This window comes from Eschrichtius robustus, chromosome 16 (assembly GCF_028021215.1).
Source record: "Eschrichtius robustus isolate mEscRob2 chromosome 16, mEscRob2.pri, whole genome shotgun sequence".
NCBI classification, from domain to species: Eukaryota; Metazoa; Chordata; class Mammalia; order Artiodactyla; family Eschrichtiidae; genus Eschrichtius; species Eschrichtius robustus.
Genome location: NC_090839.1, coordinates 77,785,560 through 77,922,034, shown reverse-complemented (window position 1 = coordinate 77,922,034; position 136,475 = coordinate 77,785,560). Strand labels below are relative to the sequence as shown.

The following is a 136,475-nucleotide window of genomic DNA, read 5'->3' as shown; positions in this document are numbered from 1 at the left end:
GCTGGGCCCCATCCTCGCCCTGGAGCCGTCCCAGTCTGGTGGGGCTGGATGTGAAATGACTGGAGTGTCAAGTGTTGAAATGGAGAGAAGGGAGGGAACACGGACGGGAGAGCATGTAACCGGTGGTGCCTGGGAAGTGGAGGATAGACCCTGGGGAGCTGGCACAACAGCGCAGTCCCAAGGGAAAGAGTTGACTCGTGGAAGGAGGGAGGACAACTCTGCCTGGCCAAGGAAACAGCTTAAAGAAGGGCGTGGGTCAGGATGGCACTGTTGGGGGGAAATGTATCCTGTGGCAAGATAAAAGAGCCACAAATGTACTCATGAAACCGCAACCAAGACAAGGCCCGCAGAAAGTGAGCTGGACAGTTAGAAAAGGGAGAGAAACAGGGAGGAGCTCCCCAGCCACCAAAGGGAGCGTTTCAAAGCCAGTGCGGGTCCTCAGTGTGATGCTCCAAGGACAAAGTACGACCCTGCCTGAAAAAGTGTCAGCGTTACACCCCTTAGCACCCCTTACCGGACTCTTACTCGCCCTCCCCACCATGTTGCGATGGTTACGAAATTCCTGAGCCCACCTGGGCGACGCCCACCTGGGCAACAGGACCTGTCCCAAATAAGGAAAGGCATCTGGCCTGTCCCACTCCCACCCTAGAGAAGGAAGGTATATGTGCCCCGACCAATCGATAAACGAAATTTTCACCTCGGACCATTCCTTTGTTTTCTGGCTATAAAAACTGATCAATAGGGCTTCCCTGGTGGCGCAGTGGTTGAGAATCTGCCTGCCAATGCAGGGGACACGGGTTCGAGCCCTGGTCTGGGAGGATCCCACATGCCGCGGAGCGGCTGGGCCCGTGAGCCACAATTACTGAGCCTGCGCGTCTGGAGCCTGTGCTCCGCAGCAAGAGAGGCCGCGATAGTGAGAGGCCCGCGCACCGCGATGAAGAGTGGCCCCCGCTTGCCACAACTAGAGAAAGCCCTCGCACAGAAACGAAGACCCAACACAGCCATACATAAATAAATAAATAAAAAATTTAAAAAAAAAGTCAGCTGCACTCAGGATGACCAAAAAATAAAACAAAACAAAAAACAAAAAAAAAACCCCTGATCAATAGCACATGTTCCGGCTCGGCTCTCCCAGACTACTAGGAAGTCGGCCCGCTGTTCTGGCAGCGACCCTTCCCTCTAATAAATTCTATCTTCTTTACATTCTGCCTTGTGTCTGGAAATTCTTCTCCAACCCGCGTTCGGACCACGCCACTCAGGACGGGGGAGGGGGGAGGTCTCTGCTAGGAGGGCTGGGGGCAGGAACTGGGCTTTCGGACTGAGGGGTTCTCTGAAGCTGGTAATCTTTGGAGGCGAAGGAAGGGGGAGGGGGCTCCAGGGGTGCAGGAGTTTCTCTGACTGGGGCAATGTTTGAACATGTTAATATGGCAAGGAGCCACCAGGGAGAACAGAAGTGGATCCTGTGGATGGAGGGAGGGAAACAAGAATCTGCCCCAGACCAGGGAGAGGCACCTGGTGGAAAGGAGGCCAGGCACACAGGGACAGGAGGCCAGAGGCTGTTGATCAGGCCAGCTCCTGATCTCAACTGGTTTACGCTTCCTGAGGCCATGGAGGCTGCAGAGACGCAGAAGGGAGGCTGGAGTTCTCTCCAAGGCGGAAAGGACATGTCCCCATCCTGCACTGTGGGAGGCAGGGCCTCTTCAAGCCAGTGGTGTCGGTGCGACTTTCTTACATGTTCCCCAATTTCTCAGCTCTATTTCAGGAAACAGATGCTTTCAAGTCTATTTTCCTGAAATGTTAACTTGGAAGGCATTTCTTTGCTGACCTGGCTTTTGTGTTTAGTGTTAGGCCACTCATTCTGCACTTTTTTCTCCACTATCATTTTGCTCTGAAGTTCCATTAACCCAGTGCTTTTTACTGGGGGGAAGGAGATAACTCGTATTTCACAGGGGTGTGGCTTAGTTACAGTGTCATAGGATAAACATGGGGCAACCTCCTGGAGGATAATTTTTACACCAAGATTTTCAGGGAAAGTACCTATGTTAAGATAAAAATGATACATTAGAGTATAGGTAAGCCTTTAAAATATTTGAGCTTTTAGAGATGGCTTGGACAGGTGTCCTGTCCCCTCCAGGATAACCGGTACCGCATAGCCACCCCCTTGGCAGACAGTCTAAGATGCCTCCCTTTGGCTCATCCTCCCTGAGAGTTCTACTTCGGAACATCATCTATCTAACTTCTTTTCATCTTCCCTGCCCAACTCAGTTTATGTCTTAGGACCAACCTTTGAACAGGTCACTGTCTCCCTACCTCCAATCCTTCCCATTCCAGTCTATTCCTCACACAGATGCTATTACTTTACAGAAATGTGAATCTAATTATATCACTCTTTAAAACATGAAACAACCCACCACCACTTACAATTCCTGCCTATTTCTCTACTTGAGTTCCACTCTCGCTCAATGTCCCAGCAGTGCTCACCGCTTCCAAAACCCCTTGGTTAGTCCTTTCTCTCATCCTTCGAGGACTTTACACCCCCTTCCTCTGCCTGGAATGCCCTTTCCAAATCCCTCACGCACTAACCTGGAGACTCTTTAAGATTCAGTTCTAGCATTCTCTCATTTTTTTCTGGAAAGTTACCCCAGTTTCTCCCCCACCCATGTGTTTCTGTGTTTGTCATGAAGATACTTGTGCATACCTGCCCAGGAGATTATAAGCCCTGAGAAGGGGCAGTGCCTGTGGTTATTACTCAAATACTGACATATTTGTTGAGGTTGAAATATACTCCAAGTCCCTTCTGGGAGCCAGAAAACTGAAATATATAGCTCAGTGTTTCATCAGGTCAAAATCTAAGTTATCACAGTTTATCAATGAACAGCAATAAAACTCTGAAACTCTCCAACTCAAATGCATGTGTGTGAGAAATTCTACAACTTCATCAATGTATCAGATTTTAAGAACTCATTCCTATTTAGCCTAGGATACAGGAGAAAAGTGACAGAATTTTAGTTTTATTTTCTACGTGTCAACATTCTTATTAATACAGACTTTAATCTGATAAAGTCTGACCCCCAGCATGTTAACTGTTTCCATTTGGAATTGGTTAAATCAGAGAAAAACTTAATTTCGAATATATAGTATCAAAAATAAATATTCACTTAATGTGGTCTTATCTGTTTACGATATCAAAAGGTTTTCTTCTCCCAAAATAAAAGTTCTAAGATAAATTCCAGATTCCTCTGAATGAAAACAAAAACAAAAAACCACCTTCTAAAACAGTGAGCTTACAAAATAATGCAGCGCACTGCTAGGCACACTTAGTGTAACAGGAAAGTATGTTCGCTGAGAAGGAAATTTGAAACATGACTGTAAACCTTTATGAAAAATTGTAACAAGGCCTTTACTTCATTTACTTTTAGCTAGTTCATAAATACCAGAAAAGAAACTGGACGGTTTGTGAGGAAACGTATAAAAATTTTTCCATAAAGCAAACTTAGAAATCCTTCCCTTTTGGCTCCGTTTTCCAATCCTCCTTCACTGTGTTGAAGAGAGATCGAGTTCTTCCAGGTTTTTGCTTAGGTGGGTGGTTTCCAGACTGACTGGACTCTCCAGGTAGGTGGTTCCTGCACAGCGCTTTCCGGTCACTGGATCTATGACTTGTCCAACTTTGAAAATTATCTCAGCCAGTTCATGCTTCACGTGCTTTGTTTTCGCGACAGGTAGAGCTTTGAGAAGCACAATATCTCCAACGGTGCACTGCTGGAGAGCATCGTGGGCAAAGTAGGTTTTTCGCTTATTAAAATACTGTTGAGAGAAGGAGGAAACAAATCAGTAGTTCCCATCCATGACCTGGCAATGCAGTACAAAATCTGAAAAAGGAATGCGCAGAAAACAAGCTGGAACTTGGGGAAAAAAATAGATAACATACTTACGGAGACTTCCAATACAAAAATTAGCTGCTTAAATTCTGGAAAACGGCAATGACTTTTCCAGAACTGATCTTGTCCCAAGCTCTCCTGCTTATTTCCTGCACTACCCTTGCTCTATCAATTATCATCCTCTTCTACAATATTTAAACTCTTCCTTCCCAGTAGAGCCTTCTCTCCAGCCTAAAAACACACTATCTCACCACTAGCTGTGTGATTTGGGACAAGTCACTTAACTACTCCAAGCTCAGTTTTTTTTTTCCCACCATAAAATGAGGCTCCAATACCTGCACCTCTAAAGTTATCAAGAGAATGAAACATTATAATGTTCATAAAGCACTTAGCTTCATGCCTCACTCAAAGTATTGCAAACAAGCCACAGATGAGACCTAGAACCACCTATTCCTCAAGACAACCCTGCCACAGCAGGTAGTCCCATTTAACAGATGAGAAAAACAAGCTCAAGGAGGTTAAGTAATGTGCACGGCTAGTAACCAACAGCCAGTACTCAAACTAAGGCCCTCTGATTCTAAGGCCAATGATCATGCCATCACTCTTCAGCTTGCTCCTGTGGTTTTGCTTTTGTTTTTGCTTTGGGATCACGCCATTTCATTGAGAGGCTTCGAGGGAGAGTCGAAGGGCTAGGAGGACAATGAGATCCAACGTCCTTCTCCCGGCTGGGATCTCCCCAGCATCACAAGACCCTGAAAAGGCTCCTGTGTTTTTGATCCTAGATAACAAACAGCATTTGTGCCCACCAGTGTGCCCAACCTTGAATGCAGAAACATCCTTGGCACTTCCCCCTCCCTCCCTTGCGCATCTACCAAATCAAGGACGCTGTCCCTTCTTTCCTGAAATCTTTTTCCACTCCATCCTCACTGCTCCCAGGACTGTTCAGTTCTTTATCATTTCCATCCTAGACATCTGCAATAACCTCCTTACCCATTTCCTTACCCCCAGTCCTCATCCCTATCTCTGTCTCCTTTGCTTATAGGATGAAATCCAAAACACAACATAAAAGACCCTTGACACTCCAGCTCCAATCCTTCTCGTGTTCATTCAACAACAGCCTCTACTTAGTGCCAAGCTCTGGGCTCAACATTGCCGAACCACTTGCTGCTCCAGTTAGAATGTCATGCCCTTTCATGCGTAAGGAATTAATAAACAGAAACCTCAATTAAACAGAGTCAGGAGACCAGAAGAGGAAGCTCTCACACCCTGTGATGATAGCAGAGCTCAACAGGAAGAAAGACATTCTCTTCTTTCCCGGCAACAACGCAGCCAGTGAAGAGCCATGGACTCTTTGTTTACCATCCCCTCCCAACTTCTTTTCCCCTCTGTAAAAGCACTCTCCTCCCCGGTCACCTCACCACTTTTGTGGGAGACTTGCACGTGGCTCACCATGTTACAGACCCTGAATTGCAATTCTCTGCTGATCCCGAATAAACACATTTTTGCTGCCGAAATAACTAGGAGTCTATTTGTTTTAGGTAAATACATGGCTAAAAGAACTTCCACAAACTATTCATCATGGCTGGAATGACTCCCCCAACTCCTCCTGCCCCCCAGCTGGTCCTCCGGATAAAATCCTTTTGGAGCTTCAGCTCAAATGTCTTATATAATCAAGAATGCTCTCCTCAGCAACCTGGGAAGAAAGAACGAGGAGTCTTCTGCTCCCAAAGTATTTTGCACATAGAATGACTATAGCAGTTGTCAGACTGAATTGAAATTAACTCTATGTGTCTCTAAAATGTGAGTGTGAACCATGATTAATTCACTTTGTTACACCCACAGACCAGCACAATGTCTGGTGTGCAGCAGATGCTCAATGCATCTTTACTGACAGGGGAGTGTTTTTCTGCTCAGAACCCAGAACATGTTGGTGATTTATCAATGCCATCTGAAAATAGAGATGTTCCTTACCTTTAATAAATAGGGATCCAGAACAAGTCTGGTCACTCTCACTTTAGCAGTTTTTTGCATTGCTGTTCCAATCACCTTCCCCACGACCCATTTGGCATGGACAGATGAACGAACTACTGACATTATGTGGCTTTGGTCACCTGAAAACAAATTCCAAAGTTCAATATTCTGATGGTTGTGACTCACCAAATGAATTTTGTCACTAGAACTGCCCCAGTTCAGAAACAGCTTTTGTTGGCCCTCTGGAATCACCGCTTTAGAGTTGCTTACACGTTTCATTATTTCCTTAATTACTCAACCTCCCATCTTTATACTGTTTACAAAGCTGTAATTTTAACCTCTCTAAGCCTCAGTTTCCCCCTCTGCAAAATGGGAATAACAACAGGGCTTACTCACAGGAGTGCTTTGAAGATTTAACCTATAAGGTGCCCAACAGCGCGAATAAACGCTGTCCTCTACTGGCGTCCCTATTGCTTTCCATCCCGCTGGGCTGCCTCTCCCCAGACGCTCACAGCCTGGCTACTTGGGGCACGCAAGGCCGACGCGGCGCGGCCGTGGTGTCCTCTCCACCGGAGACCTTGACTTGTCATTGCTTTCGAGATCAATTAATAGTGAGTCCATGCCGCCCAGCCTGAGGAAGGTTGGGGGTGATTGATCCCTTCGCCCCTAAAACCCCGAGGCCAGGTGACTCGACTCGACTCGCCTGGAGGGCTCCCACGACGCTGCGCTTCGGTCTCCGGAATCCACCCCACTTCTGCGGCGGAGCGCGGCAGGCGGTTACCTACAGAGTCCACTGTTCCGGCGCACGCCCTGCGGAGCGCCGACCGGAGCGTGATGGCGTCACGTCGCACGCAGGTCGCGCCACCCCGGACCGCCCTCTCATTGGCCGCGAGTCCCCTCAGTCCTGGGCGGGGTTAAAGTCAGGGCTCCGCCCACTGCCCCTTAAAAGGAGCCGCGGGTTGTGGCTTAACTGGAGATTCTGATCTCTGCTTTCCTCACCTGCACGGCGGCTGGAGCGTTGGGATTCGGCCTTTCCTTTATCCGTGCCACTTAGTTTCCCTCTTTTTCTGTTGAGCTCCCAGGCATTGGACAAGGCCTTCCAAATCAAAGGAACTTAATTCATTCATCAAACATTGGATCATTGGACGTTGCCAAATGCTGAGACTGAAATGTTTAAGCGTTTCCACCCCCAGGAGTTGTATTTAAGATAAACTTCGGGAGATTTTTATGTCTAGTATGACTTTAGGTGTTAATTTTCAATATCTGTGAGATGGAGAGAAGTCCGGTGTGGGTACATATATATGTGGGCTGCTGCTGACGCCTTCTCAGTTAGAAGGAAGGCTGGGAATGTATTAGGCTCTTGTTAGGGAATTGCTAGACTAGGAGGGAGTTAATGGAGGGTTAAAAAAAAAAAAAAAAGTGGTGGTGTCATTAGATTGAAGTGTGAATCCAGATAAAGAATTAAGGCCAAGGGCACACTTAGCAAGTGAATTTAAAAGGAGAGATGGTGGGGGGGAGAGTGTGAGATGTTTGAAATTTCAGAAATGGGAGCTAATTTTCAATGAAAGTGGTAATAACTTTATATACATTATTTCATATGAACAAAAAGTTTTCTGGGATATCATATTTCCCTCTAGCTATGAACTTAAATTCCTTTCTTTTACAAGAAAGCTTACAACTTCTCTTGTTAATAAAACCAATGACATACCCAGAGTGATTTTTTTTTAAGATTTATTATTTATTTATTTAATTTATTTTTGGCCGTGTCAGGGCTTAGTTGCAGCACGCTGGATCTTCACTGAGGTATGCGGGATCTTTCATTGCAGCGCGGGCTTCTCTCTAGTTGTGGCGTGCGGGTTTTCTCCTCTCTAGTTGTGGCACGCAGGCTCCAGTACACACAGGCTCTGTAGTTTCAGGCATGTGGGCTCTAGTTGAGGTGCGCGAGCTCAGTAGTTGTGGTGTGCGGGCTTAGTTGCCCCGTGGCATGTGGGATCTTAGTTCCCTGACCAGGGATTGAACTTGCGTCCCCTGCATTGTAAGGTGGATTCTTTACCACTGGACCACCAGGGAAGTCCCCCCAGAATGATTTTTTAATGCAAATCAATCATTTCACACCATCGAAGGCAGAAAAAACTGCTGATTTTTTTCAACCCTCATTGGGAGGAAAACTTTCCCTCTACTAACTTAGGTTTGAGTGTTGATGGTGGAGCTGTGAATGAACTGATAATAGATTACCAGGGGAAAAGACAAGGTTTATTTACACATGCATGCAGGAGCAGATGAAGAGACTCCTGGACAACTAGAAATAGGAGATTATATACCAACTTAATAGGGGAAAGGAAGGAGGGAGAAAGGGCCTCTGGGAAAACAAGTGGACTTTTAGGAAAGGCAAATGGGCTTTTATGAGAACAATGGAAAGTATAACAGTTTGTGATAATGTTTGTTTGTGCAATTTCTCATCCTGGTGCCAGTGGTTTGTTGGTCTGCGTCCTAGCTGGAATCTCCTCTGAGAGGGGATTTATGGCAGCTTCACTGTTAGAAAGCTCTGCTTTTAGGGACTTCTCTGGTGGTCCGGTGGGTAAGACTCCTTGCTCCCAGTGCAGAGGGCCCAGGTTCGATCCCTGGTCAGGGAACTAAATCCCACTTTCTTCAACTAAGGAGTCCACATGCCTCAACTAAGACCCGGTGCAGCCAAAATAAATAAATATTTTAAAAATAGCTATTGACTTTAAAAAAAAAAAAAAGAAAACTCTGCCTTTAGTCAGATAAGGGACACTCTGAAAAGGCTTTTTTTCTGCATCTGCTGTATCTTCAATGTCCTCAGTTTAAGGGAATCTTTATACCATTTTGGGGGATCCGATTGAGTCCTATCACCCGTTAGTGTCCTGTCTGCTGTGGTAAAAACACCTTGATTTGCCTTTCTGAATTCCTGTGTCTGTAGCCTCAATGGGTCTGCCAATCAAAGTCCTCCATCTTCGTTTAGCACGAGGCCCAAGCTGGACCAATCAAATTACCTTCCAGGAATATGAATCTTGAGTGCTCTGATCGGAAGATGGGAGGTGACTGGAGCTACTGCATCCTGAGGTAGGTGTCCTGAAGAGACTATACAACCAGAGTCAATGTCTGCTGCTTGCACCCACAAAAATTTAACCTATAAAGAAGTTGGCACTTGGAAAATGGAAAACAACATGCAATCATTCATGGTGTAAGACATGAATCAGATGCTTTTGGAAAGGAGTAAAACCTCCCCACATTTGATAAGCTTCTTGGTCAGCCATCCAGTCCCCTAACGCATAACCCATATACACATTATTCATTCTCATATATTCAATCTCCCTCTCTCTCCCCCTCCGCCCCCTGCCCCCCAACCCATCCTTCTCATCCATTTCTCCTCACGGTCACTGCTATGGTGTGAATGTTTGTGTCCTTCCAAATTTCTTATCTTGAATCCTAACCTCCACTGTGAAGGTATTAGGAGATGGGGCTTTGAGGAAGTGATTAGGCTTTGCCCTCATTAATGGGATTCAATCTCTTTTACAAAAGGACTCCAAGAAAACTCCCTTGCTCCCTTCTGCCATGTGAGGGCACAGCAAAAAGGCACTGTCTATGAACCAGGAAGTGGGCCCTTACTAAACACAGATCTTTGGGCGCCTTGATCTTGGATATCCCAGCCTCCAGAACTGTAAGCAATTAATTTCTGTTTTTATAAGTCACTCAGTCTATGGTATTTTGTATATACATATATAGAGATGGAATTTTGTATTTATATAATATATACACATACATATAATGTAAAAATATATATAGTATTTTGTATATATATATATGACATTTCCTTATTCATTCATCAGACACTATTAAGGTTATTTCCATATCTTGGCTTTTGTGAATAATGCTACAATAAACATAGGAATGCAGATATCTTTAGGATATCCTTTTATACCCAATTTGTTGATTTTTTAAAAAAATCATGACAGGATTGTCAAATGTTTTTTTCTGCATCCATTGAGAGGATCATATGATTTTTATCTTTCATTCTGTTAATGTTGTATATAACATTTATTGATTTGTGTATGTTGAGCCATTCTTGCATCCCAGGGATAAATTTCACTTGATCATGTTTTTTGATCCTTTTAGTGTGTTGTCGAATTTTTTAAATTGAAGTATAGTTGATTTACAATGTTGTGTTAGTTTCTGGTGTACAGCAAAGTGATTCAGATTCTTTTTCACATTCTTTTAAATTATAGGTTATTACAAGATATTGAGTAGAGTTTCCTGTGCTATACAGTAGGTCCTTGTTGATTACCTATTTTATATATAGTAGTGTGTATATGTTAATCCCAAAGTGCTAATTTATCCCTCCCCTCCCTCTTTCCCCTTTAGCAACTGTAGGTTTGTTTTCTATGTCTGTGAGTCTGTTTCTGTTTTGTAAATAAGTTCATTTGTATCTTTTTTTAGGTTCCACATATAAGTGATATCATATGGTATGTCCTTCTCTGTCTGACTTACTTCACTTAGTATGTTAATCTCTGGGTCCATCCACATTGCTGCAATGGCAATATTTCATTCTTTTTATGGCTGAGTAGTATTCTATTGTGTATATATATATATATATATATATATATATATATATATATATATATATATATATATATATATATATATATATATATATACCACATCTTCTTTACCCATTCATCTGTCCATGGACACTTGCCTTTTCATTTTGTTGATGGTTTCCTATGCTGTGGAAAAGCTTTTAAGTTTGATTCTGTCCCATTAGTTTATTTTTGCTTTCATTTCGCTTGCCTGAAGAGACAGATCCAAAAAAATATCTCTAAGACCTATGTCAAAGAGTGTTCTGCCTATGTTTCCTTCTAGGTGTTTTATGGTTTCAGGTCTTATATTTAGGTCTTTAATAATTTCCAGTTTCTTTTTATGGTGTGAGAAAATGATCTACTTTTATTCTTTTACATGTGGCTGTCCAGTTTTCCCAGCACCACTTCTTGAATAGACCATCTTTTCTCCATTGTATATTCTTGCCACATTTGTCATAGATTAATTGACCATAACCGTGTGGGTTTATTTCTGGGCTCTCTATTCTGTTCCATTTGTCAGTATGTCTGTTTTTGTGCCAGGACCATACTGTTTCATACTGTAGCTTTGTAGCCTAGAGTGAGGGAGACTGGTATCTCTGGGTTTGTTCTTTTTTCGCAAGATTGCTTTGGTTATTCAGGGTCTTTTGGGTTCCCTACAAATTTTAGAATTATTTGTTCTAGTTCTGTGAAAAATGTCATGGGTATTTTGACAAGAATTGCATTAAATCTGTAGATTGCTTTGGGTAGTATGGACATTTAATTTATTTATTTATTAACATCTTTATTGGAGTATAATTGCTTTACAATGGTGTATTAGTTTCTGCTTTATAACAAAGTGAATCAGCTACACATATACATATATGCCCATATCTCTTCCCTCTTGCGACTCCCTCCCCGCCACCCTCCCTATCCCACCCCTCTAGGTGGACACAAAGCACCGAGCTGATCTCCCTGTGCTATGCGCTGCTTCCCACTAGCTATCGGTTTTACATTTGGTAGTGTATATATGTACATGCCACTCTCTCACTTTCTCCCAGCTTACCCTTCCCCCTGCCGGTGTCCCAAGTCCATTCTCTAGTAGGTCTGCGTCTTTATTCCTGTCCTGCCCCTAGGTTCTTCATGATTTTTTTTTTTTTTTTTTTTTTTTTTAGATTCCATATATATGTGTTAGCATACGGTATTTGTTTTTCTCTTTCTGACTTACTTCACTCTGTATGACAGACTCTAGGTCCATCCACCTCACTACAAATAACTCAATTTTGTTTCCTTTTATGGCTGAGTAATATTCCATTGTATATATGTGCCACATCTTCTTTATCCATTCATCTGTCGATGGACACTTAAGTTGCTTCCATGTCCCGGTTATTGTAAATAGAGCTGCAATGAACATTGTGGTACATATGGTTTTCTCAGGGTATATGCCCAGTAGTGGGATTGCTGGATCGTATGGTAGTTCTATTTTTAGTTTTTTAAGGAACCTCCATACTGTTCTCCATAGTAGCTGTATCAATTTACATTCCCACCAACAGCGCAAGAGGGTTCCCTTTTCTCCACACCCTCTCCAGCATTTATTGTTTGTAGATTTTTTGATGATGGCCATTCTGACTGGTGTGAGATGATATCTCATTGTAGTTTTGATTTGCATTTCTCTAATGATTAATGATGTTGAGCATCCTTTCATGTGTTTGTTGGCAATCTGTATATCTTCTTTGGAGAAATGTCTATTTAGGTCTTCTGCCCATTTTTGGATTGGGTTGTTTTTTTGATATTGAGTTGCATGAGCTGCTTGTAAATTTTGGAGATTAATCCTTTGTCAGTTGCTTCGTTTGCAAATATTTTCTCCCATTCTGAGGGTTGTCTTTTCGTCTTATGGTTTCCTTTGCTGTGCAAAAGCTTTTAAGTTTCATTAGGTCCCATTTGTTTATTTTTGTTTTTATTTCCATTTCTCTAAGAGGTGGGTCAAAAAGGATCTTGCTGTGATTTACGTCATAGAGTGTTCTGCCTATGTTTTCCTCTAAGAGTTTGATTGTGTCTGGCCTTACATTTAGGTCTTTAATCCATTTTGAGTTTATTTTTGTGTATGGTTTAGGCAGTGTGCTAATTTCATTCTTTTAAATGTAGCTGTCCAGTTTTCCCAGCACCACTTATTGAAGAGGCTGTCTTTTCTCCACTGTATATTCTTGCCTCCTTTATCAAAAATAAGATGACCATATGTGCATGGGTTTATCTCTGGGCTTTCTATCCTGTTCCATTGATCTATATTTCTGTTTTTGTGCCAGTACCATACTGTCTTGATTACTGTAGCTTTGTACCATTGTCTGAAGTCAGGGAGCCTGATTACTCCAGCTCCGTTTTTCTTTCTCAAGATTGCTTTGGCTATTCGGGGTCTTTTGTGTTTCCATACAAATTGTGAAATTTTTTGTTCTAGTTCTGTGAAAAATGCCAGTGGTAGTTTGATAGGGATTGCATTGAATCTGTAGATTGCTTTCGGTAGTATAGTCATTTTCACAATGTTGATTCTTCCAATCCAAGAACATGGTATATCTCTCCATCTATTTGTATCAACTTTAATTTCTTTCATCAGTGTCTTCTTATAGTTTTCTGCAGGTAGTATGGACGTTTTAACAATATGAATTCTTTCAATCCATGAACACGGGGTGTCTTTCCATTTATCTGTAACATCTTCAGTTTCCTTCATGAGTATCTTATAGTTTTCAGCATATAGGTATTTCACTTCCTTGGTTAAATTTATTCCCTATGTATTTTATTCTTTTTGATGTGATTGTAAATGGGATTATTTTCTTGATTTCTCTTTCTGATAGATCATTATTAGTGTATAGAAATGCAACAGATTTCTGTATATTAATCTTGTATCCTGCAACTTTACTGAATTCATTTATTAGTTCTAATAGCTTTTGGTGGAGTTTTGAAGGTTTTCTATAAAGTCTAAAAAGTGTCCTGATAGCAGTGGCTGTAGTAGCAGCAGGACTTTTGCTCACTCTCAATGGTCACAGACATCCCTAGGGCCCAAATTTTGGTCTTTTCTACTACTCTGTACTAAAAGAATATAGAACTCTTTGGGCAGGAATCTATTCTCACATCTTGGGAGTTTCCCAGCAGTCTAGTGGTTAAGACTCCATGCTTCCACTGCATGGGGTGCAGGTTCAATCCTTGGTTGGGGAACTGGTATCCCACATGCTGAGTGCGGCCAAAAAAAAAGACAGTATTCTCACGTCTTGGAACAGTGAAAATTTTGGAATGGGTTTGGACCATCTTACTTCCAAAAACGAGAAAGTGTTTACAGATAACAGAAAAAGTGCTAAGAGTTAAAAGAAGCTAGCTTAATGCAGCTTCCACTGGCTAAGTTCTCACAATTTGAGCATTTAAAAAAATGGTTAATTGGAACTGCTTGTTATATAAGAGGCCAAGTGTTCATAATGATGCTCAAGTCAAGTGTGTTAAAACAGTCATAAAAGGATGATTGTAACATGATATGTATAATTCAATACTGATCTTAAAAAGTAATATATATATTTCTTGCTAAGTATGTGCATATGTACATATATATGTATATATACATGCATGTATGTGTATATATGTATTTGTTCCTGTTTAATCAGTTAAGAAGAAACAAAGGGGTGTTGGGCAAGCCAGATAATCCTGGAAAATGTTGAACCATATCAAGAAACAGGAAGAACCGGACAGTCACTCAGACCAAGTAGAAAGATGGTTCAACAGTTAATCACCTCTAATGGTCACATACAATAAACAAGCAGAAAGTTGGTTGCAATATGTTGCAAAATGATGAAGTAGCCAAATGTTCTATAGAGGAAAACTGACAACAAAACTTGCATTCTTCCGGAAGGAGCTGGATAGCCTCATTAATTATCCTAATGATGCACATAAAAGCTTTAAATAACGCTAGCCAGCGAGATCACCATACCATAATGACAGGCCAATGGGCCAGATGGTTTTGGGAAAGTTCAAGTGTCAAAAATTTACAATCTATATAAAAGTAAGGTCTTAAAATGTCCCATGACATAACAAGTGATATTTTGTTATAAAAGGAGACCAAAGAATATCTGGTCTGTGCAACTAGGTTTTATGGATGACCTAACTAAAGATCAGCCAGTTGCTAACCCATAAATTTCAACTTAATTTGTCTGTCACAGTATTATTCTTATTTTGGGTTGAATAAGATTACTAAAACCTGAGGAAGGTATACAAATAGTACCTGGTAGAAAAATGTAAACCTAGGAACATACGAAAATTGGAACCCTGGGAAAATATTCAAATAAGGATAAAAACATCAAGTCCATGGAATTAACTTTTTTTAATATAAATTTATCTTATTTATTATTTTTGGCTGTGTTGGGTCTTCACTGCTGCACGCGGGCTTTCTCTAGTTGCGGCGAGCGGGGGCTACTCTTCGTTGCGGTGCACGTGCTTCTCATTGCGGTGGCATCTCGTTGCGGAGCATGGGCTCTAGGCACGTGAGCTTCAGTAGTTGTGGCATGCGGGCTTCAGTAGTTGTGGCTCACGGGCTCTAGAGCTCAGGCTCAGTAGTTGTGGAGCACAGGCTTAGTTGCTCCGCGGCATGTGGGATCTTCCCGGACCAGGACTCGAACCTGTGTCCCTTGCACTGGCAGGCGGATTCCTAACCACTGCGCCACCAGGGAAGCCTGGAGTTAACATATTTATAACTAGTTTCGGTATAATTATTTTTATAATCTGGGTACCTCTTACCTGTTTCTTAATGTGTTTAAGGCACTTAATAAAATTTGAAATTTTAGGTTTGTGATTTTTAAAAAAAATTTATTTATTTCATTTATTTATTTTTGGCTGTGTTGGGTCTTCGTTGCTGCACGTGGACTTTCTCTAGTTGTGGCGAGCAGGGGCTACTCTTTGTTGCGGTGCACAGGATTCTCATTGCAGTGGCTTCTCTTGTCGTGGAGCATGGGCTCTAGGCACGTGGGCCTCAGTAGTTGTAGCACGCGGGTTCAGTAGTTGTGGCTCACGGGCTCTAGAGTGCAGGCTCAGTAGTTGTGGCGCACAGGCTTAGTTGCTCTGCAGCATGTGGGATCTTCCCGGACCAGGGCTCGAACCCGTGTCCCCTGCATTGGCAGGCAGATCCTTAACCACTGTGTCACCAGGGAAGCCCTAGGTTTGTGATTTTAATGAAATGTTTACATGTATTTAAATCTGATCAGTGTTTAAAAGAGTAGGGATATCTAATTTTAGAAATTCTTAAGTTTTTATTTATTATTTGCACATCTATGAATAATTAGAGGAATGTTGGCTGCTTAAAGAATGTCAGTTGTTTCCTTAAATTAATAAATTGAACATTAATCAAAATCCAGATGAGTATTTTTCTCCAACCCATAAGCCGTTTGGACATAAGAGAATCTATCAACATGGTAATCCTTTTATACTCTGAGGTTCAGAAAAAGAGTCATATGAATTTTGGTGTTGAGCAGCAATCTCTCATTTTATTAATTTTAATATAGTTATCAAATGTTTTCAGAGTGCTATAAAACACTGTTCCTGGCACTGTTTGTATCCACTGGATTAGGAGTAACATGATCCATGTTCTAGTGACATTTCAGTCCAAGAAGCCCTGAATAATAAATCACTTATTATTATGTCTAAGTTGAAGTATCTCTTTTCATAAAAGAAAGGCAACAACACCTGGTTGGATGGACCAAATGAATTAATATATGTAAAAGGGTAATATCTTGCCCTCCTACACAGAAATAAATCATAACAACAGGTTTCTGAATGAGTACTACTCCTATGGCTTCCTTGAATTTTGATGTAATAAATATATTTAGGATTCACTTAACTTGGAACATGTTGAAGACAACAAAGGACATGAGAATGAATTCACACCAGAATGACATAGTTTACTGTACAGTTAACATAAGCATAAACATTTATGACCCTAAGGATATATAATAGGCTTCTAATTTTATAATTCCTATTTATGAAAAATTGCTGAAAATCCATGGCCAACTGGTCTTCTTCAGTCCCGACTCCTCTTTTCTGAAATTGTCCAAATTCTGCTGATCCTCTCCTGAAAAATCCCATAGTGCTCTCCTTCTTCCCCTGTGCTGAGATACAATGCCTTGTATTGAAGCCCTTAGCACTCTTTGTGGATTATTCAGGTTTCCGCCCCCCCCCCCGTCCCCCGGTTGCAAAATTAAACTTTGATCAAAGGCTTCACCAATTGTAATTAACCATTACTTCTTTTCATACATACCTCTGCTATCTGAGACTTCGCCTTGGCTCACTCTCTCTTCGTGAAACCTGAGTGCTCTATACTCTGCCTCCTTAGGGTAAATAAATGTTCAATGTAGATCCTTTTGGTGAAGAGACACTTCCAGAACTTATATGTCTTGACAATGGATCTCCATTTCACAGATATCTGAACACAAAATACTATTAGAAATCCTCCATGACTACAGTAACTTGGGGTTTTATTAACTATTTCATCCACTGATGCATGGGACATAAATGTACTTTGAAAAGTTTAACTTCCATGATGAAATGAATTCATTTCTTTTCTTTCTTGGTTTTTAGTGTTTTAATTTTTTAAAAAATTTAAATCATTCCAGCTTTCACTTAAGGCCTATGATATCTAGTCCTTCACAGGGAAAAAAAAAAGGGGAAGTCTTGAGCTGGGAGATATGTTAGAAGGAAGGTGAGAAAGCAAGGGGACTGCATTCTTACTTAGCCTCATGGCTTCTTCAGCCGTACCTGAGAAGACCGAGAGAAAAACAGAAAGCCAAGAAACAGAAGCAGCCTCCTAGTTGCAGCTGTTCATGGCTTATGACAGTTTATATTTACGATGCTTTGTATTGTCAAAAAGTGATTTCTGTCAAACAAGGCAGTAATCATAAAAATCAAAACACCTTAAATTCTTTTTGGAAAAAGGTGGTACATAAATATATTTCAATAAATAAAATGAATTAATAAGCCAATTAGTAACACTTCTTTAGTTGTTTATATAAGCCAGTAAGGCTCTTCCCTGGTTCTTAGCCTCAGTGTGGCACCACCACTCATCCTCTGGTACGGTGCCCTACTTCCATCTTCCACAGTGGTGCAGGGAGGTGTAGGGATTCTTATAAAGCCCGTCATTATAAAATAAAACCTTGTCTCTATTCAAATCTGCAATAATAACAGAAATGACAATTTTAGTTCAAAAATCTATGTTTGCTACAGGGAAATTTAAAACTAGAATAACAGGATAGAAAAGTAGACTTCTCTGAATCACTTTTCAAAGTTCATCAATATGACCCTCAGTCTCCTCCAAGACTCTTCTTAAAGATCCTAGGACCTGTTTGATGAAAATAATGCAAGGATTCCTAAAAAATAACATAATATTGCCATATCCTCTCACATGGCTTTTCAAAAAATGGTCAGAAGACTTAGGTGGTGCATCAATGGATATTTTCAATTTCAAAGTTATATATTTATTTTGATGGAAATTAGAATATAATTAGCATATAGAACTCACAATTTCCATAAATAATATTTCCTAGGACAAGGCTAAAAATTCTGAGTCCCTTTAAAGGAAAATATTAAGTAAACACTGAATATGGTAAAATCTGTAAAGGATGCATACAAATGACTGAAGTTTAAGAAATATTGCTCTTTTCTGTTCATTTCAAGTTTATGTGACTGGTTATACCATATCATTGCCTTGATTAATCAATGTTTATATAATTTAAAAACTTTATGCTATAAAAATCACAGGGGAATAATCATAGGTTATTGCCTACAGGATTTCTGGTCATTAAGAAAAATTTTGGAACATGACTCCTCATGTAATCTTGTTTATAAAATAAATTACTTTCACTATTTATAACCTCTTCTGGGAATACAATATGCTACTAGTTTAAGATATAAATTTATTTGGCTTCTACGCATTAAAAGTTTATTTATAACCTTTCTCCCCACTATGAATAATATGATATTGCGTGGGATGAAAAGGTCTGACCAAAATTTTCCTACATTTATATATTCATATGAGTCCCTTACCCCACCCCCACCCCCGCCAGGACAAAGCTAAAAATTCTGAGTTATGTGCTGAGGAGTAAGTGAAGGACTGTGGCTTAAGGTTTTCTCACATTTATTATATTCACATAATTTCTTCCGAGTATGGATTTTCCTATGTTGATTAAGGTGTGCACTCTGGCTGAAGGCTTTTTCACATTCATTACATTTATAGGGTTTCTCTCCTGTATGAGTTCTCTCATGCTGATTAAGATGTGTCCTTTGGCTGAAGGCTTTCCCACAAAAACTACATTCATAAGGTTTCTCTCCAGTATGAAGTCTATGATGTTCCGTAAGGGATGTGATACGGCTAAAGGCTTTACCACACTGATTACATTTATAGGGCTTCTCTCCAGTATGAATTCTCAGATGTTGAGTAAAGGATGAATGTTGACGGAAGGCTTTCCCACATTCATTGCATATAAAAGGTTTTTCTCCTGTGTGAATTCTCTGATGTTGAATAAGATGTATCCTCTGGCTGAATCTTTTCCCACATTCATCACACTTATAGGGCTTCTCTCCTGTGAGGACTATCTGAGGTTGAGTAAGAGATGAGTTTTGGCTGAAGGCCTTCCCACATTCACTGGGTTTCCCCTCAGTATGAATATGAGTAGTAAGAAGAATATGTTGATTGAAGATTTTTCCACACGCATTATATTCATAAGGATTCTCTCTTACATAGTTTCCCTGATAGTAAGTCAAGTCTGAATTATGCTTGATGCTATTTCCTTGTGTGTCAGAATTAAGGGGTATTTTAATTGAAGGAATTCTCTGATGCATAACAAGGTTTGAGTTCAGATTATAGTTTTCCCCAAATCTATTACATTCAAGGCTTCTCTCCTGTGTGATCTTTTTGTGGGTGAAAGATACTTGTCCTAAATGTCTCTGCTGGTTTTCTTGGTTAGATTCTAACTGGTAATCAAAATCCCAGAGTCCACCTAAGATGGAGTACCAGAAACTGTCTCCTGTTAATCTCTCCATTAGCATGTCACAGGTTTTATTTTCATCAGAAATATTCTGGTTTGATTTTTTTATTTCTGGACTATTCTCCCCATCTAAAAGAAATTCAGAACATATAAACACTTTTCAGTATTCTCTGTTTTGTAAAAGAAATTGTTGCATAGTGAATTACCAAATGAAACTGACAGTAATGCAGACAAGGCAAATGTGGCATTAAAAGTTTTGAAATATGGCCATGTAACAGGGGAAAGACTATAGAAGGATGATGAGAAGCAGTGAGCAGGTGGAAATTTTAAAATATGTGTGGTAATCATAAAAAGAAGAGATCAATCAGGAGCATACATAGTCGAAAGGAAATGGAAAAGAGAATAAGAAATATCAGGGTAAGGTCTGTGTTCAGAGGTGGGAGACAGAGAAAAGACTACTTAGAGAAGACAGGTCCAAGTCCAAGACCTTCTAAATCTCACCTGTGGATTATTCTATTATAATGCCAACTACTTGTTTATTTTAAAAGTATTTCTTCTGATTTTTAATCTTTTGTTTAAAATGATAAAACTAATACTTGCTTATAGTAACATATCCAATGTATAAATTAAGAATTCCACCCCCTAAATGTAATCATTGTTAAGTCTGGAGCCTCTCTTGCCAGATTTCTCCTATATTCACATAAATATAAATGTAACCATGTTTTGAACAAGCATGACACATAGATTGTGGTAAAAACAAAATTTCATTTCAGTCTCCCACTGCTTCTTTAAACTTTATTTAGTGGGGGTATTTTTCCTCTGCTTCTGTATGAAGATTTGGGCAGGACCCATGCTCTTCCTTTAATTATTAGGTAACAGATACTCCTACTGTTACATTAAGTTGCAAACACAGTCTCTATTCAGTAATTAAAGTGTTCAGTCATGTATAGTATTCAAAACTTCAAAATTAATCCCTCTCCCCTTCTCTCGGCTGTTACAGAGTCAATATTCCTCCTTCTCTCTCCCTGCCTCTCCCCCCCTCTACTCTTTCCCTTCTAGTCTTTTCCCTGCTTCTACTCTGCTTCTTTCTCCCCTTAACTATTTCCCTACACACTTCTTCCTTCACTCACTAACTCTTGTTTAATTCCCTTCTAACAAGAGTTGGAGGGTAGCAGCTGTGTGGAGGGAAGAGAGATCAAGAGATAGGCCAGTTTTTGTACGGTAGCTTCACATTCTCAGCTTGGTGGATGTTAAAACAGACTCACTTTTGGGAACTTTTATGACTCTTGGAAGGTTCTAGCTAGACCCCTCGCTCTCCGGTCATTTCCATGATCTAGGATAGATATATTTCTATTTTGGGTAATCCCTTGGGACCAGCCTTAGGGCATGAACCCTACTGGACAAGATCCAAGATCATGTTGGCTGACTCATGAAAAACACTCATAATACCTTGTCCCAACAAAACTTGGGTAGCGCAGACTGATCCTAACTCAGCCGCTTCTCCTGGCTCACCCATCAAAGCCATTTCCTTAGTCAGAGTTAGCTGTTCTCAGGCCTTGTACTGCTTTAACTTTCTCAGACGTGAATCATGCACTAGTCCTGGTCTTCTACCCACAGGGGAGGTATATACAAAGCTGTACGAGTGGTCCCCTTGAAGCTGGCACATATGCTTATGGTCAAGGACACCTGACAGCAAAAGAGGCAACATTAATAAATAATTATGCCAGCAACTGTCCTGGGAAAATAAAATAGAATTATACCATAATACTGTTTTGTATTTTGCTTTCTTACATTATTGCACATCATGAACACTTTCCATGTCATCAAATACATTTCCACATAATTTTTAAAGGACTGTAAAATATCCAATTTTATGGATGTGCCAAAGTCAATTCACATTTAGGTTACTTCGGGCTTATTCTTCAGCACAACATGAAGAGTTAGTTGGCTGAACATGCAATTTTAAAAAGAAAAAAAGTCCAAGTCAGAAAATAAACTTACTCTTGTCAAGAATTAAATTATATGTGGAAAAAATGTGATTTAAAAGATTCATTTTAAACCAGTTTATCATTTCAACCAAATTATCAACTGGACCACTTTATTTTCAGATAAAATGCTTTTGTCTGCTCAGGGACTTTGGCTCTAAAACAGTTGGAATAATTGGCTGGAGCTCAGAACACTGTCTTTTCTATTCTCTTAGCATCAAAATCCATAGGCTGCTGACCTGGCTCCTGGAACCACAGGTAAGTGTGGTGCTCTAGGCTCCTACAGCCTAGGAGCAGATTTCAGGGCATTCACTGCCTAAGGCCTATCTTCCAGAACTTTCATTTATCCCTGGAAACAGGGCAGCCTGATCAACATACCAGGAGGAGTGATAGTGCATGAAATGTACAAGTACTGCTCCCCCATGGTAGACACCCTCAAGGCACATCAGATCTTCAACCAAAGGGTTGCCACCCGGCAAGACGCCAGGGGACAGGGTCTAGACTCCAGATGGAGACAATGATTATCTTGGACTTTAAAGCAGTTTTGAAAAACAAACTCTAGTCTCTGCTCCAGCTCCTCACCTAACCCAAGCCCCTATGTTTGTAGACATGACTGCAACTGCCCTTAAGAGGAGGGTGGTCACTACTAAGGATGAACACCCTCATCAAGCATTATACGGGGGCTTCCCTGGTGGCGCAGTGGTTAAGAATCCGCCTGCCAATGCAGGGGACACAGGTTCGAGCCCTGGTCCGGGAAGATCCCACATGCCACAGAGCAACTAAGCCCATGCACCACAACTACTGAAGCCTGTGCTCTAGAGCCTGCGAGCCACAACTACTGAGCCCGTGAGCCTCAACTACTGAAGCCCACGCGCCTAGAGCCCGTGCTCCACAACAAGAGAAGCCACCGCAATGAGAAGCCCATGCACCGCAACGAAGAGCAGCCCCCGCTCACTGCAACTAGAGAAAGCCCGTGCGCAGCAACGAAGACCCAATGAAGCCAAAAAAAAAGATGATAGCATGACATTCATAAACACAAATATAATCTAAAATTTGGGAAGAGAATGTGGGTGAAATACTGAGGCTAGAAATGGGAAAATGAACATAGAAAGGCCACTTAAAAGCACGATACTACAGAGTGAACACCAAGTCCATAAGAATATATGCCTTTAGAAGAATAAGGAGGGAGGGAGGGTATTTAAAGGAGCAGGTAGAGAGACAGGGGAGAGGCCAGAAGAGGCAAGAATGGTGTGTATCACAAGCCAGAGTGGACTTTCAAGAAAGTCAAGTCAGCACAGTTAAATGCAACACAATCATAGGAGACAATAACTGTGGTTTTTTAGTCACTGGATTTGACTGGAAGGAAGTCAGTGGTAATCTCCAAGAAAACAATTTTAGTAACACCAGTAGAACACCTTTGTCACATCACAAAGGTGAGCTAGAGAATTAAAACTGAGGCTATGGGTTTTAGACAAGTTTAATGTGTTTGATAATAAAAAGAAAAAAAAGAGAATGAAAAATGGGTAAAAATGGCAGAGGATTTTTGATATGGAGAAGGAAAAGATTTAAAGAATACCAAGAGGATGTATGAACAAAGAAGAGAAAGAAAATGCTTCGTGGAGATTTGCAACATCAAGGTATTTATGGACATTCAAACTAACACCTTCAAAATAAATTTGTGTTGTGTAAGTTTTTTAAATAATAAGTATATATTATCTGTTTAATCAGAAGAAAAGTAAGAGAGTCATTTCCACTTTGGAAAAGTGTCAAATATGAACTGAATTTTTAAGAAGCATGCCTCTTTAAATCCCAGAGGCAGATGTTTGTAACACACTCAGTTAAGTATTTCAAAAGCGACTATTTTCCTTCACTGAGTTGCAAATACCCGAATGCTCGCTTCTCACCTGGATGAGTGTCTGGTGGGCTGTCTGTTTCCATCATCCACTGCTCCTCCTGCTCCAACTGAGTGATCACCTCTGGCTTATAAAGTTGATGCCCTATTCATGGGAAAAAATGTGTATCTTAGAATTTTATACTGGGAACAAAAATCTCTCTCAGAACTCATTTCCAACCTGTTTAATCTTTAGGGCCTCTGGATTTGGAAAGGGGAGGCTTCAGAGGCAGCAAACTAAAGCTACCCATCTCAAAATCAGGACCTTTCACCTGAGAAGAAAGCAAAAAACAAAGGTCTCTGTCTCCAAACCTGATTAGCATTCTTTCATCCTGGCCTGAACTATATACACAAAAGCTTTGAAGGTTTTCACTACTAAAGGAAAGAAACCCATGTAGAATGAGTTCCAGTCTTACAGGGATGCCATCATTACCCAGTGCAACCAGGTTCCTATAGTTCTCCAGCATCACGTCTCGGTAGAGGTTCTTCTGAGCAGGGTATAGCTGGTCCCACTCCTCTCTGGTGAAGTCCACAGCCACGTCCTGGAATGTCAGTGATTCCTGAAACACCAAGTACATCCTTGCTCAGCCAGAAAACTTTTTTTTACAGGGGCCCTTAGGGGAAGAGGCAAAGGTGCTGCAGTAGACAAAGGTTAGGATGCCTAAACAGTTGTGCTGAAAGTCTTCAGGGCTCTGAGTAATCCAGGTCAAAATTTTGGAAGCAACAATTCTATCTTCTATCACCTTTCAGGACAGGTATAAAAACATGCATGAAATAATGCTTGCTTTTAGGCTTTTTACAACCTGCTGCAGAGGAAACTCTCTCGTATCATCTAAACGATTAAAAAGCTACATGGAAAATTCATGCTGTTAAGATTTCAGAATTGAAAGAATTCAGGATATGTTGAAATAGTGAAAGTAGGTATCAAGTTGGTGGATCATGTGTACATCCTTAACAGATTTTTAAGCTTTAGACAAAAGAGGAGAGAGAATATTCCAGTGTGTTTAAAAAGAAAAAAAAAAAGGCAACAAGGGCAAATAGGTTGAGAGTAGAAGGCACGTGATGCATGTTGGGATCAGTAAAAGAAAAAGCCCATCCTCTCCCTTTTTCTTTCTATAATTTTCCTGGACTGTTTAAGAGTAAGTTGCAGAGGGACTTCCCTGGTGGCGCAGTGGTTAAGAATCCGCCTGCCAATGCAGGGGACACGGGTTTGAGCCCTGGTCTGGGAAGATCCCACATGCTGTGGAGCAACTAAGCCCGTGCGCCACAACTAACTGAGCCTGCGCTCTAGAGCCCATGAGCCACAACTACTGAGCCTGTGTGCCACAACTACTAAAGCCCGTGCTCCGCAACAAGAGAAGCCACCCAATGAGAAGCTGGAGCACCGCAACGAAGAGTAGCCCCCACTCGCTGCAACTAGAGAAAGCCTGCGAGCAGAAACGAAGACCCAACGCGGCCAAAAATAAATAAATAAAAATAAATAAATCTATTAAAAAAAAGAGTAAGTTGCAGAGGTGATGCCCCTTTACCCCTAAAAAATTTGTTTATTTCCTAAATACAAGGAATTCTCTTACGTAACAACAGTAGGATGATCAAAATCAGGAAATTAACATCGATACAGTGCTGTTGTCTAAGCTATATACTTATTCAGATTTCACTAAATGTCCTAATAATGTCCTTTATAACCAAAATCAAGATTTTTGTTTGTCTTGTATCTTTTGTCTCCTTTAATCTGCAACAGTTCCCCAGCCCTTCTTTGTATTTCCTAACACTGACATTTTGAAAGCACAGGCTAGTTATTTTGTAGAATAAACCTCAATTTGGGCTTGTCTAATGTCTCATCATGAGTAGATTCACACTATGCATTTATGGCAGGAACAGTCCAGGAGCGATGCTGGGTTCTTCTCAGTGAATTGTACTCATTGTTGACTAGTTTCATTACTGGCAGTGTTAACTTTGATAATTTGGTTAAGGTGGTTACCTACCAGTAATATCCCCTGGAAGATTACTATTGAATCCTGTAATTACTAAGTTTCTTGTGGGGGAGATACTTTGTTCCGCCTCAAACTTTCACCCACTCGTTTTGGCTTTCACTGATAATTCTTGCCTGAACCAACTGTAATTTTCATGGTGCTTTTCTAATGCCGACACTCTTTGTACATTATTAGTTGGCTTTCTACTGTGCTGAAGCAGTTTCCCTTCCTATTTATTCATTAATTTATATGAGGTGGATTTACTTACTTATTTTATTCTATAAGTTATAATCATTTACTATCATTATTTTAAAAATGTTCAGATGGTCCTAGATTTAGCCAGAAGAAGCCCCTTCAAACTGGCTTCTTTGTTCTTTCGAAATGTACCTATCATTCTTTGAGTACTTTACTTTTTGGGATAGAAAGATGTTCTTTCAAGGTTCATGTTGTGCTTTTCCTGCTCCAAACCTGGACTCAGCCATTTCTCAAAGGATCCCTGATTCCTTCTAATGGTCAAATACTGAGCAGCTCTGCTTCCCACTAGAAGATCTACAGGGTCACAGTCTGTCATGTTCTGCTCTGTTGGTCAAATACTGAGTGGCTATGTCTGGTTACTTTTAATGGAGAATGGCACTTGGACACCAATATCTGGGCACTAGATGTGTCCAATGCTACTGGAGTATTACTGCTTCTAGGCCCTCTCAGGGGTTGCACCTGGGAAAGAGAGGAATATACATAATAATGTATGTATACACACACAACTCCATACCCAATTCTGTATTTAGTTATATGTATTAAAACCCATGAGTCCACACTGACATCTCTAATTCTAATCCAACATGGCAAGGTTCATTCCATTCTTCTCTCTTTTCATATCTGTAATTCCCTTCTCTGACCATGAGAAACCTGGCTCCTATTATGCACAATGAATTTACTTATTTGCTCAATCCTAGAAGGTAAAGAAAGTGGTTTCAGTATTGCTAACACATGTCTCAGTGCAAAACAAGCCTACAAATGAGAGTTCACTATTTAGAACTGTTTTGCTTTTAGCCTGAGGACATATAGTATAAATAACTATTTAGGTTCAAAAGTTAACTCCTTTTCAGTGTGGTTATATCAGTAATTTGAAGTACAGTTTGGTTCACTTGTTTCTGTTTGTATTCAATTTTAAGCCCTCCTCCCATACCGCCCCACTCCACTCCCTCTTTTTCACCCCAGTCCCATATAAGCCCTACAAGTAACCAAACTCATTAGACTCAAGTTTACCCTTCCAATGTCTCTTTTTGCTCAAACAAGCAAATAGATTTATATGCATATTTTAAAAATATTTGTTTGCGCCAGGTCTTAGTTGCAGCAGGTGGGCTCCTTAGTTGTGGCACACAAACTCTTAGTTGCAGCATGCATGTGGGATCGAGTTGCCTGACCAGGGATCAAACCTGGGCCCCCTGCATTGGGAGTGTGGAGTTTATCCACTGCGCAACCAGGGAAGTCCCTATGTGCATATTTTTATTTCCTCTTCTTTCTTACACAAAAGTAGTATTTTACAGATACTCTTTTGCACTTTGATATTTTTCCACTGAACAGCTTATCCTGGAAATCCCTCCACATCAATTCATAGATATCTTCCTCATTCTTTTTTATAACTGGATGGGACAGTGTGAATGTTCCACAATTTATTTAACTAGTCTATTAACAGACATTTTAGCTGCTTTCTACTCTCTTGCTACTACAAATCATGCTGTAATGAATTATCTTTTATGTATATTATTCTGCAATTGCATGTAAGTCTATCTCTAGAATCCAAAAGAGTGTATGAATCTGCAATTTTGATATATATTGTCAAACTGACCTCCACAGGGGTTGTATCAGTTCTGTAATTATCTATTGCTGTATAACAAACCACCCCCAAATTTAGTGGCTCAAAACAACAACAATCATTTATTTTGCTCACAGAATCTGTAACATGCGCAGGACTCAGTGAGACTAGCTCATCTTTGTTCCACTTTGTTTCAGCTGGGGCGGCTCAACTTTGGGCTGTAGGATTCACTTTTAAGAGGCTCATTCATGTGGCTGGCAAGTTGGTGCTGGCTGTCAGCTGTGAGCTCAACCAGGGGCCTCAGGTTCTCTCCATACGGGCCTCTCCACAGGCTGCTTGGGCTTCCTCACGGCATGGTAGCTGGACCCCAAATGCAAAACTCCCAAGAGAACCAGCTTTCATCATCCAGCCTCAAGAGTCACATAGCTTCACTAAAAAAAGAGGTGATATATGTATATGTATAACTGATTCACTTTGCTGTACAGCAGAAACTAACACAACATTGTAAATCAACTAGACTCCAATAAAAATTAAAAAAAAAAGAGTCACATAGCTTCAGTTCCACCACAGTCACAGGCCTGCCCAGATCCAAGGGGAAGGAACACACTCCCACATCTCTTGATAGAAAGAGTATTTAAATCATAGTACATGAGGAGCCTATTGAATGGGAGAAATTGTGCCATTTTCAGAAAATACAATCTGCTACTGTCTACCCTCTGAATGTAAACATTCACATCCCTCCCACATGCAAAATACACTCATCTTCCTCAAGACCCCCATGTTTCATCCCGTTAGAGCGTCAGTGTGAAGTCCAGGACCTTGTCACCTATATCAGGTCCACATGCAGATGAGGATCTTTGAGCGCAGTTCCTCAGGTACAGTTCCTTGAAAGCTTTCTCCCTATTTTTCCTTCTGTGAGCTAAAGAAATAGTAATCTGGCCCCACCCTCTACCCTTCACAAACTCGAAGTCGTGGGAAAGGCATAGAAATAACCACTAGAGACACTCCCATTCAAGTACACAGCAATTCATAGCAATTCTAAAATGTAGCTGAGCTGGGCACATGTTGAGAGGTGTGAATGACAAATAGTTTTCTTTTCAAGCTCAGTAATTCCTGGCTCCTTTATATTTATTTTTTAGACTTTAAAAATTGAAATATTGTTTATGTACAATATTATATGTTACAGGTATAGAGTATAGTGATTCACAAATTTAAAGGTTATACTCCATTTATAGTTATTATAAAATACTGGCTATATTCCCTGTGTTGTATATCCTTGTAGCTTATTTTATACATAATAGCTTGTACCTCTTAATCCCCTACCAATTGTATTGCCCCTCTCTGCTTCCCTCTCCCCACTAGTTTGTTCTCTATATCTGCAAGTCAGCTTTTTTTGTTTTATTCACTAGTTTGTTGTGTTTTTTAGATTTCACGCGTAAGTGATATCATACAGTATTTGTCTTTCTCTGACTTATGTCATTTAGCATAATGCCCTCCAAGTTCATCCATGTTGCTGCAAATGGTAAACTTTCATTCCTTTTTATGACTGAGTAGTATTTTGTTGTGTATATATATATACATATATATATATATATATATATATATACGTGTATAAATATATATATATACCACATGTTTATCCATTCATCTGTTGATGGACACTGAGGTTGCTTCCACATCTTGGCAATTGTAAATGCCACTCTGATCATTGGGGTGCATGTATCTTTTCAAATTAGTGTTTTAGATTTTTTTGGATATATACCCAGGAGTGGAATTGCCGGGTCATGTGGTAGTTCTATTTTTAGTTTTTTGAGAGACCTCCATACTGTTTTCCACAGTGGCTGCACCAACTTACATTCCCACCAACATTGTATGAGGGTTCCCTTTTCTCCACATCCTCGCAAAAATTTGTTATTTGTGTTCTTTTTGATGACAGCCATTCTGACAAGTGTGAGGTGATATCTCATTGTGGTTTTGATTTGCATTTCACTGATGATTAGCAATGTTGAGCATATTTTCATGTCTGGTTCCTGTATATTTCTTTTTTTATCTTATTTTTCCTCTAGCATTTTACTTTAGGCAGCCAGAAGCTAACAGTTGGCACTTTCAATCTTCTACCTGTAAATCTCCTTAAATAGATCATTGAGTCCATTAAGTATATTTCCTATTTTCCTTGTTACTGGAGGTGACAGTGTTGACCAAAATTCCTTCTTCAAGCTTCCCCTTTCCTCCAGCTCATAGTAAGATTTTCCTTATTATCCTTTAAGCCCTGTGAAAGGTCCCATAGGCCTCCACTAACTCTCCTTGAGGCCATTATGATTCTACTAATAACCTTTTCCTTTCCATCTTCTGCCCTTTGTTCAACTGGCTCTGCTGCAAAGCCGATGCCACATGTTCTATGTTTGTTTTGGTAGCACACCACTTCCAGGTAACAAAATCTGTACCAGTTATTTATCTATCTCCGCATAATAAACCACCTCAAAACTTGGGGGATTAAAACAGCAACTATCATTGATTTTGCTCACAAATCTGTAATCTGGGCATAACTTAGTGGGGACAGCTTGCCTCTGATCTACATGGCATCAGCTGGGAGGGCTTGACTGTGGTTTGGAGAGTCTACTTTCAAGATGGCTCACTCACATGGCTGGCAAGTTGGTACTGGCTCTCACTGAGAGCTCAGCCAGGTCTGTGGGCCTTGGTTCCTCTTCATGTAGGTTTCTCCATGAGCTGTTTGGATTTGTGTGTGTGTGTGTGGCAAGGTGGCTGGATTTAGACCAAGCATCATGAGAGAATGAAGCGGAAGTCTTACTGCCTCTTATGACCTGCCTTGAAAGTCACATAGTTTCACTTCTACCGGTCACAAGCTCGCACAGATTCAATGGAGGGAACACTGACCTCGATGTCTCTTGATGGGATGAATGTCAAAGTCATTGTATAGAAAGCATTTTGGATGGCAGATATTTGGTCATTTTTCTGGAAATGCAATCTGCCACACACTCACATTAGCAATGTAAGAGAGTGTCTGTTTTCCCAAAGTTTTGCCAAGAGAGTACGTTATCAAGCTTGTGGAAAATATCAACCCCGTAGGAAATACAAAGCTTGGTGATAAAATGTCAAGCTTTCTCTAGTTTTAATTTAAATTTCCTCTTGTTATGAGTACAGATGAACATTTTTCCTGTGTTTAAGATGCATTTGAATTTTCTTTCCTGTGAATTGTCTTTTTATGTTGTTTGTACATTTTTTCAATTGGACTCCTAATCTCTTACCTGATTTAGAGGAGTGTTTTATTATTATTAGAAAGACTACTATTATTATTAGAAAGATTACCCCACTACAATTTGAGTAGCAAAAATATTTTTCCGAATTTGACATGTCTTTTTACTTTGCTTACAGTTTTCTTTTCTCATACAGATTTTTGGGTATTTTTAAAGAGCTGAACCCATCCATTTTTTCTTTTATGGCTTCTGGATTCTCAGTTGTAATTAGAAAGTCTTTACTCAGTGAACGCTATAAAGGAATTCTCCCATTTTATTCTTGTGTAACTTCTATGGCTTAATTTTTCACATTTAAATATTTGATCAGTTTGAAGACTATTCTGATGTAAAGTATGGGGTATGGATTCAACTTTACCTTTTTCCAGGTGGCTCCACAGAAATACCATCAATTATTGAATAACCCATCTTTTCACCACTGGTTTGAGATGTGACCTATATTATATGCTAAATTCCTATTTGTTCAACAGATATTTATTCAGTGCTTCCTACGTGCCAACTATAGTGCTTGAGATATACTAGTGAACAAGAGACTAAAATTCTCTTCCTTTATGAAACTCTAGCAGAGGAAGTAGACGATAAACATGATAACTAGGTAAATTACATAGTGTGTTAGAAGATAAAAGAAGAGTAGAGGAAGAGGGTTTGAGAATGTGGAGGTGAGGCAGTTGCAATTTTATATAAGGTGGTCAGGAAAGATATCATTGAAGAGGTGACAATGGAGAAAAGACTTGAAAAGTTAACAGTACAAAGGTAAGAGTGTGTGTGGCATGATCAAGGACGATGAATGAGGCCAGGGTAGCTAGAGTGGAATGAGCAAGGGGGAGAAGTAAACGATAAAGTCAGAGAGGTAACAGGTCCGGATTGTGCAGGACTGTTTAGGACATCATAAGGACTTTGGCTTTTACTCTGAGTGAAATGGGAGCCATGCGTTTTGAGAACAGGAGTGACATGGTCTGATCTACCATTACCCTGCTATTTCCTGGGCTACATCTTTTTTTTTTTTAACATCTTTATTGGAGTATAATTGCTTTACAATGGTGTGTTAGTTTCTGCTTTATAACAAAGTGAATCAGCTATACACATACATATATCCCCATATCTCCTCCCTCTTGCGTCTCCCTCCCACCCTCCCTATCCCACCCCTCTAGGTGTTCACAAAGCACTGAGCTGATCTCCCTGTGCTATGCGGCTGCTTCCCACTAGCTATCTATTTTACATTTGGTAGTGTGTATATGTCCATGCCACTCTCTCACTTCGTCCCAGCTTACCCTTCCCCCTCCCCGTGTCCTCAAGTCCATTCTCTACGTGGGCTACATTTTTTGAAGTCATCTTTTTTCTTCCTTTGTCTTTATCCCTCTCACTAATCTCTGCTGTTTCCCAGAGCAAAGCACTCAAGTCCACCTATTTTTCTCCATCTTCTAATTTTAAGGTATTACTTTCTATCATCTAGAATACTGCAATAGCTTCCTAAGGGATCTCTCCCCTTTCCTTTCTTGCCTTTCACAAATGAACTTACTATCTAGCATGCACCAGGGTGATGTTTAAAGTAGAATTCAGTTACTTATTATGTTACTACCTTGCTTAAATTCTCTCAAAGGCTTTCCACTGCACTTAGAATAAAAACTGAACTTCTTATCATGGTCATAAAGCCCTGTATACGTAGCCCCTGCATACTTCTCCAAGTTTATTCCAAGTCCCCCTCTCCGTCCACTCCAACAACAGTGGCCTTCTTTTGACTTCTCAAATATACCCATAGTTTTTGTACATGATGTTTGGCACATGCCTAAAATGCTCTTTTCCACTTACTTTTTTTTTTCCAAATCTGCTTTTTTATTGACCTCAGAAGCTGTCATCAAGCTTCATTATGTCCAATTTAGTTTTCTCTGGTACACTGTTTATAGTTAAAAAAATTTTTTTTAATAAATTTTACTTATTTATTTATTTATTTATGGCTGCATTGGGTCTTCATTGCTGCACGCGGGCTTTCTCTAGTTGCAGCGAGCAGAGACTACTCTTCGTTGCGGTGCGTGGGCTTCTCACTGTGGTGGCTTCTCTTGTTGCGGAGCATGGGCTCTAGCTAGGCACGCAGACTTCAGTAGTTGTGGCACGTGGGCTCAGTAGTTGTGGCATGCGGGCTCTAGAGCGCAGGCTCAGTAGTTGTGGTGCATGGGCTTAGCTGCTCTGCGGCATGTGGGATCTTCCCGGACCAGGGCTCAAACCCCTGTCCCCTGCATTGGCAGGCGGATTCTTAACCCCTGCGCCAGCAGGGAAGCCCTAAAATATTTTTGAACAGGTGTATTTATACGGTTTAAAAAAGGTCTCACATTCCTGGTACAATTGACCTGGTCCCCACCTCCATTCCCACAGATAATCGCTATTATCAGTATTTTATGTATTCTTCTAGAGTTTCTTTGTGTAAATATAAGCAGATACAAATTTCTTATTCTTTCCAGTGCCCTGGTGCCCAGGTATACAGCAGTTCAATTGGGTTGCAACCTGTGAACAGATGTTGCTATGAGATTGTAGAGATGGTCTACTTACTTTTTATAACTCCTATATTCTCCTTCACATCCCACCTTAAATTTTGCTTCCCCAGAAAGTTCTTCCCTGATTCCCTAATGCATATTCACAACGCCTTATTCTTATTATGTATAATAAACATCTCAATTTGCAATTCCTTAGTACATCTGCTGAATGTCTGTCTCTGCTAAACAACTTGGGTTTAGGACCATGTCTGTTTTGCTCACTGATGTGGTTCTGATGCCAAGCACAATTTCTGGCACATAGCAACTGCTCAAAAAATACTTGTTGAATGAATGAATCATCTTTCTTCTGAACAAAGTAAATGGTTCTGGAAAATTAAAGCAAACTCCTCTGGCTAGAATGCCAAGAAGCAGATACGCTACCTTAGTTCTCAATATCTTTCTATCCCTGTCTGTGGGGAGCCTTACAATTAAGAGTAAACTGAGTGAATCTATTCCTTGCAACCCAAAGCACTGATACCGAATAAATGCTAAAGCTCGGCAGACGGTCTCCTTATGGTCCCTGCTCTTGCTCAAGTTCTATTTCCTGTCTTCTCTAATGTCCAAATACTACCTCATATCAGCACAAGTTCAAACTCTCCTTTCCTCATGAAGTCTTCCCTCGCCCCTCTATTCTTATTTTTCCCTTTCTTTTCTTTTTTAAATTTTTTTTGGCTGCGTCAGGTCTTAGTTGTGGTGCGTAGGCTCTTCATTGCGGCACGCGGGCTTCTCTCTAGTTGTGGCGTGCAGGTTTTCTTCCTCTAGTTGTGGCACATGGACTCCAGGGCGCAGGGGCTCTGTAGTTTGCGGTACGCGGGCTCTCTAGTTGAGGCACCTGGGGGCTCAGTAATTGTGGTGCGTGGGCTTAGTTGCCCTGCGGCATGTGGGATCTTAGTTCCCTGACCAGGGACTGAACCTGCGCCCCCTGCATTGGAAGGCAGATTCTTTACCACTGGACCACCAGGGAAGTCCTGGTCCCCTCCAGTCTTATTTATTTATTTACTTATTTATGGCTGCGTTGGGTCTTCATTGCTGCGCGCGGGCTTTCTCTAGTTGCAGCGAGCGGGGGCTACTCTTCGTTGCGGTGTGTGGGCTTCTCATTGCAGTGGCTTCTCTTGTTGCGGAGCACAGGCTCTAGGCATGCGGGCTTCAGTAGTTGTGGCACGTGGGCTCTACAGCGCAGGCTCAGTCGTTGTGGCACATGGGCTTAGCTGCTCCGCAGCATGTGGGATCTTCCCGGACCAGGGCTCGAACCCATGTCCCCTGCACTGGCAGGCGGATTCTTAACCACTGAGCCACCAGGGAAGCCCCCACCACTCCAGTCTTAACTGGACTTCTCTCTTCTCTGAGCACCTGCTGTATTTGTTGTCTTTGGCATTCAGAGAAGAACCCAACATTACACTTTTCTGAATATTAATTGTGTGGTGTAGGCTTTAAAAAATCTCCTCCAATGAGTTTGCTACCTGTGGATAATGATTATCTCATAACAACATGGAACAACAGAAGTCCTCCTTTCTGAAGCAATCAAGACTGGTATCTGGTATGTACCAGCTGGTTAAAGTGGAGATCCATAAACAATATCTCAAAGATTTAAACATTTAAATTTAAAATACATAAGTGTACATTTATTCCCTTGTCTTTTGATATGAGAATGATTTTAATGATTGAGGGCCCATATCCAAAATGTATCACTTCCTGTTTCATTAAATCAGAACAAGCAAATGACTCTTAGGAAATAATACTGGTGTAGAACCCTCTGAGATTTTTAGGATTTTCCTTCAATGTTTTACAGTTTTGCTCACACCTAATTTGACAGCAATATTTTAAAAGGTGACTGGCATTTACTGAGTCTTTCCAAAGCATTCAACTAGTTTTCATAGAAACAACTTATCATACTTATACCACATAGAGATTTACATCATACTTAATCAAATTGTAACAACAGGTTTAAACAGGTTTTGGAAGAGATACAACAGATTCTTGATAAATATTAACTTGTGGCAACAGATGTTCTCAGGTACATTAACAGTCCTGTTACCTTCAAGCAGTCACAGTGACTTGGGCATCATTCATTGTTTGCAGACACAGTGGCAAGTGTTGTTTGAATTCTAGTGAGCTATTTAAGGGAAGGGTGATTAAAACACAGTCTATGGCTTCTTGTGTTACCTTTACAACATCTAGCTCAGACATGAGTCCATGATCTGGTAAAAGTGCTGAAGGAGAGAAGAGCTATAAAGGGGCACATAAGGAGAGTTGGAAACATCCCGTAGAGATCAGCATCTGTCACAAGAGTCTCAAGTGCTCTGGATTTTGGGGGCTTAGTACTTCTGAAAATTGAAAAATAAAAGTGCCCGCATTCTGAGAACTATAATAGCACTTCAGAGGAGAGTAAAACTGAACTTACCTGAGACCGCTGTATCTGTGATCCAACATTCATTTCCTTCTCCATGTTTCCCTCCTGGGAAAGTACAGCATTCTGAGAAGGCATTACTGGGAAAAAGAGAAAAGAAGAATCTTGTCAACGTATGACATTAAGGCTGAACCTAAATCTTGGGCCTTTTGTTTTGGATTAGGATGGCAAATGGTTTAGAGAGAAGCCCTCTAAGACATAAGCCTAAAGGCTGGGTGACTTAACTGTGACATTCTTGTTCCTCTATCACATTGAGGAACATAATGCAGGACTTTCTCTCCTCTGTAGTATAACTCCACTTGTTGCGGCATATGGGAAGCTCAAAGGTGCTCACTGGTTTTCAGCCCTAGCTACACATTTGGGGAATTTTAAAAAGATGCCAATGCTTAGCCCCTATTCCCAGAGATTTGGATTTAATGGTCTAGAGTGATCCTGGGCAACAGCATTTTAAATTCTGAAGTCTCCAAGTGATTCTAAGTGGGAAATGAGAACCACTGAGATGAGGTGATGCAGAGAACATATGTTAAGGGCCTATTCTTACCCTTTAAGGGGATAAACTCATCCCTAACCTCAAACTCCAGACATCTCCTCTACTCTCTTTAAGATGACCCTTCTAATATAGAAATGAGATTTCACTCTTTTATTTTTCAGAATGTTCGCTTTCCTTTTTGAGTACCTGGATTCAGTCCTCCACCAGGATGACTACACCTCTTTGCAGTTCTTAAGTTGTAATGTCCCCAAAGCCTTGTTCTCTTCTAGCATGACAGTCAGGAGATACACCAGTACTAGCAGCTTCAGTATCCTTGTCAGTCCCTGAAGGCTGATTTTTCCCAGCGCCTTATAGGAAACAGCCACTCCCAGGTATTAAAGGTGCCTCAACTCATGAGAGGGTCAGGAGCCAGTGGATATCCATGAGAATGACTTCTGCTTCCCAGGAGCAGCCACTCTCAGAATCTTGCCTTGTTCATGCAGAGTTGAGATGCAGAGGTTCCTGAAAGTGGCTATTACATTTGTTTTTTTCCCTAAAGGCATCAATCCTTCATGTACAGACTTCACTATGATATTCAAATCTGCCTCCTGGTTGAGCAGTTTCAGGTTGAGCACCTGTAATGAGATGCACCAGAGTCAGCAGAAGAAATCCAGCAGTGTCAGTCGCCTAGGGACCTAGGGAGTCTATAAAGAGACATACAAACTATTCATTCATAAAGATAGAGCACCGTAGGATGTGGAATTCTTTAAAACAAACAAAAAGCATTTTTAGAATTCCTCAGATTACAAAGAGCAGAGATGTACAGATGCATCAACTACAACAAACTTAGCCTCAGTCCTCTCCCACCTTCTTCTCAGAACAGAAAACATGTGGTCCTTGCCCAGAGGAAGACTTTCAGATAGAGTTGTCTTCTCCTCAGAAAGAAGAAAAAACAGGTGTTTCACCAATACCAACAACAGAGTGAAATGTACTGATCTGCTAATAATCATGAGAGAATACATTTGTTCTCTGCTCACAAAAGTTGACCTGAAAAACTTTTCTCAAAAACTATTGATAGAAATGAAGAATGAAGTCATTTCTGAGAAAAAGGGAAAACTGCAGTTCCAATGGAGTGGCCCTGTTAGATAAGGAAGCCATTCAAGCCAAGACATGGCACGATTCTAACATTTTATAACCAGTTGACTAAGGGGCAGACCTTTCAAGAGTAATTTAAAAGCACTTTAAGAACCAGGTCCTTATTTTACCAAGCAAAAGCTCTAAAAAAGTCCTATGGTCTGAAGAGTCAGGTAGAATCTACGAGGATGTCCTGAGGTTTCAAACCCAATCACCTGAAAACCATTTATTCACAACAACAAAAACAGCACTAACCATGTCAGTGGACAGGGTTTCTCCTTTATATGTGTGAACCCAAGGCAATGAGGAACACTTCAAATATATTACACATTGTATACAAATATAGCTAGTTTGAGAATACTTTTTTAAAAAAATATTTACTTATTTATTTGGTTGCGCTGTCCTAGTTGTGGCAGGTGGGCTCCTTAGTTGCAGTTCGTGGGCTCCTTAGTTGTGGCATGCGAACTCTAAGTTGCGGCATGCATATGGGATCTAGTTCCCTGACCAGAGATTGAACCCCCGCCCCCTGCATTGGGAGTGCAGAGTCTCAACCACTGCGCCACCAGGGAAGTCCCCTGAGAATACTTTTTATGGCATCTGATGGGACTAGGGTTCCTTAAAATACACCTTTGGAAATGCTGATTTAGTTCTCAGTTCCTTGGTTTAATGAAGGATTCTGAGTTTAATGAGTTCTTGGCTTAATGAAGCTCTAATCACAGAGCTAAGTGAAAGAGCTGGTTCTAGAACACTTAGGTCTTCTGATTCAGCCCTGGGCTCTTTCTAGTATACACTGGAGTCCTTTTTGCTACTTGTTTTCTCCCTTTTCCTTTAAAAAAAATCTGATCCCTTTCTTTTCATAATTTCCCTTTTAATTCCTATATTGGAAAGAACAAAAAAAGAGAACCACTCCCGACCCACAAACTGTGCAATTCCTCATACAACAAACGGGTGGAGCTTTCCAGAGAAAGAGACTGCAGAATTGCCAGTCTTTTTCAAACAAGTAACCATGATGGCTGGGAAAGTAACGAATTCCCTTGACTGCTTAAAGACTACTAGAATTATAGTCAATTCAGAGGAAGAATGATTCTGGCTTAACAGTTTTCATTTTCACCCCAAGCTCTTCCAAAAATCTGAGTGAACTTCACTGCCCATAGAAAACCTATGCCGTGGTTCTCAATCTGGGCTGTGCATTAGACTCAGCCCAGATTTAAAATGACACAACAGATGCATATATATAGGGCCAGATGCATATATATATATATATATATATATATATATATATATATATATATATATATATATATATATATATATATATATATATATATATATATATATATGGCAAGGCTCTACCCAAGAGCTACTAAATCAGAATCTGTTGAGAAGAATTCTGGCATCCACATATTTTTTAAATGCCCCACAAGTGATTCTGATGCAAGCAAGAACTCAGAACAACTATCAGAGCCTTTCGTTTCCTTCACACCCTCAATCCCAATGATTTTCACCATCATTCTACTTCAGTCACCCACTTCTAGGGCCGAACCACTTCTGAAATCTTTCTTACCTTACACAACACTAGACTGTGAATCGGGAGACCTAGGTTCTAGACTAGATGGGGAAGAAAATGAAGGCAGGAGTAGTGGTTTAATAGATCGAGGGAAAATAGACAAAAGAGCAGTGTTTATCAAAGTGTGGTCTGAAGATCACTTGAATCACGGTATTTGTTGAAAAGCAGACTCACTGGTCCTATCCTAGATCTCATGAAATAGCACCTCTGGAGATATTATTGGCCCAAGAATTTGCATTACAAAGTATTTCTTCCCTGGAATCAGTCCGTTCTCTCCAGCCTCCCTACAGGCACGAATCTAGCACCTATCTTCTCATTCCTAGATCTTCAACTTTATCTTTCACTTTTATTGACTCCTTCCTATCATCATTTAAAATCATTTAATGTCTCTCCCAACATTAAAATTTTTCACTGGTTTTTACACCCCTTTGCAACTACCATTCTTTCTTTATTCAAGGCCATAACTCTTCAAAGCATTGTCGATACTTGTCTCTACTTCCTCATTACCCATTTATTTTTCAATTCTCTGTAATCTTGCTTCTGTTCTGCCATCAGCACTCCCCTGAAATTGCTCTGGTCAAGAATACCAAACTCTCTTTTGTAGTTCATGCAGTGGACCTCATTACTTCTTGCTTTCTTGAGCTCTGATGGTATCTGGTACTGCTGACAGCTGCGTCTCACTTTACTTCAGTGGGCTATGTTCTAATCCCTTTTCCTCTGCCTACCATTCACATATTGTTGTTCCTTATGATTTTCCAAAATCTACTCTCGCTCTCTCCACACTTGAAGTAAAGGGATCTTTAAAAGATTTTAACCTGACTGTATCAGTTCCTCACTTGAAATTCTTCAGCAGCTTCCTTAGGCTGGAGTACACAGCCATAAAGAAACCTACGACCTGCTTCCTGTTCCCTCTCAAGCCACTCTGCTGTTTGCTTTTTGAGGGTTCATACACAGCATCCTGCTTTTAGGTGTTTAAATGTGTCATGTGTGGGATCCAACCCCACCTCCTCCTCTAGCAATACCTATGCTTCCTTCAGGTCTCAGCTTAAATCAAGTAAGATTTTGACATCACGGACCAAGTGAGGCCCCCTTGTTCACACCTTCCTTCCTTAGGTAGCACTTTTTATTGTTGTAATTATTGTACGGTTATCCATCTTTATTTATATCTCACTACTGTGTGATGTTAACCTCCATGAAGGCAGGAATCTGTTCTGTCTTGCTTAACTATTCTAATTTCAAGGCCCGGTATGTGATTCATAGTAGATATGTATCAAATATTTGCTAAATGAGTAAATGAAAGGGTTCTGGTGTTTGTTCTTCTATTTTTTAACTTTCTATTTTGAACCAATTTTAGACTTACAGTAAAGCTGCAAAAGTAGTACACAGTTCTTAAATACCATTTACCCTACTTGTCCTAATATTAATATTTTACATAACCATGGTACAATGATCAATACCAAGAATTTAACAATATTATTAATTCAAATTATTCAAATTTCACCAGTTTTTCCACTAATATTCTCTGATCCAGGATCCCACATGGCATTTAGTTTTTTTGTTTTTTTAATATTTTAATTAATTTATTTATTAATTTATTTATTTTTGGCTGTGTTGGGTCTTCGTTTCTGTGCGAGGGCTTTCTCTAGTTGCGGCGAGCGGGGGCCACTCTTCATCGCAGTGCGCGGGCCTCTCACTATCGCGGCCTCTCTTGTTGCGGGGCACAGGCTCCAGACGCGCAGGCTCAGTAGTTGTGGCTCACGGGCCTAGTTGCTCCGCGGCATGTGGGATCTTCCCAGACCAGGGCTCGAACCCGTGTCGCCTGCATTGGCAGGCAGACTCTCAACTACTGCACCACCAGGGAAGCCCAACATTTAGTTTTTATTTTTCCTGAGTCTCCTCCAATCTGTAACAGCTCCCCAGGTTTTCTGTCTTTCATGAGCTTGATACTTTTGAAGAGTACTAATGAATTATTTTGTAGAATGTCCCTCAATTTGGGTTTGTCTGATGTTTTCTCAGGGTTGGAATGAAGTTAAGATTTTTAGCAAGAATAATACAGAAGTGATGTTGTGTCTTTCTTAGTGCATAATATGAATGGGTTTATGATGTAGATATGTCTTATGAATGGTAACGTTGACCATTATCACCTGGTTAAGGTGGTGTTTACCAGGTTTCTCCACTGCAACAATTATTAATATGGTGTTTGCTTAATGGTGATTTCTCTATTTCCCTCTTTCCTACTAATTATTAACTGGAATTTTTCCATAAGGAAAAGCTGTTCCTTGGCTCTAATTTATTTATATCTGTATGGATTTATGGATATTTGTTTTATTCTATGAGTTAAAATACAAAACATTATTATTTTATTATACAAACTGTTCCAGCTTTGGCCATTAGGAGGCTCCTCTGTTATTCTGACTAGCTCAGCTATTTTGAACACTTCCTGGCACCATAAGATGTTCTAGGCTCTTGTATTTTCCCTGACCATCCCTGGAATCAGCCACTTCTCCAAAGAGCCCTGGTTCCATTGATTGGAGAAGTGTTTAGACACAAAAATCTGGGTACCAGGTGTGCTGCTTGCTACTGGTGTATCATTGCTTCTAGGCCCTCCAGGAGACTGAGCTACGAAGTATATATGTATGCATATCAACCATACATATACATACTTCTATTGTGTTTGTCTATATATTAAATACCATGAGTTCACACTGACACCTCTGATTCCAATCTGATACCACAGGGCTCATTTTGGTCTTCTTCCTTTTCTCATTGGTAACTTCTTTCTTCCAACAGTGAAAAATTGTTGGCTCTCATTATCTACAATATATTTACTTATTTGTTCAATTCTGGTATACACACAAAGTAGTTTCAGAATTACTAACTCATACCCTTGTGAGAAACACATTTACTAGCTTGATTACAGCATTTATGTAGAGTTCTCTTTGTCTTTAACCTTAGAGTATCCAGTCAAGATAGTGATTCCTAAAGTTACTTAGGTCAGTTCTTTTCTTTGCCACTTCCTTCAGTGAGGTTATGTCATTCATTTGTACTACAGTTATGTTTATTTGTTAGTGTTTGTATTCATTCTCTTCTATTTTTACAGCCGTCCCCTGGTATCCCTGGGGGACTGGTTCCAGAATCCACTGCAGATACCAAAATCTGAGGATGCTCAAATGCTTTATATAATATGCTATGTAGTATTTATATATAAACTATACATATCCTCCTGAATACTTTAAATCATCTCTAGATGACATTACTTATAACACCTAATACAGTATAAATGCTACATAAACAGTTGCCTGCACATGGCAAATTCAAGTTTTGCTATTTGGAACTTTCTGGAATTTTTTCCCCAAATATTTTCCATCTGCAGTTGGTTGAATATATAAATATGGAAGCCGAAAACACAAAGGGCTGAATGTAGTCTATTTACTCTCAGGTGGTTCCCCCATTGCTACGGTTTCATTGATCATCTTTTTTGAGCTATATAACCACATACACTCTTACTGGACATCCCCACCTACCTCGTGGGTTTGTTGTGAGGCTTAAGGGATTAAATATTTGTAAATATTTAGATCATATTAGCACTTAGTTAGCAGTATTTATATATTTTACATATTATTCTTACTCTATCATATTCCCTGTCTCAATGAATAGCGCTACCAAACCTGAAACCTGAGTGCCATTCCTGACCTCTCTTTCTTTCCCTTAGTCTCATTCCCCAATCAAACGTCAAATCCTGGTAAATTTCCCTCCTTAAACACGTAGTGAGTGTTCCATCTTCACTTCCACTACCTTTATTCAGGTATCATCTCTCACTTTGATTACTGCCACACCCATCTAACTGGTCCTTGACTTTAGTCCAACATTTTCTTCACACTGCAGCCAGAGAGATCTTTCTCCACACCCCTTCTCTACTGTGGAAACACCTTCACTTTATTTTCTGACACATATTAAAATGAAAATTTTAGTAAATACAGAAAAGCAGAAAAAAAATCACCTATAATGTCATCACCCAGAGATAACCAATTACTTTTTTGGGATATAGCCTTTCAGGCTTTTCCTTCACAAACACACACACACACTCATGCACATTATAATATGGCATGTTATTTCTTTTTTGAAACCTGGATTTTAATTGATAATATTGTATACATCACTTCATGGTAGAAAACAAAAATCTAAATATTCATTAAAAAAATAGGCTCATAGTATATTCCATTGCATGCGATACCTAAAGTTTATTTAACAAGTTTATTATTAATAGACATTTAGGCCTCTCTCTCTCCTTCTTTCTCTGCTGTTACAGACAACAGCAAACATTATACAGTTTTGGCATAATTTTGCCTGACTATTTCCTTAGGATAAATTCCTAGCAGAGGAACTGCTGGGTAAAAAGGAAGGCAAAAGGTGTTCAGGAAGGTGTATCATTTTATATATTCATCAATATATGATAGTGACCATTAACCAATGTTAGTTATTATCGTTTTTAAATCTAATACACAAATAGTATTTAACTGCTGCTTTAATATGCAATTCTTAGATAACATGTAAGGTAGGACTTTTACCATTTTTAACTTTTATATTTTTTCTTTTATAAATTACCCTTTTGTGTCAATTATCCACTTTTCTACCATATTGTCTTTTTCTTATTGATTTGTCAGAGTCCTTTATTACATAGTCTGCAATAAAGGATTAAATGAGCAGGTCTGAATGGTCCAAACTCTGCATATTCCAAGGAAAGGTTTGACTCTGGCCTGGCTCCTGGTAGATAACCTATAAGCCCCTGAAACATCCTGTCTGTTAAGAGTGTCTCTGTTTACCTGAGGCCTTGGGACAGGTCAAAAAGTTTATGCTAACAATGGGATTTATGGTGGGAACCTTGGGCCATGTGGTATCAGCTTGCCCACTGGAGGAGCTGGAGACTGGAGGTCAGCAAAATGGATGGTCAGCCATGCTTATATGACCAACTTCCAATAAATACTCTGGACACCAAGGTTTGAATGAGCTTTCCTGGTTGGCAGTACTGCATACATATGGCCACACATCATTGCCCGGAGAATTAAGAACTACTTGCACAAGTCCATTGAGAGAGGACAACTGGAAGCTTGCACCTGGTCTCTCCTGGACCCTGCCTTACATGCTTTTTTTTCATTGCTGATTTTAATCTGCATCCTTTCACTGTAATACTCATCTTACTGGGAGTATAACAGTTTTGCTGAGTTCCGTGAGTACTTCTAGAACATCACTGAACTTGAGTATGGTGTTGGGGACCTCTGAACACAGATAGTAACCAGCAACTCCCTTGTCATAACATAGATAACAAATATAGTCTTCATTTTATCATCTGTCTTTAATTTTTGCTGCTTTCTAAAAAGAGCTAATATTTAAAAATTTTACCTTATAAAACCTGGGGGTTTTTTTCTCTCTGTATAGGTTCTAAGTGTGTGTGAGGGTTTTTGTTTTGTTTTGTTTTCCTTACACAGATTATACACGTTAACAAGGTTTTTTTTTTTTTTACACATTCTACATAAAAACATGAGTATGCAAAACATGGGTGTACACAGAGTAAAGTATGTGTGCCTTTCAACTTCTTTTCTACTCTGCTTCCCTCCCTGGAGGTAACTCATTGTCAGTCACCTAGTTTGCATCCTTTTCTGTGTATTTATGAACATACATAATATAACCACATACATACTTAACATAATGCACACCATACTATATTCATTGTTCTGCAACATCCTTTATTCACTAAATGTCTTAGAGATCTTTCTTTGTGTGTTAACTTCACAATAAACTACATAATAAACTATCTTATTCTATTTTATAGCAGCACAATATTCCACTGTATGGGTCTATCACAATATGTTTAACCATATCCAGAGTGAACATTTAAGCTGTACCTATTTCTCAAATTACAAACAATATTGCAATAAACATCTTTGTACATACTTCCCTGTGCACCTGTGCAAGTATTTCTGCAGGACAGATCTTAGAATAGAATTTCTGAACCACAGAGTGAGCTCATTTAACATTTTGGTAAATGCAGTCAAATTGCCACCCAAAATACTTCCTCAACTGTACAACCGGTGCCCTTCCCCCCTGCACTTTCCTCAATACTTTGTATCACCAATATTTTTATATTTTGCCAGTCCAGTGGGTGAAAAATATGTCTTCATTTGCATTCTATGGTTACTTATGAAGTTAAGCACTTTCTTCATTGGTTTCCTGTATCTTCTATAAATTACCTGTGCATATCCTTTGCCCACTTTTCTTTTTTCTCTTTTCTTTTTTCAACAAGTCTCTTTACATATTATGGACACTTTCTCTAACACATGTTGCAAATATTTTCTTCATATCTCTAATTTTTAGCCCTTTGTTCATTTCAAATACAAAAACTTTAACTTTTGATATCATTAAATTAATGAATTTTCCCCAGAGGGTTTTGTGTCCTGTTTGGGTGGTTTGGTAGGGCTACAGCATAAAGTGCAAGGGTGGAAGGCCAAGCAGTATGCAATATTAAGGTCATAAAGGGCTTTGAGGGCACTGCTAAGAAACTAAAACATTATCCTGATGGCAGCAGGGAAGCATATAAAAGTTTTCAGCAATAGAGTGACTTTCAACAAATTCTCCATTTAATAAGAGCACCTACTAAGTGCCATGGTCAACTCTGTCTCTTAGAAAATGGTAACTTTTGTATCTTTTACATTTCCCACAATTCAAAATAACTAAAAGACACAGAAAGCTCATTATGTCAAAAGACACAATTAGGGGGATCTGCTCTGCCACATATTAAAACAAAATGGTATCAGTGCAGAAACTGTGAGGGCCGTGAAACAGCCTAGAAACAGATCCGAGTGTACACACGCCTGTAGAATAGAATAAAAGCGTCACTTCAATTCAGTGGGAAAATAGAAGATGGCAAGACCACCGAGGAAAAAGGCATATTCGTATCTAACACGTTATCACAAAATTAATACCCAGTAGGTTAAAATGTAAAAAAAAAAAAAGCTATTTAAAAAATCCTTTAAAAGTATTACAAGAAAGTAAAGGTGAATGTTTTAATACTCTTTAAATGGGGAAAACTTTCCAAAAATGATACCCACCCACGCCTATACCAAAATAAATTGCACAAGATATTAGAGGAAAATAGGTTTGTAATCTTGGAATGGGGAGGCCTTCCTATCAAAGGGGCACAGGGTGTCCAAGAAGCCTACGGGCGCCGCTGGGGGGGGGGTTCCGAGTCGACCGGAGGGGCGGCGTCCGCGACCCGGGACCCCCGGGCTGCCGCCCGCCCTTCCCCCTCGCCCGCCGCCCGGCCCGCGGGGGCCGCACTCACCCGCCTCCACAGACAAAGGGCGCCCAGGGCGGCTCCGCCCCCTGACGACGACACCGCCGCCGCCCGTCCGGACCCAGGCGGGAGAGGGTGATGAGGGCCCTGATGCCTGAGCCAATGACGCCCAGTGACGAGGCCCCTGGGGCTGGACCAGCCGCCGGCGCCAGCCGGGCTCTGACGAAAGCCTCCAAGCAATGGCGGCCACGCCGCGCTGGCTTCGGCTCTGCGATACGCATGCGCCGGCGGCGCCCAGGGCCGACCGCTTCCCATATGCAGGGCTCGGAACTCCCACCCGCTTTTACGGGTCTGCTTCTCACCAGGGCCGCGCTGACCCCGGGTGCCCGGACCTCCCGCTCCCGGCACTCGCAGAACTGCGCCTTCTGAGAGGGCCGAGGACCCCTCATAGCCCCTGCCAATCAGAAGCTCCCGCGTGGGTCACTGCTCGGTCCCCTAGGTGACCACACAAGCCGTCGCTCTCCTCAGTCCTGAAATACCGCTCCCCTCCCGAATTTTATATTGACGAAACTAAAAATACAATAATAATGATTGAATATATATAATATATAATACAGGTCTACTGATGTTCAGTAGAATATTATATATTATATATAATATCATATATTATATATTTATATATAATATAACATTATATATTTATATATAATATATAATATAATATATTATATATTATATATAATACATTATATATAATATATATTAATATTATATATAATATTATATATATAATATATAATACACGTCTACTGCTATATTTAAGATGGATAACCAACGAGGACCTACTGTACAGCACAGGGAACACTGCTCAATGTTATGTGGCAGCCTGGATGGGAGGGGAGTTGGGGGGAGAATGGATACATGCATATGTATGGTTGAGTCCCTTTGCTGTGCACCTGAAACTATTACAACATTGTTAACCAGCTATACTCCAATATAAAATAAAAAGTTAAAAAACAAAGGTCAAATACTGTATGATTCCACTTATATGAGGTACCTAGAGTAGTTAAATTTGGGCATTGACAGACATTACAATTGTTGCCAGGGGCTGAAGGTGGAATGGAGATGTCTAGTTACTGTTTAATGAGTACAAAATGTCAATTTGAAAAGATGAAAAGACTTCTGGAGATGATGGCTGCACAACAAAGTGAATATACTGAACGCCACTGAACTTAAAATGGTAAATTTTATGTTATGTATTTTTTAATACCATAAAAAGAGAAAAAAGACAGCTGGATCCTTATATCTGTTTCTACATTTAATCTTTTGAAATATGTTGTTTCGGTTGATGTTTCTGAAGAAAATCTGGCTTCATATAGATACATAGCTGGAAAAAGGAATCCTTTAATAAGTCTTCTCATGTAATTGTGAATATTCTTCTTTGATACCCCAACAAAACTTGATGAGATTAGTTGCAATGTAGAATCTGAAACCATATTCATATACTTTTAGTTTTTACACCACAATCTGTTAGTCTGTCTCACTCTCCAAATGGATCTTGAACTCATGTATGACTTTGTAATGTCACACACTGGCCATTTGGAAAATATCTGTTTGCTGAGTTACCTAACTCAGTGGGTCCTAACTGGGTATGATTTTACCCTCTAGGAAATATTTGGCAATGTCTAGAAATATTTGGCAATATGTGGCAATGGTTGTCACACGCTGGGGTTGCTACTGACATCTACTGGGTAGAAACCAGAGGTACTGCTAAACATTTTAACAATGCATAACAAAGGATTATATAGCTCCAAATGTCAATAGTGCTGAGGTTGGAAAACCCTAGTTTATTTAATGCTGACATATTTCATTATACAATATAAAAATTTGTGTTTGTTAATATCATCACTAATCTTTTTGGGAAAGTTTGTAAGTATTAGGAAGTTGTCAAGAGAGTGGTTACAAGTTCTCCAAAAACTTTAAAGTTCAAATTTTATCATTTACAACATATATTTTCAGTTATTTTCCTTCATGCTATAAAGCACACTTCATTCATTTTCAAGAAACTGTCTTAGAAATAACCAAGTCTAAAAAACTAGTATTTGTCAGTTGTTTTTGTAGTTGAAATTGGTGTTCCATAAAATAAGGAGTTACTATTTCTCACAATCACATAACTTGTTTTGCTCAAGAGAGCCATCGCACTTGTATACAGTATAAATGCTTTATGGTACTCACTACCTTGATTAAAGTAGCAGCAGTTTTAGCCACCATTGCTTTTGACCCATCAGTGCAAATGTCAACACAGTGGGAAAAGCAAATTACCTTAGTATTATTAGAAAAAAAAGTTGACCGTATGGGCCCCCTGAAAGAGAGTCAGGGATCCCCAGGGGCCCAGGGACCATACTTTGTAAACTTCTGCTCTAGATTTATGTGAAAGAAGTAAACCCCTATTTGTTTAAGGCACCATTAATTAGGTTTTAAAAAATAAGATAACTTGTATCTCTAGTTTTCAAACCGTCTTCTGCAAACTTGCCAAAAAGTCAGCAGTTACACAGAGATACTCTTATTTTTTAAAAGTTCCTCTCTTTTTTTCCAGAGTTACTGAGATATAATTGACAAATAGAAGTTGTATATATTTAAGGTGCATAATGTGATGTTTTGATATACATATACATTGTGAAATGATTACCACAATCAAGCTAACATATCCATCCCCTCACATAGTTACCACTGTGTGCGTGCGTGCGTGCGTGTGTGTGTGTGTGTGTGTGTGTTGGGGGGAGGAGAATGCTTAAGATCTACTCTTTTAGCAAATTTCAAGTATAAAATACAGTATTGTTAATTGTAGTCGCCATGCTGTACATTAGATCTCTAGAATTTTTTTCACTTGCATAACTGAAACACAAGACTCTTAAATTTATAGTAATTTACTTCAAATTCTGAGGTAGGATAAGTATAAGAAGTTAAGAAATAACCCTTTTTCAGTGGTTTAAGTGTTTACTGTTGGATTGCAATTAAAGCTCGGAAATCACTGCAATACCCACCATTATTGTTCTGCTAAATAATATAGAACCTTCATATATACTAGACTAGAGTAAACCATACCATAGAACAAAACACGACCTGTACTAGAAAACACTATTTACCATTAGGGAAAAAATGAGGTAAATCTATATACTAAAGTGGAATAATCCTCAGGATATATCAAGTGAAAAGACCATGGTACAGAGCCATTCTTTAATTCTGTTTGCTTTTCTCTTTGCTATGCTTATATATAATATTTCCCTTTAAAACATGCCTCATAGTCTCAGTATCTTTGTGTTATACTCAAAAGTAGGGTAGCATGTCCTTCTCAGGCAGTGTTGCTTAGAAATCAGCACAGCTTGCTCTCTTGTACCTCTCCTCCCTTGTTCCAAACTGTTGCAAACACAGTGAATATTTGGTCCAGAACTGGGGACAGTAGAAAGAACACCAGCTTTGGAGTCAGTTCAGACCTGTGTCTGCCGCATAGCTGAAATCTTGAGCAAGTAAGTTACTTAATTTTTTTGATTCTGAATTTTCTCTTTTAGCATATGGCAATGAAAATATGTGTATCTCATATCTATTATGAGAACTAAAGGAGATAAAGCACATCAGCACTCAGCACAATGCTTCATAAATGACAACTATCATTAATTTAGTTCCTTGTCTAAGGGAGTCGTTTAGATTTTTAGAAGTTCTGCTTTCGCAATTCTCCTTCAATAAGTACACTCTAACACCCCAGCCTCCCCTGATAAGTTACTCTGGAAAGTTAAGTAATTATAAGTGTCTTCCTGGTTCTTTTAGCACTTTTTAAGAAGGAAGTGGGGTGGTATAGGAGTACAGGATTAAGAGCCACAAACAACTACCTATAAAATAAATAAGCAGCAGAGATATATTGTACAGCACAGGGAAATATAGACATTATTTTGTAATAACTTTAAATGGAGTATAATCTATAAAAATATTGAATCACTGAAAGCAATATACTATTAGTTATACACCTAAAACTAATATACTATTGTAAATCAACTATACTTCACTAAAGAAAAAGTGAAAAAGAAAAGCAAAATTCCCTATTTCCATTTCTCATGCCCAGAGAGTTCTTTAAAGAAGAACAATGCTCTTTGTCCTTTTGATTTCAAAAGGGAGTTTACCTTCCTTTGGATGCTTTTTGTGTGTTTATGATTAAATGTATTACTGTACATTATAAGTTGAGTATTATTTATTATATAGAAGCCTGTCTAGCAAAGCAGCCACAATTGAAAACAGGTTAACAGTGTGGACTGAAGCCAAAACCAGGGATAATGTCTATATTAGGCTCCCTTATTGATCTAAATTATATTGTAGGAATGTAGCCTTTTAAAGTAATCTTTTAAAGGTTTTTGTTTCTTTGTTTTCAGCTCCTTCAGCCTGACATGGCAGAAAAACCAACGCGTATGTCCACACAAATACCCGATGATGACGATATAGTTGAGTATATATTTCAAAGAGAATTCTCCTTTTTGTCCTTAACAAAATTGTGTAGCTTCAAAATATTGACTCAGTAAACTGATATAGACCTAGATGGTAAAGGCTTATGTTTGTTATGTTTGGGCATGAATTAACTTTTATACTGATTGGAGTTAAATATCAATGATTGTTTAAATAACTGATGCATGTTTCTTGCATCTGCAGACATTTTTAGTAGTACAAAAGACTATTCCTATTTAACACCAAAGAATAACAAATGAAAATTCCAGAACCTCCCAGTAGGTGAGGAGAATAATGCTACTTTGATGCATATGTTTGTGGACCTTTAGATACTGATAATAAAAAACTTTTAAATGAAGTTATTTTAGGAAGTGGCTGGGTGGCTGCTTTTTTATTACTTTACTGAGTGGGAGATTGAACCAAGTTCCATTTTAAGAGGCGCCTCTGTACTAGGGAAAACATAGTAATTCACATACAATTTTACCCTAAAAGAGAGTAGCATATCTGAATGGGTGAAAACTGAGTTTTAGAACTATTTTTGACCAAAATAGATACATGAATAGATACATGAATATTGAGCTATGTTAAGTAGTGTTGGTTTATGACTTAATAACTAATGGCTCTCTTTTCGGTGTTTTCCTCCAATCATGCATGGTTTTCTGTATCTTCATTTGAACCATCAAACCATCATATTTTTTCTCTTCTTTTTCTCAGTTACTTTTCTGAAGTGAATGGCTTATTCCACCTTTATTTTTCTATCAGCCACACTTTAAAAATCACATTTGATCCAACTTTCATCTTCGTTGCTCTTCTGAAACTATTACCGACCCTTTCAAGTCGGGTCCCCACAAGGGTCCTCCTGCCTGGGGTCACTCGTGCCAGTGGAATGAGACTGAGTGCGGCTCAGAAGCAAAGGAAAGTTTAGTCTTTGATTAAAGAACGGAGAGGTGTGAGCTCAAGCTCTAAAGTCCACACTCAGGACAGGCTGTGGGCAGGCTGCTTCGTAGGGTTCCGGGCTGCGGAGGGAGGGACAGAGTTCTCGTGGGTGCTCACGGCACCCCACCGCTATCTTGAGTTCAAGTGTTGCTCGCAGGGCTTCTCCACACGGTACGCCAAGTTGGGGTGTTGGGCCCAGGGGTTCTGTGCTGGGAACTGTAATCCGAGGTGTTAGGTGCAGGCCTCTGCACACGGCCCCTGTAGGCAAGTGAAACTAGACTTAGCATGAAAGAAGAGGTTAGACCTTATCTTATTGTTACCGACCCTTTTGAGTCGGGCTCCAAGAGTCCTCCTGCCTGGTGTTATTGGAGCCAATAGAATGAGACCCAGTTTGGTTCAGAAGCAAAGGAAAGCTTTATTCTTTGATCAGAGAATGGAGAGGTGTGAGCTCTCGCTCTAGAGTCCTCGCTCTCCTGAACAAGCTGTTGACGGGCTCGCTTTATAGGGTTCTTGTCAGCGGAGAGAGGGGCGGAGTTCTTGGAGGGCGACTGCAGTGCCGGGTGCAGCAGCGTCTCTGCACGCGGTTCACTGTCATCATCTTGAATTGAGGTGTCATGCACAGCGCTTCTCCATATGGAGTGCCAAGTTGGGGTGTCGAGTGCGGTGGTTCTTTTTGTTGTTGTTAATTAATCTATTTTTGGCTGCGTTGGGTCTTCATTGCTGCGCACAGGCTTTCTTTAAGTTGCAGTGAGCGGGGGCTACTCTTGGCACGTCGGCTCAATAGTTGTGGCTTGTGGGCTCTAGAGCGCAGGCTCAGTAGTTATGGCACGTGGCCTTAGCTGCTCCGTGGCATGTGAGATCTTCCCAGACCAGGGCTTGAACCCATGTCCCCTGCATTGGCAAGTGGATTCTTAACCACTGTGCCACCAGGGAAGTCCTGAGTGCAGTGGTTCTGAGCTGGGAACTCTAATCCCACACGTTAGGTGTAGGGGCTCTGCGCTTGGCCCCCTTAAGGCAAGTGAGATTAGACTAAGCACAAAAGAAGAGGTTAGACCTTATCCAATCACCTAGATTCCATCATATTTTCCCCAGGGACCCCAGTGGGCTTTGCTGGTGACAAAACTACTGTCAGAGTCCTATCTCAGTGACTAAACCACTGACTTATGCCCATCCCATATTACCTTTGGGCGCTCTGATGCATTAAATCATGGTGAATGCTCCTCTGTTTACATAACATTAAAATCATAAAATTTTAGAATACGCAGATCCCAAAGACCAATTAGTCGAACTTTAATCTGATATATAAATGCTTGCTACAAACCATTTAGCAAGTAGTCACCCAACCTTTTTTTGAACCCTTTACAACTAGCAGCTTAATTTATTCTCCTTTTTGAAATTAAAAATAACATTATTAAAAGAAAATTTCAAACAACAGGAAAGAGATAACAGGCCTCTCAACCTAGCTCTTTACAGGCAATAACTAATCTAATCTCTGGACAACTTTTCATATCAGCCCATACTGATCAACCTAATTCTTTTTAATAGCTCTGTTCTTCTTCTTCTTCTTTTTTTTTTTTACATCTTTATTGGAGTATAATTACTTTACAATGTTGTGTTAGTTTCTGCTGTACAACAAAGTGAATCAGCTATACATATACATATATCCCCATATCTCCTCCCTCTTGCGTCTCCCTCTCACCCTCCCTATCCCACCCCTCTAGGTGGTCACAAAGCATGGAGCTGATTTCCCTGTGCTATGCAGCTGCTTCCCACTAGCTCTCTATTTTACATTTGGTAGTGTATGTATGTCCACGACACTCTCTCACTTCATCCCAGTTTACCCTTCCCCCTCCCCGTGTCCTCAAGTCTATTCTCTACATCTATGTCTTTATTCCTGTCCCGCCCCTAGGTTCATCAGAACCTTGTTTTTTAGATTCCATATATACGTATGAGCATATGGTATTTGTTTTTCTCTTTCTGACTTACTTCACTCTGTGTGACATACTCTAGGTCAATCCACCTCACTGCAAATAACTCAATTTCATTTCTTTTTATGGCTGAGTAATATTCCATTGTATATATGTGCCACATCTTCTTTATCCATTCATCTGTTGATGGACACTTAGGTTGCTTCCATGTCCTGGCTATTGTAAATAGAGCTGCAATGAACATTGTGGTACATGACTCTTTATGAATTATGGTTTTCTCAGGGTATATGCCCAGTAGTGGGATTGCTGGGTCATATGGTAGTTCTGTTTTTAGTTGTTTTTTAAAAAATTTTATTTTATTAATTTTTTTATACAGCAGCTTCTTATTAGTTATCTATTTTATACATCTTAGTGTATACATGTCAATCCCAATCTCCCAATTCATCACAGCACCACCCCCACCCCGCCACTTTCCCCGCTTTGTATCCATACGTTTGTTCTCTACATCTATGTCTCAACTTCTGCCCTGCAAACCGGTTCATCTGTACCATTTTTCTAGGTTCCACATATATGCGTTAATATACAACATTTGTTTTTCTCTTTCTGACTTACTTCACTCTGTATGACAGTCTCTAGATCCATCCATGTCTCTACAAGTGACCCAATTTCGTTCCTTTTTATAGCTGAGTAATATTCCATTGTATATATGTACCACATCTTCTTTATCCATTCATCTGTCGATGGGCATTTAGGTTGCTTCCATGTCCTGGCTACTGTAAATAGTGCTGCAGTGAGCATTGGGGTGCATGTGTCTTTTTGAATTATGGCTTTCTCTGGGTATATGCCCAGTAGTGGGATTGCTGGGTCATATGGTCATTCTATTTTTAGTTTTTTTTTTTGTTGTTGTTGTTGTTTTGTTTGTTTTTTTATACTGCAGGTTCTTATTAGGCATCAATTTTATACACATCAGTGTATACATGTCAATCCCAATCGCCCAATTCAGCACACCACCATCCCCACCTCACCGCAGTTTTCCCCCCTTGGTGTCAATATGTCCATTCTCTACATCTGTGTCTCAACTTCTGCCCTGCAAACTGGCTCATCTGTACCATTTTTCTAGGTTCTACATACATGCATTAATATACGATATTTGTTTTTCTCTTTCTGACTTACTTCACTCTGTATGACAGTCTCTAGATCCATCCACGTCTCAACAAATGACTCAATTTCGTTCCTTTTTATGGCTGAGTAATATTCCATTGTATATATGTACCACATCTTCTTTATCCATTCATCTGTCGATGGGCATTTCGGTTGCTTCCATGTCCTGGCTACTGTAAATAGTGCTGCAGTGAGCATTGGGTTGCATGTGTCTTTTTGAATTATGGCTTTCTCTGGGTATATGCCCAGTAGTGGGATTGCTGGGTCATATGGTCATTCTATTTTTAGTTTTTTTAAGGAAACTCCATACTGTTCTCCATAGTGGCTGTATCAATTTACATTCCCACCAACAGAACACTCACTTTTATAAGGGAAGGGGCTTCACAACTCATCTTCTGGCTCTAGTTTCCTCTCCAGGCCACTGTCATGCTAGTGCCTTATTCATCTTTTTGAAATGCTTCTTCCTTCTACTATTCTCTGGCTCAAACCTCTAGCCACTGCCCATTACCATTTAGATAAAATCCATATTCCTTAGCCTCATATTTAAAACTCTCTATTGTTGGGGTCCTTTTTTTGCCTCTTGTTCATAATACCTCCCTCCTTCATACAAATCTTATCTTGTCTTCAAGAGCCAATCTGCCATCTTTTAAAATTATTTTTAACTACTCCATGCCACAGTCATCTATCCTTCTTCCAAATTCCTATATTATTTTTTGACTTTTCTATAATTTTGGTACTTAGTATGATATTAATAGATATTTTAACTTTTTCTTCATGGCTTTTATTCTCATTGAAATTGTAGGCTCTTCATAAATAAGACTCTTTGACTTATAGAACATCAGAGTGTGAAAGAATTTTAAGCTCTCCTGATCAAATGTTCTCATTTTACAGAAGAGAAAACAGGCACCAGTGACTGTCCCAAAGGCTCACAATGACTAGTGACTTTTCTTATTCAGCTACCTTTCTCCATGCCACTGGAAAAAAAAGTTCAGTGAATACAGGGTAAACATCAGGGCTTGTCAGAGCTTGTAGAGTCCTTTTATAGATTTACAGACTATAACTTTATGTACAGTATCCCATTTGCTAGAGGTAGTCTGTGTGTCCTTGCTATCATGAGGGATTAAAATAATGTATGATTTGCATTTCAGTTTCATGTGAAATAATCCTTTTAATAGTAGGTTCATATATTTTTATATATCTACCTTGTTTATTTCTTAATTTGCTTTATTTGTGCTTTGTTTGTGGATGAGGCAGAGGTGAATTCAAGAACGAGACTTGAAAGATCACAAATTCCAAATTAGTAGAATCTGAAATATTTAAGTTTTCTACATAGATTATATTGGAATTTTATAAAAGTAAATATTATAAGAAAGAACTTTTGGCCTGTCAGAAGACATTTGTTAAGTAATAGTGATGATTCTATGGAAACCCCTGCTTGTTCTATCGATATTTGCTCTGTGGGTGAAAACTCAGTGTTCATGAGGCCAAGGTTTCTGGTCTGTTCCTGATAAGAAAATGGGCTATATTTTGTTCTATGGACACACAAAGCACTTTGATCTGGTACCTCCCTAAGCTACAGTTTTTAAAATGAGAGAAGCCTGCCACAAGGGAGTCTAGGACAGAGAGGAGAGTAGAGTGTCCAAATCTTTTATCGTTACATATAATCTTCAGATTATATGGGTCAGAATGTTCTCTCTTGAGTAGAAAACTCAAAATTTACCATCATGTATAAACGCTGTCTTCTAAGAGCACAAGTAGTTACGAATTGAAATTTTTTATTATTTCTTATTTGATTGTATTTTCAGTTTAGTATTGCTAAATACACTCTCTTTAAATATAAAATCCCCATGGAATTTTTACTAATTAATTCTTGGTTGATTCTGGGATTCTTGGTTGAGACCAGATAGGACCCTGGTAGGCTCCTATCCCTACCATTCACTCTTCATTTAGCATGCACTAATTCAACAAAAAGCTATTGAAAGCCTACTGTGAGCTGGGAGTTAATGATATAAAATGAATAAAATTCTATCTCAAAGATCTCAAAGTGTATTGAACTCTGTCTTTGGGTAAATCATGTAAACTGTTTGGATCTTAATCACTTATTTTAACATAAGAGGATTAAATTAATTCTAATACTAATCATAGTGAAACTATTAATACAAATGTTTCCTTATATCATTGTGTCTATAATATTATAATGCTTATGGGAAAAGAAATAGCATAATTTTATTTTCTATGCAAAGAGTGTTTTTAAAAAAATCTTTGAAGCATATTCTTATTTAGGACTACCAACTCTATGTTTTCTTTGTTAAGAAAAAGTTTTTAATAATTTCATATTTTTGACCACACTATTCAAAATAGTTATGCTAAAAACATGATATAGTAAACCTATTTTACTCTTACTACTGAACTCAATTAAGAGTCCCATAGCAGGGTGATTCAGGAAGGGGTAGGCATGTAGAAGGAACATGAAATTGGAATATGAAGAACAGTAATCTCATAGTTAATAATTTTGATGCTCAAATATGCAACATTTTGCCAGTAGGTGCCATTTAAACAGATTCTCCTGTGCTTTTAAAATTGCATTTGAATATATATGGGGAGAAAGAACATCTTAATATTAATGGTTTTTCTAATGTGTAAACATGATATATATTTCCATTTATTTAGTTCAATCTTAATCGCTCTTATCATTCTTTTGTGGTTTTCAGTGTAAATGTCTTACATATCATTATGATATTTGATATTATTTCTATCATTTTGAATTAATCAAGACTTGTTTTGTGGCTTAATATATGATCTACCTTAGAAAATATTTTGTGTGAGAAATATTTTGTGTGAAAATATTTTGTGTGAAAATATTTTGTGTGAGAAAAATACACCTGAGAAAAATGTGTAGTAGGCAGCTGTTAGATGGAACTTTCTGTATATGCCTATTAGGTCCATTCAGTCTATTGCATTGTTCAAATCTGCTGTTTCCTTATTGGTTCTCCATCTGGATGATGTATCCATTGTTGAGAGTGGGGTATTCAAGTCCCCAGCTACTACTGCATTGCTATTTCTTCCTCCTTTTAGTTCTGCTAGTATTTGCTTTACATATTTAGGTACTGAGTGCATATTTATAATAAATACATCTCCTTGATAGATTGTCCTCTTTATAATTATAACTTAGTCTATCTTGTGTGAAATAGGTATAGCTTCCTTTGCTTTATTTTGGTAACCATTTGCTTGAAATATCTTTCTCCATCCCTCTACTCTCAGTCTGTTGTGTTCTTAAAGTTATTCTCATGTAGGCAGCACATCATTTGATTTTTTAAAATCCATTCAACCGTCTATGACCTTTTATTAGAGAATTAATTCACATACCTTTAAAACAATTAACGATAGGTAAGGACTTACTATTGCCATTTTGTTAATTATTTCTGATTGTTTTGTAATTGCTTTGTTCTTTACTTGTTATCTTGCTGTCTTCCTTTGTGATCTGATGACTTTTTTTGGTGGTATGCTTTGACTCCTATATCATCATCTTTCATGTATCTAAAATTACCTATCACTTCATCCGTTAAACTCATTTTTTCTGTAGATTCTTATACATGTTCATAATAGTTATAGTATTTGTCTGCCAATTCCAATATCCTCATTGTGTGGGTATTTCTATTGATTGTGTTTTTCCTTGGCTATGAGACAGATTTTTTTTCTGCTTCTTCAAATCTAGTAATTTTGATTATGCATTGAGCATTGTGGATGGTATTGTAGAAAGTCTGAATTCTATTATTATATTTCTCTAAAGAGTATTGAATTTTGTTTTAGCAGGCAGTTAGATTACTGGCAAGTCATTTGGACCCTGTTGAGTCATGATACTCTTTGGAAAGGTGGGTTTATGTTAGTTATACCCTTTAACTTGGGAGTAACCCTTTGACTTAGAACATAATCCTAAATCCTATAGCAAGTCCTTTTACAAATTTAAATTAAAAGTCCAAAGTGTTTATCTAAAGTGTTGACCAAACTTGTCTAACTTGGAAGAAACGTAAACTCCAAACTCTGTCTCCTTGGGTCTTCCCAGGACCACTGCTGAAATACCAGCTTAGCACTTTTGGAATGCCAACTCTTTTCTCCATTGCCACTGAGCTCTTTGCAGTCATGCCTGCAAGTGCAGAGTTAGACTCAGCCAAGTGTTCTAAAGTTTGCAGATTTGGATCTCCCCACTCTGTGGCTTGCTCTTCCAGCATTTCTTTCTGAATATTCCAGTATTTTGGCAGCTCAACTTCTGACCTTAGACTTCCCAGCTCAAGATTGAGCTCTGCTTCCCAAGTTTCTCATTTACTGGGGAGTCACTTCAAGGGAATATATGGATAAACCTAGTTTCACCTATTATGCTAATCTTATTCCCAGCGTGATTTATTCTTGTTTCTGCCTCCTTTTCTTTCCCTTCCAGTGCCTTCAAACAGTCCGTTTTTTTTTTTTTTTTTTTTTTTTTTTTCGCCTGCACCATGCGGCTTGAGGGATATTAGTTCCCCGTCCAGGGATTGAACCCGGGCCACGGCCATGAAAGCCCGGAATCCTAACCACTAGGCCACCAGGGAACTCCCCAAACAGTTGTTTCTAATTGTTAATGTAAGGAAAGGTAAAATGCTATAAGTTACTCTATCACCAAAAGCTAGGAGTGTACACACAATTTCACACCTTACTTTTTTAACTTAATATTTTCATGTATTTTTCAATCTAGTAAAGCATTCTTCATAAATATCTTAAAAAATGACTTAAGAGGGGCTTCCCTGGTGGCGCAGTGGTTGAGAATCTGCCTGCCAATGCAGGGGACACGGGTTCGAGCCCTGGTCTGGGAAGATCCCACATGCCGCGGAGCAACCAAGCCTGTGCGCCACAACTACTGAGCCTGCGCGTCTGGAGCCTGTGCTCCGCAACAAGAGAGGCCTCGATAATGAGAGGCCCGCGCACCGCGATGAAGAGTGGCCCCCACTTGCCGCAACTAGAGAAAGCCCTCGCACAGAAACGAAGACCCAACACAGCCATAAATAAATAAATAAATAAATAAACCCAAAGTTTAAAAATAAATTAAAAAAAAAAAAAAGACTTAAGAATGCCCCAGTGTGTGCGTGAATAAATATATTATCATTTACTTGGATATTCTATTTCAGGGAGTTATATATTTGGATGTTAGAGAGCTACAGTGAACACTTTTCTGCATAAAGCATTTGTGAAATTTTCTAGTGGTTTGGGAGAATTTCTAGGGGTGAGATTAGTGTAGATTGTTAAGCCTTATTTGAATTATTTTTCCACCTTTTAAAAATAATCAGTTGGTAAATTTATGTATAATATTGTTGGATTTCTAGTTTTCTAGGTTGGTATTATTAGCAGTGGATTCCTTTAACATTTTGATATAACACAAGTTCTCAGAGGGCATATAACAAATTTGAAGTCAAAGTTTTTATTTGCTTTTTAAAAAATTCAAATTAACTTTGATTTCCTTACATATATTAACATATATTGGGTTTCCTGAATATATTACTACACTGAAACGGAGTGAAAGAATGTTTCCTTTTTTCTATAAAAATAATTTATTATTGTATAGTAACACACTAGGCTTTCTTGTGGTATTTCTTTAATTTCCTATTTTTAAATTTAGAAACATAGTCTGAGTGTGATCAGAGATAGAGTCACTGTTTATAAAAATGATGACAAAAATCTGTGTGTCTGGATAAAGATTTCTCTTCTCACAAATTTACTTCATTTGCGTCTTATCTGAGGTATGATGATCAAATGATAATTCCATTTCTTTGACACATTATTATAGTCATATTTTCAAATGATATTTTCTATTCTAATTAATATACTTTTATTTGTTTTTTTCTCTAAGCAAAAAGAAGATAATATCCGTTGCTTAACTCTGCTTGGTCATTTTGGTTTTGATTGTTTGCCTCATCAACTGATGAACAAATCTGTTCAACAAGGGTTCTTTTTCAATATTCTCTGTGTGGGTAAGTGCCAAATCCCTCACATGAATTATTTCCTAATTTTCCTAAATGCTCATTTCAACTTATCTTAAGCAGCATAACACTGGTGCTGTTAATTTAAGACTACACCTTCATGTTTGTATTGGTTTGTATCTTCTTAGTCATGTTACTTAGACATTTTTTTCTTTAAGTGTTTCAGTGCTCTTCAAGATCTGATATAGCTTTGTGTATATTATCTTTCTATATTATGTTAATGATGGAGGGAGTCAAGAGTAGCATGTATACTTTCAAGGACATTCCAGTCTTTAAAGTGTTTGGGACCCTTTAAACCATCCTAGAGGGTCAGGGTGTTACTTCTTCTCAGACATCTTATGTCCCTATGATGTATCTATGTTTATACAGGGGAAACTGGGATTGGAAAATCAACATTGATCGACACACTGTTCAATACTAATTTGAAAGACAAAAAATCCTCACATTTTTACCCAAATGTTGGACTTAAAATTCAGACATATGAACTTCAGGAAAGCAACATTCAATTGAATTTAACTGTTGTGAAAACAGTGGGGTATGGTGATCAAATAAACAAGGAAGCCAGGTGAGTGGTTTTTAATTTTAATTTAAAAAGTTATTCTTATTTCAAGGAACTTTCTTTCTCCATGTATTAAAAAGTAAAAGTCTTCTAGAATATATATATATGTATATATACATGTACATATATATATAAAACTGAGTCACTTTGCTGTACAGCAGAAATTAACACAACATTGTAAATCAACTATATTTCAATTAAAAAATAATAAAATGGGTCTATTGTAATAGATGGCATGCAGTTGGATCTTGTTTTTTTTTAAAATCCATTCAACCACTCTATGTCTTTTGATTGGAGAGTTTACTCCATTCAAGTAATTATTATATATAGTATATAGTAATACATATAAGTAATTATTGATAGGGAATGACTTACTATTGTTATTTTATTAAATGTTTTCTGTCTATCTTGTAGTTCTTTTGTTCCTCTTTTCCTCTCTCTTTTTTTTTTTTTAAAGTGTTAGAAATTTTATTAAAGTTAACATTCCACAAGATCATACTCATACAAATCAAACTGCAAAAAATTCCAGTCATACAAACTATCATCTGTTAATGTGCCATCTTTCTTCTCCAAATGTCAAAAATGTTCTTAATGATACAAAGTCTCTAGAAAGTCAAATTCACTGTCCATTTGTGCTGGGTAAGAAACCTATATCTTCATTCATTTCATGAAATCCATGTTAAAAGAACCCTGTCTTGGTTGTATATTATCACAGCACTCTTGTATTAATCCATTTTTCTCAATTCCCCATAGTGGACTGCCATCTTGATTTCTCAGTGGTAGGGTCCATTTGAGACTCTTCAAGCTGACTGGGTGTAAATTCTTCCACCAACATCTATTTCGTTGTACTGGCCCCTTAGATAATTCAGCCTCAGGATTCATATTTTTGCTATATAAAACACAGACTATCGCAAAGATTTCCTTTATCCTCAAGGATAAAATTCCACGGTCTCAGTCTTCAAAATGGCATACCTCAAATAAGAGCTGTATTTGTTCAGAACCATCATCAACCAAATTTAATTTTAATCTTGTAAGTTACCTTCTCATCTGCAACACTGCAGCCGTTTTCAAAATCGGCTTTGAAAGAGTTAAAAGCCAACACCCAGGTCCGAGAGCCGCGGTCAGCACCTCCTGGTCGCCCGCACCCGAGTCCCGCGCCGGCCGCCCGCCCGAGCCTTCCGCCCGTACCGGGTCGAGCCGCCCGGGCCCCGGGGAGCCTCCGCGGCCGCTGCCGCAGCGGCGCTTTCCGCGTCGTGGGCCCGGCCGCCCCGGGCGCCTCTGCCGCGGGCTCCGACCCCGGCGTGCGGCCCGCCTCGCCCCAGCCGCGGCCGCTTCGCTCCCGCGGGCCTGCGGGCCGCCCGGGCGCGAGTCCCCGCCAGCCGGCGGGCCCCGCGGCCGCGGCGAAACGCCTGACAGCTCGCGGTGCTGCTCTCTCTTTTTAATTTCTTTGTATTTTGTTGATTTTTGTAGTGATATGTTTGATTCTCTTTTTCACCTTTTATAGGTATTTTCTGTGTGGTTATCATGAGGCTTCCATAAAGCATCTTATAGTTATAACAGTCTACTTTAAGCTGATAGCAACTTCAATCACATGCAAAATTTTTACCGTTTTACCTGTCCTTCACTTTGTTTTGATATCAAGCTTTACATATTTTTATGTTGTGTATCCATTAAAAGATTTTTATATTTATAGTTATTTGTAATACTCTTTTTCTTTTAATTTTTATGCTACAGGTAAAAGTGCTTTACATACCTTTTTAATTACAGTATTACAGTATTCTCTATTTGTCTATATATTTACTTTTACCAGTGGGTTTCATACGCTTGTGTGCTTTTGTGTTACTGTTTAGTGTCCTTTTGTTTCAAATTGAACTCCCTTTAGCATTTCTTTTCAGGCAGATCTAGTGGCATTCCTTCTAAGGCAGATTTAGTGGTGATGAACTTCCTCAGTATTTATTTGGGAAAGTTTTTGTTTTTCCTTCATTTTGGAAGGGCAGTTATGTTGGGTATAATACTCTTTGTTGGCATGTTTTTTCTTTTTGTCACTTTGAATATATTATCCCATTCTTTTCTGGCCTGCAAATTTTATCCTGAGAAATCAGCTCATAGTCTTATGGGGGCTCCCTTATACATGATGAGTTGCTTTTCTGTTGCTGCTTTCAAATTTTACTTTTTGTCCTTGACTTTTGACAGTTTGAATATATTGTGTCTTGGTGGCGACTTCTTAGGGTTCATCTTATTTTGGGGTCTTTTGAGTTTCTTCAATCTGCTATTCCATTTCCCTTCCCCAGATATGGGAAGTTTTCAGCAATTACTTCTTTGAATAAGCTTACCGCCCATTTCTCTCTCTCTCTTCTTCTAGGACTCTCATGATAGGCATGTTGGTTTGCTTGTTGCTTGATGGAGTCCCATAATTTCCTAAGGTTTTCTTCACCCTGTTTCAGTCTTTTTTTCTTTTTGCTCCTCTAACTGGGTAATTTTAAATGACCTGTCTTTGAGTTTGCTGATTATTTCTTCTGCCTCATCAAGTCATTCTTGAATCCCTCTAGTGGTTTTTTAGTTCAGTTGTTCTATTCCTCACCTTCAGAATCTCCGGTCTTTTGTGTTTTCATATGAGTTTTAGAACTGTTTTTTCTATTTCTATTAAAAAAAAAAGCCACTGGGATTTGATAGGGATAGCATTGAATCTGTAGATTGCTTTGAGTATTATGGACATTTTAACAATATTAAATCTCCTTGAACATGATATTTCTTTCCATTTACTTGTGTCTTCTTTAAATTCTTTCATTAATGTTTTGTAGTTTTCAGCGTACACATCTTTCACCTCTTTGGTTAAGTTTATTCCTAAGTATTTTATTCTTTTTGATGCTACTATAAATGAAATTGCTTTCATGTCATCCGTGAACAAAGATAATTTCACTTCTTCTTTGCCAATTTGGATTTCATTTCTTTTTCTTCCTAACTGCTCTTGCTAGGTCTTCCAATACTATGTTGAATTGAAGTGGCACAAGTAGGCATACTTGACTTGTTCCTAATCTTAGGGGAAAGTCTTTCAGACTTTGCAATTGAGTACGATGTTAGCTGTGGGGTTTTCATATATAGTTTTTTATCATGTTGAGAAAGGTTACTTTTAGTCCTAGTTTATTAAGTGTTTTCTTTTATCATGAAATGGTATTGACTTATGTCAAATGTCTTTTTTTGCAATTATTGAGATGATCATCTGTTTTTTTCCCTTTCATTCTACGAATGTGATGTATTACATTGATTGATGTTCATGTGTTGAAACATTCTTGCATTTTAGGAACAAATCCCACTTATTTGTGGTGATAATCCTTTTACTGTACTGATGGATTTGCTTTGCTAATATTTAATAGGGGATTTTTGCATTAATATTCATGAGAGATATTGGTGTATATTTTCTTTTCTTTTAGTGTTTTAGTATGGCTCTGGCGTCAGGATAATGCTGGCCTCATAACATGAGTCAAGACATAGTCCCTCCTCATCAATTTTAAGAGGAGTTTGCTGTTAATTCTTCTTTATATGTTTGGTAGAATTCACCAACAAAGCCATCTGTCATGGAATTTTATTTATGTAGAATTTAAAAATTACAGATTCAATACCTATAGTAGTTATAGATATATTCAGATTTTCTATTTCTTCATGAGTCAGGGTTTTTTTTAATTTAAAAAAATTTATTTTATTTATTTATTTTTGCCTGCATTGGGTCTTCGTTGCTGTGCACAGGCTTTCTCTAGTTGCAGCGAGTGAAGGCTACTCTTCATTGCGGTGTGCGGGCTTCTCATTGCAGTGGCTTCTCTTGCTGCAGAGCACAGGCTCTAGGTGCATGGGCTTCAGTAGTTGTAGCATGTGGGCTCAGTAGTTGTGGCTCCCGGGCTCTAGAGTGCAGGTTCAGTAGTTGTGGTGCACGGGCTCAGTTGCTCCATGGCATGTGGGATCTTCCCCGACCAGGGCTCGAACCTGTGTCCCCTGCATTGGCAGGTGGACTCTTAACCACTGTGCCACCAGGGAAGCCCCCATGAGTCAGTTTTGATCAGTTGTATATTTCCAGAGATTTATTCATTTCATATAGGTAATCCAATTTGTTGGCATATAATTGTTCATTGTATTCTCTAATAATCCTTTTTATTTCTGTATCATCAGTAGTAATGTCTCTATTTTCCTTTCTGATTTGTCTTTCAGGTAGCTCCACTGGTTAGAACATAAGTGCTAAACAATTTGCAAATAAGGTCTGCTCTGCTCCCCCCAGTTTGAGGGAGGAAATTGTGATTTGGGCTGTCACTCCTGTAATGCCAAGACCACTTCCATGACAAGGAGGTGGTGAGACAAGGGCAAATAAAAAATGTCACAAAACTTTCTTACTATTTGAAGGTGGCTTTTTCTCGATTGGGCATTTATTTGGTGCCTATAAATCTTTGACTATTTTCAAGAGCTCTGTTAAAGTTAATTCAGGTAGTTTTTGGATGTTTTTTAATGTTTCTGTGGAGGAATGAGAGCTTGGGGCTTCCTGGTCCACCATTTTGTTCAAGATCTAGTTGACTTCTTTCAGCCCAATTTTCCTTTTCTGTATAATTCATGGAACAGTATCTACCTCACATCATTGGGGCTTCATCAGTCATTGTCTATTGTTCTAATTAAAATTTAATGTTAGCTAGTTGTTAAGAATCTGTTTATCAAGGGTGTGGTCTTCACAAGCATTATTTCTCCTCCTACATATATAATGTTTGGCCTAGCACATATTTCTGTGCCTCCCTTGTGGGTAGAGTTTTTTGTTTTGTTTTGTTTTTGTTTTTTGCCTGTGTTCCTCTCCCTAATCTTCAGTTGCTTTCTACTAGTGCCCTCAGGCTGCAGTTTTGAAGCCTTTATCCCTGAAGGTTAAGACTTATTCCTTTGGAAGATAGGTCTGTTTGAAGTTTCAGCATTGACTGCTGTGACCTTCCCCTCGCCAGCATCTTGGGGGACATTTCTCAGGATTTTCCCTGATCTTCTCTGTGATTCCCTAATATGGTTCCTGAAGTGTTTTATGCTCTCAGGTTAGCCCACTCTTGGATTTTAACAGTTAGTTAAAAATTCCTAGCTTAATGTTTTTACTGGGATATATAGTTTTCATTGACATGTGTCTCAGGTAAGCAAATGATCAGTTACTGTTTTTCCCTATACACCTCTCTTTGCCTCTAGATTTTCAGTACGTTTCTTGTTCTATGACTTTATTTCTCTGATGGATTCAAGAAAAGTCATTGATTTTCACTTTGCCCAGCTTTTTTCTTCTCTTTTTTTTTAAATTGAAGTATAGTTGATTTACAATATTGTGTTAGTTTCAGGTGTACAGCAAGGTGATTCAGTTATATACATATTTTTTTCAGATTCTTTTCCATTATAGGTTATTATAAGATATTGAATATAGTTACCTGGGCAAACAACAAGTAAATCCTTGTTGTTTGTTGTAAGAATGAGAGCAATCATCTTTTTAGGTTTCTACATCTCCCAAAATATGTAAAAACCAGAAATGTTCAATAATTTTTTTTATCTCACATTTTCTGTGCATCATGCATTCATAAAGAGCCACCTGGAAAAGTTCTAGCTCAGGTTTCTCATGAGGTTCAGTCAGATATCAGCTAGGGCCACAGTTGTCTAAAGGCTTGACTGGAGCTACAGGATCCACTTCTATAATGACTCAAATACATGGCTAACAAGTTGGTTCTGGACGTTGGCAGGATGACTGAGCTTCTCCTCACATAAATCTTCCAAAAGCCTGCTTGAACTGCTGCAGTATCTTCATAACATGTTAGATGTCCATCCTCCAGAATAAATTATCCTAGAGACTAGGGTGGAGAATGAAATACTTTTATAACCCAGTCTTGGTAATTACGCATGGTCACTTTTACTTGCTACTTAGCAACCCTTATTAACTCTTGGGAGTGGACCACACAGGACACAAATAGCAGACTTTGAGGATCATTGGTTATCACTTGAAGACCGGCTACCACATGCGCTATTTAAAACAGTATTGCAATAGACATTGCTGTAAATGTACCCTAAATATATAACTGGGAGTAAAACTACTGGATCAGAAGATATTCATATCTTCAAGTTTACTAGATAATGCCGAACTTTTCTCCAATGTTTTTATAAAAATATACACTGCCAGCAGCAATGTATGCACCACACCTTTTTGTGTCACATCTTTACCTTCACCAGATATTGACAGACCTTTCAAGTTTTGCCATCTAGTAAGTTTATGATTGTATTGTATTGCAGTTCCCTAAATACTAATGAGATTTTTATATTTTCATTTTTTTGACATCTAATTTTGTGAACCTGATTTGTGAAATCCCTGTTCAATCTTTTGCTTACTTTTCTACTCTTTTTGTTTGTTTGTTTTTTGTCTTTGGTATTTCCTCTTTTTTAAACATTGAAATATAGTTGTTTTACAGTATTGTGTTAGTTTTGGGTATACAGACAGTAAATCTTGTTGCTTATCTACTGAGGTTTTTTTCCTACTGAGTTTTAAAAATTATTTTATTCCAAAATAATTTTAGACCTACAGAAATTTTAGACTTTTGTGATTCGAATTAGTAAAGAGAGCTTCTTTATAACTTTTACCCATTTTTCCATATATGTCAACATCCTGCATAACTATAGTTCAATTATCAAAAGTAAGACATGAACACTGCTACAATGTAATTTACTATACTATAGACTATTCAGTTTCACCAGTTCTTCCACTAGCAACTTTTTTTTTTCTGTTTTAGGATTCAACATAGGAACTCAGTTTTCATTTATTTGTCATGTCTCTTTAGTCTACTCCAGTTTATGGCAGTTTTTTGTTTGTTTGTTTTTTCACCTTTCATGACCTTTAACATTTTTAAGAGCACTGGCCATTTATTTTGTAGAATGCTTTACAATTTTGGTTTCCCTGATATTTTCTCATGATTAGACTGAGTCTGTACAATTTGGCAAGAATACCACAGAGTCGATTTTACTTTCTCAATGTGTCATAACAGCAGGTGCATGATGTGGGCATGTCTTATTGCTAGTGATGTTAAACTGATTAAGATTAAGATAGTATCTACCAGGGTTTCTTCACTGTAAAGTTAAGATATTTTTTTACCTTTGTAATGAATAAACATCTTGGCAACTAATACTTTGAGACTATACAAATATTCTATTTCTCCTAAAATTTTCAACTACTCTTGTAAGCATCTGGATTCTGCCTGTAACAATCATTGTTGTGGTGCTTTAATGTTGAATTTGTATTTCTCTTATTCTTTCTACGCTTATTAATTGGAATTATTCTCTAAGGGAAGTTTAATGTTCTCCCCCATTTATTTACTTATTCAATTATTTTTTTATATCAGTTGGACTCGTGGATACTTATTTTATTTTATGAGTTATAATACAATACTGTAAAAAAAATTTTTTTGCTCACATTTTCCCCATCTTGGCTGTTGGGAGCAGTGTTCCATGTGCACTTGAGAAAAATGTGTATTCTATTGCTGTTGGATGAAATGTTCTATATATGTCTCTTGGGTCCATTTGGTCTAATGTATGGTTCAAGTCCAATGTTTTCTTTTTTTTCCTTTTTTTTGGCTGTCCAGCGTGGCCTGTGGGATCTTAGTTCCCTGACCAGGGATCGAACCCATGTCCCCTGCAGTGGAAGTGGGGAGTCTTAACCACTGGACTGCCAGGGAAGTCCCAAGTCCAACGTTTTCTTGTTGATTTTCTCTCTAGATGATCTACCCATTGCTGAAAGTGGGGTACTGAAGTCCCTTACAATTATGGTATTGTTGTCTGTTTCTCCCTTCAGATCTGTTAGCATTTGATTAATATATAGGTGCTTCAATGCTGAGTGCATGTATTTTGTGGTTGTTATAACCTCTTGATGGATTGGCCAGTTTACCTTTATATAATGATTTTCTTTGTCTCTTGTTACCCTTTTTGCTTAAAGTCTTTTTTTTCTGACATAAATACAGCCACCCCTGCTTTATTTTCATTTCCACTTTCATGGTATATCTTTTTCTATTTCTTTACTTTGAGCCTATGTGTGTCCTTAATGCTGAATGAGTCTCTTGTCAGCAGCAGATGGTTGGGTCTTATTTTTTTAATCCATCTAGCCATCTGTGCCTTTTGATTAGTGAGTTCAACTCATTTATATTTAGAATAATTATTGATATGTAAGGACTTACTACTGCCATCTTATTAATTGCATTCTGGCTGTTTTGTAGTTCCATTATTTAGTTTTTTTCTCTGTTTCTTTCTGTCTTTGTAAATTGGTGATTTTTTGTGCTGGTATGTTCTGATTTCCCTTTCTTTATCTTTTGTGGATCTACTCTAGGTTTTTGCTTTGTGGTTGTCATGAAACTTACATAAAATCTTTTATCTTACAGATAAAACTGATAGGTGGTTTACTTTGATCGCATAAGAAGATTTCACCCTTTTGCTCCCCATTTTATATTTTGAGGTCACAAATTTACCTCTTTTTATATTGTATATTCTTTAACAAATTACAGTACTATAGTTATTTTTAATACTTTTGTCCTTAACCATTATACTCGTTAAGTTGTTAACATGCTATCTTATCACAGATTAGATTTTTCTAAATCTGTATATTTGCCTTTACCAGTGTGTTATATACTTTTGTACATTTTCATGTTCTAATTAGTGTCTTTTTGCTTCTGCCTGAAGAATTTCTTAAAGATTTTCTTGCAAGGCAGATCTAGTATTGATGAACTTTCTCAGCTTTTTTGTTGTTGTTTGGGAAAGTCTTATTTCTCCTTCATTTCTGAAGAATAACTTTGCCAAATAGAGTATTCTTGGCTGGCAGTTTTTATATTTTGTTATTTTTCTCTCTCCTGGCCTGTAGGTCTCTGCTGAGACATCTGCTGATAGCCTAATGGGGGTTTCTTTATAGGTTACACTTTTTTTTTCTCTTGCTGCTGTTAGGATTCTCTATTTGTCTTTGATTTTTGACAGTCTCATTATAATGTGTCTTGAGAAGGTCTTTATGCATTGAGATATATGGTGATCTATTAGGTTTGTAAACTTAGATGGCTAAGTGTCTCGCAAAATTTGTGAAGTTCTCAGCTATTCTTTCGTTTTTTTAAGTTAATTTTTCCTGGAGTATAGTTGCTTTACAATGTTGTGTTAGTTTCTTGCTGTACAGCAAAATGAATCAGTCATATGTATACATATATCCCCCCTTTTTTAGATTTCCTTCCCATTTAGGTCACCACTCAGCTATTCTTTCTATTTATTTATTTATTTATTTGTTTGTTTGTTTTTTTGTTTGTTTGTTTATGGCTGTCTTTGGGTCTTGGTTGCTGTGTGCGGGCTTTCTCTAGTTGCGGTGAGCGGGGGCTACTCTTCGTTGAGGTGCGTGGGCTTCTCATCGCGGTGGGTTCTCTTGTTGCAGAGCACGGGCTCTAGGCACATGGGCCTCAGTAGTTGTGGCATGCGGGCTCACTAGTTGTGGCTCATAGGCTCTAGAGCGCAGGCTCAGTAGTTGTGGCACATGGGCTTAGTTGCTCCATGGCATGTGGGATCTTCCTGGACCAAGGCTCGAACCCGTGTCCCCTGCATTGGCAGGCGGATTCTTAACCACTGCACCACCAGGGATGTCCCTATTCTTTCTTTAAATAAACGTTCTGCCCTTTTCTTCCTTTCCTCTCAGTATGGAACTCCAACTATTCTAATATTTATATATTTTTTGAAGTCTCTTAGATCATATAGGCTTTCTTCATTCATTTTCATTCTTTCTGTCTTTATTTTCCTCTGCTTGAGTTATTTCAAAGTTCCTATTCTCTAGCACACTGATTCTATTCTCCATTTGGTCTCTTCTGCTGTAGATGCTCTCTATTGCATTTTCTATTTCATTCATTGAATTTTTCAGCCCCAGAATTTCTGTTTGGATTTTTTTTTTTAAAGATTTCTATCCCTTTGTTAAGTTTCTAATTTTGCTCATACATTGTTTTTCTGATTTTGTTGAATTGTCTTTATGTGTTTTCTTGTATCTCATTGAGTTTCATTAAAACAATTATTTTGAAATCTTTTTCAGATAGATTGCAAAATTCTGTGCCTGTGATTCAGTTATTAGAGGATTATTATTATCTTTTGTGGGTGACATGTTTTCTTGATTCTTCACATTCCTTGGAGTTTTGCATTGCTGCTTTTGCATTTGAAGTAGCAGACAGCTCCTCAAATCTTTTACTAGTTGCATTTAGGTGGATATACTGTTTATTCGTCCTGTTATATCTGGGGGCTTTCTCTGACCTTGTATGGACAGCCCATACAAGGGCTTGTATGTCTTGAGCATTCTTGGTTCTTTGCACTTATACATATGTATACATATAAAAAATTTGTTTTCTGATTGGAACTTCATTGAACTGATAGATCATTTTTCCTTTTCTATAAACAAGAGGACTTTTTATTGCTTTGTAGCTGTTATCTTTGTAAGGACATGTTATGCACATTTTATCACTGTGGCAAACTAGTGAGTACACATATTAACTAGATATTAAATGGTAAAAATGCAGACATCAGATGATATTAATCTGTTATGCTAAATGTTTAAATAATCATTTTTTCAGCTACCAGCCGATAGTTGACTACATAGATGCTCAATTTGAGTCCTATCTTCAAGAAGAATTGAAAATTAAGCGTTCCTTTGTTGACTACCATGATTCCCGTATCCACGTGTGCCTTTACTTCATTTCACCTACAGGACATTCTCTGAAATCCCTTGATCTATTAACCATGAAGAACATTGACAGTAAGGTGCGTTTGGTAAATCTATCAACCTATCAAGATTTGATACTTATTTTGAAATAATACAAATCTTGAAGGCATTTGCACACAGAGAACTTGTTATTTTGTAATATGTATATATATATCATTTTGTTGTTGTTAATCTTTAAAGCATTTGTGTTCATTTCCTAGGGATACCATTGCAAAATGCCACAGACTTAGTGGTTTAAACAACAGAAATTAATTTTCTCACGATTCTGGAGGCTACAAGTTCAAGATCAAGGTGTCGCCAAGTTTCATTTTTTCTGAAACCTCATTTTAGGTGGCAGATTGCCACTTTCTCACTGCGTCCTCATATGATCTTTTCTTTGTACACACAGCTGATGTCTCTGTGTGCCCAAGTTTCCCCTTTTTATGAGGACACCAGTAGGATTGGATTAGGGCCTATCTTCATGGCCTTATTTTCACTTAATCACCTCTCTAAAGGTTCTATCTCCAAATACTTTGTGAGATACTGGGGTTTAGGGCTTTAAGATATGTGTGAGGGAGAAGAGGGAGACATATTCAGCCCATAATAGCATCTGATACATTTCAACCTTTCTTCCTTTCCAGAGAAATTTAATTAGGATGTGCATCAGTTAGGAAAATGAGACACAGGTTTTAAAAAATTTAATAAAATTTAAAATTTATCATGCTAAGTGAAGTAAGTCAGACAGAGAAAGGCAAATATCATGTGATATCACTTCTATGCAGAATCTAAAAAAAAATTGATACAAATGAACTTACAAAATAGAAACAGACAGACTTAGAGAACAGAATTTATGGTTACCAGAGGGGAAGGGTGGGGGGGAGGGATAGATTGGGAGTCTGGGATTGACATGTACACACTGCTATATTTAAAATAGATAACCAACAAGGACCTACTGTATAGCACAGGGAACTCTGCTCAATATTCTGTAATTACCTAAATGGGAAAAGAATTTGAAAAAGAATAGATACATGTATGTGTATAACTGAATCTCTTTTCTGTACACCAGAAATGAACACAACATTGTTAATCAACTATGCTCCAATCTAAAATAAAAATTTAAAAAACTTAAAAAAATTTTTTTTAAAGTTTAGGGGTTTGTGATTAAATCATAATTCAGATCATGGTCATTTACCTGTAGTTTTGAAATAGAATTTACTCTATAGTACTATAAAATAATGCCATTAACGTTTACCTGGTACCACTGATGGTGTGAAGCATGAAGATTTCATGATCCTGGCTACTGGTTCTGTCAGAGAAAATTCAGAATATATATAATTTTTTTTCCAACAGAGAGCAAATATACATATGAAAGAACTTGTTATGTCATGAGATTCTTTTCTGCACTCAGCCCTGATAAAACATGCTGTCTTCAACTTTATTCAGATGAAGGGAGGAAGAGTTCTAAAATTGCGTTCCCTTTATCAAAGAAGGCCTGACCTTTGCTATGTATTGTTCAAACTGGAAAGAAACGTTGTACTTAATCTGTCACCAAGTAGTTGAAAGAAGTTAGATTTCTAGTTAAAATTAAGAGCTGTCTCAATTTCTTGATTAGTAGTATATTCAATACTCAAGGACACACAGTTTTATTTTTAATTTTATGGGCAGCTGTAATCATCAAGCCATTTCCAGATACAGGAAGTTGCTAATTTTTGCAAAGACCATTGCATAAAGGGTTGGGCAAGGGTGTGTGTCTGTCTGTTGTCTTCTCTTACAGGTTTCTCAGCTCTCCTTGCAATAAGTGACTTTTGTTCCTTAAATATGAACACCTGAGGAATTATTGACATGAAGCGTTTTCATTTCTCATGTGTTAATGATTTACTATCACTGGAGGATATCTTTTCCCAGCTTTCTCACGAATACAACCCACGACATTTATGTTAGTCTTGAATCTACCATAGCAGTTGTCTGCTTTTTACTATGGAAGCTATTATTTAAGATTTTAAAATTAGACAAAATTTTGAACATCTACGTTATAATATTGAAGCCCTAGATTTTCACAAGGATTTTTAAAAAATGTACTTTGAGGAACCTAAAACAAAAGCAATAGACCTAAAACTGACTTTTATGCATTTCTACTAGATCACAGAACTTAACGATGTGTAGCTATGATTTAACAGTAATGATTTATTTTAACAGTAATAAAACATATTTTGGAATTTTTTATTGTTATTTTCTACAAAGTTTAATTATTAAGATGTAAATTCATTGAGAAGGAATGATCATATTGTAGAGCTAGGAAGAAAATTTTATGTATAAAATTTCAACTTCAAATATGCAATGTGAAATCATTTCTTTTTACAAATTACAAATGGACTTTTTTGTTAGCAAGGTGCTATACACACACATATACACACTCAGCTTTTAAAGTATAGTAAAAAAAAGTCTACAACTTTTAGGTGGTCTTTGGAAAACACAAGCAGTTCTACCTGCAAGGTCATCTAGGTAGAACAAGGTTCTACCTAGAAAATGGGACAGTGATTAAGATGGATTTATGGAGAAGATGATGCAAATGAATGACGGGTAGAAGGACAAAGTTGATCTGTTCTATGATTTTGATGAAAGGTCTCTTTTGACTTTTTAATGCTCAGTTTAATAAGAAATCAAATTGATAATGAAATCAAGTTGATCATACTTCATTCTGCTACTTACATTTTACTAACTCCAGATGTGTTGGAAGTGTAAGAAAGTTTGAGAAGAGAAAGAAAATTGAGATTTCTAAACCTGAATTCTGATTAAAAATTAATCTTCAAAGTACTGATGATTTTGGAAAGTAATTCTGTGAAGAAGTCATGACAGCCAGTGATTACCTAGTTATGAAAATTCATTGTCAGAGATTGAGGTTTTGACTGTAAAAATAACAAATTAATAACAAATCCTCAATGGTGAGATTTTGTTTGCTTCTTTCTTAATAGGTGAACATTATACCACTGATTGCCAAAGCAGATACAATTTCTAAAAATGATTTACAGAAATTTAAGTGTAAGATAATGAGTGAATTGATTAGTAATGGCATCCAGATATACCAACTCCCAACAGATGATGAAGCTACCACGCACGTGAACACCTCAATGAATGTAAGCTTCTAACTACTGAATATCAGTTCTATTTGACAGGTGGGAATGAACGTATAACTTATAAGTAACAATATTAGTAATATAGTGTCACTTGTATCTGATAAAGAGACTATAAATAAGATATTTTTTCCCCAAAAGCCAGTGTGAGAAAATGTTTCACTTTCTTGATTTTGAAAAATGTTTGCTGATAATCAATTCTCTTAAAAAGCGTTTTATTGAGATACAGTTCACATACCATGTGACTCACCCGTTAGAATATACAATTTAGTGAGTTTTAGTCTATTCACAATGTGTGCAACCATCACCACAACCAAATTTAGGACATTTTTATTTCCCAAAAAGAAATCCCATACTCTTCAGCTTTTCTCCCCTACTACCTGTCAGCCCTCCTCTCCACCAACCCTAGGAAATCACTAATCAACTTCTTTCTCTTCAGATTTCTCTGTTCTGGACATATCATATGAATGGAATTATATAATATTTGGTCTTTTCATGTTTTTATTGGCTATTAATATGTCTTCCCAAGAGAAAAATTTACTCAGATCCTTTGTCTATTTTTAATTGAGCTTTTGTCTTTTTATTATTGAGTTGTAAGAGTTCTTTATATATTCTGGATACAAGTTGCTTATGAGATACATGATTTGCAAATATTTCTCCCAATCTGTTGGTCTTTCCATTTTATTTCTGGTGTGCTTTGAAACACAAACTTTTTAATATTGATGAAGTCCAGTTTATTTATTTTTGTTGTTACTTGTGCTTTTGATGTCATACCTAAGAATATTTTGTCAAATCCAAGGTAATAAAGATTTACTTATAAGTTTTCTTCTAAGAGGTTTTAAAATTGTGGTAAAATACACATAACCTGAAATTTACCATCTTAAACCTTTTAAAGCTTACAGCTGAGTGGCATTATACGTTCACAATGTTGTGCTACTATCATTGCCACCATCTATATCCATAGAACTCTTTTCATCTTCAAAAACTGAAGCTCTGTAATAAACAATAGTTCCGCATTACTCCTTCCCTCAGCCCTATGAATTTGACTACTCAAGGTACTTCTAGTCGATGGAAATATATAATATTTGTCCTTTTATACCTGTACAGATACTTATTTGAGTCCCTGCTTTCAATTCCCTTGGGTAATGCCAAGAAGTGGAATTGCTGGATTGTATGGTAATTCTATGTTTAATTTCTTGAGGAACCGCCATACTGTTTTCCATGGTGGCTGCACTATTTTACATTCCCACCAAAAGTGTACAAGGATTCCAATTTATCCACATTCATACCAACACTTGTTACTTTCTGGGTTTTTTTAAAAATAATAGTTTATATTAATGGATGTGAGGTGGTATCTCATTGTGGTTTTGATTTGCATTTCCCTGATGATTAGTGATGTTGAGCATCTTTTCATGTGCCTGTTGGCCACCTGCATGTCTTCTTTGAAAAAATGTCTATTGAGGTCTTCTGCCCTTTTTAAAAATTGGGTTGTTTGCTTTTTTTGATGTTGAGTTGTATGAGCTGTTTATATATTTTAGGTATTAACCCCTTATTAGATATATCATTTGCAAATATTTTTTTAATTCAGTAGGTAGTCTTTTCGTTTTGTTGATGGTTTCCTCTGATGTGCAAAAGGTTTTAAATTAAATTAGATCCCATTTGTTTATTTTTTTTGCTTTTGTATCCTCTGACTGAGGGGAAAGATCCAAAAAAATATTGCAACCACTTATGTCAAAGAGTGTTCTATGTTCTCTTTTAGGAGTTTTATGGTTTCTGGTCTTACATTTAGGTCTTTAATCAATTTTGTATTTATTTTTGTATATCTTATGAGAAAAGGTTCTAATTTCATTCCTTTACATGTAGCTGTGTAGTTATCATGTAGTTATCCCAGCACTACTTATTGAAGAGACTGTCTTTTCCGCATTGTATATTTTTTCTCTCCTTTGTCATAGATTAATTGGCCATCTGTGTGTAGTTTTATAACTGGGCTCTCTGTTTTGTTCCATTGATCTACATGTCTGTCTTTGTGCTAGTACCATACTGTTTTGACACTGTAGTTTTATAGTATAGTCTGAAGTCAGGGAGTGTGATACCTCCAGTTTTGTTCTTTTTTCTCAAGATCGCTTTGGCTGTTCAAGGACTTTTGTGGTACCATACAATTTTATTATTATTTATTCTGGCTCTGTGGAAAATGTCATCTGTATTTTGATAGGGGTTGCATTAAATCTACAGGTTATTTTGGGTAGTATGGACATTTTAACATTATTAATTCTTCCAACCCATGATCGTGGTATATTTTTTTCACTAATTGGTGTCATCTTCATATTCCTTCACCAACGTCTTATATTTTTCAGAGTATAGGTCTTTCACCTCCTCTTTTAAGCCAATTCTAGGTGTTTTATTCATTTTGATGTGATTTAAAACAGGATTGTTTTCTTGCTTTCTGTTTTTGATAGTTCATTATTAGTGTATAGAAAAGCAACAGAAATCTGTATATTAACCTTTTTATGCAACTTTATTGAATTCATTTATTAGTTCCAGTAGTTTTTTGGTAGAGGCTTAAAAGTTTTCTGTATATAGTATCATGTCATCTGCAAATACTGACAGTTTTACTTCTTCCCTTCCAGTTTGTATGCCTTTTATTTATTTTTGTTCTCTGACTGCTGTGGCTAGGACTTCCAATATTATTTTAAATAGAAGTGGTGATAGTGGACATCCTTGTCTTGTTATTGATTTTAGAGGAAAAGCTTTCAGTTTTCAACATTAAGTATGATTTTACCTGTGGGTTTGTCATAAATGGCATCTATTATGTTGAGATATGTTCCCTCTACACCAACACCGATGAGAGCTTTTATCATGAATGAATGTTGAATTTTGTCAAATGCTTTTTCTACAGTTATTGAGATGATCATGAGATTTTATCCCTTGATTTGTTAATATGGTGTGTCACACTGATTGATTTGCAGATTTTGGGCCATCCTTGCATCCCTGGAATAAATCAGACTTGATCATGGTTTATGATTCTTCTTATATATTGTTGAATTTGGTTTCCTAATATTTTGTTGAGGATTTTTGTACCTATATACATCTAAGATGTTGGCCTGTCATTTTCTTTCTTTTTTTTTTTTTTTTTGCTGTGTCTTTGGTTTTAGTATCAGGGTAATGGTAGAGTCATAGAATGAATTTGGGAGTGTTCCCTCTTCTTCAGTTTTTTGGAGTAGCTTGAGAAAGATAGGTGTTAGCTCTTCTTTATATGTTTAGTAGAATTCCCATATGAGGCTGTCTGGTCCTGGACTTTTGTTTGCTAGGAGTTTTCTGATTACTGATTCAATTTCACTACTAAATATTGGTCTGTTCAGATTATATATTTCTTCTTGGTTCAGTTTTGGGAGATTATATTTTCTAGGAATTTATCCATTTTTTCTAGGTTGTCCAATTTATTGGCTTACAATTATTCATAGTATTCTCTTATGATTTTTAAATTTCTGTAATATTCATTGTAATTTCTCCTCTTTCACTTATTATTTTGTTTATTTGGGTCCTCTCTCTCTATTTTTTTTAATCAGCCTGGCTAAAGGCTTGTCAATTTTGTTTACCCTTTTAAAAAACAAGCTTTCCACGACCAGGGTCACAAAGATGGTTCAACATAAGCATATCAATCAATGTGATACACCATGTACACCATACAAAACCATATGATCATCTCAATAGATGCAGAAAAAAGCATTTGATAAAATTCAGCACCCATTCATGATAAAAACCCTTACGAAAGTGGGTATAGAGGGAATGTATCTCAACATAATAAAAGCTATTTATGACAAACGCACAGCCAATATACTACTCAACAGTGAGAAACTAAAGCCTTCCTGCTAAAATCTGGAATGAGACAAGGATGCACACTCTCACCACTTCTATTCAACATAATATTGGATGTCCTAGCCACAGCAATCAGACAGGAAAAAGAAATAAAAGGTATTCAAATCAGTAGGGAAGAGGTAAAATTGTCATTATATGCAGGTGACATGATACTATATATAGAAAACCCTAAAGACTCCACACAAAAACTACTAAAACTGATAAATGAATTCAGCAAGGTAGAAGGATACAATATTAACATACAGAAATCAGTTGCCTTTCTTTTTTTTTTAACCCCAAATAGTTTATTTTATTTTGTTTTATACTTTACTGAAGTATAGTTGATCTACAATGTTGTGTTAATTTCTACTGTACAGCAAAGTGATTCAGTTATATATGTATATATATACATATATATTCTTTTTCATGTTCTTTTCCATTATGGTTTATCACAGGATATTGAATATAGTTCCCTGTGCTATACAGTAAGATCTTGTTGTTTATCCATCCTATATATACTAGTTTGTATCTGCTAATCCCAAACTCCCATTCCTTCTCTCCCCCAACCCCCACCTCCTGGCAACCACAAGTCTGTTCTATATGTCTGTGAGTCTGTTTCGGTTTCATAGATATGTACATTTGTGTCATATAACTTTCAGTTATAAAATAAATAAGTCCTGGGGATGTGGTGTACAACATAGTGACTGTAGTTAATAGTACTGTATTGTATATTTGAAAGTTGCGAAGAGAGTAGATTCAAAAAGATCTCATCACAAGAAAAAAATTGTAACTGTGTGGTGATGGATGTTAACTAAACTTACTGTGGTGGTCACTTTACGACATATACAAAGACCAAATCATTATATTGTACATCAGAAACTAATATAATATGTTAATTATATCCCAATTAAAAAATATTTTAAAAAATATCATCTGAGGGCTTCCCTGGTGGCACAGTGGTTGAGAATCTGCCTGCCAATGCAGGGGACACGGGTTCGAGCCCTGGTCTGGCCGCGGAGCAACTAGGCCCGTGAGCCACAATTACTGAGCCTTCGCGTCTGGAGCCTGTGCTCCGCAACAAGAGAGGCCACGATAGTGAGAGGCCCGCACACCGCGATGGAAAGTGGCCCCCACTTGCCACAACTAGAGAAAGCCCTCACACAGAAACGAAGACCCAACACAGCCATAAATAAATAAATAAATAAATAAAGTAAACACACACACACACACACACACACACACACACACAAAATCATCTGAGAACAGATAGTTTTACTTATTCCTTTCTGATTTGCATTCCTTTTTTTTTCTTTTTTAATTTTCTTTTCCATTTTCTATATAGTATTATTTATTAATATGCTTTATGTTATATTTCAATTAACTAATTATTAGAGTTTTCTTAATTTTGTCTTTTAGCTTTTATACTGGAGTTAAAAGTGATTTGCTTATTGTGTTTCAGGGTAAAGATAATGTGAGAAAAATTATATGTCTACCAAAAACTGTTTTCTTTGTATTCCCCACAGTAGAATGCCTTGCTTTAGGCTGTACTCAGTAAGTAGTTTTCAATTGTGTGCATGATCTTGCACAAATGCTTACAGAAATTAATTTGCACATATTTAACGTGAAGTCATAAAATCTGAGGCAGGATAAATCACTTGTTTGGATAAACTTATGATGATATTATTGTCTCTGTTGTTTCCATAACAGAAATAAGACTAACAGAGTAAGTCATATTGGTATAAGGAAACATGATTAAAATTGTACTTACTTTCTAGGGACTCTTACCTTTTGCTGTAGTAGGAAGTATGGATGAAGTGAAAGTTGGAAAAAGAATGGTCAGAGGCCGTCAGTACCCTTGGGGAGTTTTACAAGGTAAATGTAACAAAGATGCACAGGCTTGCTCTAGAATGATTATGCTTAAATATATATATATAATTATAAAAATTATGTAAAATATAACTGTATAAATATATAAAACAAAATATTTTAACTTGAGTCAATATTGGTAACTCTCGCTAAACAGCAAATTAATAGTTACTGATAAGGAGCACAGATTCTGTTTCATTTAAGATAATGCTTATTTTGATTGTAATCTATTCTCACGGGGGTTTTCTGGATGGTGCTTTAGGCAAAACCTCAGAAACTGGGCAGAACCTCCCCATTTCCCCCTATCTGCCATATGCAGATTCTCTCTCTATGCATAAACCATCACATTCAGAATATTGGAAAGTTCTTTGAACAAAAGAACTCTGAACAACACAGAAGCATAAATATTGGTACTTGAAACATGTTATATAAGTTAATTGCTACCTAATTTATAAAGCATTTTAAAGTGGTCACTATAAAAAGGGACGGAAAACCATTTTAAAAATAAATTAGTACAATTCATTTTTGGATAAATTATACCTAGACATTTATATTAGTTATCTAGCATCATGATGAGTTAGAATAGTGTAATAGCAGTCATTTATTGTCTGATTCGTATACTTGTGATACTAATTATTGGGGACTAGTTTCCAAATGTTATTTTCAGTTAATATATTACAAATTTTTAAATTTATGAAATGTACATAAAAACAACATATTTTAATGAATATTACATTTGGTTACAATATCATACACAATGCACAAAGTATTGTGTTCAGTCTTTTGGATATGGCAAACGCAGTAGAGAGCCATGTGAATTTACTGAGTGATTTTGAAAATTGACTAATTCTTTTTCATAAATATGGTGTGTAAATATAGTTTAATAACTAAATCATGCATAGTTGTTAAGACCTTTATGTTAGCAGGATTTACTTTAATAAAATTATTTACTTTAGTGAAATTATGTTATATTCTTTTTTAGTGCTCTGTAAAATACCTTGAGAATATTCATTTGAAAAATACTAACATAATTATTAATGAAAGTTTATACCATCTACTAATATTACGTGTTATTTCAGTGTTTCCTATTTATTCTTTGGCTAATAAATTTCAAGCAAATTTCCTGGTCTATAAATAAGCTCTACCTATAATTGGTATGTACCATATAACCATAGTTACATGGTTAAAAGAATTATAGCTATTCATCAGAACGATCTCTTAGCTCATTCAAGAATACTTAGAAAGTGATAGGGATTGATAATAAGCATTGTGGCTTTATTATTTTTCTGCCTAGTGGAAAATGAAGATCACTGTGACTTTGTTAAGCTCCGGGATGTGCTTCTTTATACAAACATGGAAGACTTGAAAGAACAAACCCACACTTGGCACTATGAACGTTATAGGTGCAGCAAACTTCAGAAAATGGGATTTACTGATGTGGGTGCAGACAACCAGCCAGTTAGGTGAGTGGAGATCTTGCTCAAACAAGATGACGGGTGACTTAGAAATCCCCTACAACGATGAGATATGATTATTTCGGAATGAGAATAGCTGTACTTCTCACATCCTAAATTTTGTGGTTTTCCATCATCTTCAGACTTAGATGGAGAGTTAGTAGGAGCAACATAATGCAAGGGCTCATTTATATGCATCCAATATGTGTATGTGCTGAAATGTGTATCCAAAAGAAAAAGTATATTTTATATGGAACAGAAGCTCAGGAAAGAGATTTGCAAATATTAGTAAAAATTGGTATAAGATGGCAAAGGATATTGAAAAGGATGGCAAAGGATATTGAGGATTGGATGGAGGAAAGAGGAAAAGCAGCAGTGTAATGTCATGGCGTTGTCGAATCCAAGTTCATGTGCACGACACACAGTGAGGCCAAACAAACCGAAACATTGGAGTTTGGAGCAGAGAAAGGTTTATCGCAAGGACCTTGCAAGGAGAATGGGTGGCTCATGCTCAAAACACCTGAACTCTCTGATGGGTTTCAGGGAAGAAGTTTTTATAGGCAAAATTTGTGGGGGAGGGCTATAGGGTGTGTAACCCTCCTCTGATTGGTTGATGGTGAGGTAACAGGGTGATGTTCAGTCATCAGCCTTCTGGTTCCTACCAGTCTGGGTCTACATGCTTGTGCTCAGCCTGAAATTATCATCCTCCACCTGGGTAGCACGTTAGTTCCTGTAGAAGAACTCAAGAGATCTGTATCAGATTGTCGTACACACACTCCCGCCCCTGCCCCAGGAGGAACCAGGTCCAGGACCCCATGCTGCACTATTGTTTCTTTCTGCATTCCCTCACTCTCCTCCCAGTAACTGTTTGAATCTGCCCTTTGGAACTCAGGGAAGGTCTAGGAGGTGGAAAGCCTTTTTCCCACAAACAAGAAAGGGGGTACACGGAAAGGCTTTTATGTCTGGGAGGGTCCCACAACATCCCGCTCGGTTTCAATCTCCCCTTTTCTTTGATATTCCTCAGTCTTGAGGGGAACAGGTGTTGGACAAGATAGGGAATAACATTTTGGATGGAGAGCTCAATCATAAACTTGGCAGAGGAACTAGGTTTTAGGGGGACTCAGTTTCAATGGAAGTCAAGTGAAAATAGTTTGAGAGCAGGTGTACTTAGCTATATTGAGGAGGAATAGGATTTGTGCTGCAGAAGGGTCACAGTGTAGAACAATCCAGTTATATTAGTTACAGTACTTTGAAGGCAACCAGAATTGAACTGGCTATCTTAAATGCATCATATTTTGAAAGACGCCTGGCCTTATTTTAATTGCTTTGAGAACCTCATAAATTAGATGTTTCCCCAAATTTTGTTGTCAAAAGATGTGAAGAAGTGTGATATAATAAAAAGTGGTAGGAGAAACAAAACATACTTTAAGTGTTTCAAAATTTGAGTACTTACTATATATACACTCTCTATACTTATATTCAATATGGCACCTCACTTTTTTACATCTCGTGATATAGAAATTTTCATTTCTGTACATGAGAGAATATTGGTAAATGTCCTTATATGTGACATAACAATATATATATGTATTTTATTGAAGTATAGTTGATTTACAATGTTGTGTTAATTTCTGCTGTATAGCAAAGTGATTCAGATATATATATAGATATAGATATATTCTTTTTCACATTCTTTTCCATTATGGTTTATCACAGGTTATTGAATATAGTTCCCTGTGCTATACAGTAGGACCCTGTTGTTTATCCATTCTATATATAATAGTTTGCATCTGCTAATCCCAAACTCCCAGTCCATCCCTCCCCTCCCCGCTCCCCCTTGGCAACCACAAGTCTGTTTTCTATGTCTGGGAGTCTGTTTCTATTTCATAGATAAGTTCATTTGTGTCATATTTTAGATTCCACATATAAGTGATACCATATGGTATTTGTCTTTCTCTTTTTGACTTACTTCACTTAGTATGATAATTTCTAGGTCCATCCATGTTGCTGCAAATGGCATTATTTCATTCTTTTTTATGGCTGAGTAGTATTCCATTGTATATATGTACTACCTCTTCTTTATCCATCATCTGTTGATGAACATTTAGGTTGTTTCCATGTCTTGGCTCTTGTGAAGAGTGCTGCTATAAACACAGGGGTGCATGTATCTTTTTGAATTATAGTTTTGTCTGGATATATGCTCAGAAGTGGGATTGCTGGATCATATAGCAACACTATTTTCAGTTTTTTGAGGAATGTCTATACTGTTTTCCATAGTGGCTGTACCAATTTACTTTCCCACCAACAGTGTAAGAGGGTTCCCTTTTCCCCATACCCTCCCCAGGCTTTGTTATTTGTAGATTTTTTTAGTGATAGCCATTCTGACCGGTGTGAGGTGGTACCTCATTGCAGTTTTGATTTGCATTTCTCTAATAATTAGGGATGCTGAACATCTTTTCATGTGCCTGTTGGCCATCTGTATATCTTCTTTCGAGAAATGACTATTTAGGTCTTCTGCCTGTTTTTCGATTGGGTTGTTTGGGTTTTTTTTTTTTTTTAATTTTATTTATTTATTTTATTTATGGCTGTGTTGGGTCTTCGTTTCTGTGCGAGGGCTTTCTCTAGCTGCGGCAAGCGGGGGCCACTCTTCATCGCGGTGCGCGGGGCTCTCACTATCGTGGCCTCTCTTGTTGCGGAGCACAGGCTCCAGACGCGCGGGCTCAGTAATTGTGGCTCACGGGCCCAGTTGCTCCGCGGCATGTGGGATCTTCCCAGACTAGGGCTCGAACCCGTGTCCCCTGCATTGGCAGGCAGATTCTCAACCACTGCGCCACCAGGGAAGCCCCCTGTTTGGGTTTTTTGTTGTTGAGTTGTATGAGCTACTTATATTAATAAACAATATACATTTTTACATGTCTATTTATATTAACATTTTAATATAAAAGTAACACAAATTTCTTTTCAGTTTTCAAGAGATCTATGAAGCCAAAAGGCAGGAGTTCTTGGATCAATGTCAGAGGGAAGAAGAAGAGTTGAAACAGAAATTTATGCAGAGAGTAAAGCAGAAAGAAACAGCATTTAAAGAAGCTGAAAAAGAGGCAAGTCCTGCTAGTTTGATATAATTTGTATTCAAGTTTAGGTGTTCTGTTAAGTTGGAGGTTTTCATCTCAAGAGTTTAGATGATTTTGTTGGAGGATACTTGCTATTCTTCAAAAAGTAGCTATTTACCATATAGGTTTTGGATACAGCCTTTAAAAATTTGCCATCTGTAATCTTATTTTTTTTCTAGAGCATTTGGAGAATCTACTTTTTTAATTTTTTAAACTGAAGTATAATTTGACTTACAATATTATATCAGTTTCAGGTATACAACAGTGATTGAATATTTTTATACATTACAAAATGATCACCGTGATGTCCCAGTTACCATCTGTCACCATACAAGGTTTTACAATATTATTCACTATATTCCTTATGCTGTACATTACATGCCCATGACATTATTTTATAACTGGAAGTTTGTATCCCTTAATCTCCTTCACCTATTTCACTCATCCTCTAATGCCACTCTTCTCTGGCAACCACCAGTTTGTTCTCTGTATCTATGAGTCTGTTTCTGTTTTATTATGTTTGTTCATTTGAATTGTTTTTTAGATTCCGTGTATAAGTGAAATCATATGGCATTTATCTTTCTCTATCTGACTTATTTCACTTAGCATAATACCCTCCAGGTCCATCCATGTTGTCACAAAAGGCAAACTTTCATTCTTTTTATGGCTAATGTTTCATTGTATATATATATACCACATCTTATTTATCCATTCATCTATTGATGGACACTTATGTTGCTTCCATATCTTGGCTATTGTAAATAATGCTGCAATGAACATAGAGGTGCATGTATTTTTTCAACTTAGTGTTTTTGTTTTCTTCAGAAAAATACCCAGAAGTGGAATTACTGGATCGTACAGTTGTCCTATTTTTAATTTTTTGAGGAAGCTTCATCCTATTTTCCATAGTGACCGTATCAATTTACATTCCCACTAATTCTGCACAAGTGTTGCCTTTTCTCCACGTCCTTGCCAAAGTGTTATCTTTTTGATAATAGCCATTTTGAAGGGTGTGAAGAGATATCTAATTGTGAACTTGATTTGCATTTCCCTGAGGATCAGTGATGTTGAGCATTTTCTCATGTACCTGTTGGTCATCTCCATATCTTCTTTGGAAAAATGTCTGTGTAGTTCCTCTGCTCTTTTTGTAATTGGATTGTTTGGGTTTTTTTTATGTTGAGTTGTATGCATTCTTTATATATTTTGATTGTTAACCCCTTATTAGATATATTGTTTAAAAATGTCTTCTCCCGTTCAATAGGCTGCCTTTTCATTTTGTTAATAACTTCCTTCACTGTGCAAAAGCTTTTCAGTTTGATGCAGTCCCATTTGTTTATTTTTGCATTTGTTTCCCTTCCCTGAGGAGACATATCCAAAAAAAATTGATAAGACCAATGTCAAAGAGCTTACTGCCTATGTTTTTTCTAGAGTTTTGTGGTTTCAAATCTTACAGTTATATCTTTAATCCAATTTGAGTTTATTTTTGTATATGGCATCAGAAAGTAGTCCAGTTTGATTCCTTTGCATGTAGCTGTCCAGTTTTCCCAACATCATTTATTGAACAGGCTGTCTTTCCCTCATGTACATTCTTGCCTCCTTTGTTGTAGATTAGTTGACCGTATTAAGTGTGGGTTTATTTCTGGTCTCTCTTTTCTGTTCCACTGGTCTGTGTGTCTGTTTTGGTGCCAGTACCATATGTTTTGATTGCTGTAGCTATGTAGTATACAGTTTGAAATCAGGGATGGAGAGACCTCCAGCTTTGTTCTTCTTTCTCAAGATTGTTTTGGCTATTCGTGGTCTTTCGTGTTTCCATACAAACTTTAGAATTATTTGTTCTAGTTCAGTGAAAAATGCCATTGGTACTTTGATAGGGATAACATTGAATCTGTAGATTGCCTTTTGTATTGTAGTTATTATACCAATAATTTTTTCAATCCACGATGACAGTATATCTTTCCATTTATTTGTGTCATTTCAATTTCTTTCATCGTTGTCTTATTGTTTTCCAAGTACAAGTCTTTTACGTCCTTGGTTAGATTTATTTCTAGGTATTTTATGTTTTTTTGCAATTGTAATGGGTTTGTTTTCTTAATTTCTCTTTCTGATAGTTCATTGTTAGTGTATAGAAATGCAGCAGATTTCTGTATATTAATTTTGTATTCTGCAACTTTACTGAATTCGTTTACTAGTTCTAACAGTTTTTTGGTGACATCGTTAGGATTTTCTATATATAGTGTCATGTTCTCTGCAAACAGTGACAGTTTTACCTCTTCCTTTCTAATTTGGATGCCTTTTATTTCTTTTTCTTGGCTGATTGTTCTGGCTAGGACTTCCAATACTATGTTGAATAGATGTGGTGAGAGTGGACATCCTTGTTTTGTTCTTGATCTTGAAATACTTTCAGCTCTTCACAACTGAGTACCATGTTGGTTGTAGGTTTGTCATATATGGCCTTTATTATGTTGAGGTTATTGTGTTTCATCTATACCCACTTTGTTGAGAGTTTTTATCATAAATTGATGTGGAATTTTGTCAAAAGCTTTTCCTGCATCTATTGATATGATCATATGATTTTATTCTTCAATTTTGTTAATATAGTATATATCACATTGTTTGATTTGTGAATATTGAATCATCCTTGCATCCCTGGGATAAATCCTGCTTGATCATGGTATATGATCCTTTTGAAGTATTGTTGAATTTGATTTGCCAGTATGTTGTTGAGGATTTTTGCATCTATGTTCATCAGTGATACTGGCCTGTAATTTTTTGTGTGTGTGGTTTCTTTGTCTGGTTTTGGTATCAGTGTAATGCTGGCCTTGTAGAATGAGTTCAGAAGTATTCCTTCCTCTTCAGCTTTTTGGAATAGTTTGAGAAGGATAGGCATTATCTCTTCTTTAAATGTTTAGTAGAATTCACCTGTCAAATTATCTGGTCCTGGACTTTTGTTTGTTGGGAGTTTTAAAATTACTGATTCAATTTTACTACTGGTAATTTGTTCATATTTTGAATTTCTTCCTGATTCAGTCTTGGGAAATTGTACATTTCTAGAAATTTATTCATTTCCTCTAGGTTGCCCATTTTATTGGCATATAATTTTTCATATTAATCTCTTATGATCCTTTGTATTTCTGTGGTATCATTTGTAACTTCTCTTTTTTCATTTCTGATTTTACTTGGGCCCTCTCTTTTTTTTCTTATGAGTCTAGCTAAAGGTTTATCAATTTTGTTTATCTTTTGAAAGAACCAGCTCTTAGTTTCATTGATCTTTTCTATTTTTTAAGCCTCTATTTCATTTATTTCTGCTTCAACCTTTATGATTTATTTCCTTCTGCTAACTTTGGGTTTTGTTAGTTCTTCTTTTCTAATTTGTTTATGTGTAATGTTAAGTTGTTTATACTAGATATTTTTCTTGTTTCCTGAGGTAGGCTTGTATTGCTATAAACTTCCCTCACAGCACTGCTTTTGCTGTATCCCATAGATTTTGGAAAAATGTGTTTCTGTTTTCATTTATCTCCAGGTATTTAAAAATTTCCTCTTTGTTTCTTCCATGACCCATTTGTTGTTTAGCAGCATATTGTTTGGCCTCCACATGTTTGTGTTTTTTGCAGTATTTTTCTTATAGTTGATTTCTAGCTCATAGTGCTGTGGTTAGAAAAGAGACTTGATATGATTTCACTCTTCTAAATTTATTGAGAGTTCTTTTGTGGTCTAGCATGTGTCTATACTAGAGAAAGTTTCATGTGTACTTGAAAAGAATGTATATTTCTGCTGCTCTTGGACAGAGTATTCTATATATGTGTGTGTGAGTGTGTGTGTGTGTGTCTGTCATTTGAGACCAATGTTTCCGTATTGGTTTTCTGTGTGGATAATCTGTCCATTGATGTGAGTGCATTGTTAAAGTTCCCTAATATGATTATGCTACTGTCAATTTCTTCCTTTAAGTTTGTTAATAGTTGCTTTATGTATTTGGGTGCTCCTATGTTGGGTGCATCTATATTTACAATTGTTATATCTTCTTGATGAACTGATCCCTTTATCATTATGTAATGTCCTTCTTTGTCTTTTGTTACAGTCTTTGCTTTAAAGCCTATTTTGGCTGATATAAGTATTGCTACACCAGCTGTCTTTTCATTTCCATTTGCATAGAACACTTTTTCTGTCCCCTCATTTAGATTTATGATCCATTTGAGTTTAATTTTTGTGAAGGTTTGTGTCTAGATTCTTTGGGGATTTTTTTTTCATGTGAATGTTCAGTTGTTTCAGCACAAGTTGTTGAAGAGACTATCTTTCTTCCTTGTACTACCTATGCTCCTTTGTCAAAGATCAGTTTACTAAATATATTTGCATCTATTTCTAGGCTCTCTATTTTGTTGCATTGATCTATTTTTCTATTTTTTTCACCAATATCACACTATCGTGATTACTGTAGTTTTAGTCAGATTACTATAGTCAGTGAAGTCAGGTAGCATCAGTTCTTCAAGTTTATTCTTCTCCTTCAATATTGTGTTGGTTATTCTGGGTCTTTTGTTTTGCCATAAAACCTTTAGAATCAGTTGGTCAATATCTATAAAATAACTTGCTGGGATTTTGATTAGGATTGCAATGACTCTGTAGATCAAGTTTGGAAGAACTGACAACTTGACAATATTGAGTCTTCCTATCCACAAACATGAAATAGTTATTTATTTTGTTCTTCTCTAATGTTTTTCATCAGGGTTTTGTTGTTTTCTTCATATGGATCTTGTATGTATTTTGTTAGATTTATACCTAAGTATTTCATTGGGGGGGTTAATGCAATTGTTATTGCGTTTTTTACTTCAAATTCCACTTGTTCACTGCTGGTATATAGGAAAGCAATTAACCTTTATATAATAACCTTATATCTTGCAACCTTGCTATAATCGCTAATTAGTTCCAGGAGTTTTTTGGTCAGTTCTTTTGGATTTGCTACATAGATGATTATGTTATCTGTAAACAATGACAGTTTTATGTCTTTCTTCCCAACCTGTATACATTTTATTTTTCTTCTCTTACTTTATTGCATTAGCAAGGACTTCCAGTACAATGTTGAAAGGGAGTAGTGAGGGGGGACATCCTTACCTTGAACCTGACTTGCAGGAAAAGTCCGAGTTTCTCACCAGAGTAGTTAATATTTGAAATGTTTATGTATTAAGATAAAGTTTAGCTTTCTCTGATTTCTACCTTCAACCTCCCATCTTTAAGTAAAAAGTTTTCTCAGTGATTTTGCCACCATTTATAAATACCACACTCCCACATCCCCAGCCTTTGCAATCATTCTTCTTGCCATTTTATGTAGATGCTCATTTGCTTCTCAGGTCTGAAAATGTAATTACGAGCAATATGACTCCAGCAGAGATAATTTTTGAGACTGTTATTAAGATCAAGTGTTACTCTGATGATTAGGGTATGTTTGATAACCAGAAAAAAAGAAACATGTTCTTGGGGATGTGCCACCATAGCGTGCTTTGAGTCACAACTGCAGATTTGTTTCACAGCTACAGGACAAGTTTGAGCATCTTAAGAGGGTCCAACAAGAGGAGACAATGAAACTTGAGGAGGAGAGAAGACAATTAGAAGAAGAAATAATAGATTTTTATAAAATGAAGGCTGCCTCTGGAACATTGCAGACTCAGGGGTGTACCAATATAAGGAAGGACAAAGATCGTAAGAAATAATCCTCTCTTACCATTCTGTGTGTCATAGAGCCCTATCACTCTCAATCCCATCTTCCTGTGAGATTTTTCTCATAGCACTAATTCTGATTGAAATTATACTAAGTTTTAAAATCTGTTTGCTTATTGTATATTTTCTCCAACTAGAATGTGAACTCCTTGGGAGTAGGTACCTTGACCATCTTGTTAAATGCTCTGTCCTCAGTGTTTAGAACAAGAATAGCACAGAATTAGCACTCAATACATATTTGCTAAAATGAAAGAAAATCAAAGAATTATATAGCACAGTGTAAAAAGTGATTAGCTGTTGAAATTCTTTTACCATAGCCCTACCTGTGGCTCCAGGGACCAGGTATATATATACTATTTCATATCTAAATAGAAGTAGGGGATTTGTTGGCATAAAATATTATGTTATAAAAAGCTAATTCTTATGCTGATATTCCTTAACAGATTCTACTGATAATAATTTCTTGATACTTTTTATTAAATAAAATATTGTTTCTGATTGGAACTCTTAGGCTTTTATGTTAGACCTTGTAAAACTAATATTGGAATAAATCTTGAAAAGTTAGGGAGAGCCAGAAAACAGTGGGAAACCATGAGTAACATTTGGATGATAATATTACACCTTACATATTTGGGGTATATGTTAAAACTAAAGTTATCAAATAAAGTAGACTTTTTTTTTGCCATTTCAAAATTTTCCTTCTGACTATATATCCTGATTTTCCGCATTTACAATGTCAGTTCACCTATGTGTATGGCTGACTCACCGTGACTCATTCTATGAAAGTACTACCGTTGAGGGTCTGTATATATTTACTCCAGCTACATCTGGCATAGTTCATGGAATTTTTCTCATGTCCCTAGAAGAATAAATTTTTCTTCTGTTGTAATTGTATTACTGCATTCATTTCAAAGGCAGCATTTTTTTTCAGGGTATCAGGGTATTGTGATTTCGCCTCAAAATATTTGAGAAAATATAATCTGATTTATAATACCTTTACTTCTTGAAAGCTTTTTTTTTTTGAAAAATACAGGGAAAGGGAGGTATATCCACAATGATTTTTATATATGTTATTAAGTCACCTTATGATTTTATCATTTGGGGGAAGAATGAAGTCTACTATGTGAACTTTTAATGGAAACTCTACAAGGACCAGGATCTTTGTTTTGTTCACTTATGAATTCATCCCTAGGCCTAGAACAGTGCCTGGCACATGATGGTAATTGTTCATTGAATAAATGAAAACAGTAATAGTACATTAGCTATATTATATGCATGGATAGTTTAATTTAGATCATTGACTTTTAGAAGATAAACAATTAGTATAACTTATTATTGCTTTTCCACATGCTGGCTAATTATACAGCTAAGGGATTTTCATCTTCTCATTCTCTCAACACAATCCAGTGTTATTAAAATTTGAGTCACCAATGTTGTTACACATATAAAAAACAATAACGTTAACCTTGTAAAAGTGCATTTGTAAAATGCACTTGGTTGTATTTGAGGCTGGACCCTTTAGGTAATAATGTGATAGTCTGTGTTTCTTTTAGAGAAAGGAAAGAGTCACCCTAAATAAACTATATGGTTTTTCTTTCCACTTCTTTTCCAAAGGTATAAAACAAGTTATGATTTAGTCATATAAAGCATACATTTGCTCATTAAATAATGGTTTTATAAAATAGTATTTGTTTCCTATATAGCTTTTAACTATATGAATAAAATTATTTTTCTCTTTCAGATCCATTTTCATGTTAAACAGAGGTTCCAGATTTATGTAGCATAGAAAGTTTTAATAAGTCAGCATTACTAAAAACTTATAAGTGTACTTTACTTTTCCTTAGGGTTTTTATTTGCCTGATTATTTATTTGATATTAATGTAAATTGTATTTTTTAAATTTCAGTTTCTACTTGATCATGGCTAGTAATACACATTCCAATGATTTTTGTACATTTACCTTGTATTCTGTAACCCTTCTAAAACTTGTTAAATTCACTAATAAGTTGTAATAGCTTTCTTGGTAGATTTATTTGGATTTCCTAGCTACATGATTATTTGGTATCTGAGTGAAAGCCATTTACTTTTCCAAATTTTATGTCTTTTATTTTCTTGCCTTACTTAATTGACTATGACTTTTAGCACAATGTTGAGTAGAAGTGGTGACAGGGGGCTTCATTATCTCGTTCTCAATGTTAGAAATAGATACAGTTCAATCTATCATTTGTTTCCAGTTTTATTGAGCTATAATTGACATAGAACATTGTATAAGTTTAAGATGTACAATGTGTTGATTTGATACATTTATATAGTGCAAAATTATTACCAACATAACATTAGCTAACACACCTTCTTACTGTCAGGTAGTTACCATTTCTTTGTGGTGAGAACATTTAAGACCTATTTTCTTAGCACATTCATGTATATAATATGGTATTATCAACTATAATCACCATGCTGTACATTAGATTACTGTACAGAACTTGTTAACTTTATAGCTAAAAGTTTGTACCCTTTGACTGATAATTCCCCATTTTCCCCAACCCTGGCTTCTGGTAACCACCATTCTCTGTTTCTTGAATTTGGCTTTTTTAGATTCCACATATAAGTGATATCATACAGTATTTACCTTTCTCTGTCTGACTTATTTCACTTAGCATGATGTCCTCAAGTTTCATCCAAATTGTTGCAAATGGCAGGATTTCCTTCTTTCTTGTGGTTGAATAGTATTCCACACTTCTTTATTCATTCATCAACTGACATACCCTGAAGTTGTATTTATATCTTGCCTATCGTGAATAATGCTGCAACGAACATGGGAATATATACCCAGAAGTATGATTGCTGGGTCACATGGTCGTTCTAATTTTAATTTTTTGAGAAACATCCATATTTTTTTTTCCATAGTGGCTATACAAACTTCCATTCCCAGCAACAATACACAAGGCTTCCATCTTCACTAACACTTGTTATCTCTTCTCTTTGGGATGATAGACATTTTCACAGGCACGGAGTGACATCTCATTGTGATTTTGATTTGCATTTCCCTTATGATTAGTGATATTGAGCACTTTTTCATGTGCTTGTTGGCCATTTGTATGTTTTCTTTGGAAAACTGTCAATTCAGTTTCTCTGTCCATTTCTTAATAGGATTGGTTTTTTGTTTTGTTTTTAATATGGAGTTGTACGAGTTCTTTATGTATTTTGGATATTAGCCCTTTGTCAGATAATAATTTGCGAATATTTTCATCCATTCAGTAGGATGTCTTTCATTTTGTTGATGGTTTCCTTTGCTGTGCAGAAGCCTTTTAGTTTGATGGTGGCCCACTTGTTTATTTTTGCTTTTGTTACCTTTCTTTTGGTGTCAAATCCAAAAAATCACCACCACGACTGATGTCAAAGAGCTTACTGCCTTTGTTTCCTCCTCGGAGTTCTTTGGTTTCAGGTCTTACATTCAAGTCTTTATACATTTTGAGTGAGATTGGTGTATTGTGTAAGGTAGGTGTCCAGGTTCATTCTTTTGCATATGGCTGTCCAATTTTTAAAAATTAATTAATTAATTAATTAATATATTTTGGGCTGCGTTGGGTCTTTGTTGCTGTGCGTGGTCTTTCTCTAGTTATGGCTAGCGGGGGCTGCTCTTTGTTGCGGTGTGTGGGCTTCTCATTGCGGTGGCTTCTCTTGCTGTGGAGCACAGGCTCTAGGCATGTGCTTCAGTAGTTGTGGCACATGGGCTCAGTAGTTGTGGCTTGCAGGCTCTAGAGCACAGGCTCAGTAGTTGTGGCACATGGGCTTAGCTGTTCCCCAGCATGTGGGATCTTCCCGGACCAGGGATAGAACCCGTGTCCCCTGCATTGGCAGGCAGATTCTTAACCACTGTGCTACAGGGGAAGTCCCTGGCTGTCCAATTTTCCCAAAATGATTTATTGAAGAAACTGCCCTTTCCCCATTGTATATTCTTGGCTCCTTTGTCATAAGTTAATTGGCATGTATGCATGGGTTTATTTCAGGAATTTCTATTCCATTTCATTGATCTATGTGTCTATTTTTATGCCCGTACCATACTGTTTTGTAATATAGTTTGAAATCAGGGAGTGTGATGTCTCCAGCTTTCTTTATCTTACATCAGATTGCTTTGACTATTTGGGATCTTTTGTGTTTCCATACAAATTTTAGGATTCTTTGCTCAATTTCTGTGAAAAATACCATTGGAATTTTGATAGAGATTGCATTAAATCTGTAGATTGCTTTTGCTAGTATGGATATTTAAACAATGTTAAGTCTTCCAATCCATGAGGATGGAATTTCTTTCCATTTATTTGTGTCTTCTTCAATTTCTATATCAATGTCTTAAAGTTTTTAGTGTAAAGGCCTTTCACCTCCTTGAATAAATTTATTTCTAGGTATGTTACCTTTTTGATGAAATGTAAATAGAATTGTTTTCTGAATTTCTCTTTCTTATATGTTATTAGTGTATAGAAAAGCAACAGATTTCTGTATATTGATTTTGTATCCCACAACTTTACTTTAGGGTTTTTTATATATAATACCATGTCACATGCAAATAGTGACAGTTTTACTTCTTCCTTTTCAATTTGGATGCCTTTTATTACTTTTTCTTGCGTGATTTCTCTGGCTAGGACTTCCAATACTATGTTGAATAGATGTGGCAAGAGTGGAATATTTGAACACATAAATAATTAATGGAAGATTGAATCAGTGATCAAAAATATCCCCAAAAAGAAAAACCCAGGAGCAGATTGTTTCACCGAGTTCTACCAAACATTTAAAGAATTAATACCAATCCTTCTCAAACTAAAAAAATTGTCTGAAAGAGACAAGTTGGAGAGGAAGAAGTACATGGGCGTGTGGAGGTGGGAGTCAAAGATGGAGGTCAAAATGACGAGCAGGTTTCCAGCAAAAGTTATCAGGTACTGGTTGATGAACACATTGATATGTCAGGAGAGTGACACACCCTGATTCCGTGGGGGTAAGACAGGGAAACTCTGTATTTGGAGCCCTTTCAATCCTTACTCTATATGTCTCTTAATTTGTTCCTCAGTTGTATCCTTTTTGATAATAATAATCACTAGGATAGTGTTTTCATGAGTTCTGTAAATTGTTCTCATGACTTATTGTACCTGAGGAGTTCTTGGGAATTCCAGAATTTGTAACCAGTTGGCCATAATTGTGGCTTAGTGACCCCTTGAATTTGAGGACCCCTCGAATTAGTTTGACACTAATTCCGGGTGGTTAATGGCAGACTTGAATTGTACACCCGGTTAGGGTTGAAACAGAATAACTACATATGCTTTATGTCATAGCACTTCTCGGAGAAAGGGCTTAATACCATCCTTTTATAATGTATGTGTTGTTGGCAGAATTCCAAGATGGCCTCCATGACCTTCACCTTTCTTAGGGTGATGTCAGCAAGATGACAGTAAAAGAATTTCTACCACCTGTCCCCACCCAGAAACATCAAGTTGATAATGATATAATTATGATAATGATATCCATCATTATAACCATAAGCTGTTATATATATATTTATTTATGTAATTTTAGTACATGACAGAAAATGGCCATACCAATATGGAGGCCCAGATTTATTTGTCATGAGATGCTTTTAAATTGGGAATTCTGGGTACCATTTCTACATTCTTTAGAGGCAAGATAATATCTGTGGCTGATGTGAGTTGTATTTACTCCTAGCCTAATCAATGAGGCTGGGAATGGGAAAGGTATGGTAGCAACAGCCTAGGAGACCATGGTCCAATCTCTGTGTGTGTGTGTGTATGTGTGTGTTTGGATGTTTGTGTACCTTGTGAAGTGAGAACATCCCTAAAGGCAGGGTACGTGGCCTCATAATTCCAAGGTGACTTTTACATTACAGAGACCAGAAATAAACCAACAGATGGTACTAAGGAGGCAATCAATTTAGAGGATGTCCTTGCAACAAAATTAATAAGGTGCAAGAGGAACATGGCGTGGATGAGGGACCTCCTCTAGCTTAGCTTCAGCAGCAGCAGGGAAACCACCTGGTTCCTCAAATTTTTCTGACACTGTTTCTCATCGTGCTCCTTCTTGCTCATACCTCTTTGACATACCTGGTTCCTTTGGAGCCTTGATTTTTCTGAAACAAGCACGTTTCTTGGAGCTATTGCACTGGCCATTCCTGCACTTAGGCACACACTTCAGATAACTTCCTGGATCCAACCCTGTCTTCCTTACAATCTGTGCTCAAATGTCACCTTGTTTGCCGGTGTTACCTAAACACTCAGTAAAAAAAAATCACACTCCCTGTCTACTGTCTCCTTTATGACTGATTATTTTTCATCACAGCGCCGCTCACCATCTGACATGTTACGTGATTTTTTATTTTCTTATATTCTTTCTCTATCATTGGATTGTAGAGAGTTTTGTTTTTCAGTGCCCTATATTCATGGCCTAGATAGTTATTGGAAAATTGAGTTATCACTCAATTAATATTCCTCAAATGCATGAAGCATGAAAGAATTTCATGTAAAAATTGTAAGACACATAACATCTTGGGAAAAAGCTGAAAGTAGGACAAAAATTCATAAACAGAGATGGTACAAGGAATCCTAGAGAGGGGACAAGATCCACAGACAATTTGTTGAAATTAATTAATTTCTTGACTGCAAAATGTAAATGTAGGTGAAAATCAAACATGTTACTGATGTTTTTCTCACTTCTTGTAGTCACGTACACTACATGGAACCAGGGAACCTTACAGGAGTTATAGAATTTCTTCTATGATTTTTAGAGTAACCAGAATTCCAACCGCTCATATTTGGGCTTTTCCTCTCCATGTACATGATCACTGTGTCTGAAATCCTGCTCATCGTCCTGGCCATCAGCTCAGACTCCCACCTCCACACACCCAGCCAACCTGTCCTTCTTCTCCAACGTGTCCTTTGCAGGTTTCTGTTTCACCTCTGCCACGATCCCAAAGATGATGCAGAACATCCAGACACACAGCAAAGTTACAACCCTTGAAATCTGCAGCAGGAAGATATATTGTTTCCTACCGTTTGCAGGATTGGACAACTTTCTCCTGGTGGTGGTGGCCTATGAGCACTTTGTAACCATCTCTCACCCCCTGCGCTACACCATCACCATGAACCCCCAGCTCTGGGGACTGATGGTTCTGGTGTCCTGGGTCATGAGTGCCATGAATTCCTTGCTACAGAGCTTGGTAATGTTGGGGCTGTTCTTCTATGCAGACTTGGATATCCCCACTTTTTCTGTGAGCTCAGTCAAGTGGCCCAACTTGCTTGTTCTGTCAACTTTCTTAATAACATAATGATATATTTTGCAGCTGCACTGCTGGGTGGTGTTCCCGTGGCTGATATTCTTTCTTTACTTATATTCTAAAAGAGTTTCCTCCATACACGGAATCTCATAATTTCAGGGAAAGCATAAAGCCTTGTCCATCTGTCCATCTTACCTCTCAGTTGTCTCCTTATTTTACTGTATGTGTCTATGAATGTACTTAAGCTCTGCTTCTCCACACAGCTCACATTCAAGTGCAACAGCCTTGGTGATGTAAACTGTGGTCATGTCCATGCTGAACCCCTTCATCTACAGTTTGAAGAACAAAGACATATAAAAACAGCTTTGAAAAGACTCTTTGGGAAGGAAACTATAAAAGACCAATTGTCCTAGGGCTGAAGAAGTACCCATGATTGCAAGGATCAAAGCCTGTGAGCCAGAATTTCCAATTATTTTATCAGAATGTGGAAGTAGGACTTGCTACTTTTTTATTGCTAGAGTTTCTATTTCTTTGATTTCAACTTCTCTCTACAATTTATACAGCTCACTTTATTAAGCTTTCTGCCCTGACAATGAACAGGGTTATTTCCCCTTTGTCATTCTCATATTCTCTCAAATTTATTCCCAACCTTGGACTTAAAATATTTGGCAATTCTCATTTATCTCATGGGACAACTTAGATTTCTTTAAAATAATTTATTCTCAAGTGACGTAGATCACACTAATTTTTGTTTGATTTTACTAAAAGAATAGCCATGAGTTACACAACTCCTATGGAAAAACTAAACTTGGCAACCAAGGCAATTTATATAATTTTATAACACAGAAAAATCTGAGACTACAGTTTTTCACTTTTATGCCCAATATTCATTGTATATCAATCACTGACTTATTTGCTCTCCCTTAATATATAGACTTTGAAATGCTAGTGTCTCATGGTCATAGGGTTTGATTTTCCTCGTTAAGATTCTATTCTCTTATTCAAGCCCATGTCCACGCTGTCTACCAGATTCACTGGCATAATGATTATCAAATACATTTATCCAAGTTTTTAATAATTTCAATCTCTTTTGTAAAGAACTCTTTCTGTTCATTAATTTTATTCCTGTGTTCATTGAATTGTCCTTCTGAGTTTTCTTGTGGCTCATTGAATGTCTTTGTAACAGATATTTTGGATTCTTGATCAGTTAGATTGCAATATTCCATGCCTTTGTGTTCAGCTGCTGGAAGATTATCATTTTCTTTTTATGATGGCCTATTTCCTTGATTTTTTGTTAGTTTCAGGTGTATAGCAAATTGATTCGGTTATACATATGTATATAGCTATATTCTTTTAAATTTCTTTTCCATTATAGGTTGTTACAAGATATTGAATATAGTTCAATATACTGTATGTGCTATACAGTAAAACTTTGTTGTTTATCTATTTTATATATGGTAGTGTGCATCTGTTAATCCCATACTCCCAATTTATCCCTCCCCCTGCTTCCCCTTGGGTAACCATAAGTTTGTTTTCTATGTCTGTGAGTCTGTTTCTGTTTTGTAAATAAGTTCACTTGTGCTATTTTTTAGATTCCACATATAAGTGATATCATATAATATTTGTCTTTCTCTGTCTGACTTACTTCACTTAGTAGGATAATCTCTAGGTCCATCGTATTTCCTTGATTTTTAAATAGTGTTTATAGGTACGCACTTCTGCTTTCACATTAGAAGTAGCAGAAACCTTAACTAAGTAAGCTTTTATGTCTTCTTTGGCTCTTACAATTCACCAGGCCGGCTATTAGAATCCTTTCTTTTGTACTCCAGAAGGTGGTGCTATAGCTCAAGTTTGTATTTTCTCCCTTGCCCCGCCCCCCCAACCTTGGCCTGTCATCTGAGCACCCTCTGTGTCAACTAGGGCTCACTCTGGCAGATGCACTTGGGAGGCGACAGCAGAGTAGAAGGAGGTATGGGTTTAGCACTTGGGGTTCTTGGAGTGCCCACAGTTGGTGGGTGTTTCCTCGAGTGAGGTTCTCCAGCAGGTTTGTGGGCAGACTTCCTGCTGAAGTCCTGAAGCAGATAGCAGGAAACGATCCTTTAATGCCCCTTGATATTCTTATCTGTTTCCTTCCCTTTTTCCTCTCTCCCCTCAGTCATGGAGGTCCCTCCTCAGGAATCTGGTTGCTGCTGGAGAGAAATGGGTTTCTCCAGCTGCAATTCGCATAACTGGGATAGTGGGCCAGTCACTCATCACTTCCGCTTTCCACCAACTCCATGGGAGGGGTCATGGCTTTCCACCTCCTCTGTTGGAGGAGTCACCACCACTGCTGCCAAAAGCTCAGTCCCTTGTTAGTGTCACCCTGGGGAGATGGGCCACCTTGGCGAGTTTCTCCCCCTCGCCTCCAAACTCATCCTCACCTTGTTCCAATGGCATGCTAGAATCCCCCCCAGGCAGGCTGGACTTCCACAAATTCTCTCTCTCTAGAGGGTCTCTTGGTCCCTTCCCAGTTTGGCAATCTCCAGGCTCTCCTCCCCTCCATCCCCTGCCCCGCTGTGACTAGTGGGGGTGGAGCAGGTTTGCTGTCTCCTTTGGATCTACAGCCCTTACTGAGGTCCTGTTTGTTTATTTTCAGGTACACAGGTGGGCTAGAAACCTCCTGGCTTCCTTGATGTAATGTGCAGAGGCACTTTTGTTCAGTTATGGATGTCTGATTAGTTGTTTAAAAAGTGGGAGGGAAAAGAGGAGCAACTTATCCCGCTGGCCATATGCTGATATCACTCCTACAAGTCTATCCCTGCTGATATTTCTAACTCTAATCCATTACTACATAGATTATTCTAACCTTCGCCCCTTGCTTATCCCTAAATTCCCACTCCAACATTGAGAAACCCAGCTCCCATCATCCACAATCTCTTTACTTCATTGTTCAGTTCTAATGTGCATGTACAGCAGTATCAGAATTATTAACTAGTACATCTGTGAGAAATACCTTTATCAACTAGAGCACAGTGTTTGTGTGCAGTTATTTCTGGCTTAGCCTTATCAATTCCAGCATTTCCAAAGTCACTTAGGTTAGTACATTTCATTCCCCCATCCTTACAGTGAGGTTGTCTTGTACATTTGTAATAGTTTGACTCTCATGTCACATTCTGCATTCTCTCCTGGGATCCTTCAAACATAGCCAAATGATTTTTCTTTAAATTTGCGTACTTAAGTTTCACTCTTCATGCTGTAAAGTTCTATGGATTTTCAAAAAATGCATAATGTCTTCATCATAACAGTAGCATACAGAATAGGTTTATCACCCTAAAAAAATATCCCCTGTGCTTCATCTAGTTAACCCTCTTTGACTCTCATTTCCTTCCTGACAACCACGGACTTTTTTACTGTCTCTATAGTTTTATCCTTCCCAGAATGTCACATAATTAGACTCATGAAGTAAGTAGCCTTTTCAGATTGGCTTCTTTCACTTAGCAATACATATTTAAGGTTCTGCCATGTATTTTCATGGTTTGACAGCTCATTTTCTTTAAACCACCAAACAATATTCCATTGTATGGATATAATAGTTTATTTATCCATTCACCTGCTGAGGGATATCTTGGTCTTGATGATTATCAGGGTCTGGGTAGTGTTAGAATAGAGCTAAGGGTAAGGGTCATGGTCAAGATTAGGGTGGCTGTGAGTCTCAGCGTCAGGGTAAGCATTAAGTGAAGGTCAAGATAACAATGAGATTCATTGTAGAGTGAGGGTTTGGGTCAGGATCAGGGTCAGGGTCACAGTCAGGGTCAGGTTGATTGTCAACATCATAAGGGCCCGAGTCAGTGTGATGGTCATGATCAGGGTCAGAGACAGTGTGTGGGACCAGTTCAGAGTCATTTTGAGGGTGAAAATCAGAATCAGTATTTGTGTGAGCACGAGGGCCAGAGTCAGGTTGAGCACCAGGATCACAGTCATGGTTAATGTTAGGTTCAGAGTCATAGTCTGTGCAAGGGTCAGGGTCAGCTTGAAGGTCAGAGTCAGGATGGGAGTTAAGGTGAGAGTCACAGGGACAGGGTGAGGGTAAGGTCAAAGTCAGGGTGATGGTCAGAGTTAGATTAAGGTTGAGGGTCATGATCAGGATCATGGTAAGCCGAGTGTGAGGATCAAGTAAAGGTCAGAATGAGGATAAGGTTCAGCATCAGTTACAGTGTCAGCATGAGAGCCAAGGTGAGAATTAGGGCCAAGATGGGTGTGAAAATGAGGTTCAGGGTCAGGGTCATGGTTCAGGAGAACTTTGGGATGAGGTCAGAGTCAGGTTAAGTGTCAGTGTGAAGGTTAGCAATGAAGTGAGGGCAAGGGTCAGAGTGAGGGATTAGCATTAGGATAGGTTGTAGGTCAAGATGAGGTTGGTATCAGAGTCAGGTTGAGTGTCAGCCTCAGGGTGATGATCAAGGTCAGCATGAGGGACAGGTTCCAGGTTAGGGTGATGATGATAAGCAAAATTGGTGACCACATTGCATCAGTGTCAGAGTTAGGGTAAGCTTCAGGGTAAAGGTCATGCTCAGTGTCAGGGACAGAATTAGCTCTGTATCATGTTTGGTGTCAGGGTGAGAATCTAAGTCAAAAGTCATCCTAGGTTCAGATTCAGCATGAGGGTAAGTAAATCAAATTTATGGTCAGGGTGAGGGTCAAGATGAGGGTTACGGCGAGGGTCAATGTCAGGGTCAACGTCAAGATAAGTGTTAAGGTCAGGGTCAGCCTCAGAGTGAGGGTCATATCAAGGAATAGATAAGGTTGAGGGCAGGGTGAGGACCAGGGTCAGGATAAGTATGGAGTGAGCATCAGGCTTATGGTAAAAGTAAAGGCTAGGTTCAGGGTCAGGGTCAGAGTGAGGGTCAGTAAAAGTTCAGAGTTTATATGACAATAGTGTCTGGGGCAGGGTCAGCTTCAGAATCAGGATTAAGGTCAGGTTGCTTTCAGTGTGGGATGATCATCAGGGTCAGGCTCAGGGTAATGTCAAAGTCAGCTTGAGGGTCAATTTCAGGTAAGGCTCAGGGAAACAAGGACATCAAAATCTATTTGGGGAGATGGTCATGTAGAGGGTGAGGATGAGCGTGTTTTTAAATGTAGGTTTTATTATTATTTAAATATGGGGAGGCCAACAGATCAGTAGACAGTTATCATTGAAAAGATAGTTTGTGACAGTTCTCAAGAGGAGGGACATGTCATGCCATACAGGCCATATGGAGAAGCACCACAGTTGGTCAGGAGGCAAAGGGAGAGAGGTCAGAATCAGGTAAATTGAAAGGTAAAGATCAGTGTCAGGTTCAGGGTGAGGCCAATGCTAATTTGTGGGTCTTGATGAAGGTAAGGGTCACGCTCAAGGTCAGATTGAGTGTCATTGTGAGGGTCAGAACGGGGGTTAGTGTCAGAGTCAGGAAGAACAGTCAGGGGTGTGAGGCAAATGTTCAGAGTCATGATCAGGAAGAGGTCAAGGTCAGTTTCAGCTCCAGGATCAGGGTCAGGATCAGGGTGGGGTGCCAACCCGGGCCAGAGCGAGGGAAGGGTAGTGTCAGGGTGATAGTCTGGTTCAGGTTAAGCATAAGTTTCAGATTCAAGGCAGTGTCAAGGGCATAGTGAAGGTATGTGTAAGGGTCATTGAAGAGTCAGAGTGAGGTCAGGCTCAGGGAGAAGGTAATGGTCAAGTCAGAGTAAATGGAGAGTGAGTATCAGAGTCAGGGTCAGGGTCAGGTAAGGGTCGAGTTTATGATCATGATGAGAGTCGTGGTGAGGCTGAGATTCAGGGCCAGGGTGAGGGTCTAGTTGAGTGCTGGTGTAGGGTTAGCATCAACGTTAGGGGCAGGGTGAGGGTAAAGATGAAATTGAAGGTAAAGGTGAGAGTGAGAGTCAGGGTTAGGTACAGAATCAGGGTCAGGGTGAGAATGAGATAGAGTGTTTAAATGAGTATCAGGATCAAAGTCAGGGTGAGTGTCACAGTCAGACACAAGGTAAGAGTGAGTAACAAGGTGAGATTCAGGTATTGAATAGAGGTGGTGTCAGAATGAGAGTGAGAGTCAGAGTCAAGGTGAGAGTGCATATACACTTCAGGGTCAGAGTGATGGTTATAATCGGTGTTTAGGTCAAACTGAGGGTCAAGGTCAGGGTCAGGTGAGGATGAGTGTGACAGTCAAGTTCAGTGTGGATGTCAAGTAAGGGTCAGGGTGACAGAGATTCAATGGCAATGTGAAAATCGGGGACATGGGGAGGGTCAGGGTAGGATCAACATCAGAGTAGGGCGGGGTCATAATGAAGTTACAATTGAGGTCAGTGTCAGGTTGAGTGTCATGTCAGTGTAATAGTCAGGATCAGTGTGAGTAAGTAGTTCAGGGTCAGGGCGAGGTTAAGAATCAGTCAGGATTAGCATCAAGAGCAGACTCAGGGTGAGGGTCAGGGTGAGAGTCCTTATAACTTTCAGGGTCAGGGTGAGGTTCAGAGTTATGTACTATGTGAGGTTAAGGGTCAGAATATAAGTCAGACATGAGGGTCAGAGTCAGGTTTAGGAGCAGAGTGCTTATGTGTATCAGGGTCAAAGTCAACTTCATAGTCAGTGTCTAGGACAGGATATGTCTGTCAGTCAGGGTCAGAGTAGAAGTCAGAATCAGGGTCAGGGTGAAAAGTAGGGTCAGATAAGGTTCAGGGTCTAGTTCAGCATCAGGATCAGTGTGAGAGTAAGAATGAGAGATAATGTCAGAGTGAAGGTCAGGGACAGTGGGAGGGTGAGGGTGTTTGTCATGGTCAGAATCAAGGTCAAGTGAGAGTGGATAAGCGTCAGAGTCAGGGTGAGATTAAAGTTAAAGGTGAGGTTAAAGTTCACAGCTCTAGGGGCAGAGTCAATGTCAGGGTGAGGATAAGGGCAGGGTTATGGCTATAATATTTCACCTTTTGTTTACAATCTTATATCTAGTATTAATTCAAGTACTGCTGTCAAAGGAGCATTATTCTTCCTGCTGATTCTGGTTAATTTTTCTGCGGGAACAGTAATGGATTTGGGGTACTCACTGGCCCAGTAATTTCAATTGTATTATTATGGACCATCAGATCCAGATAATTCATACCACTAACTCTGAAAAATCGAAATATTCCAAATTTTACTTCTTTGTAGATTTACTGCCAGATGCTTGGATGGTAGGAATTCAAGAACATGCAGAGCAATTTAACAGATTTCTGGCCTAAAAAATGTTTTGCAACTTCTCAATTTCATACAGTTAATGGAATGGTCGGAATGGAATTTAGATGATGAGAAACAGTTGGCTTAGAGCTTCAAGGCTAGATAGTTTCAAATTTATAGAAAGTTTACCTTCATTAATGGAGCCAAAATGGCTTCTTTTTCTTTTTCTTTTTTTTTTTAAGAGAAAAGATATTAAATTATTTCTCAGTCTAATCTCTTTAAGCACTCAGTGTGTTTTCACAGTGCAAGGGGAGGAACTGCTCTCAGCCAACAATTTACCAGTGATTCCGACACACACAAAGCAACTCCAAATCACCATGCTTTATACTTACTTTTAACTGCTGCACTGGAAAAGAAAAGGAAGGTGTAAATGAGGACAGATGAGTTTACAGGGACTCCATCTTTGCCTTTAAATTAATCTTTGTTCTTGGGGGCAGCAGGGGATAAAAAAGACAGTAAAAGAAGTGGCTTCTGACCATACTTTTCAGCTATGCTTCCAACAGCAATGCGGTTAATCTAATATTTTTTTCATGTGGTACCTCTGTCTCTCTCTCTACCCATGCGCAGCAGTCCGGGTCTTTCTGCACAGGTGACGCTATTGACTACTATCCCCCCTGAGCAGGCCCTGGGTCCCCATTAACGGGCTGAGACTTTCTGATGGGCGCAGTGGGAAGGCCTTGGCCTCAGCCTGGGCCACCAGTCACACCGTAGAGGTGCTCGCTGCCTAGTTACCTGGAGGCCGCTACTCTCTTGCAAGGTCTGGGGCCTCCACATACCCCACGTTTGGAAGGATGGCTGGGGTTACCTAGCTCATTCCCTTTGGACCTTGAACTGGACTACAGAGGCCCCAAAAACCAAAAGTCGGAGGTGGGAGTGCACAGATCCGAAATGAAGGCTCGCTGTAGGTTGGAATGAGAAAACACCCCTTCTCTATCCTCTCTCCAACACGGTAGAGAGAATCACCAGGAGAACTCCCCATTCCCTCCCCCTGCGCGCGCCGAGCACAGCATCTGATTGGTGCGCCCTGCCCCCGAGCCCCGCCCCTCCTGCCCCGCGCCCCGAGGTTTTAGGTAAGGGTCTTCCAGCCAGCGGACCCTTCCTCATTCTCCCTAAGACCTTCATTTCGCTTTTTAAAAGCTCGAGAGCCTGGCCCGGCCCTTGTTCCACCCTAAAGCCCTAAAATAAGGAGGCCTAGGGTCTGGAGGTCGTAGTGAAAGGGGGTCTAGTCCGGGGAGTGACAGGAGAAAGCTGGGGCGGCAGCGACGGCTGGCAGGAATCTTCGCTTCCCAAGCCTGGGATCTGGGGCTGAGGGGTGATAGAGCCAAAGGTTTTCCCGTCTGAAAAATAAGGGGTGTGCTGAATAGTTCCCAAGACCCCTTCCAACTCTAAATCAAGCGGTAATCCCAGGAGGTGTTCTGTGGTCGTCTTTAGAGTTAGAAGATCCTATAACGTTGTTCAAGCTGGGGCCAAGGGCAGGGGATTGGAAAATTGAGGCGGGAGGACTCTTGATTCCACCTAGTGAAGGATAAACAAGACTGGGAGATTTCAACAACTGTCTTCTAGACAGCATGTCACAGGGCCACGGTTTCTGGAGGGCCTCTATCTCCCCCGTTTTGTCTATGAGCCCTTCCCCCGTCCCTCACCACTTATTCTTTAGGCTCTGCCGGCTGGCCCCTCCTTTAGGCTATTTTAGTGCTGCCCAGTGGTTACTTAAGGCTGCAAACCTCTGCTCTAAGGAATTAGATCTCCAAGATCATATCTAGGAAGCAGGGTGAGGGAAAAGGGACTGACTGTCTCCACGAGGCAGCGATGGAAACCAAAGAAGAGCCACAGAGCCAGGAAAACCATCAAAACAAGTACTGGTCTTTATTGAGGTGTCAGGGTGCAGTAACACCATGAAGGAGCAGAGCCTGAGGCCTTGAAGAACACAGAGGCAGCATTTAAGGGTCTCAGACAAGCCTGGGTCTCCCGGCTAGGAGGAAGGCAGCCTGTGATCGGGTGCTCCCAGGGACTTCAGGAAGTTCCTGTATTTGTCCAGGAAAGAGGCAGACAGAGTATCCAGCTCTTGCCGAAGTTCCTGCACAGCCTTGTCCTGCTCTTGCTGCTCCCCCACCATCTGCTGCCTGTAATAGTTGATGTAGAAGTTCACCCAGTCGTTCACCACAGTCACCATGGCTTCTTCAGGGACAGCAGGATCCGAGAAGACCTGGGGGGGAGGGTGGGATTGGGATGGGGGAGGTCAGGATTTGGCAAGGGAGACCACGCTCCGCCATGTGATTCAGGAATAACCACAAATTCTGACATCCTCTTTTCTCTGATTTGTATTACCTCTCTCTAGTTGTTTCCATCAACTCAACCATTACCCTCCCAGCTCCAAATTATTCTCCCTTCTCTGTCCTTGCCCACCTCCCAACGCTCCAGGCCTGTCCTCTGAAACAGAGCACCAGACTTACCTGCTGATTTAGCAGAATGTTAAATTCCTTTATTCCTGTAGCAATGAGATCCTTATTGGTTTGAAGGGCCATCTGCCTGATTAGAGAAAGAGATGGAATTTAAGAATCTTTTTCTCCCAGGGTATTTCCCCCAATCTCCTCACTCCCCTTAAGCATCCCTGGGGCCCTGCAGGGTCACCTCCCCTCCACCACCTTTCAAACCCTGCCCTGCTCTGAGATCACATTTCCCCCAGGTTGGCTCACTGTCAGGTCCAACAGTGCTATGTACAGACGTCTCACCCACACTTTTCAGGGTCTGGATGTCCCTCTGTGCCAAGCTAGAGGTAGACAAGGAGTCCAGTGTCAGCCAAAGAGGGAAACGCCCTGCATTTAGGTCCTGAGGGAGGGTGATAGGTCAACCAGGGGAGGGGAAGGAGGGAGAGGCTTCCCTGAAATTAGAAAGATAGCAAAGCCAAGAGAACAGATAAGTGGGGAGACCCAGAAAACCAAACCAGGGAAAGAGCCATGCCCTCTCCCCCATAACCCAGAATCCAGGCTCCAAATGCTAGCAAAACTAACAGTAACTGTTAGATGCCCTGTTATGAGAAAGGCACTTTAAAAATCATCCTAACAAGTGGTGGCAATTATTCTCCCAATTCATAGGTGATATATTAATAGCAGCTAACATTACAGTTATCATTTGTGCCAGGCACTGTTTCAAGCAAGTATTAAGGTATTTATTCTTGGGAGTTCCCTGGTGGCCTAGTGGTTAGGATTCAGGGCTTTCACTGCCATGACCCGGGTTCAGTCCCTGGTCAGGAAACTGAGATCCTGCAAGCCACATGGCGTGGCCAAAAAAAAAAAAAAAGTATTTATTCTTATAAAAACTCCTGTTAGGCAAGTTCCAATAATAGTCATATTTTGCAGATGAGCCATCTGTAAGATGGGGGGGACTGGACTCTACTAGGCTGAGTTCCACAGGAATGGAGACACATGTGTCTTATTCTCTAACATATCATCGGGTACTTAACAAAGCAAAAATACTCTTTTTCTTTTTTTAAAATATTTTCCTAATGTTTTCCATTTTTAATAGATTTTTTCAAATTTCAAAATCACCATATACTAATTGAAATAAGTAAAACATTATAAAAATTCACACTGAAAAGTGGATCATTTTTGCTCCCTTCCCCGACAAAGTAACCAGCATTCAAGATGTGTGTATTTCCTGTCACATCTTCCTCCATTCAAAAACCAGTTTTCATAGGCACCTATACACTCATGGCTTGTTGCTCTGCTTTTTTGCTTATAGCATTATCTTAATTAATACACAGCAAATTAACGTCCTTTTGGTGTACAATGTTTGGATTTTAATACGTAGATTCATGTAACTACCACCACAATCAGGATACAGAACATTTCCATTGCCCCAAAACTTCTTCGTGCTACCCCTTTGTAGTCACCCCCACTCTCATCCCTAAATCCTGCCAACCACTGATCTGTTCCCCATCACTACAGGTCAGTGTTTTTGAGGATGTCCTATGATGGAGTCACACAACATCTAACCTTTGAGACTGGCTTCTTTCACTCAGAATAATGCCCTTAAGCTCCATCCAAGTTGTTTCAAGTAGCAGTGAGTTGTTCCTTTCCATTGCTAAGTGTGCATCATATGGATGCACCACAGTTTGTTTATTCATTGACCCACTGGAGGACATCTGGATTGTTTGCAGTTATTGGCAAGCATGAATAGAGCTGCTACAAATATCTGTGTACAGATTTTTGTGTAAATGTGTTTTCATTTATCTAGGGTAGAAAGTATTTGTTACCACTAGGAGAAATAATTGCAATATGACCTGACAAAGAAAATGTATACAGAATTTAAAACAAAGTCTTAATAGTTCAATAATAAGACAACCCAGTTTTTTTAAATGGCCAAAAGATTGGAACTGGCACTTCACAAAGAAGATATACAAATAGCCAATAAGCACATGAAGAGATGTTCAACATTATTACTCATCAGGAAAATGCAAATGAAAGCTATAATGTGATGCCACTACATACCCACTACAGCGACTGAAAGTTAAAAAGACTGATTAAGTGTCGGTAAGGATATGGGACAACTAGAAATCTCATACATTGCCAGTGGGAGGGTAAAATGAAATGTCTGAAAAAACAATTTGGCAATTTCTCATAAAGTTCAACATACACTTACCACATGACCTGGCAACTCCACTCCTAGGTGGAGTCCATACACATCTACAAAAATAATTACATGCAAATGCAAATGTTCATAGCAGCTTTATTCATAATAACCCAAAACTGGAAACAACCCAAATGTCCAATAACCAGTGAGTGCATATACAAATTGTGGCATATTCATACAATGGAATACTACTCAGCAATAAAAAGAAACAGACTAATGGTACTCATGACAACATAGAAGAATCTCAAAATCATTATGCTGAGCAAAAGAAGCCAAGCATGAAAGCCCATATACAGTATAATTCCATTTCTATGAAATTCTAGAATAAGCAAAAATCATCTATAGTGACAGAAAGCACATCAGGGGTTATCTGCGATCAGAATACAAGAGTGGACATTAAAATGCACAGGTGCCCAAGAGAACTTTTTTAGATAATGGGAATACATATCTTGACTATGACAAGCATTCTTATATACTGTTAGTAGGAGTGTAAATTGGTAAAGCTTTTTAGAGGGATAGTTTGACAATACTTGTTCAAATTAAAATACACATACCCTTCAGCCCAACAATTCTGCTTTGGACTCATTTTAAAGAAATATTCATATTCAATGTACAGAAAGGCCTGTACAAGGAATTTATCATACCTATTTGTAATAATGAAAAAAGCAATATGGGGATCTTTATAGAAACTATGGCACATTCATACCATGGCATGACATGCAACTATTAAAATAAATGAGGTAGCTACATATGTGCTGATAGGAAAAGATCTCAAAGACAATGTTAAATGAACTATAATTAGAGCAGGCCACCTCAGGCTGTGAGTATGGGAGAGGGGATTAAATGTAAAACTATATTTCTCTCTGTGTGTTTCTCTCTGTCTCTCTGTCTCTGTCGCTCACTCTCTCATGGTAAACAATGTTTACTTCTGGGCATTGACTGGTATTTGTTGGAAAATGGAAAGAGGGATAAATGTCAAGGGAGAATTTGACCTTCTCCATCTATATTATTGTTTGAATTATTTTACAGCGAGAATGTATCCTTCCATTATTTTTATAATACCTAACAAGAATACAAAATAAAAAAGAAAGAAACAAGATGGTATAGTTCTAAAACCATTAGCCTCAAATTGGACACCTGCCTCAGGGCCTAGAAGAGTAGCACCTTCTCACTAAATATCTGTTGAATGAATAGGAGAATGAATGCTTTTGCCACTTTTCAGCTCTGTCACCTTGATGAAGTCACTTCACACATGCAAACCCCAGCTTCTTTGTTTAAAGGAGGAATGAAATCATACCTATAAGGGTTATTGAGAAAATAAATTCATTCATTCCACAAATAGGTATTTGGCACCTGCCTTGTGCCAGGCTCTGGGAATACATCAGTGCCAAAGACAAAGTTCCTCTTCTCTGGGAGCTTATGTTCTAGTTGGGGGAGTGAGAGGATGAACCGTAAGGGGTGAAGTCTGAAAGATGAAGCAGGGCCCAGTCTACAGAGCTTCATGGGCCATGACAAGAAGTTCGTGTTTTATTTTCAAATATGAAGGAAAGTCATTGAAGGGTTTGGAGGAGAATACTGCAATCCTCTTCCATAAAAGTAACAGGAAGCTGCTGAAAGGTTTCGAGCCGGGGAGTTTTAAGCTGTGTAGGGAGTAGACCATAAGCGGGTAGTTGTGGAAGTGGGGAGATCAGTGAGGATAAAGTCAAGGAGATGAGCAGCTTGGAGTGTTCTGCCCGGTGCTTACTATACTGCTGAATGCAGGCTGCCAAGAAGTCTCATGGGGTAGGGGAAGAGGAAGCATCCCTCATCTCTTTGTCAAGCCACTGATCTGGACACTGGGGTTGCAAAGAAGTGTATGAGCCCTCGTCAGGCACTTACAGTCTGCTTGGGAAGACAGGACTTAGATACCTAATAAAAGCAAGTACAAGCTGGCTCCAGAAAGCATATGCTAAGTGTTACATAAGTTCTACAGTGAACAAGGGTTGCCATGGTCTCTGAGCAGGGAGAGGTCAATGTGGACAAAGATGGTCAGTAAAGCCTAGAGGGTTGGTAAATAGTGTGACCGTATTTCTCAGTTTGCCCAGGATGGCTCCAGTCTGTTAGCCCGATGTGATTATTAATGGTGCCTCCTTTAAAAACACTCTCAAAAATCCTGATTTGGGGAGTTCCCTGGCGGTCCAGCGGTTAGGACTCGGTGCTTTCATTGCCATGGCACCGGGTTCAATCAATTCCTGGTCTGGGAACTAAGATCCCGCAAGCCGTGCCGCACAGCCAAAAAAAAATCCTGGTTTGGACAATATGTCATATAGTAGTGCTGGTCATGAGGGCCATATGGAGCAAAAGGCCTCACATTTGAATCCTTGACATTAACTCCAGATAATGGACAACACTTAACTAGCATGTACTATGTACCAAACATAGTTTAAGAGCTTTACACATATGACTCATTTAATCCTCATCCCAACTCTATATGGTAGGCACTAGTATTATTCCCCTTTTACAGGTGAGGAAACTGAAGGACAGAGTGTTGAGAAACTTGCCCAAGGTCTCACAGATACTAAGTGACAGAACCTGCATCCAAACTAAGGCCCTCTGGTGGAATTCATTCCTGGAGGTTAGTCTCAGTTCAATATACCCACAGAAGCTAACATTTAAAATATTACATGTTTGTATCCCTTCAATTTTTCACTCTCACAGGAACCAAACAAACAAACAAAAAATCAAATGCCCTGGGTCTACCTCAGCCTCAGAGACTCTGTCTAGGTTTTAGGTAAGGCGAGGTGGGGTGGAATAGCATTCCAGGCTGAGGTCCAAGAGAAAGATGATAGGTTGGGAGAATCAGAAGTTTCAAGCAGGGAATCAAACTGTGAGGGTCCAAGAATGCTGGGCTAAGGAACCAGGATATTTTAGTTTCTGAAGAAAAGAGGACGCTTTTAGCAAATTTCTATTTTGAAGGCAGCACACTGCACTAGATGGGAAGGAGAAAGGGAGAGAGGGAAAGAGAAAAAGAGGTGAGTTTGGAGGGAAACACTGTCTTTAGACTTTCCCCCCAATTTCATAGACCCTCTCCCCCAGTAAACACAGGAGAACTTCTTGCCTATTTCTCCTATTTGCTGACACTATTCACTACAATCCCTTGATTTTCTCGTTCCTCAGGTGTTCTTAGGATCCTTTCAGAAATAATACTCTTCCAGTCGGGAAAGGCTGAAGGGCAGAAAATTTCTAGTGGAGGGCCAGAGACGCCCAGAAGGAAAACAAAAACCCAAAAAACCACAAACAAACAAAAAGGGAAGCTATACAGGGCCTCAGGGAACATCTGGTCCAACTTCTCATCGTGCATGCATTCATTCATAAATATTATCTCTTTTACGCACCTACTATGTGTTGGGTACCGGGGATAGAATAGGAGTAAAATACAGGCCCTGGCCTCACAACAAAGAAGCCGCCCGAGGACCAGAGAGGGACACTGAGTTGCCCAAAGCCACACAGCTAAAAACTCTGTGGCCGCACCGGGTCTCAACACGATTCCCTAGGGACGCCCTCTTCCCTTCTCCCCATAACTGTAAGTCGTGGGTCACAGCAAAGCAGGTACCTTCAGGGTTTGGCGGGCCAAAGGGCTCCCGCGGCCCCAGACAAGATGCTACAAAAAACCAGGACCGGGACCAGCCCCGAGGGGTCGAGGCGGGGCCGGGAGGTCGGAGAGGAACCATCTGATTCCTGGGCTGGCTGGAGGAGTACGCGGAGGCAGGAGGCCCTTCCGCGAAGGAATAATGCCCCTTTGCAGCCGCCGTAGCCGAGCCGGACGCGTCTTACGGCCACGTTTCTCTTCCCGCGGAACTAAAGGGAGGAATCCAGGATGGCATATGTCGCCAGCATTGAGGCCCCACTGTGCTCCGAGCAGTTCGGCTCCGGGACGGCCCGGCGCTGTCGCGCCGCCGCCGACGGGAGCCTGCAGTGGGACGCCTGGGGGCGGCGCTGGTGGGCGTTCTCCGGGGCCTTCACAGCGAAACCCGGAGGACGAGATGGGGGCGAAAGGGTGGCTCCCGGGACGGCCGTCCCACCTCTTTCCCGGCTCCTGGCTGTCTTCCTGCCTCAGGGCTTCCCCGATAGCGTCAGCCCGGACTATCTGCCCTACCAGCTGTGGGATTCCGTGCAGGTCAGCCCGGCCGACTGGGGAAGGGAGCGACATGTAGCCGGGGCAGGGGAGACAGCGCGCCACCTCTCCCTCCCCACTTACAGACTGGACACTGAGGCCCAGAGCCGAGCTGTGACACGTCCCAGGCCACACACCCGGGAGAGCTGATAACAGGTCTTAGACCTCCATGCTCCTGCGCCCACTCCTCACCCCACTTCTTTTCTTCTCCAGGCCTTTGCTTCCAGCCTCTCGGGTTCCCTGGCCACCCACGCAGTCTTGCTGGGCATAGGGGTAGGGAACGCAAAAGCCTCTGTTTCAGCTGCCACGGCCACCTGGCTCGTGAAAGGTGAGCTGGACCCCGGGAGTCTCACCGATCGCTCCTCTCAGCTCTGCCATTTCTCTGTCCACTTTTTCCTTCGGCTGGGAAGCCCAGCCCCTCCTTTCCCCTTCTCCCAGTGTTTTGGCGCCTAGCTCTGGGCTCTGATGAGTATGTTTATTTACGCATTCCTGTCTGATTAGATTCGGGAGCCAAGCCTCCCCACTTCCTAGAAGAGTGCCTTGTACCCCGTTAAAAAACAAAATTCAACTGAGTAAATTTTAAAGATTTGTATTGGCTTTATTGACGACTGACTAGTAACCCATGGCGGGAACACCCTCATCCCGCCCACTAGCCTGGGTAGCTGCACTCCGTTCCCCATACGTACTGGGCAGTGTCCCTTAATCATCTGGAGCCCAGATCCCTAAGTAAACCGTCCCCTCCCCTTTACTCCTAATCTGTGGAGGACTGCCTAAGAGTTTGGTCATTGAATAAAACTGCCAACTGCCTTGGGTGTGGGAAATTAGTTAATTCTAGACAAAAACAGTTTTGTAATAGGTCCTGAGTGGCAGAGAGGAGGTTTGGGGAAGGATGAAAAGCATTTTATATCCTCTGGGATACTAGATGATGCCATGAATAAGAACTATAGTAACTATCTGTTGAATGTGTACCGCTTTTTGAAAAACCACTAACGGGGGGGAAAAAAGATACAGTTTGGTACCGTGCTACCTAGAGAGTGAAGTAGAGAAGAAAAGGGAAACTGTCCACATCAGGAGGGCCCATGGCTCTCTCCACCATCCTTTGTCTTTCACTGTTGTTCCCAGTGGCGGTTTAAATCAGACCCAAGGTAAGGCTCATTCTACACCTGACATCAGCCTGGCCGCAGCTCTGGTGAGCCTCTGTGGACCTTTTGGAGAATCTGGAGGCTCCTGCTTATACCCTTACCATTAAGACGAGCATACTGTCCAAATGTGAGTCACTGCTGGAAAGAAGCTCTTTCTCTGAGACTGCATATCAGTGAAGAAGTGGTGGTGATCTGTGCCTCTGGTCCTAGTTGTCTCTTCTTTTAATAATAATAGTTCCCTGAACAGTACTTACCGTGTGCCGGTCTTTAAATGTCCTGACTCAGTTTTCACAATAGTTCTGAGACGGGTATTGTCATTATCTCCATTTCATAGATGGGAAAACTGAGGCACAGAACGGTAACTTGCCCAGGGTCACGGATGTGAACCCAGGAGGTTTAGTTCCAGAGTACATTTTCATACCACCACACTGTGCTTAATTTGGATCTTTTCCATTACTCTTCTATTGGTTAATTGTTTGGAATGCAGTGGGAGCTTGGGTCAGTAGTTCCATGTCATTTCTAAGCACCCTAGTCTTATCACCAACATGTTGCTTATGTATGTCTTCAGCTCAGGCAAGTTACTAAGAAAAAAATAAGACCATTTTAAGATGTGGAAAAATATCCTCTTACTTTAAAGCCTGTTGTTGATATTAAAGGAAACCCCCTTAATTAGAAAGGATATTACAAACTTGTTTCCATGAAACATGGGAAATTTGTATGCAGAGCTTTATATAAGAAACTCCCTTGGAATTTTTTGATGTGGTCACTTTTAGTTACAGATCTCTTAATAGAACATGATGTTAATTGTCATAACTAGCAATAGTAATACTACTAGCAGCCAATATTTTGCCAGCTGAGTGTATGCCAGGCATTTTGACATGTAATATGTAACTTAATCTCTGCAGCAGCCATATTAGGTAGATGCCTTTACGAGTACTTTTTTCAGAGGGGGAAGCTGAGGCACAGAGAGGTTTAGTAACTTGCCCAAGGTCACACAGGGCCAGGATTTGGACCCAGGCCCACTGACTTCTGTGTCCCGCTCTTAACCACCCACTCTTTGGCCAGTTAGGATTTCAGAGTGGAGCCGAGTACAATTTATGGACAGTTGATCCCTTACTAGGACTCAAAATTTTTAGATCTTACAGCATGGCCAGTTGTAAGTGAGGCAGAGAGGAGCAGGTGGGAATTAAGTTTCCTGGTCTAGTGGCCAGTGTTGACTTTCAGATAATAGGGAGGATGTATGTCACTGCATCCTACTGCCAACCTCCAGTTTCTGACAAGGGCCCTGCAGACTGCCTCCGATGAAAGATAAGAGTAGGCCCCTTTCTTGTGTGAAGGACATACATACCTGATTGGCTAAGACTGTGCAGTCGGAGGGAAGAAAAATAGTCTGGCCCTGTGAGCTCTCAACCAGTAAAAGTAACCTTGCCACGTTCAGAGTCACTAAAATGATCCAATACAAAAATCTTGAACAATGAAAATTTTGTGTAGAATTAAAAGTACTTGAAAGGAAGAGGGTGGGTGAGTGACAGCGGGAGGAGGCTTCTAAAGCCACCCTGGGAAGCATAACTTCCAGGGACAGAGGGGACAGAAATAGAGAAGCCGAGCAGGCCGGATGGGAAATGTGTTGTACACACGCCTCTGAATGAGGCAGCTGCTGCTCAGCCCCAGCCAACTGGAGCGGTAAGGGGAAGCAGGCCTGGTGCTGCCGTGTCTTCAGGTTCTTCTCGGAAAGCTGTAAATCCAGATTTTCTTGTAAAATGCCCCATTTTCGTTTATCAATCTTCGAGCTTCAGTTGCTTCATCTTCGAAAGGGGATGATCCCTCAAGCTTGTAGGATTGTTGTGACGATTGAAAGACACGGGTATTTCAGGTTTCTGCCAGAGTGCTTAGCGGTCTCCTTCAAGTCCAAGGCTGGGTAAAGATGTCTAGCTAGAAGGGGTCAATGCCCAAGGATGGCCGCCGTGGCAAGAGGAGAACGAGGAAGGCTGGCCCATGTCACCAACTTTATATGTCGTGGGACGTTCTCATCCCTCCTGCCCACAGCCTGGTTCTCCTTCGTGCAGTCCCCCACTTAAGGGTCCCTGCCCTCAAGCTCAAACAAGCTAAGGGTCCTCTGCCCGCTCTGCCTGTCCTTCCCGGTGCCCGCAGTGTGAGGCCTTCTCAGTTTGATTCTAGAACAGTCCTTCTTTGTGATCCCCCTGCTGGGCTTAATGAGTACTACTCTCAGTATAAGGTAGGGTCTAAATCAGTGGTCGGCAGACTTTCTGTAAAGGACCAGACTGTAAAGATTTTACACTTTGCAGGCTGTACAGTTTCACTTGCAGCAACTTGATTTTGGCATTGTGTTATGAAAAAAGCCATAGACAGTCTGGAAACAAATGGCACAGCTGTGTTCCGGTAAAACTATTTACAAAAACGGCGTAGAAGCCCATAGACCACCGTTAACTGACCCTTGGTCTAAATCAGTGTTTTTCATAGTGGCTGCTGTCGGCTTTTACACTGGCTTTTGAGCCTGGAGCCATGACTCTGGCTCACTGTGGTGTCCCCCAGGCCTCACGGCAGTGGGTAGCCAAGAAACACTTGTGCAAGTGATGGTCTAGTGGATTCCAGAGACTTCTCTGACTCTCCCTAGTCTGAGGAGGCCTCTCCCTCTGCCCCACACTCCCAGCTCGCTTGTCACCAACCTGCAGTTCAAATCCTTTTTATTATTTATACTCTGATGACCACCTGTGAACCCACTGCGCAACCTAAGAGCTAGAATATCAACAATAACCTCTGAACTTTCCACACAGAATTTCCTGCTTTTTAAAAAAATGGTTTTACCGTATAGATATATATATGCAAACACTATATTGTTTAGTCTCAGTTGTTTTCGAGCTTTATGAAGAGTATACTGTGCTGTATGTAGTCATCATGACTTACTTTTTCATGCAGGATGATAATACTAGGATTCGTCCATGCCGATGTGGGTAATTGTGGTCCATTAGATTTTCACTGCTGTCTAGTATGCCCCTGAGTAAATGTACCAGAATTTGTTTATGCATTCTCCTGTTGATGAGCATTTGCATTATTCCCAGTTTTTTTCTGTTATAAACAATGCTGCAAAGAATATTTCTGGTCCGTGTCTCTTGGTGTGCATGGGTACCTAGTTCTCTGGGGTGCATGCTGAGGGACTGCTAAGTCTAGGCACTTTTGACGCCATAATGCAGCTACGTTTGTCTAGAACTTATCATACCAGACTGAGCTCCCAAGGGCAGCAATCCAAGGTGGAAAGCCATCTCAGTGCCAGGCTCTGCCAGGCCCTACAGCCCCCAAGGCTCTTGCTTGTTCCTTACCGATGCCTCTCTCCCCCAGATTCAACTGGCATGCTGGGCCGCATCATCTTTGCCTGGTGGATGGGGTGAGTTTTTCTTCCCAATCTGCAGACTTCTAGCCACTCTCCCTAGACAGGAGTCATGTCTTTCTCAGCCCTGGCAGTATTTTCAGCTCCCCCTCTTTCCTACCAGTCTCCAGGGGCGGGGAGATTTAGCAGGTATATCAGAGCTAAGGAGTCTTTAGTGAGTACCCAGTACAGGTGACTTGCCCAGGGTCACCAAGCAGTGAAGCCACAGAGCCAGTGCCAGGATGAGAGCTGCCTTCAAGAGCACCGATTTGCCCCTCTGCTGCCCATCATGGAAAAACACAGGGAGCCACAGGCTCTGAGCATCTCTGCTGGCTTGTTAAAAGGGAAGCTTGGATGGGACAGTGCTTAGCCCAGAAGGAATACCTTTACTCCAGAGGCTACTGTGGCGGTTTAGATACTTGGTTGGACTTTGCTGAGTGGGGAGTGGGCTTGGGTAGGTCATCAGGATCCCTGTCCGACATGGGATCCACATCACCATTTATCTAGAAGGGATTGAGGGTCTCGTGCTGCCTGCTTCCTCCTTGAGTCACTACTGGGTGACCTCAGGAGTGAGTTAGTATCTGCCATCAGTCGTGCTTGTGAGGTGCAGTGAGCTATGTAAAGAGCTTAGCACATAATAAGTGTTCAGTAAACACCAGCTGCAATTACTAACCCTAACTGGACCTCACCAGCTCTCTGTGTATCCTCTCTAATCCTTACAATAACTGTGTAGAGTAGGATTGAATGTTTACCTTTTCCAGATGTGAAGCAGACCAAGTCACACAGCTTGTAACTGGTGAGATGGGATTTGAACCTAAAGCCTGTGGTCTTTCTGTGGCATCAGGCAGAGCCCAAGACCAGGCCCACGTGTTCTAGTCCTGCCTTTGCCGTATATTCGTTCCATCAGGAGTTCCCCATGTGCGTCCCATGCCCCATTCAGGAATGCTCCCTTTCCCTCTAGGAGATTTCAAATTAAGGGTCAGGGCTAATGCTGCAAATTCGGAGCTGGGCAGGGGGCTGCAGCATCTCCTGCCACTGGGATCTTGGAGAAGTAGTCCTTGGGGGTTTGTGCAAGGACCAGGGTGTCACTCGGCCTGCAGAGGAGGGAACCATCCGTGGCATCGTATAATAGAGATATCCTAGGCTGGATGTCAGAGCCTGGCTCTTTCGGCCTTTTCCCCCCACTCCCATTTGATCCGAGGGAAGTCATATCCCTCTCTGGGCTAGTTGTCTATAACATGCAAGGTAGTGTTTACACTATATTGTTTATGGAATATGTGGACTTCTTGCTGGTACCTTCTATGAAGCAGAAGGAAGAGGAGGGGAGTTGGCAGAGGAACGCAGGGATGGCCTCTCTCCCAGGAGGACCCGAGGGTGGGGAGCAGCCACAAGACAATCAGTTTCTTCCTTTGGTGCCTCATGGGTTCGTAAGGGGGAAATATGAGTGACCACTGAAGGTCCTCCCAGCTAATGGTGGCATTTCAGGCAGCAGTGATGGGGTGTGGGGACAGATGTCTGGCTGGGGTGTGGGTTTTCCTGAGCCCTTCGGACCTTACCAAGGCATAGGAATGGCCTGCACTGCCCACAGGCTGTGTTTTCTCCTTAAATCCAAATTGCAAACCAATCTCTCCTCCCCCACAGGAGCAAAATGGACTGTAATGCCAAGCAGTGGAGGTGAGAAGTGGCTGGAACCAAGGGGAGGGGAGTCTTCTAGTATGAAGGTCTCTGACCTCTGACCTCTTATCCCTTCCCCCAGGCTTTTTGCCGACATCCTCAATGATGTAGCCATGTTACTCGAGATTATGGCTCCCATATTCCCCATCTGTTTCACCATGACCATCTGCATCAGCAACCTGGCCAAGGTACCCACCTCTGGGGCACCCCTGTACCCAAGATACCTGCCCTGGTGGTGCTGTGTGCGGGCTCACTTGGGGCCCACAGGGGATCCCAGCCGGGGCCCACAGGGGATCCCAGCCTGGGCCCAGTGTTCAAGGCATTTCTAGAAGAGTGAAGGAGTTCAGATGTTTCTTCTGGGACTCAGCTATGTATTCTGATCCTCCTCCAGCCAGACAGCCTCTGGAGCCTCAGAGAGTCAGTCTAAGGCAGTGTCTGGAGCCATGGGACTGGTGAGGGAGCTCTGAGCTGAAAGAGAGTAAGGATGGTCCAGTTTCAACATCTTGGGACCAGCTCCCTGGCTACCTTTCATTCTTTCAGTATAATATTTAGGGTGCCTACTGCATGTTTGGCACAGAATACAGGCCCTCCCATCTTTGAAAGAAAGCCACACATAGTTAAATATTTATCAAGTGATAGCTATAGGTATTCCAGATGAGAAGTGTAGGGGGCTGCAGAAGGGTTCAGCAGGAAATCTGGCCTGGTCCAGGGATGCAGGAAGGTCTTCCCTGGGGCTGGGTCCTGAAGTATGAATGTGAGGTACAGCGTGGGCATTCTGAGCAGAAAGAACAGTGCAGGTCAAGGTCCAGTGGCAAGACAGAGCACAGACCGGACAGCAAGGCTGAAGGGGCGATTGGGGTGAATCCAAGCTCTTCTCTGCCAGGCTGCTCACCCTCATGATTCCTTCAAGTTGGCCTCATCCAGATGAGGAAACTGAGGCCTAGCAAGGTTCGGTAAAGAGCTCAGCCTGTCTTCGCCACAGGGTTAAGAACCTGGCACAGAGTAGAGTCTTAAGATATGTAAGACCCATCTTAAAGGCCCATCCATCTGTTCAAAATCACTTGTGTTTCTCTGCTGGGCACTACTGATATTTAGGAGCCAACAGTTCTTTGTGGTGGAGGCCACTGAGCTTCCCTGGCCCAGGCACTAAAGGCCATGAGCCCCCCCCTCCCCCTCCAGGGCAGGAAACCACAGAGAAACCAAGGATTGTGACCTCTGCCTAAATTCTGCACTAAGCTCCGCCTTGGGGGCCTCAGTCTCTTCATCTGTCAAATAAGGGAGTCGAACAGGGCCATGAACTTCCCCTTCCCCACCTTCCCGCCCCTCCCTAGAGTTCCAGCACCTCCATCCCCGAGGTACACCAACCAGAAGCCTGGTTGTCATCCATGCCTTCATCTCCTCCCCCTTTACCTGTCACCCTCAGATAAACCTCCATTCATGTCTGTTATTTGCCCTTTTAAATCTCTCCGGTCCTTTCACACCTCCATCCCCATGTCACCTGGTGGTTCCTTGCTGCTGAAAAAGCACAGTTATTTCCTAGGTCATCTCCCTGCGTCTATTCTCACCCTTCTTCAGTCCTTCTCAGAGCAACCCCATAGTCCTTATTAGAGTGGAAATCAAATCTGGTCACTTCCCTGTGCCCATTGCTCTTGGTATAAAGACCTTAACCAGGCTTGGTAAGTTCTATGTGGTCAGGTCCCCGCCCATCACTCCAGCCTCATTTTGATCCACATTCCTCTTACCTTCAAACAGACACTGCCTATGTAACAACTAGTTTATTTGTTTACAATCTGATGATTTATAAGCTTCACGAGGGCAGAGGTTGTATTGAAGTCTCTCACAGCACCTAAATCTGTATCTGACATCTAAAAGAGATTTGATAAACATGAACGAAGTCAGTGACCCTAATCGATGAGCTCTCGCATCTCAGAGAGAGAGCCCTAGGAGGTCAGGGCCACTGGTGTGGGTTTTGAACTGGCCTGGAAGGCTTAGCTAGGCCTCGACTGGGGCAGGAAGAGAGTGGAGTTAGTTCCAGGCAGGCAGAATGTAAGCACCAAGTCGGAAACCGGAGTTGGCTCTGCAAGGGGGAGGGTGCAGCCAAGGCAGAAGTTGGAGGCTGGGGAGGTTCTGGGCTAAGAATGGTCTGTGGACCTCCACCTTGCGGGGAGAAAGTGAGTTTCCTTGGGGCTGGGTCCACGGGGTGGTGTGACAGGCAGACCTTCAGTTTTCTCCTGGAGCAAGACAGGGGAGGTGGGCCTAGTGGAAATGCGGGGTGAGAACAGGAGACCAAGGACAGCATTCAGGGTTTTGCTGCGGGGTGGCCTGAGGCCTAGTTCTCTTAAACTGATTTGAGCCATTTATTTGGCTCACCCACAGAAACTCCTGTGTTGCAGCAGATTATGGCCACGCTGACTTTCACTCTTCCCTTTCCCCACCCAGTGCATTGTGGGCGTGGCTGGTGGGGCCACTCGGGCCGCACTGACCATGCATCAGGCCCGGAGAAACAACATGGCCGACGTGTCAGCCAAGGACGGCAGCCAGGTGAGCAGCCAGAATTGCAGGGATGGTGGGGGGAGCACGGATGTACGGGAGGGGGAGGCAGACATCAGACCAAGCCACGATTTGGGCATATGAAGAGAAGCACCTGAGTGCTCCTGCGGGGCGGGGTGGGAGACAGACGGGAGCAAATGTAGCTTCTCCCTGCTCTGACTCTTAGGATAGGTAGTCGGTGTGAGGGCTTGGGCGCGGGCTCGGGCTCTGGCAGCAACAAGTCCAAGCTGGTCATCTCAGCCCTTGCCTGCTGCCCGTGAGGCCAAGAGGGAGCCCTTGCCCTGGACCTCGCCCTCTCTAGGCAGAGCCCCGCCCTGGGAGGTGCGTGTTCTGACCCCATGAGACCCCACGTGTTAAAGCGCCTGGCAAGTCAGAAAGTGCTCAGCATGTGAGGAGGCCGGAGTCACTGCCGAGGCCTCCGCTGGGCAGTTTAGCAAAGCCCTTCCGGCCCAGCCCTCACCTGACCAAAGGAGCCTGAAGTGGAGGTGGAGGCACCCTTAGGCTGAACCCTTCAGGTATCGCCTCCCTCTGTACCCCGGTGCTAAGTGCCTATGTGCACTGCATCGTTTACCTCTCATACCAACCCTGTAAGGTGGATACTGTTATTATCTCTCTTTTACAGATGGGGAAAGTGAGGCCCAGGGTGGTCACAAGTGTGATGGTTTTCTTTGACACTGAAGCAATTTAGAAACCTCTGTTCTCTCCAGTCCTACTTTCTGGCCTTCTCTTATATTGTTTTGTTAAATAGAACTTCATTTAAAAAAAAAAAAATTGACTAACTCCCTTCAATAATATTAACACAAGCTAATGTTTTTTAAACATTAACCATGTGCCAACTATTTCATTTGTATGAACTCATTAAATCCTTACAATGGTCTTGCGCAGGGGTGTACCTTGTTGCCACTCTACAGATGAGGGGAAAAAGGCACCGAATGGTTGAGTCTCCCTGGGTCCCCTTGGGCACATCCCTTCTCCCCGGAAATGGTTGGATGAGTTCTTCCCCATTATCACTTCCACAGGTTGTTAGGGAGGGGAAATAAGTACAACCAGCCCCGTGCCTGCTGTCTCACCTGCCCTCTTTCTAACCCCCAGCCCCTTCCACCCCCGGATGCATTTTGCAAGGCCCCAGGGCTTCCTCAATTCACGGAGGCAGTAACATCATTGGGGCAACCGAGGCACGTGCTCAGCCCCAGACTAGGCCCCTGCTTTCTGCTGATGTTGCTTTGCTGCCACTTGATGTGGCTGCCGGAAACGACTGTTCCCACCCGGGGGAGGGGAGGTCCCAAGGCCCCTGATCCCCAGTTTACTGTCACACCCACAGCCTTTATTTCCACGGCCCGCCCCTTTGCCAGGACGACTGGGTAAGAAGAGCTGCAGTCTCAGGCCCCCTCTGCGCCAGAACCGACTCTCCCGGGGAACCCCGTAGTCAGGGACACCAGTCCAGACTCCTCCTCTCTCATGATGAGTTGGGGGGCGGTGGCCAGGGGTCTTCTCCCCTAGGGTAAGCTCAGTCGGGCCATCAGAGGGGTCTGATAATATTGATTCTCAAGAGAAGTTTGGATCCTGTGCTTTTCTTCCTGGGTGGTTCCTTGAGTCCTTTGCAAAAGTATCTGCTGGTTACTGGGCGGATGGACCTTTTTTTTGTTTTTCTGTTTTTCGGGGTTTTTTGTTTGTTTTGGCCACGCTGCATGGTTTGCAGGATCTTAGTTCCCCAACCGGGGATCGAACCCATGCCCCCTGCAGTGGAAGCGCGGAGTCCTAACCACTGGACTGCCAGGGAATTCCCTTTTTTTTTTTTTTTAAACCACCAAATAAAGTAGTTGTACTCTGTGGACATTTGCTTGCCTGAGTGTAGGGCTGCACTTTGACTCTTGCAAAAGAAAGAAAGCATGTTCCACAGGCATTCCAAGGGCATTGCACCTCCCTGGGCAGAGAAGCAGCTGGTATCTTAAATGACAGCTCACTCATCAAAAACGTTAAAAATTTCCTAGGCACCCTTATCAGTGTAGGGAGTGTCTGGGGCAGGGAGGGGTGTGGTGAAAGGCACTCAGGGGTATTCATTCTGGCCTGGAGGGGAGCCCTCCTGCTCGCATCCCCTCTGCCATTTTCCAGGAGACGCTGGTAAGCCTGGCAGGGCTCCTGGTCAGCCTCTTGATGCTTCCCCTGGTGTCAGATTGCCCTAGGTAAGCCGGGATCAAGGGCAGGGAGGAGGCGCCCCGCTGGGCCTCTGCTCCCATTGACCACCTCACTCTGTCACCCCAGCTTAAGCCTTGGCTGCTTCTTCTTCCTCACTGCCCTCCACATCTATGCCAACTACCGGGCAGTCCGGGCCCTTGTCATAGAGACCTTGAACGAACGCCGGCTCTGGTTGGTCCTGAAGCACTTCCTTCAGCGGGGAGAGGTACTTGGCCCCGCTTCAGCCAATCAGATGGAGCCACTGTGGACAGGTGAGCCAGCCCCTCGGTTTCAAGTCTCCTATGTCTCCTAGTCTCCCCCTGCCTGGGCCTCCTGACTCCAGCTTCCCACAGGTTTCTGGCCATCTCTGTCTCTATCCCTGGGGGTCCCCCTACACCGTGTGACTTCCAGGTGAGTGGCCCAGCGTCTCCCACCCATCACCACTGTCACGCCCTCCCCACACGGGCTCCCTGTTCTGATTATACACTGGCCTCCCCCAACCAAGCCCCACCTCTCTGGTTCTTTATTTCCACCGAACAGACTTGGGCGTCAGTGTGGGTGCTTGAGGGCAGCAGGTGTATAATATGAAGTAGATATAAGGGATCTTATATTTGTTGGATGCAGGAAGAAAGGAAGGGTTGATGCGGGGGAGGGGTAATGGCTGAGGGATAGATGGCAAGGAGGTGCAGGACGGTTAGGGTTAACAGTTAGGTGGCTGTGCAGTTGACTGGGTGGTCACTGCTGCCTTTGTCTTCTCCTCCCCCACTGCACGCTCTTCTCTCCTTCAGTGTCTTTGAGCTGCAAAAGCTGGTTGAGGGGCACCAAGAACCCTACCTCCTTCGCTGGGACCAGTCACAGAGTAAGTGTGCTGCGTTCCCCCAGCTTCAGACTCACCCTCCTGGGCTCAACCTCTCATTCCTCCAGCCCCAGGGCCCCAAGCCCTGGACACGCGCTGGACAGTTTGGAGTCTGCCTAGTGTCCTGAGGGAGCTCTAGACTAAGATTGGATGCATTCAGATTATAGCTACATGCCCCAGTGAAGTTCCCTTTACCACTCTGTAAAATGGCGCTAACAATACCTGCCTTATTAGCTGCAGGGTTTTTATGAGGATCAAATAAGGTGACGATGTAAAAGCACTTTGTACATTGCAGCACACTCAGATAAGATTAAGACCCTTGGTTATCCCTGAGGAACCACTTTCCTCCCCTATCTGGGGTGACCTCTTGAGGAAGCATGTACTGAAGTTTACTGGTCTGCTGGTCGTGTGTTAAAAGCTGCTTATTCTCACTAGCCATTAAAGACGTGCAAAATAAACCCACCTCAGGGAGCTGCTCTGAAGTTGTATTTTGGAAATTACTTGGCCGGAGCACTGGGGAGCAACATGAGATGAAGTTGGAAAGGAAAGGGTGAGAGATGGCCTTTCATGCCAGACCAAGGCCTTTGGGCCAGACAGGGATGAAGCAGGCTGGTAGGCCTGAGAGTGTTTGGGGAGGTGGCCCTTCCCTGGTACCAGTCTGTCCCTGGTCTCTCCAGACCAGGTACAGGTTGTCCTGAGCCAGATGGCAGGCCCTGAGACCATTCTAAGGGCTGCCGCTCACGGACTGGTGCTTGGAGCCCTGCAGGGAGATGGACCCCTCCCAGGAGAGCTGGAGGGACTGAGGAACCGAGTACGGGCTGGTAAGTGCCTCACAATCTAGGCTGCTTCTGACTCAAAGTAGGGTGGAGAGAGGAAGGACCCTGTTCAGCTTGGGGAACCCAAGAGCTTCTGGTTCTTCACCCCACTCCAGGTCCTGAGAAAGAGAGCTGCGTCATCGTCAGGGAGACCCACCAAGTGTTGGACAAGCTATTTCCAAAGTTCTTGAAAGGTAATATCCTTCTGCTTCATGGCTCCTAGGCCTTCTCCCAGAGGCCCTGCCTACCCCCATCCCCACCCCTTCACCTGGAGGGTGGAAGACCTGGGTTTCTCTCTGTGATCTCTAGTCTGGACCTCAGTTTCCCTGTCTGCAGGATGGGGAGGTTAGGATGGTCTCTGAGGCGCTGTCAGAGTTGACAGACTGTGGAATCCCAGTTGGCACTGGAGAATGGTGGTGGGGGCGGGGAAGGCTCACAAATGACTGATGATGCTCTTTCATTTAGCACCTGCTCCGTTCTGGTCCTTTTTCATGTGCTGCTCAATGAATTCTTGCTGCAACCAGATGAGGTTTTAGGCTCATTTTATGCCAGAGATTACCCAGCAGAGGCAAGGGGAACCTGAGCAGTACACGCAGCCTGTGCTGCTCCTTCCCCCTCCCCGGGGTCAGCCCAGAGTCTCCTCCCCAGCCGTATCCCTATGCCCTCTCCCCAGGACTGCAGGATGCGGGCTGGACGACTGAGAAGCACCAGCTAGAGGTGGATGAGTGGAGGGCCACGTGGCTCCTGTGTCCAGAAAAGAAGCTCTTGTGAGCAGCCCGGCCAGAGGCCCAGGTCCCAGGACAGGAGCCTGGAGCAAGGACACTTTGGCCACAGCAGGACCTGGGAAAGGCAGCTTTATTTTTGCTTAGGGGCACCGATGTGGCCAGTTGGCCAAGGAAGTGACTACCAATCAGATGGACTGGGCCCCAGGCAGAGACAAGGTAGAGAGAAGGGGTACCAGGGCCTTCCCCCTGCACTCTCCTGCCCCAGGCCCTTCTCACCACTGCAGGCTCCCCACCCCCACTCACTGCAAGGCTGTGGCTCATGGCGCCCGACACAGTTGACCTCAGGCGTAAAAGCCCCAGAGGAACGTGGCCACAGCCATCATGAGCAGGGCATTGAGGCTGACGACACGGGCCCAGCTTGGGTCCTCACTGATGTCCTCCAGTCGCCTGGCTGCGGCAGCCATCTCCTCCTGGGTAGGGCGTGGGGGACTGCCTGCCCCACCCCTGCTCATTCCACAGAACCAGAGCAGGCACTGGCGGAACAGGCCTGGTGCTGGGGACGGGGGCTCTGGGAGAAATTGCGGCCGTACAGTTAGTCGGCTCCCCCAGCTCCCCCACCCCAGCTCCCCAGGCAGTGCCTTACCCTCCATCTCCACCGCGTGCTCAGGGCGCCCGTTCTGTACAGGGGCTGAGGGTGGACCTGCTAGCTCCTCAGCATCCAGGTCCTCCCGCTCCTCCTTGCTGTACCGGAGACTGAAGACCAGGCGGTGGAGCTGGGGAAGGGTGGGAGCAGGGACCAAGTGGGAGTGCCATTCCCCCACCCCGAACCTGGAGGTCTCTCATCCACACCGGCACTCCCTCACCTCCCTCTGCCCAGCCTGCACACCCGCCCAGGCTCACTCCAGGATGACCTTCCACGGCTGCCCTTTGCCCTCAGGCTAAACCCGAGCTCCTCAGCTGGGTGTTTAAAGCTCTTGGCCCTGCTCAGCCCTCTGCGTCATCACCCTGTCTACACTCACGATTGTAGTACTTTAGTCTTACAGCCCTGCTAACACAGTGTTCCTTCCCGTGGGTGTTTGCTCACAGGGTTCCCTCCTGCTGCCTTTCCCCTTCTCCACCTGTGGGGTCCTGCCCATCCTTCCGGGCCCACCTCTTTTGTCCTCCCCCCAATCAGCTCTGCCCTGGGGCACCTGCCTTGCCACAGCACAAGACCAAACCCTTTTTGGGCTTTCAGGGTAGTACTCTGTCCCTCTCAGCCACCAGTCAGGCCAAGACTCTGGGGGGCTTTAACCTCCCCCACAGTCTTCTTCAGGCCGCCTCCAGACCACCTCAAATAAATGTGATTTAAATAAAAACATTGTACTTGCTTTGCAAATGAAGCTTCAAACTGGACTCTCAGCCTGCCCTCACCAAGCCTCGGTATAGAAATTCAGGTGCTACCCACTGGGAGTTCTGGGAAGAAGGCTGGCCGACTGCTGGTGGAGAGGGCCCGCAGCGGCCCACGTTTGGTGCCCCGTCCAGAGGCCCGCTCTTACGTGCTTGCGTGGGATGGGCGGTGTGCACAGCGAGACCACGAGGGTGAGGAGGCCGGTGCAGACGAAGAGCACGATGGCGAAGTAGAGGTAGTGCACGCGGCAGAGGAGCGCGGGGCACGCCGAGGGGCGCACGCAGCTGCCCGAGCCAAAGGAGAACTCGGGAACCAGGCGTGCCAGACCCATCAGCAGGCCCCCGATCAGTCCCCAGAAGGCGCCCTGCGGGGCCAGAGAGCGCATCAGCCTCGGGTTTCCAAGTCCGGCGGCGCCGAGCTCCCAATGAACACACACACTCACCTTCTCATTGACGCGGGGCACGAAGAGCGCCAGCACGAAGACGGCCGACACCGGCGGCGCCAGGTAGCTGGAGACCGACTGGATGTAATCAAAGAGCTGCCCGCCCTGCGCCGCCTGCACCACGGGAAGCCAGGCCACCGACACGGCCACGATGAACACCACCCAGAGCCTGCGGTGGACGGCCATCAGGTGCTTTCACCCAGGACCCCGTCTCCCCCTGTCCCTACGAGTGCTCCCTGCCCCCACCCGGGGCTGATTCGTGGGGCAGGAGATGGAAAACCCAGGCCCACCGTCCTACTAGCAGCAACTCGCGGTCGCCCGCGCGGGGCCGCAGGCGCGTGTAGATGTCCATGGTGAAAAGCGTGCTGCTGCTGTTAAAGATCGAGGCCAGCGAGGACATGAGCGCGGCCAGCATGACCGCCAGCATGAGTCCGCGCAGACCTGCGGGCCGACGGAGCCGTGAGTCTGGGGCCACGAGGGGGTCCCGGGAGGGTGCGGGCTGGGCGAGGGGTGACTCCTCCCACTGGCGCCTGTGGGCAGCGGGGCAACCCGGGGGCCCGCCCTCACCGTTGGGCATGAGCTTCACGACGAGCCGCGGGTAGGCGATGTTGGAGCACCCCACCTCGGTGCCACACACGCGCTTACACACCTCTGGCACCACGCACGCCACCTCGTCTGCGGGAAAGGGCACGACGCGGCTAGGGCGGCACCGGATCTGGAACTTCGGATCCCAGAAGTGGGGACGGGGAACCCCAGTGGAGGAGGGATGGGACCTCCGGGTGGGAGGTGGGACTGGGTGGCCCAGATCTCAGGACGGGAACGGAAATGGGAGACAGGCACCTGTATCCTTGCACAAGAAAGGGGATGGATGGGGCACAGGACTCTCGGTCGGGGCGGGGTTGCAGACGTTACCCGGGTAAAGAATGCGGCTGATCATGCCCGGCATGACCATGAGGAACATGGGCATCAGCTTCAAGTAGCCGCACAGGATGCAGCCCGCCTTGATGTGGGTCAGGTTTTTCCCAGCCAGGCAGCGCTGCACTATGACCTGCGACGAGGGGCGTTCAACTACCTGCGTCCAGTCCCGGGTACCCCGCCCCTCCCGCCCTGCCTCAACTCGCTGCTCTAATCCAGACCCCGCGGCTGGCCCATCGAAGCGGGCAATTCAGCTCCAAGCGCAACCCTGACTTGGATCCGGCTCCATCTGGTTTAGCTCTAACTGGCGGGCTTCCCGCTCCCTCGGACCACGCCTTCCACCTGGCTTCCCAGATGGGTTCAGGCTCCACCCATCTCAGCTCCGCCCACCGCGGTTCCAGTTCTGCCCCAGCCTCGCTCCCCGCCCAGGCCCTGACCCCGCACCTGGTCGCTGCACCAGTACCAGCTTGAGACGATGGTAAGCCCCAGAAGCAGCGCAGGCCACGGCAGGTCCCCCGTCACAGGGTCCCGGAGCAGATGGTAGGAGTCGGGCCGCGGTCGATAGCAGGAGCTGGAGATGTTGCCCACCGCCGGATCCTCGGACACCGTCAGGGACGTCATTGCCCCCAGGTATTTGTCGAAAAGCCCCGAATACCCGCCCACCTCGTGGAAGGCTGTGAGGGCAAAGCAGTTAGGGGACATGGTGCCCGCGACAAGGCCCTTCCTAGGACCCACATGCCGCAGACGCGCGATGTCCCTGCTCCCAGGTGGAGAGATCTGCGAACTGTGACCTCTGCGCCCCTCCCCCATCAGCTGAGCCCGTACCGTAACCCATGAGGACGAAGGCCCCCGCGAGAATGACGAAGGTCTGCACCGTATCCGTGTACATCAGCGCTGCCAGCCCTCCTGCAATGGCCTGGGTCAGTGGAGACAGCCCAGGCAGGCTGCCACACTGTACATACAGTGTCTTTGTGCGAATTGGAAAAGGGTTCCCCTTTCCTGGAGGGCAAATTTCAAAAGGATGGCCCATTCCCTGGGCTCACGCATTCCGGCATCAGGAGGCAGGGCTGCGTGAGCACAGTGGGGCTGAGTTTTAGGCTCCACTAATGCCAGGTGCCCACGTGCAGGACTTCCACTACAGGCCCTCCTCTCAGCCCCAGTTTTCTCTTCTGTGTGATAGGAGGTGATTCTCTAAGGTCCAATTCTCATCCCATTCGAAGGGCCGGGCCCCTCAAGCCGGCCTTGGTACCAGGCCCCACCCACGCTGCTCCAGCGTCAGGCCTCGGTCACCACCCCAGAATCCTCCAACCTACACTGGGTTTGGTCAGCTTTGGAGTCTGGCCAAGTCGGCTCTCCCTTCCCAGGTGTTCAAGAGCTGTTAAATCTTCGTTTTTGCCCAGGCCCAGGACGGGCTCAGATCTCTGAACTTCCAGACCAAATCCAAGGAATGTGGAGGGGGGGAGTAGTTTGCTTTCCAAAGATTTAGGTCCTTCTCCTGCTTGGATCACATCACACTTAAGAACTTCTCCAGCCCGCTTTCCTTTGGTGACTCCCCTAAGCCCCGCCCACAGATCCATGCTCCCTTCCCTAAGCCCCTGCCACCTGCCACCTGTCACAGTGTAGATCATGGTGATGCCCAGAAGCGCGATGACGGAGGCATAGATGTTCCAGCCCAGAGCCTGTTGAATGAATACCGCCCCGGAGAACATGTCCACCTTGGGGGAAGGAGCAAGCGCACAGGTCAGGACCAAGGGGCCAGGGTGGGGACCCAGGTCCACTTCCTGCCCAGACCACGACCCTATGTGGCCACACCTCAAAAGTTCCCTCGTTTTTTGATGCCCTGGTCTTCCCAGATACCTCTCACTATGGTTGTCGCCCCAGAGGCCTATTCCTTCCAGGCCCTGCCTCCATCACGGTTCTTACAGCCATTGCTCCTTGGTCCCGCCCCGTCCAGGGCTTTCCAGAGACCTCCACTGGGTGATCCCACCCTACCAGGGTCCCGACCAGCTCCCCGCACATGCGCACCGAAATCTTGGTGAAGATGTACAGAAAAAGCGAGAGCACGGACAAGTAGAGGCGGATTCGATGGCCGCCAAAGCGCTTGCGCAGGTACTGCGGCATCGTAATGACGCCCGCGGTCAGGTACACGGGCGCGAAGAGCCAGCCAAGTAGCAGCACCACGAACAGCGCCTGCGGGCACAGCGCGACAGCTGAGGGTCACTCCCTGTGGGAGATCCTGCCATGAGTGCGTCCTCGCCCCTGATGGGTCTGAGGAACCTTCTTCTCTTGGTGAAAAGTGCTACTCCAAGGCAAGGTTGCAGGAGGGGCCCAGAGGACACAGATGCAGATGTCCCTGGGCCCTGGTCATTAGGTACAAGGTCTTGATACTTTGTTGGGCCCTTAACTAGAGCCCTTCTTGCCCTGCCAGGCCATGACCCCTGGCCATCCCTCCCAAGATGGTCCCTATCCTCCTCGTCCTCCCCACCCCACACACACACCTGAATCCAAGCACAGAACCCTCAGCCTGACCCCCAACCTCTGCCTTCCCTCTCCTCTCCACCCACCCAAACCTTCCGTCCCTCAAGGCTCAGCTCAGAGGCCTCCTCCTCCAGGAAGCCCTGAGCTCAAAGCCCCGATTTTCCCAACCCTCCATCTCCTGCCCACTTCTGCAAGGGGCTTTCATTTAGCCTAGTGACCCTCACAGGCCACAGATTCAGAGAGCATCAGAAGAAGCACTTCACTATCCTTGAGACTGTTCATCCCACTTCAGAGAGGAGTAAAATCAAGGCCACAGAGGGCACGGCTGGTCCAGGCTCACATAGCGATAGCGAGTCAGGAGCAGGGCCTACTCCTGCCCTGAACGTGGTATCTCCCACATGCCTCTGCCTCCAAGCTGGCTGCGTGAGCCTCCCTCGAAGCCCAGCCCCACCTCACAGCTGGGAAGTCCCACCTCTGGTCTCACATCCCCACCTCTCCCGCCTGGAGCCTCTCCAGGTGTGACCCTTCCAGGGGTTCCCACGGGGAGGTGGGGGTTATTGGCAAAAAGGGGCGCTCACATTCCACTCAAATCCAGCCACAGCCAGGCCGCTTGCCGCACCCGTCCCTGCCAGGCCCACGAAGTGGCCACTGCCGATGTTGCTGGCGAAGAGAGAGGCCCCGACCTGGGTGGCCAGAGGTTGGGGTGAGCCAGGCTGCTTCTCTAGGCCTCCTCCCGCTCCACAGCCCAGTCTCTCTCACCGGCCACCACGCCATGCTTCGTCCCGCCAGGAAGTAGCCGCCAACGGTGCCTCTGTTGGTTCTGCACATGGACTGGGGGACGGGAGTGGGGAGACGCCTGGGTTTGGGGCACATCTTTGGACCTCATTAGCCTCCTCAACACATTCCTCAGCCTTGTTTCAGGCTGAAGATTAACCAGCGCACGGCTCCCCTGACGGTTCATACCTGCACCCCCAGCCTCCTCCCAGGCACCCAGATCTACCCAGACCCTAACCTAGGGTCCGGTACCCCAAGCCTGAGTGTGGCTGCATTCGGCCGCACTTTCCTGGGGGCCCTGGATATGGGTTTCTGGTCAGCCAGCCATTATGTAGAAGAGACCTCATTTAGAATGCTGTCCTGATGAAGATCCACCAACCCCTCAACTAGTCCAATCCAAAGGTGGACAGACAAGGCATGCATGAGTGTCGGCTGGGCCACCCTGGGGCTAGCAAAAGACGTACTTGCCCCCCACCCCGGGTTTCTCCCTCAAAGATCCAGGCATCCTTCCCCTACCACACATCGGGACTGTCCGAGACTTTTCCCCCAGGCTCCAAAAGCGGGCCCCCAGCAGCATCCCCCAACTTCTCACCCACAAGCCGACACCAATGACCAGCAGGAAATAAGCCGCAATGACCAGGATGTCGGCAGTGTTGTCAATTAGGGCCCTCTGTTCCCCCAGCCCTGGTGCTGAGCCTGCCTCTGTGTGTTCCTCCATTCTGCCCAGGATCTGCCCCTCAGGGCACCAGCCCCTGGATTCCCCCCGGGGAAGGATTAATGGTTACCCCAGGGGCAATGAGCCGACAAGTCCCCCCTCCCCTTTGTTTAGCTGAATCAGTTCTCATTGAGGCTGCAGGCTGGTCCTGCGGAGCTGGGCACTTTCAAATTCAAGAGCACTCCCCTTCCTGGGCCTTAGCCCCCACCCCTTCCCCAGAGCTCCAGGCTCAAAATCACTTCTTTCACCTGCTAAAAATGCCTACCCTTCAGCTTTGACCTAGGGATCCCTGCTGAGCCAGCCCCCTGATTCTGACTAATCCAGAGGGATCATTTTCAAACCCAAATCTGACAGTGTCACTCCCCTGCTTAGGAAGACTCCATAGCTCCCCATCACACCCAGGAGGAGGCAGCAGCTTCTCAGCCTGATGCCCCGACCCCTGCCCACCCTTCCCCTTGCTCCTCCATACCAAACCCAGAGTGAAATCATATTTCTTTCCCATTCCCTTGCCCAACCCGGCCCCTGTATTCTCATACCCCCAAACTTTTGTATAAGCTGTGCCTTCTGCCTAGAATGCCTCCCTGCCTCCCAGATGGTCAGCTCCTACTCAGCCTTTAGTGCCCAGCCCATGGCGTCTCTTCGGGAAAAACTTCTTGGACTTTCCTGACACAGTTCTGAGCACATTGCATGGACCTTGCCTGGGTCCAGGTCTGTCTCCCCAATTGACCAAAGACTCCCCAAGAGCAGGAAATGATCTGATTCATCCCTGGAGTCCCATTGCTCAGCACAGGGCTGGATGCAAGAAGGGAGGGGTTGGATAAATATCCATACCTCTGCCTTTCTAGAAGAACTGACCAGACTTGGATGTCTGATTATGGGAACTGGGTTCATGCTGGAGATGGGGAACAGAGAACAATATTTTAGGGGAATGTGATGAGTTATTTAAGGGATGCCTTCATTTTGGTCCCTTCAAAAGCAGACTCTACGATGAGAATTGGGGTGCAAGGACTGTATTGGGGAGCTGATCCCAGTAAGGAGTGGGGAAGAGAGACAAAGAAAGGAGAAAAGCCAATAAAGCGTGTGTTGATCGAAAGGTTACCACTGTGACAATCCCAGTGGGGACCCTCTGAGACACTGTAGAGAACTCACCTCAGAACTGACCCCCAAGGGGCCAGAAAGCTGGGGTATTCATTCACCAATCCCTGTCTCTAACTGGCTGGAGGTTACGGAACCTCCCCCACCCACCCCAGGCCCTCCTCCAGAGAGCACCCTGACAGAAACTCAGGGAGCAGCTGGGGAGACTGAATGTCTGGGGAGTGTCTGCATACGACTTCCCAGATGGGCCAGGTGGATATGGGCAGGGCACCCACAGTGTCTGCTTCAGTGGGCGATGAATTTGAAGGGCCTGGGAGAAATCCAGGGGCAAGCATCAGAGGACACGTTGGGGTTATGGGCACTTAAAATCAAATCTATGTGCCCTCGCGGGGGCCTGCAAAGCCCTTCGTGATGTGGCACCTAGTTCCTCTTTGACCTCATCTCCAACTACTCTCTCCCTTGCTCACTCTAATCAACCACACTGGCCTCCTTTTCTTTCTTCCAATATGCCAAGCTTTTTCCTACCGCCTGGCCTTTGCATTTGCTGTTTCCTCTGCCTGGGATGCTCTCCTCAGGCTCTTTGCCTGGCTGGCTCTTTCCTCGACCTTCAAAGTCTCAATGTAGACATTCACAGAGGACTTCTCTGACAGTCTGGTTCAAGTACTCCCTTCCCTACCTTCACTAGCTTAGTTCTCTATTTTTTCCTTCTCGCCTTCGCTCCTTTCCTTCCTTCCTCATTCCTTCCTTCCTCATTCCTTCCTTCATTAGCAAACATTTATGGAGCACTTACCACGTGCTAGACAGCATCCTAGACACTGGACAGAAAATGGTCAGCAAAACAAACATGTCATCTGACAAACAAACTCCCAGGAGCTTGCCTTCATTTCAGAAATAAACAAGCAACAAACAAACACCTATTTGCAATAATGATAAGTGAGGGACTAGGGAGGTGCTGTGGGTGGAAACTAGAGGGAAGGGCCAGCTTTACCTAGGCCATCAAGGAAGTCCCCATTACTTCATCACACTTGTCACTGTGTGTTTGTTTTTCCTCTGTCTCCCCTACTAGACTGTGAGGCCAAGGAACATGTTCCCTATGGTCTCCCCAGCACCTGGCATGGAGCCTAGGACAGCACGTGATCAGTAAACACTTGGTAAATGAATGGCTCAAGACTTGGTGGTGGTTACAAGCCAAGGGATGGACAGCATTCCCCAGGGAGAATTTGTGGAAGAGGAAGAGCAGGAGGCCTAGGAAGACCCAAGGGGTGGAGCCTCAGAGAGGAAAGGATCTGGGGGTTCTGCCCGAGGCCAAGACAGAGAACCTCACCTTTGTCTCTTGCCCACACATGTTCTCCTTGGCTGTTAGCTCCTCCTTGAGATGG

The 136,475-nt window shown here is 41.3% G+C and overlaps 6 protein-coding genes and 1 pseudogene across 15 annotated transcripts; 3 read left to right on the top strand and 4 right to left on the bottom strand.

Annotated features, from left to right (window-relative positions):
* Nucleotides 1–3,354: 3,354 nt before the first annotated feature.
* MRPS17 (mitochondrial ribosomal protein S17) lies at nucleotides 3,355–6,663 on the bottom strand. Of its 2 annotated transcripts, none has more exons than XM_068523836.1 (3): nucleotides 6,553–6,663; nucleotides 5,850–5,989; nucleotides 3,355–3,804 (listed from the first exon to the last, which is right to left on the bottom strand). In XM_068523836.1, the coding sequence occupies exons 2-3, from the start codon at nucleotides 5,970–5,972 to the stop codon at nucleotides 3,535–3,537; spliced, it is 393 nt and encodes a 130-aa protein (XP_068379937.1). In that variant the 5' UTR covers nucleotides 5,973–5,989; nucleotides 6,553–6,663; the 3' UTR covers nucleotides 3,355–3,534. The 2 variants fall into 2 exon arrangements, with proteins under 2 accessions (XP_068379937.1, XP_068379936.1); XM_068523835.1 differs by lacking the exon at nucleotides 6,553–6,663 and adding an exon at nucleotides 6,246–6,545.
* Nucleotides 6,664–15,929: 9,266 nt separating this feature from the next.
* On the bottom strand, nucleotides 15,930–45,979 carry ZNF713 (zinc finger protein 713). Of its 4 annotated transcripts, XR_011076869.1 has the most exons (9): nucleotides 45,810–45,979; nucleotides 35,977–36,404; nucleotides 35,295–35,380; nucleotides 27,229–27,524; nucleotides 23,738–23,864; nucleotides 23,318–23,410; nucleotides 18,577–19,557; nucleotides 16,707–17,614; nucleotides 15,930–16,557 (listed from the first exon to the last, which is right to left on the bottom strand). XR_011076869.1 is itself a non-coding variant. In XM_068565436.1 (6 exons), exons 3-6 carry the CDS (start codon nucleotides 35,376–35,378, stop codon nucleotides 18,515–18,517), a joined length of 1,347 nt encoding a protein of 448 aa, XP_068421537.1. In that variant the 5' UTR covers nucleotides 35,379–35,380; nucleotides 35,977–36,404; nucleotides 45,810–45,979; the 3' UTR covers nucleotides 17,970–18,514. The 4 variants fall into 4 exon arrangements, 1 of the variants encoding a protein (XP_068421537.1); XR_011076867.1 differs by lacking the exon at nucleotides 27,229–27,524; XR_011076868.1 differs by lacking the exon at nucleotides 27,229–27,524 and having other exon boundaries at nucleotides 15,930–16,552.
* Nucleotides 45,980–50,188: 4,209 nt separating this feature from the next.
* Nucleotides 50,189–90,688, top strand: SEPTIN14 (septin 14). 2 transcript variants are annotated; one of them, XM_068565662.1, is made up of 9 exons: nucleotides 50,189–50,251; nucleotides 60,153–60,273; nucleotides 60,652–60,847; nucleotides 71,446–71,632; nucleotides 74,546–74,707; nucleotides 80,335–80,431; nucleotides 81,720–81,888; nucleotides 84,845–84,977; nucleotides 90,509–90,688. In XM_068565662.1, the coding sequence occupies exons 1-9, from the start codon at nucleotides 50,198–50,200 to the stop codon at nucleotides 90,686–90,688; spliced, it is 1,299 nt and encodes a 432-aa protein (XP_068421763.1). In that variant the 5' UTR covers nucleotides 50,189–50,197. The 2 variants fall into 2 exon arrangements, with proteins under 2 accessions (XP_068421763.1, XP_068421764.1); XM_068565663.1 differs by lacking the exons at nucleotides 50,189–50,251; nucleotides 60,153–60,273; nucleotides 60,652–60,847; nucleotides 84,845–84,977 and having other exon boundaries at nucleotides 71,605–71,632; nucleotides 90,509–90,560.
* A 6,741-nt stretch (nucleotides 90,689–97,429) lies between these two features.
* On the top strand, nucleotides 97,430–98,327 carry LOC137750508 (olfactory receptor 7A5-like; annotated as a pseudogene).
* Nucleotides 98,328–107,025: 8,698 nt separating this feature from the next.
* AHSP (alpha hemoglobin stabilizing protein) lies at nucleotides 107,026–114,399 on the bottom strand. 2 transcript variants are annotated; one of them, XM_068523938.1, is made up of 3 exons: nucleotides 114,322–114,399; nucleotides 107,637–107,712; nucleotides 107,026–107,389 (listed from the first exon to the last, which is right to left on the bottom strand). In XM_068523938.1, the coding sequence occupies exons 2-3, from the start codon at nucleotides 107,706–107,708 to the stop codon at nucleotides 107,156–107,158; spliced, it is 306 nt and encodes a 101-aa protein (XP_068380039.1). In that variant the 5' UTR covers nucleotides 107,709–107,712; nucleotides 114,322–114,399; the 3' UTR covers nucleotides 107,026–107,155. The 2 variants fall into 2 exon arrangements, with proteins under 2 accessions (XP_068380039.1, XP_068380038.1); XM_068523937.1 differs by lacking the exon at nucleotides 114,322–114,399 and adding an exon at nucleotides 113,408–113,787.
* RUSF1 (RUS family member 1) lies at nucleotides 113,601–128,645 on the top strand. Of its 3 annotated transcripts, XM_068523934.1 has the most exons (13): nucleotides 113,604–113,971; nucleotides 114,182–114,296; nucleotides 118,468–118,513; nucleotides 120,137–120,169; nucleotides 120,252–120,357; nucleotides 122,609–122,710; nucleotides 124,832–124,902; nucleotides 124,982–125,166; nucleotides 125,248–125,305; nucleotides 125,683–125,753; nucleotides 126,428–126,571; nucleotides 126,682–126,759; nucleotides 127,239–128,645. In XM_068523934.1, exons 1-13 carry the CDS (start codon nucleotides 113,672–113,674, stop codon nucleotides 127,334–127,336), a joined length of 1,407 nt encoding a protein of 468 aa, XP_068380035.1. In that variant the 5' UTR covers nucleotides 113,604–113,671; the 3' UTR covers nucleotides 127,337–128,645. The 3 variants fall into 3 exon arrangements, with proteins under 3 accessions (XP_068380037.1, XP_068380035.1, XP_068380036.1); XM_068523935.1 differs by lacking the exon at nucleotides 126,428–126,571; XM_068523936.1 differs by lacking the exons at nucleotides 126,428–126,571; nucleotides 126,682–126,759; nucleotides 127,239–128,645 and adding an exon at nucleotides 126,186–126,418 and having other exon boundaries at nucleotides 113,601–113,971.
* On the bottom strand, nucleotides 127,091–134,405 carry SLC5A2 (solute carrier family 5 member 2). Of its 2 annotated transcripts, none has more exons than XM_068523932.1 (14): nucleotides 133,879–134,405; nucleotides 133,272–133,343; nucleotides 133,091–133,195; nucleotides 132,060–132,224; nucleotides 131,644–131,749; nucleotides 130,860–130,940; nucleotides 130,479–130,708; nucleotides 130,032–130,167; nucleotides 129,687–129,794; nucleotides 129,410–129,560; nucleotides 129,120–129,288; nucleotides 128,826–129,041; nucleotides 127,594–128,063; nucleotides 127,091–127,309 (listed from the first exon to the last, which is right to left on the bottom strand). In XM_068523932.1, exons 1-13 carry the CDS (start codon nucleotides 134,002–134,004, stop codon nucleotides 127,632–127,634), a joined length of 2,097 nt encoding a protein of 698 aa, XP_068380033.1. In that variant the 5' UTR covers nucleotides 134,005–134,405; the 3' UTR covers nucleotides 127,091–127,309; nucleotides 127,594–127,631. The 2 variants fall into 2 exon arrangements, with proteins under 2 accessions (XP_068380033.1, XP_068380034.1); XM_068523933.1 differs by having other exon boundaries at nucleotides 127,091–127,858; nucleotides 127,934–128,063; nucleotides 133,879–134,400.
* Between the last annotated feature and the right edge of the window lie 2,070 nt (nucleotides 134,406–136,475).

What these genes read in the sequence shown, in the direction of transcription:
- MRPS17 (XM_068523836.1), bottom strand. Translation starts at nt 5,972, where the DNA reads ATGTCAGTAGTTCGTTCATCTGTCCATGCCAAATGGGTCGTGGGGAAG. An exon ending in TGGATCCCTATTTATTAAAG is followed by an intron (nt 3,805 to 5,849) that starts GTAAGGAACATC and finishes TTCTCTCAACAG; the next exon opens with TATTTTAATAAGCGAAAAAC.
- ZNF713 (XM_068565436.1), bottom strand. Translation starts at nt 35,378, where the DNA reads ATGCCTTCTCAGAATGCTGTACTTTCCCAGGAGGGAAACATGGAGAAG. An exon ending in CACAGATACAGCGGTCTCAG is followed by an intron (nt 23,865 to 35,294) that starts GTAAGTTCAGTT and finishes TTGGTGTTTCAG; the next exon opens with GAATCACTGACATTCCAGGA. An exon ending in CCCACCAGACACTCATCCAG is followed by an intron (nt 19,558 to 23,317) that starts GTGAGAAGCGAG and finishes AATTTCTTTTAG; the next exon opens with ATGGGGAGAATAGTCCAGAA.
- SEPTIN14 (XM_068565662.1), top strand. Translation starts at nt 50,198, where the DNA reads ATGGCAGAAAAACCAACGCGTATGTCCACACAAATACCCGATGATGAC. An exon ending in CAAATAAACAAGGAAGCCAG is followed by an intron (nt 60,848 to 71,445) that starts GTGAGTGGTTTT and finishes TCATTTTTTCAG; the next exon opens with CTACCAGCCGATAGTTGACT. An exon ending in GCAGACAACCAGCCAGTTAG is followed by an intron (nt 81,889 to 84,844) that starts GTGAGTGGAGAT and finishes ATTTCTTTTCAG; the next exon opens with TTTTCAAGAGATCTATGAAG.
- AHSP (XM_068523938.1), bottom strand. Translation starts at nt 107,708, where the DNA reads ATGGCCCTTCAAACCAATAAGGATCTCATTGCTACAGGAATAAAGGAA. An exon ending in ACATTCTGCTAAATCAGCAG is followed by an intron (nt 107,390 to 107,636) that starts GTAAGTCTGGTG and finishes CCTCCCCCCCAG; the next exon opens with GTCTTCTCGGATCCTGCTGT.
- RUSF1 (XM_068523934.1), top strand. Translation starts at nt 113,672, where the DNA reads ATGGCATATGTCGCCAGCATTGAGGCCCCACTGTGCTCCGAGCAGTTC. An exon ending in AGCTGTGGGATTCCGTGCAG is followed by an intron (nt 113,972 to 114,181) that starts GTCAGCCCGGCC and finishes TTTCTTCTCCAG; the next exon opens with GCCTTTGCTTCCAGCCTCTC. An exon ending in ATCTTTGCCTGGTGGATGGG is followed by an intron (nt 118,514 to 120,136) that starts GTGAGTTTTTCT and finishes CCTCCCCCACAG; the next exon opens with GAGCAAAATGGACTGTAATG.
- SLC5A2 (XM_068523932.1), bottom strand. Translation starts at nt 134,004, where the DNA reads ATGGAGGAACACACAGAGGCAGGCTCAGCACCAGGGCTGGGGGAACAG. An exon ending in GGTACTGGTGCAGCGACCAG is followed by an intron (nt 130,168 to 130,478) that starts GTGCGGGGTCAG and finishes CCCTCGTCGCAG; the next exon opens with GTCATAGTGCAGCGCTGCCT. An exon ending in CGTGAAGCTCATGCCCAACG is followed by an intron (nt 129,561 to 129,686) that starts GTGAGGGCGGGC and finishes GTCGGCCCGCAG; the next exon opens with GTCTGCGCGGACTCATGCTG.